Below are 144179 nucleotides of genomic sequence, written 5' to 3' on the forward strand. Positions count from 1 at the left end.
AAGTCTTGTAGAGTGCAGAAAGTATAACTGTTTTTATAGTTTATTTTTTTATTTTACATGTTTAGATGTTTATGTGTATATTGGTCTTTAAGTACTTTGGCTTTTCTTAGATAGAATGCACTCCATTCACTTACATTGCAGTACTTTTATTGGTTAGTTTGATCTAGGTCTGTTTATGTCATACTATTTAAACATCAGAGTGTGTTGTGTGTTTCACTAAAGATCTGAAGAAGCTATATGTGAAAGAGCTCATTTGTTTAAATTTATTTTTTATATTAAAAGTTCATTTTCCATATAGTTTTCAGCTCTCTGTGTTTGGATTTTAAATTACTTGTTCATTTTCTGCCTATTTGGGACTGTGCAGTTTTTGCTGCTGTTATACTTGCCTGTGTTGGAGTCAGTCTGTTTGTTTTTTCTTGGTAGTTTTTTTTTTTTTTTGCTTGCTGGCTCCATTTATTCCCTGTGGAGTTCATCTTTGATTTTAAATTATATAGCATGCTGCAAGTTTGGCAATTTAGAGAGTAGGTCAAGTTTGGCAATTTAGATAGGTTACTTTTGAAATTGTTATAGGACGAAATATGTTAGATACTTATGGAAAATGGACTCACTGAGAAGTTCTCTACTTGCCTAGAATTAAAAACAAGACTGTTGATCAATACAAAATTAGTAATAATTGTGTTGCTTTAAGTTATATATGCAGCTTAATTAAATGTTTCATTTTACTGTTTATGTTAAGTCACAGTGTCACTGTTCTTATCTATGGTATAATATTTAAAGCTATTAAATAATTCTGGAAATGAACCATCCATTTTTGGATCATTGTGGACATGTGAACTCCATCAACAAAAAATTTTGGTAAACGGGATATTTATTTTCTTTTTTTTCCTTCTTTAGACACCTTTATTCAATTATTATTTTTGAAACAGGCAAATTTACATTTATATAACAGTACTCAAACTGCATTAATAAGTTCATGTTTATAAACATTATACTTCACATATAATGCTATATATCATATAACCTAATCAACATTGCATACATTATTAAGTTCTTTCCCTTTTTTAAACAAGAAACATCTTCATTAAACCTTCCTGTCAGTTTTATTTTCTGTCTGTTTTACTTTTTTGTAAACATATTTTTAATATAAGCACACCTGAGAATACTAGCATTACATTTGTTAAATAACTCCAGGTGTTTAACATACACTCCTTAGCCAGGACAGCCAGCAGCCAAAACCTTCTGTCCTCCCAACTTCCATACCTTCCCCTCATATAGCCTCTGCATATAACTCCTGTTTTTCCCTCCCTTTACCTCTAGACCTGCTAGCCCTGCGAGTAGCCACGGCTGCAATATATCCTTTGCCCACTAGGTGGCATCCTCTTCCCAGGTCTAATCTCCTTGAATAACTATCTTATTATCTTAATTTATAACTCTCAGGCATCCGACTTCTAATATATTTATCTATCCGGTAGACCCACTATACCCTTCTATTTTTTACTATACATTTCTCAACTACCCAGCCTATTATCTCCCATTAAACGTACCTTAACAGTCAGCACTCCACTGATTGTTTTTACAGAGTTTAGTTTTTCACTGGCTCTACCCACTCCATTTGCCCTACAGGCTCACTCCACTCCCCTATCCTGCCCCCAAATCTCACCCGCCCCCAGTGCATCTACATTTAAACACCCTAGCCACACCCCCAACCACACCAGCAATCACATGATCCAAGTCATTAAAGTGATATAACCTACATCCCAATAGTCATTAACATAGAACACAAACAGGACTTATCTCTATACAATATCCTATATATTATACTCCCATTATGTCACCTACATCCAACCCACCACACCTTAAGTTCCTACTCTTATTCTCAGTAATATCCTTTCTATCCATTCCTTATCTACTTACATTCTATGAACATCTTAACTGTCAAAGATTCCATTGTCCCATGAGATAAACCTCTACTCCAACACTTATAGTCTCACATAGCCATACAAACATACCCAGCACACCAAATTACTTACCAGCTAAATATCATAGATTGACTCACATTAAATGCTATAGTTTAAAAGATAGAAAATTCCAAAACCTAATATATAAACTACTAAAACTTACACTGAGAATTCAGATTCACTCCTTAATAGATGGTGATATCCACCCAAATCCTGGCCCAAACTCTACCACAGCTACAGAGCCCAACACTCCAACTTCTGCCAACACACACTTGCTCACCAGACCCTCAAACTCACTCCTAATAGCCCATCTTAATATTCGAAGCATAAATAATAAAGTTGCCCACCTACATGCTCTCATGCATGTACATTCATTTGACATGCTATGTCTCACTGAAACATGGCTCAAGGCATCAACACAAGGCAATGAGGTCATTCCACCTGGATATAATATCTTGAAACTAGACCGTAAAGATAAGAAGGGTGGGGGAGTAGCTATCCTATATAAATCTGAATAAATGGTGACCTCTATAGACACTAAACCACCATTAACTAGTAATGCAGCAATTCTTATTTCCAAAATTCAACTTAACAAATGTAAATCTATCTATATCATCTGTATTTACCTACCCCCAGGCAATAACACTAACACCCTAGAGGATATTCTTAGTTGGCTTTCCACTACCTACCCACAAGAAACCATAGTACTTGGTGACTTTAATATCAACTGGAAGAGCTGTACCTCTGAACAGCCGCCTACTCATATTAACCTACACGGCTTTACACAGACCACTACATCCCCCACAAGGACCAATAAACTTAATAACAAAGAAAGCACCCTGGATTGGATTCTCATAAATAGCCATCACCAGACTTACAAAGTAGGGACCCTCCCTGAAGATATGAGTGACCATTCATTCACCTTCTTAATAAGATATAAAAGTGACATTCCAAACCTAACCACCTACAGGACAATAAGAACCAACAAAGATTTTAATCCTGACAGCTTTCAAAACAAACTTAAGGCATGTGATTGGTCACCCCTGAAACACCTACCATTAGAAGAAGCAGTGAAATACTTTAATTCTAAATTTTAGCCATTCTAGACTATCATGCACCAACACATACAATTAGAACTAGGATAAAACCAGCCCCATGGCTCTCTAAAGCTACCAAACAAAATTCCTCCTTAGAAACAAACTCTGGGCCAACTGGCGCACTACTAGAAGCCTTGCTGATCAATTAAAGTTGAGACAGCTAAGAAATGAGACAAAGAAAGCCATACTGTTAGACAAATGGAACTTCTACTTTCAGCTCCAACAAACCCACCAAAACAAACCACAAAAATTCTGGTCAGGTATCAATAAGCTCCTACAGCCAGGCCATTCAGTCATGTCCGCCCCTTTAGGCTCTGATCACAATAGTCCCAAGCAAATAGCCAATACCTTTAACACTTTCTTCACAGAGACCATTCAATCTCTAGCCAATCAGCATTCTCCTGACACCTCTTCTTTATCCACCCCCATCTTTAACGCATCCCCATCATTTCACTTTCAACCTGTTCCTATATCCCTTGTCTGAACACTTATTCAAAAACTTAAAACTACCACCCTCTCTGCAGACCTACTCCCTGCAGAATACCTGCAAAAAGCTGCAAAAGTCATAGCCTACCCCATATCTATCCTGATTAATAGAACCATTACTGAAGGAACTACACCAACAATCTGGAAAATTTCACATATTATCCCCCTGCATAAAGGAGGTAACTCTAATGAATTATCAAACTATAGTCCTATAGTCATATTATCTCCCCTGAGAAATGCATTCATAAACAACTGTGAAACTACCTATTAGAAAACAACTTACTAGCTGTCAAAATGGTTTCAGACCATTTCATAGCACCACCTCTGCTCTTTTATCCTTCTCTGACTGTATTAATAAAAATCGCAATAATGACACTATCCTCTGCCCTCTTTATTGATCTATCAAAAGCTTTTGATATGGTTAACCACACCTTACTCATAAACATACTCAAAAACCTGTCATTAGACACACTAGCTATACAATGGTTCCAATCTTACCTAATCAACAGGCAGCAGGTTGCACTATGGGAAAAATCTTCACACCTCCCAATTGCCCTTGGTGTCCCTCAAGGCTGCATAGTAGGTCCTCTTCTATTTTTTATTTTTATAAATGACCTACATTCTGTAATACCTCAAGCTACCTGTATCCAGTACGCAGATGATTCCATGTTAATATGCTCTGCCACTTCTCCAGCAGATCTACAGTTCCTAACCCAAAACATGTTTAATACAGTCAAAAAATGGCTACTACACCGATGTCTCATCTTGAACCCCAAAAAAAACAAAACTGCTACTATTCACTTCCACCTGTAGGCCCCCCCTCTTAATTTTAATGTTATATCAAGCAATGGTACTACCATATCTCCTGATACTACTAGAAAACTACTTGGGGTACTAATAGACAACAACCTTACCTATGATTCCCATATTAACAGTACTATAAAAACAGTCAACAAAAAATTGGGTTCCCTCTACAGGATCAAACTCTTTCTGACCCCACTAGCCAGGACCACTATCACCTGTATCCACTTAATTTCTACCTTCTTTATGCCTCCCCTATATATACTAAACTATGTAAAAGCAACTTGAACAAGCTGGCTATCTCCTACAATAATATTGCCAGATTTGCAACTGGGTCTACCTACAGAACCCATCATTGTAACAATCTTCAATAACTAGGATGGTTAGAGTTGCCAAATCTACTACTATTCAACCAACTAACAGTTGCCCACAAAATCCTATATCAACCTACTAACACACCAACACTTACAAATCTTATCACCCCCTATAACAACCTCAAGGCCCTACGCTCATCAAATAAACTACTTGCACAAAAAAGTAAAACTACCAATCTGGCTGGTGATTCTCTGTTTTCTAACACTGTTGGTAAAACCTGGAATTCCCTCCCCAGTGACCTAACCTCCCTTTCCTCAATAAACCTATTTAAAAGCAAACTGAAGCCATACTTTAAATCACAGTGGTTATGCCCCTGTGCTAACCCTGACTAACTATCTCACTTATCTCTGGTTATTAATCTCCATACCTGTATAAGCTAGTTTCTTTTCTAGTAACTAAAAAGAGAGCGTGATTTAACTGTTTAAAGTATTATTAAGAGATATTTTTGTATGTCTAACCATAGCTGATATATACTAAGATTCTGTAAGCAGAATCACAAGGTATTGTAAAAATCTGCTATGTACCTGCATTTGTAAAATGTCATTTACTGTAAATATTACTGTGAGTTGTGGAGCTTATCTCCCCGGGCCTCTACTGAAAATGGACATATATCCAGTTGGACTAGCCCGGTCAACAAATGTAAAATAAATAAAGAAATAAATAAATACTTGTAATCTTTTTTTTAATAGTTTACTCTTTGAATTTGCATTTGTAACCTTGACTAGGATTTTATCTACTGGATTCACAATGCAATTATATAAACTTGTGACTAGTAAAACAATAAATGCAAGGCAGATGATCACAGTAGTTTCTTTATTCTGATAAAACAATGCACCCCATTTGCCACCTATCTGCAAATGACCTATGTTAACAGCTTTTCTTACCATGAGACTAAATCATATTACATAAGGGATACTGTATCATGGTCACCCAGTAGTATGTAAAGTAGCTGAATAATCATGACTCACATATATTAGTGGTTTAATTCTATGGGGCAAGTGTGACACAAGGAACCTTTTTATATCACACTACTACATGCTGATGTTTTTATTACTATATAACTGATACTCCATTAAGCTTTGCAACTGCATAGCAAAGGATTATCTTTGGTTATTGAATACAGCAACCTTGTATTGCATGGAGTGTACTTATTAGAGTCCAAACTCAACAAAAAGGATAAACTTATATACTTTTCTGATGTCATACAAATGCATAACAAGTTCTGTACTGCAATGAGCACCACAAGCACCACAATTACAATCTGAATTTGGGAAAAGACAGCTTTAATAAGCACCTTTCTGACATTAGAAAGGTACTTAAAACATTTTGTTAAGCAACTTTCAGTACTGCTTAGATGTATTCTCACACCAGAGCATAGCCATTGATAACAACAGAACAGCAATGTGAAGCTAAAACAGTTTTGAAGGCTGTAAAATACATCACTGACACATTTTTTGTGTGCATGGGAACACAAAGAATATTACAGCTTTTACAAGATCAAAGATGTACTTTGCTACTGGCTACTGTCTGTGAGGCAGTGCAAAGAGTTTACAGCTTTCAAAACTGTAAAACAATTTCTGCTGCTATTTCTTTCTATATCTAGTAGTACATTGGGGCAGCATAAGCTACATGCTCTACAAAGAATTATGATTGGATCTCTCCATTCATAATTTACTTGTAGCTCCTTGAGCTCGGTAATTACACTTTGATATTCAGAAAAATACAAATCAGTCAAGCTCTAGAATGATGCAAGAACAGACCTTAACAAATGATAAGCACCCCTTGCTTAAGTTGTGAAGGTGAGGTCTTGAGTTAGGCAGCAAAATCTGCCGGTACTACTGACTAGAAAATGACAGTGGCAGAATAAAAAAAAAGTTTCTGCTTGCTGTTCATCGATAACATGTCTTGACTTCCTGTTATAAACTTAGAAAGTTACTAGAATAAAAGAATATGTGTTCGCCTGCATTTTCTGAAGGATACAAAGTCTGAATCCTAAATGCATGTCAGTATTTAATGTCCTCAATCCGCAGTAATTTGTAGGAAAACCATGGACTTTATGAAGAACAGAAAAAACATACGAGGCAAAAATCTAGACATCGTGTGAAAATCTGGACAGTTGAGAGGTAAGGAAGGTGAGTGCCTTTCTGACAGTATACTCTATGAGTAGGCCGCGGTGGTGCAGCAGTAGTGTTGTTGCCTCACAGCAAGAGGTTCCCCCGTTCGATTCTCGGCTGGAGTGCCTTCTGTGTGGAGTCTGCATGTCCTCCCCATGGTCGAGTGGCATTCGAAAGACATGCGTGAATGGATGTGCCTTCGTTGAAGGTTGGGTGTCAGACTGGCTCCTCGGCACCATAAAAATCTACTGCCAATCATTAGCGGACCAGAGTTCCACTGTGGCAACCCCTAACCGGGAAAAGCCAAAAGAAGAACAACAACTCTAAGTGCTTTATGGATTTGAATGCTGGCAAAACACTTAAGAGTTTTTTTTTCCTTCATTTTTCCTGTAACTAGTAGTAGATGAAACAGATAAAGCTCCATGCAATACAAAGAATTATTATTGGATCACCAATCCTAACCTAACATTATGTGTTCTCAACATGGATGCCAAGATTCATCTTGCACACTTTGCTGATGAGGTGAATTTCTTGTCATACATATTGAGAACACATAAGCTGGTTAGGATCAGCAACCAGCTCATAACCTTCTTATAATCTTCTATGTTATGTTTTTTTGCTACACTTTTAAGGTGAATTTCTTGATATTCATGATTTGAACACATAACAGTTGCCTTTGCTGTCTTTTGCAGTCATAATTTGGTATGACATCTGTTGGTGCCCCAGCCTTTTAGAAATTTAGTGACAAAATTAGTACATAACCATGCATTAAATGGGAAACCTAGGAATGGCTTAGACTTAAGCAAGGATCCTAACAAGATTTTACTGGGCAGCAATAATGAAAGATGTTGGGAACTTCTGTGGTGCATGCCATAATGCAACCCTACACCCAGGTTTCAAAATGTCTTTAAATCCAATCGCTATCACTTAGGTGATGTGGACATTGTTGGGCCTTTGGTAAAATCCAGTAATGGGTTTAAATATATTTTATTTATTTCAGACTTTGTAATGAACTATACTGGAACTGCCACACATGTTCATAGGTTCATAGGTTTATAGGTGTGTACTAGGCTAATGGACCTGGAGCTTTTACAAGCCTACCACATAGGATTACCCTGGCATCATGCTGCCGACATTAGTTACTGGTGCCTCTGTCGAGTAGAGCCACTGGAGTGATCCCCGGGGTGAATTTCTTATTTCCCATCCACTCATCAAGATTTCTCTTGAAGAGGGCCAGTGGAGTGCTCTGTTTGACATATATGGGAAGTATATTCCATAAAATGGACAGTCTCTGGGTTATGAACCTGTCCCTCCAGCACGTTCTGTTGTTTGTGGTAATGAGGTTGAGGTCTCTGGAGTGTGTAGTGAGGCGGGATTTCTTTTGATGTAGCATTTCTAACAGAATTGGGTCAGATATGGCTTTGTAAGTCAAACAGAGATTGCCTCTAAGTAGGCGATATGAGAAAGAGAATAGTTGGAGTTTTTTGAGTCTGTGCATATAGGAAAACTGTTTAAGGCCTAGGATCATCTTTGTGAGGAATGTTTCCGGCCTCTCCAGTTGTTGCAAGTGTCTAATGAGGTACATGCCAAATGGGGCATTGTACTCATTGATTGGTCTAATGAGGGAAGAGTAGAGGGAGACAATGATCTCTTTCTTCCTGGATTCAAAACCCTTAGTAATGAGATGTGCCACATAGAAGGACTTTCTGACCACAGTGGCAATGTGGTGGTCAAAAGAGAGGTTTCTGTCAGCCTGTGCTCCCAGATCTCTTATAATGTCTTCCGTGTTCAGTGGACTACTATTGATGTGGTAATTCATGGGAACTGAGATTTTCCCAAAGGGGATAACGACAATTTTTTTGGCATTGAGCTTAAGGCCAGGTTCTGATACCAGTCATTGGTCTCAGTGAGGCCTTTCTGCAGGATGTCACCATCACTTGGGGAGTTAATAATAGCTCCCAACTTGCAATAGTCTGTGAACTTTGTCAGCCAGAGTCCCTTTGTGTTGGCCTGGACTTCAGAGAAGTAGATACCAAACAGGAGAGGACCCAGGACCGAACCCTGTGGGACTCCATTCGTGACTAGTCAGCAGCCTGACTTGTTGTCAGCTACTTTCACACTGTGGGTTCTATCTGTGAGCCAGTTTGCAACCCACCTAGTGATATAGGGGTTGATACTTAGCTTAATGAGTTTTTCTATGATTCCTGAGTGGGGGATGGTATCAAGGGCCTTGGCCAGATCAAGGTAGGCTGTATGAACTACCTTGCCTTCATCCACAGCTCTGGTGACTGACTCAAAGAAGTCGACCAGGTTGAGCAGGCATGATCTACACTTCACAAAACCAAACTGTGTGGGATCCAGAGTTTGGAGAGTCCCTATATCCTTGTTTATTAGGTCCATGATGATGCATTCCATATTTTTGCATATCAGACTTGTCAGGCTAATGGGGCAATAGTTCTCAGGGTCTGTAGTTGCTCCTCCTTTGTGGAGAGGGATAACCGTAGCAGTGCTCCTTTTGGTAAGGACAAAGCCTGAGGTGAGGCCGTGATTGAACAGGGCACACAGGTGTGGTGCCAATTCACTCTGTAGTTCATGTACAACACAGCCAGGGATATTATCAGGTCCCATAGGAGCTGTATTCTTGGCCTTGGACAGTGCTATTTTAACCTGTGCAGCAGTAATACTGGGTGTCTGGCAATCTACTGGTATTGTGATTGGTCCTTGGGGGGGGTAAATTTGGCACTGAATCTGTCACCAATATATTGGCAATATCTGTTAGCTCAGTGTAGGAGGTACCATTGTGCAGTAGCTCAGAGCAAATCTGGGTATTGCCATGGAGATTCTTTACATAACTATAGAAGGCCTTGTGGTTGTCTTTACTATCTGCTGCAATTCAGTTTTCATAACTAGCTTTAGAGCAGGGGTGTCCAACCTTTTCAGTTGCAAGGGCCGCATTGAGTCAACAGAAATGGTCTGGGGGCCGCATGTAAAATATATCATTGTAGACGGCAAGTGGGGACCCCCCAAAAAAAAAAAAAAAAAAAAAAAGTCTCTCACGTAAACTGAAGAGCAAAAAAAAAAAAAGGGTTTTTAATGCAGAAACATTGCAGTTCCGCATTCAACAGAAGTAGCTCCGTATTTAGTGTATTAATATTTAGTGTTTTTGATTGGCCCATATACGGCATACAAGCCAATCAAAAGCACTAAACACGGAGCTACTTCTGTTTAAGGCAGAACACAAGAAGCTCTGTGTTTAGCGATTTTTGATTGGCCCGTATGCCAGGTATCACGGGCTAATCAAAAGAAGTCCACCCTAGTAACAGCAAAGCCTGACTTCAAATTACCCTCATTAATTTCAGTTATCTTTCTCCTGCATTCGTACCACTCTGCATTTCTATATATTCCACTGACTGCAAAAGATTCCTCCCCAAGGTGTAATAAGCTTTCTAACAAAGAATGCTTCTGATTGCATACTTCTTGTGGCTTATACCGTACATTTCACTGCATATATATTATGCCTCTCTAAATACATAGCCTGGTGTACAAAGCAATGTCTTTCGGCTGTTCCTGGTTAGAGGTCGCCACAGCGGAACTCCGGTCCGCTAATGATTGGCAGTAGATTTTTACAGTGCCGAGTTGCCAGCACGACACCCAACCTTCAAAGAAGGCACGCCCATTCACGCACGCACCTACCTGCAAGTTTTTAAAAATCACTCGACCGCAGGGAGGACATGCAAACTCCACACAGAAGGCACTCCAGCCGAGAATCAAATGGGAGAACCTCTTGCTCTGAGGTGACAATGCTAACCGCTGCACCACCGCAGCCTACCAAAAAATACCACATTCCTAAAAATATTAAAGTGCACACAGCAACATGCTGATCACATCCAACCATCTGAGGTCCTTAGTGATGGCCATTTCACTTTTCACAGTTCTACCACTTGGTTATTTTTCATTTCTCTCTGTAGTGTAAACACTTCCTCCTTCAAATCATATATATATATAAACATTAATGTAACATCTTCAAGACATATGTTAAGTATATGGACCGAGCACAAAAAAAATCAAAGCTTCAGTCTATAAAATCATTTGCATATAGGACAAACACTTCTGTTAGTATTAGGAAGCTCATTTGGCTCTTTTCTATGCAAATGATGTTACAGAGAACTGGCTAGCCAAAGTAGGTGGACTTTCCACTTCAACAATCATAGGAAACTATTGGAGTTTGCTTCTGCCACTAGCGTGACACCTAGTTTACAAAACCACTTCTCCCAAACAAAATCAGCGATGATCATATGAATAGTAGTACTAATTCATAAAGCAACATCATATAACAAGGTGAAACCCAAAATGGAAACACATTTCCCATACATGTCTATCCTCTTATCAGTCCCTTTAGTTTCAATACCTGCTTTCAATGAACTGCTCAAGTATAACCAAAGCCGTCACAATGAGCAGTGTACTAGTAGAAAGAGAACAAAGTCAAAATATATTAAACACCTTTATAGTATGAAATGTCTTATTTATGGCCTCAACTCTCCCAGCAGTTTCTTCATAAACAGAAGACATTACCATCAATCAAGAGACCAGTACTTAACATTAAACAGGAAGGTGAAGCAAAGTCCTCAGTCGCACTACACAGAACACTTTTTTTTTTTAAGTATACAGTTCTAGGTTACACTAAAAATGCTGACAAACTAGTTGGTGAAAACAACAAATGATAAAGAAGTACTGAGGAGATGTATGGCAACTATAGCACTTTCCTTTGAAGCAAAATTGTTTCTGTAGGTCTCTAATATATGCCATATGTAGAAGGAGAAAAGAAAATCTGCACAGTTGTTATATTACTCCATTCAAGTACACAGCAGTTAAAAGCAGTAAAGAAGTGGGAATCAGATTAAAATCTTACTGCAAACAAACATTTTTAAGTAGTTCACTTTTTAAAATAAATACTTAAACAGAGAAGCATCTTCCAGCAGCTCACTGAAAACTGAGCACTGTTGAAGTGCACAGCCAGTGATCTGTTTTTCCTGAAGACACTGAAGCTACAATCTGGACAAAAATTATGTTGCACTGAGGAAAAAAACACTGTCACTGGCAGAACAGCAAAATGTTATGCTTAATATACTAAACACAGAGATGAAAAAGAAAGCCTGATAGGAGAAAACAGAGAAAGTACTGCAAAGCAGCAATTTTAAAGGTGTCACAATAAAGCTGAGATGATGGGCTGAAGACAGGTTATAGTTCAAGCAGGTCACAGTTTCAAGCAGGTCCCTGCCATATATATATTTTTTTAACCTAGTCTTGGAAATGACAGCTGTGTTAATTTTAGCAGGATATACTTCTTTGCATGAGTGGTCAAGTTTGTATTTGGGTGAGCACCTGAACAGTCAGCAGTGCAAAACATCTCACTTCACTCAGCCTGTTCAGCTTATACTCATCAAAACATGTCACCTCTGCACTACAGCCAAGCTAACCAAACATTTATCAAATATACAAGCAATCTGTATCAAGCTAAAAGGATAACTGGATAGGGCAGCTCATGAAAACCTGGAGGCAAAGTTATCAGAAAACAAATACAGTGCCACAGCAAACCTTCAGACTCTTGATATGTGCACACCTTTGTACAACTGGTCTTCTTCTAGCATTCTGGTAATACTACAAACTTCAGCACCTTAGCACATTTACTGAGACGATATTCAAGATCAGCGTACTTGCACAGTGAAGAAGCACACCCTCATGTCAGAGTCACAAATTTAGCAAGCCATTATCCGTGAGTGGTTTGGGTTGTTCTGTAAAGGTTGCCCTAATTCTCTACCCTCAAAAATCATAGCCTGGTGTACAATCCTAGCAAACCATATAATTAAAAAAAATAACAGCAGCATTTCATACTTACCTGTCAATACAGTTAGGAGTTGCTGTTTGTTTTAAATACAATGGCTAATCCCTCTTCTTCAGGTCTTTGGCGCGAACACGAAGGTCCTATTTCGGCGCAAAAAAAAAATAAATGGCAAGGGTGCTCTTGGCACATGCGCACACCGACGATGTGAGGTTAAAGGTTGCGGTCATGAAAAAAAATGGCACGAAAAAAAAACCGGAAAAAATGTTGTATTTTTGTTTTTGGACTGAACTAGGGTCGCGGGCCGCACGGAAGAGCTCTGAGGGCCGCATGCGGCCCGCGGGCCGTGGGTTGGACACACATGCTTTAGAGGATTTGATGAGGTATCTCAACTTTTTGTTGAGGATGATAAGGGAGTTTTTCCAGTCTTGGGACTTCACCTTATTCTGCATCAGTTTCTTCCTTCTGTTGTAGAGTTTGTTTATAGCAGTGGACCACCAGATTGGCTTCCTTTTTTTGGAGGAGAGTGTCTTGGTTCTGTTGGGTATGGCGAGATCCATGCATTTGTGTATGTGTTCATACAGTGCATTGGTGTATGATTCGGCAGTCATGCAACTATTCTCCATTTGCATGGGTGCCATGAAGCTAGCCACCTCTGTTTTTAGGAGCCCAAATTTACCATTGGAGAAGTTTTTCATGGTAGTTACCTTTGCGGGGGTGGGTGGGTGGGAGGGATATGGATTTCCAAGGTGATTAGTTTGTGGTCAGATCTAACCAGTCTAACAATTGGTGTAGAGCAACGGTCGCCCATGTTAGTAATGACCAGGTCAAGGATGTTGCTACCTCTAGCAGGGATAAGAACATGCTGATCCAGGGCACTGGAATTAATGAATTCCACGAAATGTTAGGCAAGTGTATTGGTACATGAGTAGTTTTCCCAGTTAATGGAGGGGTAGTTGAAGTTGCCCAGTATGAGAGTGTTAAATTGGACCCTAATATTCTTAGTAAAGCTAATGCTGAAGTTATAGCTAGTGAGCTAGTCTTATTATTTTTCCAGAGCAGTGATATCTAAGGAAATACTTACTGACCAGGGGACTCAATCCATGTCCAGAATAGTGCACCAAATGCTCCAGTGTTTTAAAGTCAAACAATTCCAACCCTCAGTGTACAAGCTCAGATGGATGGATTTATGGAACATTTTAAATGAACACTTAAATCCATGCTGAAAATGATACTGGGCAAGATGGAGAAATCAGCAACAGATTTGACCATACCTCTTGTTTACCATTAGAGATGTGCCACAGACTCCAAAACTGTTGATACCATTTGAGTTATTTTATAACAGGCATCTGCAAGAACTGTTAGATAATATAAAGAAACTTGGGAATAAGGGAAACCCCTATTTAAAAGGGTCAGTGCAACACCAACATTCAAGTCAGGTCAAAAGTTGTAATACAGTTAGTCCAGGGGATGCATGGAATGAGTGTAAGCTAGATAAAAAAGAGATGCACAACAGAAACTTACGTACACACAGACATATAAATATTTCAGGCACATGCAGTAATGCTCTACTAGATGCCAATATAACAAAACAGTTATTCCTTTAATAAGTGTGCAGGTTGTTCTTAAAAATATAAAAACTAGTCCTTGCTTTAATGTAATTTGGTAATCTTTTTCATGCATCACCTAGTCTGTCAGAGAACCAGGCAGTACACCTGCCATTCCCATATAATATTCTACATAAGTTGACTGATGATTCTGCTCCTTTTTGATAACCACAGACATTCCCAGACATAGTTGTCTCTAAATGCCATATATACCTAAATAAGATGTCCTCTTAAATGTCTATATGAGATACTGTACAAGTTCAGATATTTTAGTCTTTCATAATAACATAACATTTCACATCCATGGATGCCCTTGCTATATTTTTGCTGAACTCTTTCTAGCTGATTCATGCTTGTTTTCTTCCAAGGTTTCCACATTGTTATTCCATACTGATGTTTGGGTCTAATATAACTAACAAGCAATGATTTAATCATTTCTGATTTCCTAGACTTTATAAACCTTTTTATACAACCTATTGTTCTATAACTAGCATAAACCAATTCATAGATATGAGTAAAAAATTACAGCTGGATTTACATCTACAGTTTTAATCACTGTGTACTGAATTGAATATTTCACTTTCAGTTTGTCACCCAAATTTCATATACTTAGTTTTTGATATATTTATTTATCAGCATATAATTCTCCTGTGCCCAAATGATCAACTTAGTTAAGTTCTTTTGCAGGCATGCCCTATCTGTAATGCATATACTCAGTTTAACATTTTCAAGTCATTTGCATACAGACTGTAGAACATCTCAGATGAAAAAGATACATCTGAAAGATACAACCTAAAGAAGTATGGTCCCAGTAGGACACCCTGACTGCAGCTTAGAATCTCACCCTTCCAATTGCTGTATGATACTTGCCATATTCTATTTATAAACCTTGCAGCTATCCATCTTATCATAGCTTTCATCAATACCTATTTATTTTAATTTATTGATCAATGTTTTGTGCATGAACCTACCAAATGCTGAAAGTAAGTTTATTTAAATTACATCACAATACACTTTTTTTAAAATTTCTAGATGCTATTATATTGTTATAGAACTATCATGCTACTGATGATTATAAATCAAGTTTCATCATATGTATGCTGCTATGTGGTTTCAAGTTCCACCATTTCCATTTGGAACAATAATTTATCAAAAATAACCTTCTCCATTATTTTTCCATAAAATCAAAGCAAATGTATGGGTCTGTATAACTCTGGGTTGGTCCTATTTCCTTTTCCTTAAAGATAGTTTTAATAAGTGTATGTATCCAATCTTGAGGAATCTCCCGATACTTAAATGACCTAATGAACAGCAGACATAATGGCACGGAAGTTTCATGCTGAAGTGTTCTCAGGTCTTTATTACTAATTCTGTCTCCTCACTGCGCTTTGATTGGGTCCAGATTGTGTAGTTTCATTTTTAATCTAATATAATTTAATTTCAGCGTCTGACGTTACCTGGATGTTATTAGGGCATTTTATCACCCTCTTTGTGGAGGCAAACTGCATTGCATAAGATTTTTATCGCCCTCTTTGTGGAGGCAAACTGCTTTGCTTAAGATTTTGTAAACATATCTATAATGCTTTGTTTTTGAGAATAAATTTTAGAATCAACACAGTATATCAATTTGAATGTTTTTACTCTTACACATCTTATCTATCTATAACACATTTTCCTATTATGCTTAATATCGTTATATAAATTTTCTTCAAAGTTTTCTTGATCTTGTCAAATTCTGCTTTAATTTGTCTGTCCAGCTTGTTTATTTCAGTTTTCAAAGTTATAGTTCAACCTCTTTTACATTCTGTTTCTCACCTTATTCAAGTATTTCATTCTTATGGAAATATATTCTCCTGACCTTGCATGCCTACATCCTGATATTAAAGTTTTTTTTTTGCATCTTTTAACCCCATGATCACTGCACATTAAAGATGATAAAACTTGACATGAAGAAACAGCCATTTTCTTAAAAAAACACAAACAATCTCTAGTATGTTCTGCTTCCTGGTAAGCTTTTTACAGTCTGAAGCAATTGTTCTTCCTGAACATACATTGTACATAATTTCCTTACTAAAGTTATGGAATCAATATTAATCCAGTCTGTTTCCGGAAAAGTTAAATCCTCAGTCACTATTATTTTCCATCCTGTGTTTCATGCAAGAAATGCTTGAATTCCTCTAGATCATCAGCAGTTGACCTTGGTGGGCTATACACAACAATTGTTATATGTTGTCTTCGTTGTCAGTTACACAATCTACAGTATTGGCGTTATCACTGAACTTGTAACAATCACAGGCCTCATAACAAGCTTTATTCCCTAGCAAAATACCTCCACCTTATTGTTTGGTAGAATGTCTGTTACAGTAAAAAGATTTGTGCTCTGACAGAAATAATTTCCAGTCATTGTGCTTTAACCATGTTTCACAAACAATAACCACATTAATGTTGTGGGAATGTAACACATTTTCCAATTAAAAACTTTATTGCAAATGCCCCTTGCATTAACAACAATCAGACATATATCAAATGTTGCTATCTATGAACTGTTAAATTCCTGACCTGGCAAAAATCCTGTCTTGTGTTAGTCAGATATTGTAATATATCTGCTGCAAAAATTTCTCTTCCCTTGTCTTGACGAGTGCACACCACCCTGTCTTAACATGTGTTTCCAAAATTAGTCTTGGAGTCTCTAACCAGTTCCATTTTTTAAATGGACCAATTTTTCATGTAGGTATTTATCCAACTCACCTTTGCATTCATGTTGCTCTAACTCTGATTTCTATATGTGATTTGTGAAAAATACATCCAGACCCCTGTATAAGCTATGCTACTTAAGAGGGTGGTAAGTTCACTTCAGTCAATGAGTCCTTGCAGATAAGATAAATTGTACCAAAATTAATAAAACATTTCCATACTTACATACATTAAGGCATTCTAAGGCCTTTCTCGCATCCTCTATTTTGCTCCTGGTAAGCGTACTATTCATTTTTCCTCATCTTTTTTGCAAATGTAAGTATGAATTACTCTAATAAATTTATCTCAAATTACAATTATATAATTTCTGACCAGATCTGAAGAATTATGCATCTTCTGCCAGTTGTTACAATTGATGATCTTTATGGCTATTAGTCTTATTATCTTATTAATTGCACTGTTTCCATTGTTCATTACATTTGCAAGCATACAATTGTCATCCAACTGGTTTTTGTTCTTCCACAGTTTGATCCATGTTGTCGACTTCAGTCTTTATTTTCTTTTTTCTACATTAATGTTCTTCAATGCTTTCTATTTCAATTTTGATTTCTTCCTTTTCACCTGCTTATTGCCACTTTTTTGTTATCTTCTCTTTTGGAAAAAATATGCCTTTTTCTGTAGACTGAATGTTTTCTGATTGAGCAATGTTATCATTCCCTGTAATCTGTGTATTGCATAACAAAGCATCGTCCTTTTAGTATAAATTCTCGTTACATTATGGAATGTCTTCTTCTTCCTTGTTATTTGTCGTACATTTCTTCTTCTTTTTTTATCTTTTTATTTTCTTGTCCATGCTCTGAATCCTCAAATTGCTGAATACTACTACCCAGAATTCCAAAGTCCTTATCAGTAGTATGTTTAATAGGGATTGAGTGATCTTTACTGACAATAGACACTTCCTTTCCTAAATGTGTTCTGTTTATACTTTAACTAATATTGTTTATCTCATCAGCTCATTCATTAATGTATAGAACAACAGTTTTCCAAGCTGTGCCAATTGCAAAAGTGCAATCCTCATCTGTAAGTCTAGGTTTACTACTAGTATCGGTAAGCAAATCATCCAGCTTTTGACATGAAGAACACAAGTCATCAGTGTTATCTGGTGTTGCTTTTAAATATGCATGACATTTAGTATACTGTTTAAGGTACTTGTTCTACTTTACACATTTAAGGAATCCATTTTCAACTTCTAAAAAAAAAAAAAAAAAAAAAAAATCAGACAAACAATATGCAGCTGAATATTAAATTAAGTAAACTAAAGTCATCATGCTTACCTACAGTACTGATTGTGCTAGTCACACAGATAATGGATTTCCTTTATATCATGCATAAACTATCATTCACAGTTGTACTGCATTATAACAGTAACGATAAATAACTCATAAACCAAATCGGGATTAGATAAGCTCTGCACTGCCCTCTCTACAGTATTTGATTTATAGCTGTATGGCTCCTTGAGATGGCTAGAGTTTGAATGTCTAAACTCTATTCCTTTCTAGCAAGAAACAGTGAAAATCAGAGGTAAGACACAAAATCTAAATCAAAATATATCTTCCTATCTGCAAGCTATCCCTTTCTTTCTACAAACAGTAAAAAACAGAGGCAAATATAAAATAACAGAGGTAAATATAAAATATAAATTAACATAACGCACCCAGTCAGGTCACTCCACAAGAAGTACAAATACGACTCTGTCATTGTCCATGTTGGTGTGAATGACCTGAGACGTACCTCCCTAGACTACATGAAAAGAGACATGGAGGAGCTCTCCGATCTTGTAGCCCAGGCAGGTATGACCCTAGCCCTGAGTAGCATCCTGCCATCACCCAGAATTATACCACAGTACAAGGACAAAATGATTGACTTCAACAATTGGCTAAGCTTTTGGTGTCATTCTAAGGGGATCCAGTATCTGTCTGCCTGGAATGACATGACTGACAGACTACGATGCTTTGCCAGAGATGGCCTGCACCTGTCGCCCTTGGGATTTCGGATACTGGCTAAGGCTCTTGCCAACCATATAGTGCCTTTTTTTGGCAAGGTTCAAATGACAAATTCACCACCATAACAGGTACAAGCAAGCAAAATCCGAGGGTAATGTTATTCAATGCTAGAAGTCTAAACCTCAAAATGCACTCACTCAAGGCACTCCTTAAAATGGAGAACATCGACATCTGTGCAGTGACAGAGACCTGGTTCAAGGCTCCAGAGAACACCCCTGCATTACCAGGCTATAATTCATACCACACCTTTTGGCTACCTAACCTGGACCGAAACACTAAAGGCAGAGGCGTGTCCATATTCATTAAGGATATCCACACCTCCAGGCTAGTTGCTCAGCATAATGCATCCAAGATTATCCAAGTGCAACAAACTCTGGGCAAGACCGCAATTCAAATTGTACCTTGCTACAAATCCCCCACCATGCCTCAGGATTCCCACTCCTCATTTCTTGATACACTGGAAAATATTAGGGTACAACCCAACACCCTAATAATGGGTGATTTCAACTACCCCACCATTAACTGGGAAAACTACTCATGTACCAACTCTTTTGCTTAATGTTTTCTGGCATTTATAAATTCCAATGCCTTGAATCAACTTATCCACACTCCAACCAGGTGCAGCAATATCCTAGACCTGGTCATCACCAACATGGGTGACCAGTGTTCCACACCAGAGGTCAATTCCTCGGTGGTCAGATCTGACCAAAAGCTAATCACCCTAGACATCCATATCCTGCCCCCACACCCCATTAGGGAAACCACCATAAAAAAATTCTCCAAAGCCAACTTCACACTTCTTAAACCAGAAGTGGCAAACTTCACGACACCCATGCAGACAGACAATAGAGGTATGACTGCTGAATCCTACACAAATGCACTTTATAAGCACTTACACATGTGCATGGATCGTGCTATCCCTAACAGAACCAAGATGCTATCCTCCAAAAAAAGGAAGCCAATCTGGTGGTCCCCTGCCATAAACAAACTCTACAACAGAAGAAAGAAACTGTTGAAAAATCCCATGATTGGAGGAACTCCCTGGTCAGCCTCAGTAAGAAGCTGAGATCCCTCATAAAATCCTCCAAAGCTTGTTACAAAAACAAAATTGCCACTAATTCTAAAGACAGCCACAAAGCATTCTATAGCTATGTCAAGAATCTCAATGGCAACACTCAGATCTGCTCTGAGTTACAGCACAATGGCACTAAATATACAGAACCAACTGATATTGCCAACATCCTGGTGGATAGGCTCAGTGCTAACTTTACCCCCCTCTCACCTCCTAAAGGGCCCATCTCTATACTGGAATAATGCAAAGTTCCTGTAGTCACGGCTGCACAGGTAAAAACCACACTCTCCAAAGCCAAGAACACAGCATCCATGGGACCTGACAACATCCCAGGCTGCAATCTATATAAACTACAGAATGAACTGGCACCCCACCTAAGCATCTTTTTCAATCATAGCCTCACGTCAGGCTTTGTGCCCACTGAATGGTGCACAGCAACAGTTATCCCACTTCACAAAGGGGGAGCCACCACGGACCCTGGGAACTACTGCCCATTAGCCTGATGAGCCTGGTCTGCAAGGCCATGGAACGTATCATCATGGAACTTATAAACAAAGACATTGGTAATCTCCAAACTCTGGACCCACCCAGTTCAGGTTTGTAAAAGGCAGATCATGTCTCTTAAACCTGATAGACTTCTTTGAAGCAGTCACCAAAGCTGTAGACAAGGGTAGGGTGGTTCACACAGCCTATCTAGATCTCGCCAAGGCTTTTGACACCATCCCCCACTCTGGAATTATAGATAAACTCACTAAACTAGGTATAAGTCCCTATGTCACAAGATGGGTTGCTAACTGGCTCACTGACAGAACCCACACTGTGAAAGTAGCAGACTCCAAATTCGACTTCAGACCAGTGACAAGTGGAGTACCACAGGCTTCAGTCCTGGGTCCTCTCCTGTCTGGTATCTACTTCTCTGAAGTACAGGCTAACACCAAAGGTCTTTGACTAATGAAGTTCACAGATGACTGCAAACTAGGAGCCATAATCAAAACTCCTAACGATGCAGACATCCCCTCACTGAGACAGATGCCTGGTGTCAAAGCCATGGCCTCAAGCTCAATGCCAAAAAGTGCACTGTCATCCCCTTTGGTAAAAACTTTGTACCCATGAACTACCACATAGGTGGTAGTCTACATAACACTGAAAGTGTGATAAGAGACCTTAGGGCACAGGTGTCTTTCCTTTGATAATCACATTGCCACAGTAGTCAGGAAATCCTTCTGCATGGCACACCTTATCACAAAAGGTTTTTCATCCAGGAAAAAAAAGGTCATTGTTCCCCTCTACTCATTACTCATTATACCCATTATAGAGTACAATGCTCCTTTTGGTATGTACCTCACAGGATATCTACAACAACTGGAAAGGCCACAGAAATACCCCACAAAGAGGAATACTGGCCTCAAAAAGATACCCTACGCAGACCATCTCAAAAAATGCCAGCTTTACTCTGTCACATATCGCCTACTCTGAGGCAATCTCTGCCTAACATATAAAGCTATGTCAAACTCAGAGCTGTTGGACATGCTCCACTTAAAGAAATCCCAATCCCTCCGAGCTACATGCTCTAGGTACCTAAACCATGTCACCACAATAAACAGAACATGCTGGACGGATAGATTCTGGTCCTAGAGATTTCTCATACTCTGGAACAAACTACCTATCTATATCAAACAAAGCTCCTCATTAGCATTCGTCAAGAAAAATCTTGATGATTGGATGGGAAATAGGAAATTCACCCCGGGATCACCTCTGTGGCTCTGCTCGACAGGGGAACAGAAAAATAATTTTCTTGGGTGGCAAAAGCTAGGGTACCTTTTTGACTAGGCTTATATAGGCCCTAGGGACAATAGCCTAGTACCTACCTATGAACCTATGAACCTATAAATCATCTCTTACCAAGCTATAGCACAATCACATGCCAACAAAAGATTGTTTCAGATAAGCTTTGGATTACCCTCTACAGTCTGTCTAGATTTATAACTGACTAGGGTGCTTGAGATGGCTAGAGTTTGTCTGTCCAAAATTGACCCTTTCTAACAACAGGAGAAATCAGAGGCAAAAGAACAAAATATAAATCAAAATAAAGCTTTCTTTCTACAAGATATCTCTTTCTCTCTGCAAAGGTAAAAATGAAATGTAAATCAAGATATATCTCTTATCGAGCTATTGCACAGTCAATCACAGACCAATAAAGGATTGTTTCAGATAAGCTCTGGATTCTTGGTGTCCTCAGCAGAAAATAAAACTTTTACTAAATGTTAAGGTTCATATGAAATAATAAAAAAGTGAAGTGAGGTAACTTATAAAGTTAGGTAGAGAAGATGGATCAGTGTGAGAATATCAGAAATTATATACTCTATCAATGTTCTGGGAATAGAGAAGGAAAAATAAACTTCTATAATTAATTTAGCAGCAGAGAGTCTAGAAAGAAAAATCACCCTTGTGTCTGGTGATCAGGCTGCTGATGCAGTTTCTAAGCTACAGAAACAAGAGCTAAAATATATATTTTTTTCTTTTCTTAAGGAAAAATGAAATATTTTCAGAGATGTAGAACAAACTTGATTCAATCCCATATTCAGAGTATTCCTGGAGAAAAGATAGCTTTGAACATTAAAGAATACCCGAATCACAAAGAAAATTTGCATGAGAGGAAGTATGCAAGATGCTTAGTATAAGAGTAACAGAAGGTTCAAACAGTGACTTGATCAACCCTATAGTGGAGGTCCCTAAACCTGAAGAAATAATTTGATTTTGCTATGACTTTAGGAAGCTGAACAACATTTCAAAATTTGATAATTACCCAATGCCTGGGGTAGATGAACTTATAAACAGGTTAGGCAAGGTGACAATACTAAGTGCTTTAGACCTCATCCTGCTGTATTGGTGTGTGTGTGTGTCTCTCTCTCTAATAGCTTAAGCTAAACAAAAGAAAAAGCTAAAAAAAAAATGGACAGCTTTTTAAAAAAATGAGGGATTAGTCCAGTATGATAGCCTCCCTTTTGTATTGCCTGGTAACCCTTCAAACTTTTAACGACTCATGGATCAAGTCTTAAAGTCACATGGATGATATTATCATCCACTCCAGGAATTAGGGCTCTTTCCTGTTCAAGTAAAAGCTGCATTAGGTGGCTTAAAAGGAGCTGGATTAAATGTGAATGGTTCTAAAAGCAAAATAGTTATGACAGAGATGAACTCTGGGATATGTGATAGCAGGAGAATGAATGGTCAGCCCCCACCCAAAACAAATTAGATGTAATTAAAAAATGGTCAGTAAAAAAACAAATAAGGACATCCTTACAGTTATCTTGGTATTACCATATGTTTTGACACTAAATTGACATAATAGCAAGCCTTGTAACTAATTTGATGAAAGGGAAGATACCATTAAATAGACAATGGAAGTGGATAATGCTTTTAAGCATTTAAAGGATGTACTATGCTCAGCACCTGTGCTAGGATCTCCAGGTTTTGGTAAACCATTTTAGGTGCATACAAATTCTTCAGAGGTGTTTACACAAATCTGGCATAGAAAAAAATCACTCTGTATGTTACTTAAACTGCAAGATTAGTAGAGGTGAAACAAAGTACTTGACAAATGAGAGTGCATGTTTAGCATCAAAATCAGCCCTCTTGTCCCTAAAATACTATCAAATGGGGAAAGAATTCACATTAATAATGGACCATCTCCCCTTGTGTCACTTTATAAATGGCAAAATGGTAATATCAAGCTCTGTCATTAGGCCCGTTTAGCTCAGTCATTCAAATTTAGTGTAAGGCAGTGATCTAGTTCAAACCACCACAATGCAGATAGCATATCAAGCATGTATAGGCCAACCAGTGGACATGAAACTGATGGTCTCAAGTTGGGGAAGGTCAAATGTAGCACAATGCAACATGGCAGAGATCACCAAAGAAAGCATTCAAATGAAGGTAAATATTGCAAACAGTGCTATAGCTAGAGCAGGTTTGCTTAATGAAACAACATTGTATAAAAGGAGGTCTGATGTAAACCCATGGAAAGAGTTGTTTGCCCTTCTTGGAGAGGGATTTGATGTCTGGAGCAGTGGCTGTGAAAGGGGAACAGCAGAGTGCATGAAGAGTCAGGAGAAGACACCAGAAGTAAGCCAATGATTGTTTCTGTTATAGAAGTCTAGAAGACAGAGAGAGACAGAGCTACTGAGAGGATAAGACAAAAAAAATGGCTGGGTGTTGCCATAATGGTTAAGGTCTTTACCTCAGAAACATTAACAGAGTTGGATTCTCACCTTTGAATGGAAGTTGGCCAGACTTAAAATGTCCTGCCAGGACAACTATCTTAGTACTTAACTATGAACCTAATTTATCAAAGTCAAGCATTGCAGTTGGGGTTTGGAACAATGGTTAAGTTATTAACCCTGAGATAGAAGGTACAAGGTTTGATTCTCATATCTTGAAATGGAAATTGGCTAGGCTTAAATGACCCACAAGGGCAGGCTATCCTAGTACTTACTTATGAAAAAAGACCTATTGAAAGACACTGTACTTATTTGTATTGCAGGTACTTACTATGAACTTTTGTTAAGCCATAAGACTTCTGTTTCTGGAAGAATCAACATCTTTATACAATTGTACAACAAACTGCATTGTTTTCTATGACCGGTGTTTCTGCAGCATTTAATATTCCATAGACCCTGCCTTCCACATTGTTTCACGTCAGGAGATCTTAGACTTGGCAAGGAGTAGCATAACATGGATGTTTTCCAAGGGTAAGTCTTGGGCCCATTTCTTATTTTGTATTTATAAATTAACTTACAAGGGATCTTTGTCATTATATATAACTTCATATATATATACATTTGACCATGTAAACTCGAGAAGCTGACAGGGGAGAACAGGCATGTTCATCCTAGAGCAGTGGAAAATGGTTCATGACTGTCTCACTGATGTTCCACTGTAGACAGATGCTTGCGAGAAGCAATGAAGACAGTGAGGGAGGACAAGGGCAGTGGCTGCCTATGGTGATGACTGTAGCCTTTTTCAGTGTATGTGAAGGAGCATGCTTGTATTGGGCTGAGGGGCACAGGCAGTCCCTACATGAATGCAGGCACTCATATCATCTCCAGGAGTATGGGGCTAGGACCATAAATAATACATCAGCTATCAAGATGCTAGTGAGGTCACATTCATCCATAATGGCTTCCTGAATGATAGTTTCCACCAGTGGCTGTTTACCTGATATGGTACAGGGTATGTCCCTTGAATTGGAAGAATGAATGGGCTGAACCAGATATGGGATGGCTTAATGTTTAGCAGGTATGGGGACAGAAAGGTTAAAAAAAAAGGGCAGAAAATAAGCCAAACTGTCTCAAAACATTTGGGAATGAAGGAGCATCATTATATACTATTTACAAAGAATGAAAACACACTATGGGTGACAAAACACTTGTGTTGTACAGCTAACAAAACAGATGACATTACATAGTATTTGTGGAATATCTACATAGTAAGAAATCTTCAGATTTAGAGCAAACTAACACATACCATATGGAATACCAATCTAATAGACATCTATAGTCACAGTGTACACATGCAGATTTTTAGAGTCAAATATTCTCTCTTTAAAGCAATTACAATGATATGCAACCTTAAGGCAGTTAACAGGTGGAGGTATGAAATTATTATTATATTGGACATATTTTTGGCATATGGATAGAGACAGCTCCTGTTGTTATCATTTACTGTGGTAAAATCCTTTTGCCCTATATCCAACCAAAAATTGGAGCTGGCTATTGGTTTTTAATTTTTATTTATTTATTTATTTTTTGTATCCCTTGCTTCACTGCTGTACTATAAGTGGTTGTTTATCTATGTTGTTATTACTGGACTAATTAATTTTTTTGCTGTCAATGTTTTTTACCTCTTGTACGTTGCTACCTTTTATCACAAGTTATGGCTGAAAATGTTTTTCAGGCCATTCTACCTACTCATTTAACAAACAAGCAAAACAAATAAATACATGCACACCTCTATGCATGCATAGATAAAATCTCAACTATTTGCATATATGACTTGCTTACTTTAAGTGTTTACTAGAATTTCAGACTTGAATATTCAATGATTTCATTTGCCATTTTATATTCTAACAATCCATAAGATTGCACTCAGTGATTTAATTTGCCAATCATTTTATACTCTTAAAAATCCTTAAGATTAAGTAATTTATATTACTAACTGGTGAAATGCATCCAATGCATTCGGCACCTTTTACATTGATAGGCATTATATAAACTATAAATTTAATGAAATTTGTTTGGTGACCACAATATATATAGTTATATTTGACAAGCATCTGATCTAAGGTCAGTTCTACCTGATGCTTTCTACTGTTGTTTTTTTTGCTCTCATTCATTTGTTTACTGGTTAAGCACCTGGTAAGACTACTATCCCTTTACACACAACTTGAAGGAGATCAGTTGACAACAGGCTAAGACAATTCCAATAAATACACAGCAAGCACTACATGCAGACATGAGGAAAATCTAACAGAAGTCATCATTATTAGGTAGATTTTGGAGAAACAATATAATATTGTAGAAACTTGTTAACATTTGACTTGAGTTTACATAAAGTACGATATTTAACAAGTCAAATTTCATAACAGAAAGAGTGACTCAGAAGCCTGGAAACATTGTAGGAGGTTTTCTTAGAACAACCGAACAAACAAACAAAAAAAAAACATTGCAAAGGGGAAGCCTTCATAACCCGCACAGAAAGATATGGCCCCTATATTTATTTATTTACTTAAGCAATATTGGTTAACACACACAAGCTGAGCAGCTGACCCCTTTTAGCCATAATCTATGCTTAGCTGAAGAGCAATAAAAGAAATACAGATATAGTAGTTTAAAGACTTGAAACAGTAGGCAGAGAAGAATAATCGAGTAAAATAATTTCCTATAGTAATGACAACAGAATGCATCAGTAAGTTACATTTACTTTAACATACATATTTTCAATATACACTGCCTTTAACACATGAATTTACAATGTCTATATATGAACATACACGAGATTAAACATTGTGAGTTATTGATTGCTCAGCAGAATTCACTTATCCAATGTCCCTTCCACATCTGGTGTGACTGAAGCATCTGCATCACTATTTCATCCATGTAGACTCTAAGCCAGTGCCAGACATCCAATCCAGCCTCCACATGCATCCACAGTCAATTTTCCATTTACTATCTGGGGCCAATGTGAATCCAAAGACCATGCTGAAGTGACTGCCTCTAACCATCCACCAGGGGGATTACACTTTATGGCCTACCTATTACCTCCCCATACATCCACAATATGTGCCCTGACTACTCCTTGGGTTCATGCAAGGAGTGGACCATGATGAAACACTCTGTACTTCCATGCAGAGCTGACATCAGAAAGCCACCCTATTCCTTGGCAGAAGCACATCATATTTGGCTTTCTGGCCTCTACCAGGCAGTGACTATCATATTCAATGTCTGTGCATATGTCACTCACATCCCTAGCATAGGATTGCACACCCTCTCTACCACCAAATGAGTTGCCTGAGCCATTAATTAAATCCTGTTTGCCTGGGGAATAATAAGGCCTTTATGCCTCTAGGACACAGTGCTGACTTATCTGCATTCATTTTATTGTGTAAGAAAGTAATTTAACTTTGTTTTAAAACTTTTAGGAATTTGTTTACTTGTGATATTTTGTGGAGTTTTGTTTCACAATATTGAACTTACTTTAAAAGAACTGTCCTCACCTATAGCTACTCTGAAAGATGTATTTTTTCAAAGAGATAGCATCATTATTGTTTCTGAGAAAGTAGTTGGCTTTTCTGATGGGCAGGTGTTTGTGCTGTGGTGTTGTCTTGCACAGTTTGTTCAATATCAAGCCAGATGCCATTTCTGATTTTTAGTAATACAATATTTCTTATTCTTGTTCCTGGTCTGTTACCTCTATACATATAATAGTTTTGTCTACTGAAACTAGAAGAACAGAAGAACTTGTCTTTTGGATGCGTGTTAGTAACACACATACTTATATGTAGTTGTTCTGTAATTAACAGGGTTCAAGTAGAGTCCACTAATTAGTGATACTATTCATATTACTAAGGCCAACTTACAAACTTTTTGACATAATCTTGTCTCAGAGGCTGATGCTTGCATAGGAGGCATAGGACCCACATTTCTAGGTTCATAGGTTCTTACTAAACATTAAGATTTTCCTCACATATCTCAGGTGATCTTTCAAGTCATTCAGACTTTTTTGATGGCTGATATGGAATTACTCTGCTTTATGTGCAAGGGCAGTCTGTTCATGTGGTGGCACCTCACTTGTGCCATTTAGTGAGGTTGATATGGTAGTACAGGTTTAGGTCTCTAGAGTGGGTGTCTACTTTACCACTGGTTCTGTTTAGGTGAAGGAGTTCAAACAGTGTAGGGTCATTCGTAGAACTGAAGGCTAAGCAGAGATCCCCCCTCAGGAGTCTGTATGACACTGAGTAGAAGGGCAAGACTTTAATCTATCAGAGAAGCTATAGTTGCTAAGACTACAATTATTTTGTGAGGAAACTTGGAGGTCTGTTGAATTGGTTTAGATGCCTATTGAGGTACATGCCAAAGGCAGCAATGTATTCAGTGCTGGGATAAAAGGAGAGGAATAAATGGAAGTATATATTTTTTAGACCTTGATGAGATACCACAAAGGATGCACTGTGTGAGGCAGAATGACTTTTTAACCTCCACAGAGACATGGTAGTCAAATAACAATCTGTCGTGAACACAGATATCCAAGTCCTGGATGACTGTGTCAGATTTAAGTGGAACATTATTTATATGTTAAGTGCACCTAATTTCATATTTATCTGAACATACTATACTGCAGTTCTTGGCATTGAGGATAAGCCCACTGTTATCGTAACAAGCATTTGTATAGTTTAGCACCTTGCTGGAGAATTTCACTGTCAGAATGGGATTTGATAACTCCCACCAGTTTGCAATTATCAGCCACATTGGTTAGCCAATGTTTCTGTGATATCAGTTTTCATGAAACAGAAGTATATACCAAAGAGGAGTGGGCCCAGGACATAGCCACATGGGATCCTGCTCCTTTTCAATTGTTTTAATTACCTTTTTAAAAAAACTCTACTAGTTGAACAGCCATGATCTACTTTTTACAAATCCAGACTGTGTGTAGATACAAGGATACAAAGTCACCTATATTGTTGTTTATTAGTTGACTTACAGTATGTTCTATAGCCTTGCAAGTAACACTAATGTTGCTAATGAGCCTTTACTTCCCAGGATTAGTAGAAGGACTTCACTTATGTAAGGGCACCATAATAGTTGCTGTACGCACATTAGGGATGAAAGCAGTGGAGAGATTGAGGTTGAAGAGGTGATGGAGGGTTTTGCTTGGTGGGACTTGATGTTTCTTAGCAGGTATCCAGTGATATTATCAGAACAATTGGATATGGCATTTTAAATTTTGGAAATTGCCAAAGGGACTTGGTGCAAAGTGATTTTGTGACTAAAGGTGTGATGTGAATGGGGAGGCAGGCAGACAGGAGAGTGGGTGGGGGGAGTGGGAAGATAACTTGTCCACAAGAAGAGTATCAGTGTGCTTGGAGTCAGAGAAGGAGGTAACATTACAGATTAGTTAAGTTCAGAACTGTTGGTTACTTCTAGGCTTCATAATACAAATGAACAACACCTTATGGTTTCCTTTTGAATTAGTTGCTACCCAAAGCTTATAGTTAGCCTTCAATTTCTTAAGTATAAGTTTCATGGCCTTATCATTTTTAAATCCCTTTTATAATGATGAAGTGGACATATTTTATTGATGGCCAAGAGCACTCTGGTGAATACTTTCTGCAAGCCTAGGTTTGATGGTAGAGATGTAAAGTTCAAAGGTTCATAGGTAATTACTAGGCACACAGTCCATGAGACCATTAAAAAGCCTAGCCCAGACTCCCATTTGCCTAAAAGCACTGGCTGGTAAAGTGACTTGTTCAAGGGTACACAGTAGGCAAGTGAAGGTACAGAACTTCAAACTCTATATGCGTGACACAGGAAGCAGCTCATTAACAGGTCAGTGCTTTAGTCGTCTACAGTAAATGCCAGACTTTATCGTTTTTAAAGGAGCTACATTTTATTTTTATTCATTTTATTAGCATTTGGTTACTGGAATAGCCTGACTGGAAGATAAAAGGTCTTTTTTTCGTGGATGCCTATGGAGAAAAGCTCCACAAGTTTGCAGAATTGTTGCAGAAGACAAAAGGACAGCTGCAATATCATGGAATATAAACAATATACATGTGTACAATACTATAGATAAAATGAACAATCAAAAACATTTTGATAGTATAATATACAAAAAGTCTGAAATTAAGTAAGAGATATATATTTTTTACAACACGTTTTGTACAGTACTTTAGAAAAACTACCTATTTTGGAAGGGCCATGAGCAATTGGATACTATAGACTATATCAGTTGATTTTAATCAAAATATAAGCAATAGTTGACATTAGGTGCTGTATAAGACCTGGTAATGTTCTGATACAGGAGAAAATATGCAGATGGACCAAAATGTTCATAATTTAGCCAGGAGTGAGATAACAGGGACATAGTCTAAGTTTCAGGAACTGGGTCAAGAGTTTTGCCTTGAAGTGTTTTGGGGTTTATAGTTTGTCTTATGTCATATGGCAGGGAATTCCAGCTTTTGGATACATATGTGAAATACACAGATTCTCTAAACATGCTAGATTTTTCCTGGACAAGGTACTTATCTTTGGATCTAAGAGATATTGGTTGAGAGTACCATATCATGACTTTTTCTTGTGCCTAACATTTTTTCTGAGTGTTGAAGAATATTATAGGCCAGTTTAAGTAGGTTACATTTCAGGTAGTCAGGAAACTTCATCCAGTTTAGCATGGTGAGTGGAGAGCAGTGATGTGCTTTATAAGGTATATTGGTTGCAAGTTTATTAATCATATCCAGTTCCAGTTTGTGTGAGAGGGTTGAGATGATGTTTGTGAACAATGGTGAGGGGTAAGACGGAGGTGGCAGAACATATTCAGCAGCAAAACTTAGGTACAATATAGCTGGTGGGCTATACAGGTTACTTTGCTAAAGAGCTGTTCTGTATAGTTTCCAGGTTTTATGATCAAAAATGATTTGTACGTTTGGTTGGTTTAATTAGGTTACTAACAGTCAATTTGCTGAGAAATTAGTTTGTTAAGTGCAAGACAGGCAGTAGAATGTTTGTACTGGCTATAATAAAAAGTGATGTTTAACTGGTAACATATCAATGTGGCTGCAGTAATTTAATGGTCTGCCAATGCTGGAAAGCGGGAAGAATGAAAAAAGTATGTATATAACAGATATATATGTGGATAGTATATTGTGAAAGGGAATGATATCACTTTTGGTTACATATATCTGCAACTCATATTGAAAAACAGAACACAGGTATGGAGAGTCAGAGCAGAGTGAGGCAATAGGATACACATAGGTAAGAACATATATTTCCTTTTGTATGAGAGGGTGCTATTATACCAGAAAAGATAGGGAGCAAGAAATGAAGAAAATAGCTAGAAGTATATTACCTAACATCTGGAGCTAGTTTACTTAGGTTTTCCAAAGTTTTGGGCACCATTTTCAAATCACTGCTAAGGTAACAGCAACTGCCATGTACCTCGGCATTGTGCCATTGCCATGTAAGTTGATCTGGTGATTTTTTACTGTTAGTTAGTACATTACTGTTTCTTCTGTTTTTTGGCTAGATGTTTAATACTGTGCTATCTCAGCAAGTGGCTATTTAATTGTGGGAGTTAATTGCTCTTTTTTTACAGTGGAAAATTCCATCTGAGACATAGCTCACAGTATATACCTGAATGATTTGGATGCTGAATACCAGTAATGCTTTTTGTGCTAGAAATTAACTAAGGCAGTAACCTATGCTATTTGCTTGTTCCTTGGGAGTGACTTTTTTGATGTGATAATACTATTTTGTGACATATGCTTGCAATATTTTCTTGTATGATATGTGTGCTGCTTAGTTATACTGCTTTTGGTAAAACTGTTTTTCCACTGCTCTCTTTTGCCCTCTCACCTTTCCATAGTTAGACATCATACTTCTACATTATATGTATGTCACACAGCTACACTGCTTTTGTAGATAGTAATGAGCTAAGATAGTGGCTTGTACTGTATAATTGGTCTGTTGTTGAAGTGATTGTCTCTGTTTATTTTGCTAAAGAAACCTAATTATGTATATTTATGATCCTACTCTCTTCCTCCTAATAATTTCTCCTTCCCTCTACTAATGTGTTCCCTCTTTTTACAGCATCCTAGCTCACATTGCCATCTTCAGGCTGTGTACCCTCCCAGCTGATTCTATGGCCAGTGAAAACTAAGGGTCTACTTCGATCGGGACACTCAAGACCACTTTAACAAAAAATGGGACATTTAAATCTTAAATGTAGGTCCTCAAACTATACTGCACTTATTGTAATTGATAACCTTATTGCAACTGCTAGTCGAACAATATAACACTCATTTTTTGGTTGAGGTCTTGGTGCACAATGGTAAGGATGACAGTTGTCTGTATTCCCCCTTTCTTCAATATTAGCATTACTTAAGCACTAACCCACATCTCGGTGTGGGTAATGCTAGATGTACCCAAAGTTGGTGTGGTTTGGTCAGGAGGGTGAAGCCCGAGTGACTAAACAAAGACAACTGTGGTTAAATCTAGCATTACCCACACCCAGACGTGGGTTATTGCTATTATACAATGACATTATTTAAGAAAAAAATACTTACTTTTCTTAAATAATGCCTTTGTATAATACCTGCGTGGTGCCCTTCCATGGTTTTCCGCTATCCTGGGGCTTTTTCCTGATTTACTATGCATGTGTATGCTTATGCAGTACATCAGAGCTGTGTAGAGGAAGCAACAGAGAAAGGAAGATCTCATTTCCCTTTTTTAAAGCAGTCTCACTATGTTAAACAAGTTTAACATAGCGAGATATATTTAAAAAAAGCAACGGAGAAAGGGAGATCTATATTGCTTTTTTTTTAAGATATCTCACTATGTTAAATGTATAGCATATAGAGATTACAGCAATGGAGATCTTCCATTCTCCATTGCTACCTAACACAAGCAAAAAAAATCAAGACTTTTACTAATGGAAAAAGTCCGGGTGACCAGACCTTTTTCCATTAGTAAATGTTGGATTTACAATGGGCACACTGGTTGGGCTGGCCAATCAGTGTGCACGTTTGGGAATACTAATCGGCAGTCATTGTATAATATATATTTTTCCCCTGCTAGTAGCTAGCTGTGTCTGTACAGACTTGTATACTTTTGTTCTGTGATTGCAGATAGTTTTTTGAGCATGATTCTTGCCAGGTTCTACCCACTCCATTTGCCCTCGCTATGCTCGGGCTCACTTTGCTCCCCTACCCAACCCCCACTTTCCCTACACTTATACATGACTAACCACACACTCAACCCATTTTAACCAGTCAGAACATACTACCTTATATAGTATATTCAACACTAACTCAAAACTCCACCTCCCTCAACTCTTGGTATTACAAACAACACATACTTCCTTACAATGCCTAACTACAAAATGTCAACCAAAGCAACACAAAATGCTCCCATCCAACCCAGCAGCAATATAGCAAACAATTATATATACACATTGCTGCTCTAATAATTCCAACAATAGCTGTACATATCTCCTGTTACCAAACCGGCCTAGAAGAACCTGTCCCATCTCATTCTACATCTAGCCACAGCCTGCAAAAACTTAAATCTATCAACTTTACTATTTCCTCCTCCATTCTCACCTCCACAGCCTCCCCTTATGTACACTACTCCCTACTGTCTCACCCCAACACCCCTAAATGTTCCATAAAATATGACAGGTACATAGTTATACTTCTAAACACCTTAATAAGTCTAGCGTCCCGACTAACACCTGGTGGAGACATTCACCCCAACCCTGGCTCAAACTCTAATCCAACAGTAAAGCCTCAACATAACTCCAACCAAACACTAATCAACAACAATCCCACATAGAAACAAAGCTGATATCTTACTATTAAACATAAATATTAGAAGTATCACTAGCAAAATCCATGAGCTGCATGCTAACCTCTCTCTATAATTGCCTGGTATTGTATTAATCACAGAAACATGGCTCAAACCCAACATTACCAACAATGAGATTCTGCCCCCAGGTTATAATATAATACATAAAGACAGAACAAGCAAAAGAGGTGGTGGTGTAGTTTTACTATTTAAAAGTCACCTTTCCCTGGTAGCCTCAGATTTAACAATGCTGAATTGTTACTTGCCAAGCTTAGCATTAACACAAAAAATATATAAACATAATTGGAACCTATATCCCACCCGGGGATACCATCCAGACCTTAGAAAACATTTTGAACTGAACCACAAGCTCACTACCCTAGGAAACAATAATCATGGGTGATTTGATATTGACTGGTCAAACTGCAGTTCCCTAAACCCCACTAATCACATCAACCACTATGGCTACACCCAACTCATTCAAACCCCCACTAGGACAGACAAGACATCCAATAAGCACTCCATTCTTGACTGGATCTTAACACACAAACAAGTGATCCTAGCTGAGTATAGTGAAAAGCATTAAAGACATTCATTAATTTATATATAATCCAGTTACTTGGAGCAAGGGAGTGGTTACAGGGGGGTGGTTCTGTAAACAGCAATAAAGGCATTAAACTCATTCCTTTAACCAATTCCCCCTTAACACCATAGTGTAAACTGAGACTGTGCTACCTTGGAACTGAAACATAAAAGGTAGAGACAAATTAAAATATACTACTAATCCATACTTTATTCATTAAGAAACCTACTCACTAACAAAATGAATAACTAGTTAACTAACAAAAAGATCTGCCAATAAGCATCTATCAGAATAATTAGTAACTTATAAACTGAAACACTTTTAACAAAGATCACTTTCATACCAAATAAATACTTTATTAAGTTTGTGTATAAAAAACAGATCATAATATTAATGAACGTGTATAAATCTACAAGTGAGCACCTAAGTAGGCTGAAACCCATAGCTATAATTGCTAAGGTGGAAATACAGTGAAAAAATTTAGAAATAAATAATGAAAATGTTAAAACTAAAGCATTAAGGCCCTGGGGATCTGTTCAAGGGTAGCATCTAACTAAGAAAGCATTTAGTTTAAATGAGTAAAAGTATCAGAAAACCGTACCAACGTCAGTTATTTTCATTGTAAAATATTTACAATGTTTTATATGTGTCTATAACAATATTAGCATGTATAGTATTAGTGTGTAATGTCAGCATTAATCAGTCCCATATCAGACTTTTAATAGTTTTTCAAACAGTGAGGCAGTTTTCTGAGTTCTAGCATGTTTTTTTATGGAGCAATAATAATTAAGCCCCAGTTTTCTAAAAGAGGTCAGTTTCAGCTGCCACAGTAGTTCAAAATTTTCTAAAAAAATAGGGATGTCTCCTTCCATTTCCAAAAGGTCCACATGATCAATAATTTGAAATTTGAAGCCAGTGTGTATTTTGTGAAGGTGCAGGTGCTGAGCCAGTACAATAATAATGCACTTAGCTCTAATTTCAGAAAGATGGCCAGAAATCCTTCTTTTAAGTCTGTTGAACATTTTCCCCACATAAAATGCCTCACAGTCATTGTACCTTGCCCTGTAAACCACATGCATTGAGTCACAGTCACCTCCTGCATTGGCTTTATTTATTAATCGCTAGTATGGAACATTTTCTCATGGGTATTGACGAGGGATGAGTATTCCCTTTTAGGTAAGGGTCATTCGTTCATACCCTCTCAACCCTTAGAGGTAACAGAAACTATACTGGACTTAAAAATGTTTATTTAAAGACGGTGGGGATAATGTGCAGAAGAAAAGTTTTAAAAAACCTAGTGTGTTTATGCCACCAAGTCATCCATTAGTTGAAATGTTTATAAAGCTGTGTGAAAATAATGTTTTTGATAAACTGGAACTAGAAAGTAGTCATAATAAGAAGCACAATATTAGTAAACAAGAATCAGAGGCGTTCAGTAAGTTAAAACAAGATGAATTAATAACTATAAAGTCAGCAGATAAGGGAGGGCTAGTCTTAGTCATGGACATCAGCTACTATAATTCAACCATGCAGAATATGTTAGATGAAGAGAGTACATATAAGTTGATAGATGGGAAGGAACTGCACCAGTTAATAACAAATGTGGAAACAATGTTATATGACAGTCATTTAGAAAGTGTTATAGACAAACAACTGTATGATTATTTTCAGATGCCTAATCCCCTTATTCCAGTTATTAGAGGAATACCTAAGATCCACAAAGATCCGGTTAGGCCCCCTTTAAGGCCTATAGTATCAGGTAGAAATTGGATTACCGAGCCATTGTCTATTTATGTAGAAAAAACGCTTAGACCCGTAGTGGATAAAAATGAGAAGATTTTAAAGGATTCTAAGCAGTTTTTGCAGGACTTATATGATTTTTTAGAAAAGATAGATTTAACAGAAACCCCATTACTTATGGTAACGCTGGATGTTCACTCCCTATTTACCTCCATTCCTAATGAAGAAGGTCTGGAGATGTTAAGGGAATATCTTATTTAAGATGGTATATGTACCCATGTTCAGATAAACTTGATATGTATGTTAATGGACATAATATTATGTAATAATGTTATGTTGTTTAACCATCAAATATATTTGCAGAAGGAGGGGGTGTAGTGCCAACAGTTACGCAAATTTGATAATGGCCTTATGGGATAGTAAACAATCTGTTAAAATAATTGAGTGGAAATTGGTAATATTTTACAGGAGGTTTGTGACAACCTCTTTCTGTTATGGTGGGGTGAAGAGGCAGAGTTGAAAAGGTTTCACCAAGCAGTGGACACCAGTACATCTTTTTTAAAATTTGATATGCAATATTCAAACTCTAGAATTGACTTTCTTGATGTGAGTATTTTGAGAGATGATGCAGGGAAATTCCAGACATGTATATATTTAGGAAGGAATGTCATAGAAATACCCTTCTACATAGAAAAAGTATGCACCCAGGGTACATCTTTGAAAATATAGTGAAAGGACAGGTCCTTAGGACCTCGAGGTTAACAACGGATGAGGTCAAGTTTAGAGAAGAGCTACTAACCCTGGATAATAAACTGAGGGAGAGGGGCTATGTTAGTAATAAGGTAGCTGATACTTTTATGGATATGAAGGTGCAGAGGTTAGACAGAGGTAAGCCTTACTTTTCAACTAGTAGAAGTAGGAATGATGTTAAGAGAAAGACACCCCTAACTAATAAAATGCGGGTACCAGTACATTATTGCAGTAATGCGGGAGTGATAACAGAAACAGTGAAAAAATTCTGGCCCATCCTTACTCAGGATGAAGAAATAAGAAATATAGTAGGAGACAAACCTAGTTTCCAGTTTAAGAATAAAAGATCTTTGAAGCAGATGCTGTGTTATCCATCTGGGGGCAAGACACCAGGACGAAAGAGGAACAGGAAAGAAGGCACATACCCATGTAAGAATTGTAATCAATGCCAATATATATTGGAAAATAATATCTTTATACATCCAGATTCAGGACAAAGATATGTGTTTCATGTACTAGCAGACTGTAATAGTGAGAATATTGTTTATTTGGCCAGATGTAAGGGATGCCCATCCTTTTATGTAGGTAAGATGAATAAAAAATTGAGGTATTGTACATGTGAGCATATACAATACATGAGGAAGGGCACTGAAACTAATGCACTGGCAAAACATGTTTTAGCTACAGATCAAACCCATGCTTTTGAGTTTACAGTGATAGAACAAGTTTATGAAAATGAAAGAGGTGGAGATATCAGAAATACCACCGAGACCTCGGAAACACCTCGGATAATTAGACTAAGGGCAGACTGGGGAAAAGGGTTGAATGATAGAATTCCAATACAATCTATTTTAAAGAATAGAAGTCTGTTTAAATAAACAGTATGAATTTTTATTGTCTTGCTTTTGACAAATGTTTTTTATAGGTTCATAGGTTCATACTAGGCTATCTGCCCTGGGGCAATTATAAGCCTAGCCCGATTCTGTATGGCTTACGCCACCCCTTGATTTGAGTATACTGTGCCCTTTTTAAGGTTTAGTTTACTGTGCCTCTGTCTAATAGTGACACGGGAGTAATCCCTGGGACAAACCTAAGATCCCCCATCCACCTATCGAGATTCTTCTTGAAGAGATTCAGTGAGGTGCTCTGCCTCACATGAACTGGAATTCTATTCCAGAGTGAAGGGAGCCTCTGGGTTATGAACCTGTCCCTCCAGCAAGTTCTATTTATTTCTGTGCTGAGGTTCAAGTCCCTCGAGCGTGTGGCTCTAAGGGATTTAGATTTACTGAGGTGGAGCATGTCCATTAATTCTGGATTTGACATAGCTTTGTATGTCAGGCATAGATCGCCTCGAAGTAGGCGGTATGCAACTGAGTAGAGCTGGAGTTTTTTTAACCGAGCAGCATATGGCATCTGTTTGAGACCCTTGATCCTCTTGGTGAGATACTTTTGGGGTCTTTCTAATTGCTGCAGGTGTCGGGTAAGGTACATCCCAAAAGGGGCATTGTATTCTATGATGGGCCTGATGAGAGATGAATAAAGGGGCATGATTACCTCTCTTGATCTAGATGTGAAACCCTTCGTGATGAGGTGGGCTATGTAGAAGGTCTTTCTAACCACTTTGGCAATGTGGTTTTCAAAGGAGAGATTGCTATCAACTTGGGTCCCCAGGTCCCTAATAACTTTCTCTGTACTTAATGGGTTTCTGCCTATGTGGTAATTTGTGGGCACATTGTTTTTGCCAAAGGGTATGACTATACATTTTTTGGCATTTAGCTTTAAACCATGGCGCTGGCACCAGTTATCTGTCTCTGTGAGACCTTTTTGAAGGATGTTTGTGTCAGCTGGAGAGTCAATTATGGCGCCCAGTTTGCAGTCGTCTGCGAACTTGGTGAGCCATAGTCCTCCCACGTTTGCCTGTACCTCGGAAAAGTATATACCAAACAAGAGTGGTCCCAGGACAGAACCCTGTGGGACTCCACTTGTGACCGGTTTCGAGTCTGACATGGCTCCAACAACTCTTACTTTGTGGGTTCTGTCTTTGAGCCAGTTTGCGACCCATCTTGTGACATAGGGGTTTATATTTAAGCTGGATAGCGTATCTATGATGCCCGAGTGGGGTATTGTGTCAAATGCCTTTGCAAGGTCCAGATAGGCTGTGTGGACTACCTTCCCTTCATCTATGGCTTTGGTGACTGTTTCGAAGAAGTCAACCAGGTTCAAAAGGCAGTATCTGCCCTTGACAAAGCCGAACTGGGTAGCATCTAGTGTCTGTAGGTCCCCATTGTCTTTGTTTATGAGCTCCATGATGATCCTCTCCATAGCCTTGCAGACTAAGCTAGTCAGGCTTATGGGGCGATAGTTTCCAGGGTCCGTAGAGGCTCCACCTTTGTGGAGTGGGACCACTGTTGCTGTACGCCATTCTGTGGGCACATATCCTGTAGTGAGGCTGAGATTGTATAGCTGTTTTATTTGAGGGATTAGTTCCTCTTGGAGTTCATGTAGGACGCAACCTGGGACACCATCTGGTCCCATGGAAGCAGTGTTTTTTGCTTTGGAGAGGGCAGCCTTCACCTGAGCATCAGAGATGTTTGGGAGGCAGCCCTCTGCCAGGATAGATACTTGCTCTTTTGGGTGGGAGGGGGTGGAGAAGTTTGCACTGAACCTGTCTGCCAGGATATTGGCGATGTCTGTGGGTTCAGTGTATTTTTTGTAATTTAGAATCAACTCAGAACAAGTCTGGGAGTTGCATCCCAGGTTCCTAACATAACTGAAAAAAGCCTTATGATTGTCTTTGGTGTCCTGTGCAATTTTTCTCTCGAAGCTGGCCTTGGAGGATTTTATGAGGGATCGTAATTTTTGTTAGTACTGATCAGAGATGCCTTCCCTATTAGGGATTTTGCTCTATCATGTAGTAGCTTCCTCCTTCTGTTGTACAGTTTATTTATGGCAGGGGTCCACCAGACTGGATGCCTGCCTTTGGATGATTGGGTCTTGGTTTTGTTTGGGATAGCATGATCCATGCATTCCTGGAGATGTCCATAGAATGCGTTTATATAGGATTCTGCAGTTTGGGCCATAGTTTCCACTGGCCCTGGGGCCTTGAAGGATTCCACTTCGGTTTTGAGAAGTGAGAAGTTCACTTTGAGAAGTTTTTCACTGTGGTTTTCTGGGCTGGGGTGGGGTCAGGATGTGGACATCCAGTGAAATTAATTTATGGTCTGATCTTACCAATGAGGGATATACTTCTGGTGTGGAGCATAGAGTCCCCATGTTGGTAATGATCAGGTCTAGTATGTTGTCCCCTCTTGTGGGAGTGGTGACTAGTTGTTCCATAGCATTTGAGTTTATAATTTCCAGGAACCTTTGGGCTAAGGTGCTGGGGCTTGAGTAGTGCTCCCAGTCAATGTTTGGGTAGTTGAAGTCACCCAATATAATGGTGTTCGGAGAGATCTTCATGTTCTCCAATGTTTTCAGGAAAGCCGAGTGGGATTCCTGACTTTGAGAGGGTGGTCTGTAGGATGCTATAAACTGAAAAGCAGTCTTGCCCACTGTTAGTTGCACATGGATGGTCTCTGATACTTCGTGCAATGCCACTAACCTGGAGGTGTGGATATCCTTGATAAATATGGAAACTCCCCCTCCTTTTGTGGTTCAGTCCAGGTTTTGGGGCCAAAAAGCATGATATGAGGTATAGCCTGGTAGTGCTGGGGTGCTCTCTGGAGCCTTGAACCAGGTTTCTGTCACTGCACAGATATCAATGTTCTCCATACTGAGGAGAGCTTCGAGTGTGTGCATCTTGAGGTTAAGACTTCTGGCGTTAAGCAGCATTACCCTTAGTTTCTTGTTCCTTGTGCTGTCTATGGGGGTGAGTTTGACTTTTGAGCCTTGCCTAAAAAAGGCAGTATGGGGGTGGCAAGAGCCTTTGCCAATATCCGAAAGCCCAGTGGTGACAGGTGCAAGCCGTCCCTAGCGAAGCAACGTGGCATGTCAAGCATGTCATCCCAGGCTGACAGACACTGGATCCCCTTTGAATGACACCAAAACTTTAGCCAGTTGTTAGAATCGATCATTTTTCTTTGTACTGTGGCATCATTCTAGGTGAGGGTAAGATGCTGCTCAAGGTCAGGGTCATACCAGCCTGGGCTACATGATCAGAGAGCTCCTCTATGTCTCTTTTCATGTAGTCCAGGGAGGTACGTCTCAGGTCATTCACACCAGCATGTACAATGACTGAGTCATATTTGTATTTGCTTTGGAGTGACCTGAGTGCTTGCGTTATGTGGTGGATCCTAGCAACCGACAGGCAGCTCACCGTGACCTTCTCTTTATTCAGCCTGGTGAGCGAGACATCAGTGTGTCTGACAATAGAGTCACCTATTACAAGAGTATCAGGTGTGTTATTCAGCCTTAAGGGCTGTGGCTGCTTGGCACACTGACTTTGTGGGCTATGTGTTGTGCGTGTTTTGTTTTGAGGTAGTGTTTGCTTGGATGTCTGCTTTGGAGGTCTCTGTTGCTTAGGTAGATTTTTATTTAGAACCTCAGAGTATGTTTTTGTGTATTTATGTGTTTGGTTCGCTGATGTGGTGGGACTATGTGATACTGGAATTGTGTTGTGTGAGGTTACCTTCTCCTCCTGACTGGTTACACCAGTTTTGAGATGAGAGAGCTCAGCCTCCAGTTTGGCTAAATAGTTGCATCTCTCACATATATTTGAACCTGTTTGGAGGAGGAGAGGGTTGTCCGTGTACATGAGACAGTTGTAACATTGCCCCAAAATTCCCAGATTTTATGTAATAATGAATGTTTTAAGTAATGTTGAATGTTATAATGTTATAATAATATTTATAGGGATGTTTTTTTAATTTTATAAAATCATTTTAAGGGTTAGATAAGATTAGAGTGTATGTGTATATACATAGTTGTTTAAGTAAATGTAATTTAGTGTATGTTGTAAGTGTATTGGACAGGCAAGAGTTAAACAGTTGGTAGTTGGATTCAATTGAGTAAGCTCTCTGATAGGCTTACAATTGTATGAATTGGTTTAAAAGAAGGCATGTTAGAGTAATGAATTTTTTATGAAGGTCTGAAGAAGTGGTGTTTGTGACCATGAAAGCGCTAACCATATTCTCTGTTTTTACCATTTATTTTACTATTAAACCTGCTTTTGGATATTTCAGCAGTGGTCTGACTTTTCGTTGCTGTTGGCCGTTACGCTGAATGGTGCTGTGTGTATAATTCTACTTATTTGTGGTTCCAGTGTTTCATTTACACAAGTAGCTATTTGGACTTTGTGTGCATTCTTTAATCAGTTTATTTAAATAAGGGCAGTAAAACACGTCTCCCTCGTGTATGTGCTGACAAAAAACACAGTTCGCTCCACATTTATTGGTGCATATATCCAATGGTCTGGGCCTACCTTCAACCCACCTCCTGATGTTTCTGGCTTTCCTATACACAAAGGAAGGAGCTTCTCCAAGGATGTCCATTAGATATGAGCGTTCAGTAATTATGACCCAAGTCTCTCTAATAATATTAATGATGCTGTAATAGTCAACATTAAAAGTCAAGATACAACTGTTTTTCGATTTGTTGTCCATAGGTTTATTTAAAAGCCTCATATAAGGACTGTTAACTGCTGGTGAAACATCAGGAGTATATGTAAATACTCCTTATATCATATATACACACACACACACACACACACACACATATATATATATATGTGTGTGTGTGTGTGGGGTGGGGGTGGGGGTAACTTACATGTCCTCAAAAATTTGCTTTATAAAAGTTCTAAAAAGAGTTTACAGCTGATCAAAAAATTAGCTCTACGAAAGTACTAGCTTTTTTGTTTTCTAGGTCACAGAACAGCCATGATAAACCACTGTGCCCTTTTCCCACTGTAGTGCAATCTAGGAGTTGGTATATATAATTTGAGTGGGGGATCATTTTTTTTTGATTATTTGTTTTTTGTACTGTTACCTGTTCAACTGAATTTTGAATATCATACTTCTATGTATTTTATATATACATATATATATATATATATATATATATATATATATATGAGACAGACACACATAAACATGTATATATAATATATGTATTTACATGAGTGCTTGTGTATGTTAACTGTTACGTGTGCCTTCACATTTGCTTCACTTAGCAATGTTCACAATGGAGTCGTCATGCATGATAGTTTACTGTGTGATTCGCTACTCAGTGTGTGTTATGAATCTTTGCTAGTAGTTAGTCCACATACTGTACTGGTACACTGAGGAAAGGATTGCATAGTGAATTACTGCTGCTGTATTACAAGCAGCAGTGGCACTTGAGAACTATAGGAAATGGGCCAAGCTTGTATAGGTTATTTAAGCACTGTGACCAAAAAAGCAATGAAAAGTGCATAACTTTGTCCACATATGCAACAAAGTACCTCATTGTTGCTACTCTGGCAGTGTAAGCAGTTCAGCACAGCAAAGTGTCAATACACTTTGTCATACAAATGGGGAGAAAAGGGATGATAGGAAAGACAGAAAATGGGGAATAGCAAAAGGGACGTACACACAACAAGATGGGCATGAAGAAGGGTAGGGCGAAGGGAGAATCACATTTTTTTGGGGGGAGGGTCATTTGGCCATTTTCTATATATATATATGAAGGGAAAGGTAACTGGGAATATGGGTGGAAAGAATAGATGAGTTAGGGGAGGTAGTAAGGCCAAACAAGCAAGCACATACTATAGACACAGACAGACAGACAGAGATAGTGCGGACATTTTTATTTATTTTATTTTACATTGACCAGGGAAGGCTGGCTGGCAATAAAGATCCCTTTTCAGTACCGGGACAGGGAGAAAATTGCCACACAAACAAGGTAAACACCATGGCATGCATATTATAACATAAGCAGCTAAATTGTATGTTAATCAACCAATCCAAGATGGAGGAGCTATTCAACAAGGTATAAAGCAACCATGTAGACTCAGTCCTGTTTTTTCCCTGTGAAATCCAAAACCTATTGGAATACAACTGCAGAAAGGAGTCTAAACAGAAAGAATGTTAGGGGCTGTTGTGGCTTTAATTCATGTGTATGTGCAACAGACTGAAGTCTATGCTGTTGCTGCTGCTAATAGACCAAGGCCAAGAAAGAGTAGTTTTCAGACCCCAGGTAACTTATCACAACCTACCTGATGTGGAAATTGTTGAGCGCTACAGAATGGATAGAGGCACATTACAGGAACATAGGATCACAGGTTCATAGGAAGTTACTAGGCGAATGGCCTTAGGGCCCTTACAACCCTAGCCAAGTTCTTACCCTTATTTCCATGATCAGCACCTACTGCCCCTGTCCAAGATTGACACAGGTGGAACCCCCGGGGTGTATTTATGGTCACCCATCCAATCGTCCAGATTGCATTTGAAGAGGGACAATGAGGTGCTCTGTTTGACATGAAGTGGAAGTCTGTTCCAAAGGTATGGTAACCTCTGGGAGACAACTATGTCCCTTCAGCAGGTTTTATTAATGTCACATAACAGGTTAAGGTCTTTAGAGCAAGTAACTCGTGTACCATTTGACTTTCAGATATGAAGCATTTCCAATAACACAGGGTCAGAGATTGCCTTATATGCAAAGCAGAGATCACCTCTGAGTAGTCTGAATGAAACAGAATAAAGTGACAGTGATTTCAGATGATCCCTTTAGGATAGATGGTGAAGACCTTGAATTTTCCTTGTGAGGAACTTTTGTGGTTTCTCCAATTGCTGCAAGTGCTTAGAAAGGTACATGCCAAAAGGAGCATTGTACTCAGTTATTGCATGATGAGGAAAAAGTACAGGGAGGTAATAACTTATTTTTTTCTGGAGGCAATGCCCTTACTTATGAGATGAACAGTATAGAATGCCCTTCTTACCACTGTGGAGACAACTTTGAAACCTCTGTCATCCTTAACTCAGGGCTAGGACAAACCAAGGGAACCCATTCTAGTGGAGGCAAAGGTACTCAAAATCTTAGCTACGGGTACTAATGGGGGACATTTTGGGGGTGTCACAGGCATCAGCATCCAGGATCCTCCATCAGTTCTTAAATGCTATGCTCCAACATGCTAGTGACCACATATATTTTCCCAATACTACTGAGGATAGGGCCAGAAATATGCAGGAATTATACCTTGTAGCACACTACCATGACATACTGGGTGCCATAGATTGCACACATGTAGAAATTAAGGCACTATATGGGGACCAGGGAAGGCTCTACATTAATAGAAAGAGCTTTTACTCTGTTAACTGCCAATTTGTGTGTAATGCTAAGGGAATCATCTTGAATGCGTGTGCTGGCAGCCCTGGCAGTTACCATGACTCACATATCTGGCACATCTCCCAACTTTATCAGATATTCACTAGGGGGGATATTCAGCAGGATCATTTACTAGGGATGCAGGTTATGCACTGCAACCATGGCTGATGACACCCATCAGAAGTGTGCAGACACCCGCTGAAGAATGTCATAATGAGGCACATGCCCAAACCAAGAAATATCATAGAGCATGTGTTTGGGGTGCTGAAATTATGGTCCCAGTGCCTAGTTACATCTGGGGGAGCTCTGCAGTACAATTCATTGACATGTACTAAAATATTCACAGTATGTTCCATGCTACACAACATCATCCTGCGAAAACAACTTCAGCAGAATCAACAAGGGGAAGGGGCACACATTCCACCACTAATGCCAAGCTCGCCGCAGCCACAGGCAGAAGAGGAGTCAGAGGGGGAACCAGCAGCTGCTGTGGATGTAAGCTGATGTAGGTGTGCTCAATATGCCCAAAGCCACGGTGGTACAGCGGTAGCCTTGTTGCCTCACAACAAGAGGTTCTCCTGCTCGATTCTCTCCTGGAGTGCCTTCTGTATGGAGTCTGCATGTCCTCCCCGCGGACGGTTCGCCTCCAAAAGACATGTGTGAATGGGCATGCCTTCCCTGAAGGTTGGGCGTTGGGCTGGCAACTCGGCACCATAAAAATCTACTGCCATTCATTAGTGGACCGGAGTTCCACTGTGGTGACCCCTAACCGGGAAAAGCTGAAAAGGCAAACAGCAACAACATTGGCTAAGAGACAACACATAGCACACTCACATACTATCAGGGCCTAAAACCTTCCTCCTATGCACATAAATATAGTAACATTGATGCCAGGCAACTCTCATAACCTTTACCTACTCATGTATTGGCTGTGTACTGCTTGCATTAGACAGAGTCAGCCCTGAACTAAAACTGTTGCAACTGCTGGATTTACAAGGTAACTGTTGAGTCTGGAGTGTACTGTGTAATAATATGAATTACTGGCATATCCTTGCATTTTGTTACTTCATAGGTTGATAGGTTCATAGGTAGGTACTAGGCTATTGGCCCTAGGGCCTATATAAGCCTAGCCAAATGGTACCCTGGCTATTGCCACCCAATAAAATTATTTTCCTGTGCCCCTGTCAAGCAGAACCACAGAAGTGATCCCCGAGGTGAATTTCCTATCTCCCATCCAATCATTAAGATTTTTCTTGAAGAGTGCTAATGAAGAGCTTTGTTTGATAAAGATAGGTAGTTTGTTCCAGAGTATGGGAAGTCTCTGGGACAGGAATCTATCCCTCCTGCATGTTCTCTTTATTGTGATGACAAGGTTTAGGTCCCTAGACCGTGCAGCTTGGAGGGATTGGGATTTCTTTAAGTGGAGCATGTCCAACAGCTCTGGGTTTGACATAGCTTTGTATTTTAGGCAGAGATCACCTCTGAGTAGGTGATATGCGACAGAGTAAAGCTGGAGTGTTTTCAGACGGTCTGCGTAGGGCATCTGTTTGAGGCTGGTAATCCTCTTTGTGAGGTATTTTTGTGGCCTTTCCCGTTGTTGTAGATGTCTTGTGAGGTACATACCAAAAGGACATTGTACTCTATAATGGGTCTAATGAGTGATGAGTAGAGGGGAACAATGACCTCTTTTTTCCTGGATGAGAAACTTTTTGTGATAAGGTGCGCCACGTAGAAGGATTTCCTGACTACTGTGGCAATGTGATTATCAAAGGAGAGACTATTGTCCACCTGTGTCCCAAGGTCTCTTATCACACTTTCGGTGTTAAGTAGACTATTGCTTATGTGGTAGTTCATGGGTACAAAGTTTTTACCAAAAGGGATGACAATGCACTTTTTGGCATTGCGCTTGAGGCCATGGCTTTGACACCAGGCATATGTCTCAGTGAGGCCCTTTTGTAGGATGTCCACATCATTAGGAGTTTTGATTATGGCTCCTAGTTTGCAGTCATCTGCAAACTTTGTTAGCCAAATACCTTCTGTGTTAGCCTGTACTTCGGAGAAGTAGATACCAAACAGGAGAGGACCCAGGACTGAACCCTGTGGTACTCCACTTGTCACTGGTCTGAAGTTGGATTTAGAGTCTGCTACTTTCACAGTGTGAGTTCTGTCAGTGAGCCAGTTGGCAACCCATCATGTGACATAGGGATTTAGACCTTGTTTAGTGAGTTTATCTATAATTCCTGCAAGGGGGGTTGTTGAAAACCTTGGCAAGCTCTAGATAGGCTGTGTGAACCACTTTACCCTCATCTACAGCTTTGGTGACCACTTCAAAGAAGTCTATCAGGTTTAGGAGACATGATCTACCTTTTACAAAGCCAAACTGGGTAGGGTTCAGAGTTTGGAGATTACCAATGTCATTGTTTATAAGTTCCATGATGATATGTTTCATAGCCTTGCAGACCAGACTCGTCAGGCTGATGGGGCAGTAGTTCCCATGGTCCGTGGTGGCTGCCCCTTTGTGGAGTGGGATAACCGTTGCTGTGGCCATTCAGTGGATACAAAGCCTGAGGTGAGGCTATGATTGAACATGGTACTTGGGGAGCCAGTTCGTTCTGTAGTTCGTGTAGAATGCAGCCTTTGATGTTGTCAGGTCCTATGGATGCTGTGTTCTTGGCTTTGGAGAATGTGTTTTTTACCTGTGCAGCCATGATTACAGGAACTTTTCATTCTTCTGGTATAGAGATGGGCCCTTTAGGGAGTGAGAGAGGGGTAAAGTTACCACTGAACCTATCTGCCAGGATGTCGGCAATATCAGTTGGCTCTGTATATTTAGTGCCATTGTGCTATAACTCAGAGCAGATCTGAGTGTTGCCATTGAGATTCTTGACATAGCTATAGAATGCTTTGTGGTTGTCTTTAGAATCAGTAGCAATTTTGTTTCCATAACTAGCTTTGGAGGATTTTATGCGGGATCACACCTTCTTACTGAGGCTGACCAGAGAGTTCCTCCAATCATGGGATTTTACTCTTTTTTGCAATAGTTTCTTTCTTCTGTTGTACCTTAACATGGTGGTGACCTTAACATGTGACAGCAGAGACTTATTTGATGTATATGTGTCAATTATTAAGTAGCAGTCCTCAGGCATCAAAGTTTCACACAGTCATACCTCTCCAAAGTAGTGATGGTCACTACATGACCTCAGTTTAGCACCACACATTTGTACTGGAAAATCATTAAAGATAGAACTTAGAAAGTAATGATACACATTCCATTTTCAGACTTTGCAACCCTCACAAGATCATTCACAATAAAATTGGAAAATGTTGATGCTATCAACTTTCTAAGACCAATATAAGTCAATCATACAATTACCAATTTAACATCACAAATGCAGGTATACCAAGCACTAAGTCAGCTATGCACCCTGAGCATCAGACACAAAACTTATGTATCCCTGAATCCAAAAGATACAAAACAGGGATATGGCACAGTTATCATCACTTGCACAGGGTGTTGGGGAGGAGGGCAAGAAGCTTAGGCTGACACAAGTCAGTGAGTGTGTGTGATTAAGAAAGAGAAGCAGGCAGACATTTGGATAAAGCAACAAATGGACAGTGAGACAAAATGAATGTTAAGCTGCACGGCTGAACCATGTAACTGTTGTGTTTGCATCTGTAGGGTTCCTCCAGGTGAAACTGGTGTGTGAGTGTCTGCATGAACACAACCAAGTTCTGTGCTAGCTCTACATCTTGGTATGTCAGACAGGGGTAAGCCATGCATGGTAGATGTGGTGTTTCATTGTTGTTGTCCCAGACCATGAGAACTGGCTTTGCCAGGATTTGCACTGGCAAGTCCACACCCACAGTCAGATGCACTGCTGCTACCTGACTGTGACTGATGTCTGCTGGATGAGCTCCCATCATGAGTACACCTAGGATCACAACCCAATGGCCTGCTACATCTGGGTATGGACAGCTCACCCATTGATGGAGTAGTGGACGTACTGCCACTATGGGAGTGTGACTGGGCATGGCCATGTTGGCTAACGGCAGATGATGTGGCTGACCTACACCCATGAGGATGCCATCCCCATGCCAGTTCCATGTCATTCATCCAATCCATTGAATTGGCCACACAGTGGAGGCAGCCATGCATGTCAGCCTATGACACATCTACAGCCCTAAGCATTTCTCTTGAGCACCTATGAGAATGATCCTCTGCCTCCATGACAGTCCTAAACATGCAATGAGTGGCACAGGAAGAGACACCTGGATCAGATGGAGGATGGACAGCAGGCCTCATCCGAGCACCCCTAACAACCCTCCTGCATGACACCTTGCCCACATTTTGGCTATGGCCAGAGTCAACAGACACTGATGCCTCAGTAACCACATTTTCCTGATTGATTGTCTCACCCTCCAACTGTCCAATATCTGTGGGTTGACTGGAATGGGTAGGCATAGGCTTACTGGCTGTGTCCACTGGAATTTCAGAGTGGCTGTATGTCAATCACAGTGTCTGATTCATCCCCTTACTGTGCCTCTGCCACCATCATCATCAGAGTCTGCTGATACTCTGACATCAGGTGGTAGAAGTCCCACACTTCCAGTGTCAGGATCACCTGTGATAATAAGTAACAAACACAGGAACGATTAATACCTACACTACTATACTCTAATATGTGCTAACAAAATAACAGTGCTGCCACTGTTAGACTGTACAGCAATACACACAACAGTCCTGGCATCAACATCACACACTAAAATATTTCTGTCAATTGCTCATCAGTACTGACATAAAAATGTTTTTTAGGTTCATAGGTTAGTACTAGGCTAACTGCCCTTGTGGGCCATTTTAAGCCTAGCCAATTATCCCTTGTGAGACTCAAACCCTGCACCTTGTGCTTGTAAGGCAAACAACTTAACCATTAGGCCACCCTCCCAACCCTGTACAAATAATGGTATCCTCTGTATGCCAGATGGCCCTGGAAGAAGGTAAGCAAAAGGTAAGGAGAACATCATCACAATTAGCAGTAAAAGAGGGGATAATACATTCCCCCCTTTATATGTCCATTAACTATACTTTCAACAATAACTTGGATGACAACTCTAACCTAAGCCCATTTTATTCTTGTAAAACAAAACTAACATATTGATTTAAATTGTTTTACTATGCAACAGTATTTAACTATTGAGATACAAAATCCTACCTGGAAGCACCTCCTAGGACATGCTTGCTGTCCTTGAAACAGTAGAATCAATGTCAAGAACATGTTATTCTACACTTTCCCAGGAGTTGTTTGGATCCTTGACAGTGGACAGAAACTCTTAATTTGCTATTAGTGGTGGCTCTGTAGCAGATCCCCCAGGTACCCATCCAATCGCAGGCCACTGCAGCTTCTCTCCACTCTGCAGATGAGATCATGTCAGTGGCCCTATGGCACACCTGGTCATATGTCCTGCTGTGGCCACCCACTGCATTAATGTCTGTGATGATCTGCTGCTAGATCTGCATTCTGCCTGACATATATGCACATCCCCTCTCAAGCAGGAAGACACCAGCTTCAACAATGACCTGATTTTCATGGTCAGTGAAGGGTGGTTTTTAAGGATTGAGACAGCAAGTTGGCAAAGTCCTAGGTGTCCTAAAAGACAACAGAAGGATAACAGACACAAGTATCACATAACTACTGTTCCCAGATAAAACAGAAAAAGTAGGATTTCTGTACCACCCACTGGAGAACATAAAACAGTCTAGAGATTTGACAAATGAACAACAGACTGGAAACAATAAACCAGAGTAACAATAGCAACATATCCTTGGTTGTGCCATAACAGAAATGCAGGTTTGCTCCCCCACCCCCAAAAGAACAGGCAAATGACACATTTTGCTAACAAACCATCTTTGAAATGCTAAAAGTTCTATCAAATGAACTATCCCTGAAACATGTTTACAGATTTAACATAGAACATTCCGTGTTAAGGTATTGCCAATAATGTACATCTGTGAAATGCCCTGACAAACATGCCCATGCTATCAGTACACTTCTGGCTAATGCATACAGATAAAGGTGTAAAAGCATTTGCTAATTAAAAAAAAAAAAAAAATATATATATATATATATATATATATATATATATATATATATATATAAAAATCTATTAAACAGATTTTTCTTAATTACATTTCAGCACATGCAATATATAGCTGACAAAATGCAAACATACCTTCTCAAGTTTAGTAATTCTCAGTGCAGATATATCCCAAACTAATAGCCTCTTTTCTGTGTTCTCCACATAAACAAGTCTCCTTACCTTCAGTTTCCCTAGCTACATGATCGTTTTTTATGGTGTAGATTCAGGGCAGTTAGCACAGTGAAGATGTGAATGAGGTGTGAACTCATTAGAATTCCCAAATCTGAAATACTTGGCCCCCATGTAGCAGTTGTAAACATAGTGCAGGCACTCCCTCTGTGTTTGTTTTTAATTGATTGCAACGGTGAATGATTACTGGTAGAGAAAAGGAAAACACAACAGCAATGCAGGCTGCCCTATATCTAGTGAATGTGTCAGGTTAGACTTGCAAAGTGTTAGATGCAATTTTATCAAGGCTGGAAATGTAAGTAAGCAGCACACAATTCTCAAGTTCTGTTCAATAATATCCAACCTCCCTTTTATTTGTTGCCAATTGTATATTATATTATTGCCATTTAATATCCTTACACATTTTATGGACAATGATATAGAATTGCTTACAGACTGCATGCCTCAGACTACTGGTCAGATAAGATAAGGATGACCAAAAATACAGAGAGGTAGGACAGAGCTGAATATTTGCAAGCAATACTCATAACTGTTTGTGTGATCACTTAGTGCAATATTTCCAAAAATAATAAATGTACAAATAACAGTGGTACGGTTTCATGTTACTGTAGATGATGTTGCAGTTGGTTGTATGCAGAATGATTTCAGTTAGCTGTTTGTGGCAAAGAGGGATAATGCACGCTTCATGTATTCTGAAGGTTCATTGGAGTGGGAGTTCAAATCCAGACCTATGCAGAAATATTTCAAGTGTATTAACAAACATTTTGTAGTGTTTATTTCAAAGACTGGTTTGTTTCATTTGAACTATTTTTCCCTTTTATGTTTCAGTTTTCTGCTGTAAAGCTGTTTGTGTGGCAAAGAAGGATAAGCCGCTTTTACTGTGTTCTGAATGTTCATTGGAGTGAGAGTTCAAATCCAGACCTATGTGGAAATATGTGATGTGTACTAACATTTTGTAGTGTGTGTATCATAGATTGCTTTTCCTCATGTCAACTACTTTTCCCCTTTTTTCTTTTTCTTCTTTTTTTGGGGGTCATTGTTTACATGATGCATGGCTTAGCGCAAACACTGGAAACAGAGAAAATTAATGTCGGCTTGGCTGTGATTATCTCGTTTGCGTGAAGCGAGGCAGTATGCAAACTGGACTAGTTTCCCACCCAGGAACTAGACAGAACACCTGCAAACAGGGCATATGTAAAAGGGCATAGGCTTACTGGCTGTGTCCACTGGAATTTCAGGGTGGCTGTATGTCAATCTCAGTGTCTGATTCACCCCCTTACTGTGCTTCTGCCACCATCATCATCAGAGTCTGCTGATACTCTGACATCAGGTGGTAGAAGTCCCACACTTGCAGTGTCAGGATCACCTGTGATAATAAGTAACAAACACAGGAACGATTAATACCTACACTACTATACTCTAATATGTGCTAACAAAATAACAGTGCTGCCACTGTTAGACTGTACAGCAATACACTCAACAGTCCTGACATCAACATCACACACTAAAATATTTCTGTCAATTGCTCATCAGTACTGACATAAAAATGTTTTTTAGGTTCATAGGTTAGTACTAGGCTAACTTCCCTTGTGGACCATTTAAGCCTAGCCAATTATCCCTTGTGAGACTCAAACCCTGCACCTTGTGCTTGTAAGGCAAACACCTTAAGCATTAGGCCACCCTCCCAACCATGTACAAATAATGGTATCCTCTGTATGCCAGATGGCCCTGGAAGAAGGTAAGCAAAAGGTAAGGACAACATCATCACAATTAGCAGTAACAGAGGGGATAATACTTTCCCCCCTTTATATGTCCATTAACTATACTTTCAACAATAACTTCGATGACAACTCTAACCTAAGCCCATTTTATTCTTGTAAAACAAAACTAACATATTGATTTAAATTGTTTTACTATGCAACAGTATTTAACTATTGAGATACAAAATCCTACCTGGAAGCACCTCCAAGGACATGCTTGCTGCCCTTGAAACAGTAGAATCAATGTCAAGAACATGTTATTCTGCACTTTCCCCGGAGTTGTCTGGATCATTGACAGTGGACAGAAACTCTTAATTTGCTATTAGTGGTGGCTCTGTAGCAGACCCCCCAGGTACCCATCCAATCGCAGGCCACTGCAGCTTCTCTCCACTCTGCAGATGAGATCATGTCAGTGGCCCTATGGCACACCTGGTCATATGTCCTGCTGTGGCCACCCACTGCATTAATGTCTGTGATGATCTGCTGCTAGATCTGCATTCTGCCTAACATATATGCACATCCCCTCTCAAGCAGGAAGACACCAGCTTCAACAATGACCTGATTTTCATGGTCAGTGAAGGGTGGTTTTTGAGGATTGAGACAGCAAGGTGGCAAAGTCCTAGGTGTCCTAAAAGACAACAGAATGATAACAGACACAAGTATCACATAACTACTGTTCCCAGATAAAACAGAAAAAGTAGGATTTCTGTACCACCCACTGGAGAACATAAAACAGTCTAGAGATTTGACAAATGAACAACAGACTGGAAACAAAAAACCAGAGTAACAATAGCAACATATCCTTGGTTGTGCCATAACAGAAATGCAGGTTTGCTCCCCCACCCCCAAAAGAACAGGCAAATGACACATTTTGCTAACAAACCATCTTTGAAATGCTAAATGTTCTATCAAATGAACTGTCCCTGAAATATGTTTACAGATTTAACATAGAACATTCTGTGTTAAGGTATTGCCAATAATGTACATCTGTGAAATGTCCTGACAAACATGCCCATGCTATCAGTACACTTCTGACTAATGCATACAGATAAAGGTGTAAATGCATTTGCTAATTAAAAAAAAAAAAAAAATATATATATATATATATATATATATATATATATATATATATATATAAATCTATTAAACAGATTTTTCTTAATTACATTTCAGCACATGCAATATATAGCTGACAAAATGCAAACATACCTTCTCAAGTTTAGTAATTCTCTGTGCAGATATATCCCAAACTAATAGGCTCTTTTCTGTGTTCTCCACATAAACAAGTCTCCTTACCTTCAGTTTCCCTAGCTATATGATTGTTTTTTATGGTGTAGATTCAGGGCAGTTAGCACAGAGAAGATGTGAATGAGGTGTGAACTCATTAGAATTCCTGAATCTCAAATACTTGGCCTCCATGTCGCAGTTGTAAATATAGTGCAGGCACTCCCTCTGTGTTTGTTTTTAATTGATTGCAACGGTGAATGATTACTGGTAGAGAAAAGGAAAACACAACAGCAATGCAGGCTGCCCTATATCTAGTGAATGTGTCAGGTTAGACTTGCAAAGTATTAGATGTAATTTTATCAAGGCTGGAAATGTAAGTAAGCAGCACACAATTCTCAAGTTCTGTTCATTAATATCCAACCTCCCTTTTATTTGTTGCCAATTGTATATTATATTATTGCCATTTAATATTCTTACACATTAAGGACAATGATATAGAATTGCTTACAGACTGCATGCCTCAGACTACTGGTCAGATAAGATAAGGATGACCAAAAATACAGAGAGGTAGGACAGAGCTGCGTATTTGCAAGCAATACTCATAACTGTTTGTGTGATCACTTAGTGCAATATATCCAAAAATAATAAATGTTCAAATAACAGTGGTACGGTTTCATGTTACTGTAGATGATGTTGCAGTTGGTTGTATGCAGAATTATTTCAGTTAGCTGTTTGTGGCAAAGAGGGATAATGCACACTTCATGTATTCTGAAGGTTCATTGGAGTGGGAGTTCAAATCCAGACCTATGCAGAAATATTTCAAGTGTATTAACAAACATTTTGTAGTGTTTATTTCAAAGACTGGTTTGTTTCATTTGAACTATTTTTCCCTTTTATGTTTCAGTTTTCTGCTGTAAAGCTGTTTGTGTGGCAAAGAGGGATAAGCCACTTTTACTGTGTTCTGAATGTTCATTGGAGTGAAAGTTCAAATCCAGACCTATGTGGAAATATGTGATGTGTACTAACATTTTGTAGTGTGTATATCATAAATTGCTTTTCCTCATGTCAACTACTTTTCCCCTTTTTTCTTTTTCTTCTTTTTTTGGGGTCATTGTTTACATGATGCATGGCTTAGCGCAAACAATGGAAACAGAGAAAATTAATGTCAGCTTGGCTGTGATTATCTCGTTTGCACAAAGCAAGGCAGTACGCAAACTGGACTAGTTTCCCACCCAGGAACCAGGCAGAACACCTGCAAACAGGGCATATGTAAAAGGGCAAAGATCAAAAACAATACATTGTTGCAATTTATGTCTTTCATAGCTCAACTACACTTAGCAGCATTGTGTAGTGGTTAGCAAGGCTCCCCAGCAGCTGCAGCCATAAAATACCTGCTGACAGGACTCAGACAGCTAATAACTGAAACCAGATACATTCAATTATTTCTGTTGGGCACTGTACAAACATGGAAACATAGAGACTGTAAGAGAAATTAGGGAATGTCATGTAGCTAGTCCTGTGGCAGTAGGTGTAAGTGTAGGGCTGGAGTACAGATGGTCCTGAGTTCTAGTGCAGGATGTGCAACCTTTTTTTACTGTTGTGACAGTACAATTTATAGCAATGAATCAAAACATAGACAAGTGTTATTTTAGCATTCCTGTGGCAACAGATATACAGTAAGTGTATATGGCCCTGGGTTCTAATACAGAATATTTCATACACTTTTGCTGTTGTTCCACTTCCCATTATATTCTCTCTCACTTATAACACTTTAGATTGTGGTGTTGATATGAATTATATGTATGAGGGATGAGAGGCCATTATTGTATTTTCAGTTTTATGATTGAGGGTGTACTGTCTACTATATTTCTATAAGTATAATTCTGCTACCTGGACTTTTATGGCATTCACAATTATCCAAGATACATACACAACTGGATCTACATTCAATAACCTTGTCAGGTCACACACATATATGTGTAACAGATCAAACTGTCACCTATATTTATGTATGATTTCTGATTATGTCTGAGCAGCACTTCTTCTGTGGCAAAGATGGAAAATAAAGACTGGGGAAGAAAATGTTTTATTCCTTATACCTAGGTTTGAATCCCACAGTTTAAAAATCAATTTTCTCAGTGTATAAAGGCAAAAACAAATGTCAGGTCATTACATTTATGCCCTCAATTCATGTAAGCAAACATAAATCACCTAACAGTTATCTTCCAATTTCCAATTTATATTTCCAGGCTACATCAGTAGACAGCTCTCAAACTATGGTCGAGTGTCAGATTAACCTTCTAATTTCAATTATTTCATTTCTCCTTGCTTGGCACTGCTGCACTCAACATCACTTAACATTGTGCAATCACAGCTGGCATCATTTCTCAGGTTTGTGCAGTACCAGTAAAAGCAATAACTGGAATTCACAAGAAAGCATCAGTTTTCATTGCTCTAGTTCAGATAGTAGACATGGATGGTATTGCAGAGAAAGGTGCTGAGTTTGGGCACAGAGATGAGGTGTCCAGGAATACAGGATATTTATTGGATGGCTGGTAAAGCACCACAGGCAAAGGCTTCTGCAGGGGGACTATTCTAGCTCCCAGTACAAGTATAAGGCATGGAATAGTTTGGCCCAGGCTGTATCCAGTGCCACTGGTATCCCACAAACTGGAGAGCAATGTAGTCATCATTTCAATGCCCTACATAGGAGAAAAAGGGATACTCTCAACCACTGGTTGCATGAGTTTGAGACTGCAGACATCCCACAGCTATGTAAATATGACAATAAGAGAGTACTTATAAGAATTAGAAAGCTAAATATCTGCAAGACTGGTATGCATAATGTTCTTACGTACTTTCCCCAGCTCCCAATGAATGTGAGTTCAACTGACAGGCTCATGTTGCTTGATTGGAGAGATTGAGGGAAGCAAGTGGTATATATGTAGCAGAAGAGAAGTGTTATTGTAGCTTTAAAAGTTAAAGATAGCTTTTTTGTCTTTTATAGAGTTGTATTAAGTTGAGCATGCATATCCCAGCTGTAAAAGCAAGTATGTATGCATTTGTCTGCAACTCAAACCAATTGTAAGAGTCCAATATTAGACTGTAGTCAGAGGTTGTCGGATCAAATGCCATGATTTCCAAGTATACAATGCTGTTATTTCTTCAATAATATTTACATTAAATTAAAAACTCTATACTTGTGGTACAAAGTCCCTGCTATAAACTGTAATATGTATAATGAAAGCATACATATGTTCAATATATGCACATTTCAAGGGTTACTTTCAGTAATCTGTAGTATAGTGTGTAATTGTTAGGATGTATACTTAAATGTAATACTTCAGATAGAAGAGTTGTATAATTGTGTTAATGCATTGTATGCCACATATGATGGTACTAATTGTATCTCTTTTTTTCTCTTACTCCAACCCGTGTTTCTTTTTTTTATTTTCTATTATGTGTCATCAAAATATCTCCATGTCACCCATGTGTACCATATCACTAAATTCTATACAGCACAGTAAAGTAGGCCAGCCCCACTGGATCAACCTGTCCCCACTCCAACAGCTCCAGCACCAATGCCCAGTACATCTGGAAGCCAACCTGGCAGCACTGTCTTTGATACCCCTGCAATACCTGTGCCCTCAGGTAGTACTGCCCCAGAAGCTGGTGCAGTGGTACCTTCTGGGAGCAATGCCAGAGGTAGAGATTTCATCATGATCAGGAAGATGCCAGGGATGGTGCGTAGGGATGTGCACCACAGCATTGGTGTTGGCCTCTGCTGGGTGGGAAGGCTGCTCTCACTAATGGTCCATAGGTGGAGAAGACATCAAGCACTCCAGCTACCAGCAGAGTAAGGAGACTAGGATGACAGTTCACTGGGTGAAGACTTAATTCTCTCTGTCTCCAAGCGTGATATCCATGAGGCTGCATTATCTTCTCCCTCACCCCTATCATGGTGTCCATTGCCATCCCTATCACTTGTCTTGTTTATCTTGGTTGTTTGCATTTGCTTCCTCAACTACCCAACTTACCTCACCCAGACATATCTACCTCTCTTATCCAGCAGTCCTCTCTTACTGAATTAAAAAAAAGGGCACCTGTCCCATAAAAAAAAAAAATGTCTCATACATAGCTCTCCATTTCACACATGTGTCTTCTTGACACACTTGATTTGGTCCAGTTGGCTATACAACATGATTACGTTATTGTCATGCCAAATTCAGTTAATATTTTGCACATATGATCAGTTTTTACTGTTGAAGAAATGAATAGCTATGATTCTTTTTCACCTCCCTCCTGCACATTCCTGTATTGCTTTTCCTTTGTTTCCCATTTCACCACTTTCCTATCTACACCATTTTAACACCAACAATCTGGTTGAAAAATAGAATCACACACAACACACATAAGTAGCAGAAAAAGCAATGGCTTGCTTCACTTTTTGGCTTCTATGTTTGTGTGGAGTTTCACATTGCATAGCAATACCAAGCGGCATTCAGTGGTGGTACAAGGCTGCAGATATTTCCTCTCAATCTTGTTTAAAAATGCTGCACTATGCCAACACACAGCAATACATGTACTGTAAAGAATTAATGTCATTGCATTATCACCGATTATTTAAAGTATTTAAAAGTCTTACGTATACCTGGATTCAAACCCAGCATAATCTGGGCTCAAAAAGAAATGTGTCGGTCCATTACACCTGCTGCCACAGAGTCAGTTAAACAGCAGGTGTGTTTCATAGACTCGATACTAACTCTCAAACTTTAGAACTGTGGCTTGCATTTGAGCACTGCTTAACTATGCACAAACAGGAAAAGTAATGGAAATATGTATTTCACATGTGCAAACACTTTGCCAACTGTCATGCAAACCAGCTGCTCGGCACGCTATGGAAAAGTAAATATTACTATGCATTACTGCTGATTAGTGTCAATTTCCTGTCTATGACATTGAATTATATGTGGAAACATAACAAACTGAAGGCCCAATCTAACAATATGTCCCATATTTACTAATCAGCCATGCGTTGTCTCCCCTCAAGCAATGCAACCCTGGGGTCTCACTACTTTTTTCATACTTATGTCACCTACACTACAGAAATGAATATCAAATGTGTGATATGCAATGCACATCAGTCTTTTAACATGCAGAACTAGAGCTATTGACTCATAAGCCTAAAAGCCTTATCTGCAAGGCTAGGGAAGGAATCAGCATGGACCTTATCCACAGGGATATAGGTGACCCTCAACACACTTGACCCAACTCATATTGGTTTTGTCAAGGGTAGATCTTGCTTATTAAACCTAGTGGACTTCTTTGATAATGACCCTAAGCACCTAAATGAGGGATAACAGGACATACTGCTATGTTGATTTATCCAAGGCCTTTGACACTATCCCCCTATTCAGGTATTATAGAGTAACTCTCCCATCTGGGGATTAACCCATACATTACTTGACAGATAGCCAACTGTCTCACAGACAGAATGCACACTGTCAAAGTTGGGGACTACACCTTAACCACTAGACCACTTACCAGTGGAATACCACAAGGATCTGTGCTGAGCCCTCAACTGTTTGGAAACTATTTCTCTGAAGTCCAGGCAAAGGTAGATGGCATGTGACTTACCAAGTTTGCAGATATCTGTCAACTGGATATGATCATATAGAGTTCCCCAACTATGTTAACATATCACAAAAGGAGCTGACACAGACAAATGATTGCTGCTAAACTCACGGACTGAAACTTAAAACAAAAAAATGCCTCATTATCTCCTTTGGCAATGATGTAATCCTGTTAACTATGATATACATAGCACCTCTCTGAGCTCAAACACAAGTTTGCGAGAGTTTGGAACACATGTTGATAGCAATTTACACTTCAATCACTATGTGTCCATAGTGGTGAGACACACATTCTACATTGCGCACCTCATAATTAAAGCCATCACCTCCAAGACCATGGACGTCATAGTTCTGCTTTACTCTATGTTTATCATACCACTAATTGAGTACAATACTCCCTTCTGGCTATACTTCATCAGACACCTGCAATAACTGGAGAAAACACAGAGGCTTGCAACTGTGAGAATCCAGGGCCTCCAAAACATGACAAACATGGAAAGACTGAAAGACCTGTCACTGTACTTAGTATCATGTAGGCTGGTGAGGGGTGACCTATGCCTGGCCTACAGAACAGTCTCAGACCCTACTCTATTGGAAGTGCTAGACATCTGCAAATCATATGGGACAAGAATAATTTGCTCCAGGGATCTCAACCTAGCCTGTGACATAAACAAAACATACTGGGGAGACAGATTTATCTCCCAGTGGTTGCCACTTATCTATAATAGGCTCACACTGCATGTGAAGCAGTGTTCCTCAATAACCCTATTCAAATGCAACCTTCACAACTGGATGGATGATTGTAAATTCACCCCTAGGGTGGCACCTATGTCCCTCATGGGCAAGGCCAGTTGGTGCTGATCACAAAATCACTCTGCTAACAATGATTTTCTAACTATGCTTAATAAGGGTACTTGTGTGTTTTGCATGACTAGGCTTGTAAATGCCCTAGGGACATTATGTTGGTAACCTCCTATGAACCTACGAACCTATGAAGTTATGAACCTATGCAGGCCTCCCAACATCTTCTCTCCAATATGTCCTGCTAATGTCATCCATTATAAGCTGACCTGCAGTCTTGTAAAAGTCAGACTTATGCTGTGGTGCTTGCATAAAGTACTGAGTTCTATATTCTGTGCACTTAGGTAGAGGTTCTCTTCTCACTGCAGTCAAGTGTGTGTGTGTGTGTGTGTGTGTGTGTGTGTGTGTGTGTGTGTGTGTGTGTGTGTGTGTGTGTGTCTAGCCCAAATAGCAGAAGTGGGTATCCTACAGTTACTGCTCCAATCCCATGGATTGATAGTGTTTTGATACTTGCACACTGAGATATTTATTCAACACTGTCAGATGTGGTCATAAACACCTATATTACCAAGTAGGGAAACCACTGTATCACATACATGGCATGGAAATATGTTGAAACATGTGAAGTGAAGTATATCTCAGGTCCCGTGATTAGGTCCATACATGAAGGCTGTCTGCAAGGCCCTTTCCTGCCCATTGTTTAAGTCACAGACATCACAAATGACATAAAATCCTGTATCCAAACAGCTGCCAGAAGGACTACAGATTGTGGGCAATCACTGACTTCAACTGTGATATTAGTATAATAAAGACAATATCAAAACACACCAAAGATTGCTGCCACAGCCATGATAACACCTGCAGTGACACAAAAAGATGTGGTGGATTTGTTATGTCAGGAAAATAAACAAACAACCCAAGTATAATGCAGACATCAGACCCTATAATCAGACCAATAGGTATGTGACTTGTGTCCTGGGGTAGATGGTATGCTAAATGTACACCAGCATATGGCTACAGTGCTGACTACTCCTTTGCATGTGACACAGCTACTGAGTATGTGAAGAACAACCACATCACAGGCCGTAATATCTCCACAGTTCACAGCCTTCATCACACCAATAACTGAGTACAATGCACCCTTCTTCATGTAGCTCACTACACATCTTCCAGTGATGTGTAACTGAAGTGTTCCACCTTTGCCACAGTGAGCTGTCATACATCTTATTGGCAATACCTAGATATTCTTTTTGTGGCATAATCATTACCGTCTGATGCTGCTGAAACTTCATCAAGGTGTTACACCACATGCATGTGTGATACGTGTTTCGGTGATGAGGACATTACATGCATAGCAGTTTGAAAACATTAATGGCATGGGTAACATTTGTGACAGTGTGGATTCTGGGTATATATATATATATATATATATATATATATATATATATATATATATATGTGTGTGTGTGTGTGTGTGTGTGTGGATCTATGCTGTAACATCGAAAGTACATTTCAGCACAATGCACATGAGCAAACTAACTTTTGCGAAAGTGCATTTTATCGAAAATGCACTTTCGCGAAAAAAAAACAACATGCCAAAAGGTGGAGTATCTATCTTCATTAAAGATAATTGCACCTCTAGACTGGTTAGACAAGAAAACTCTATGGAGCGACTCCAAGTCCAAATTACCATGCATAAGAGCCCCTTCAGGTCATCGTCAGTTACAGGTCCCCTTCCATGAACCAAGATGCCCACACAGCTTATTTTGACCTACTTGGGACAATTAAGGTACAACCAGCACCCTGTTCATGGGTGACTTCAACTATTCTTACATTAATTGGGAAACTTATACAAGCCCAAACTCACTCACACAAGTTCCTGGAATTTGTTAACTCAAATGTCCTAGAACAAATAGTGCACCACCCCACAAGGAGCTCCAATATTCTAGACCTGGTCTTTACCAATATGAGTGACTGATACAATGCCTTAAGTGTAGGGCTTGCACTGGTTAAATCCAACCATAAGTCAGTCATTTTTGAAATAGCAACAGCACCAGAACTCCCCTAAGGAGAAGTCAGGATAAAAAACTTCACCAAAGGGAAGGTATAATCTACTTCCAAGCTCCAGTTTCCACAGATGGCATTGCCGACTATGCTACGGTATACACTAATGCCCTGTGCAAGCATCTACACAAATGTATAGGCTCAACCATGCTGGATAGGATTAAAGCAAGACCCTCAAGAAAAAACAAACCATCCTGATGGACATCTAGCATTAATAAATTATACAGTAAGTGAAAGAAGCTGTTGTCTAAAAATACAAAAGTGAGATCCCAGAACAAATAAGGCAACTCATAAAATCTTCAAAGAGCAACTATGAAAAAAATTTAGCAACCATAGCCAAGGGTAACCATACGGCTTTCTTCAGATACATCTGCAAGCTAAAAGGTAGGACTCAGATGTGTGCTGAACTAATAGTGGATGTGCATCACACACACTAACCCTGCTGAAATTGCAAACCTGCTAGCAGACAAGTTTGGCAAAAAATTCACTCCCCTATCCTCCCCAAGCATACCACAAACCATGTCTTCATCATCTCCTCCTCCCTGCATCTCCAAAGATCAAGTCATCAATGCTCTCTCAAAGAACACAGCCTCCATGGGACCAGATGGCATTCTGGGCTGCATTCTTAATGTTCTAAAGCAATAGCTAGTTACTCCTTTAGGCACTCTATTCAACCACAGCCTAAGTACTGGCATTGTCCCCACTAAATGGAAAACAGCGACTGTTACCCCCTCCACGAGGGTGGCTCAGCAAAAGATCTGGGTAACTATAGACCCATAAACTTAACTACCATCATCTGTAAGGCAATGTAAAGAGTCATCATGGACCTCATAAATAAGGATATAGGTGACCTCCAAACCCTGGATCCATCCCAGTTCAGTTTTGTCAAGGGCAAGTCACGCCTGCTAAATCTGGCGGACTTCTTTGAGAATGTGACCAGAGACATAGATGAGAGCAAACCTATGCATGCAGCCTATCTTGAATTTGCCAAGGCCTTTGAAACTAACCCAGTTGAATATCAACCCCTATGTTGTCATGTGGGTTGCAAACTGGCTCACAGATTAACAATACTCAATCACAGTGGGAGACTTTACCTCTACCAGCAGACCTGTCATTAGTGTGGTCCACAAGGGTCAGTGCCTGGCACCCTCTTGTTTGGCATATATTTCTCTGAAGTCCAGGCCAAAACAGAGGGGCTTTGGCTAACCAAGTTTGTGGATAACTGCAAATTAGGTGCTATCATCGAATCCCCTAGGGATGTCAGCGTACTTCAAAATGGGCATACGCAGACCAATGATTGGTGCCAAAACCATGGTCTTAAACTAAATGCTAAAAAATGCATCATCATTTCCTTCTGTAAAAACAATATTCCCGCTGTTTATCAAATAAAGAATAATACCCTAAGTACCAATTCAGTAGTGAGAGACCTGGGAACACAAGTTGACTGTGACCTCAGCTTTAATCACTATGTGTCTACTGTGGTGGGGAAATATTCTACATCACTCATTTGATTAGCAAAGGCATCACCTCAAAGCAAGAGTTATAACTCCCATGTACTTGTCCCTCATCAGGTCTGTTATTGAATGTAATGTTCCTGTTGGTATGTACCATACCAAACACCTACAGCAACTTGAAAGACCTCAGAGATTCCTAACTAAGAAATTCAGGGTCTCCAGCACAAGTCTTATACAGACAGACTGAAGTTGCTGTCAATGTACTCAGCAGCATATAGACTACTTAGAGGCGACTTATGTCTGGTTTACAGGGCTATCTCAGACCCAAATCTAATGGAAATGCTGCACATCTGTAAGTCAAATGGGACTAGAGTCACCCATTCCAGGGACCTCAATCTAGCCTGCAACATAAACAGGACCTGCTGGACAGATAGATTCATCTCTCATAGGTTACCACTCCTTTGGAATAGGGTTCCAATACATATCAAGTAGAGCACCTCCACGACCCTGTTTAAGTGCAGCCTGGATGACTGTATGGGGAACCATTAATTTCTACCAGGGATTGCCATGGCTTCTCTTCTGGACATGGGTAGTCCTTGCCTGGAAAAACATTGGGCATAGACGATATCTCACATCAAGTATTATACTGGGATTTAATGGTAGGCTTGTAAAGACCTTCAGGTCAATAGCCTAGCAACATCCTATGAATCCATGAACCTATACTGATATGTGATTGGTGTTGCTGCTACAACCATCTTCCATTGACATGCCCTCATCTGCTGTACATTAGGTTGTTTCACCTGTCGTCTTTCCCTGTGTTCATTCCTACAATTCATCTGTGTGCTCCTATTCAATACACACACCTCCCCTGAGTGTTTATTTTACATGGCAGTCCATGTACCCTTATAGATCATTTACACAACTTTAGTACAGAATGCCAGGAATAGGATTTCACAATAATCTACACTGTAGATAAATTGTCCTGTACTGTCTTTGGACCAAATACTTAATCATAATTCTCAGCTGTCAAGATGTTCACAGAATGTCCACATTTTTTCCTTTATATCTTTTGATGTGTTCCTTATCAAATTTGTGGTTCTCTGCAATATCAATGGAATGATCTCAGGACTAACTTGAATCGATATTACATACATTTGAGTTTCAGACTTCAAATTCTTTAGATTGTATATCTTAACACAACCCCCTGGTTATTTTAGCACATTTCTAAAGTGCAAATATGTCAAATATATCCCTCTTTCTGTATCATTGTCCCTCCATTATGTTGCCCTTTGTCCAGATGTCTTATACTAAGAGATTGAGCTCTATCTGTTAAGCTCTGGTGATCATTGTGCCATTCCGCATAAAACAGCAGACCTTCAGTGCTTTGATTTAAATGGGATTGCTATTTGTGTTTGATTAATAGCTGAACACACTGTTGCCTGCCAGAAAACCTCACTTATTTACGTTTAAATGCAGTGAGCGGCATGAATATGTAATGAGTGCTGCTGCTCGACACTCATCACTGCCCACACATGTAAACTCCACGTAGGCTTCATGTGAAGCCTACACAGAGTTTAATGAATCCTAGGGAGTAAATATACATACAGTAGTAAGACTTCTATACTAATTATATTCTATCCAGATATCATTAGGTAAATAACTAGGCAGTAGGACAGATGTCACAATAAAGAGTACTGAGTAATTTAGAAAGGATGGATAACAAAAGGTTGGTTTCATTTTTGAGATACATATGAAATGAGTGGTAAAAAAGAGTTAGAGGCATTGGTAGATAGTGGGATGGTTGAAGACAGAGTGATAGTTGGTACTTGAGCAGAGGTATAGTAGAAGAGAATGAAGAAAGTTGAGATGTTATACTTATACTGGAGATGTACAGCTACAGAGCCATGATATTGAGAAGTATTCTCTATATGTGTTTTGAAAGCCTGCTGGTTTTCAAGAAGTTTGAGAGCATGGTGGCCACAGTGGTGGTGGCTGTGGTGGTGCATTGGTTAGTGTTGCCACCTCATAGCAAGAGGTTCTCTGGTTTGATTCTCATCTGGAGTACCTTCTGTGCAGAGTCCTCATGTCCTCCCTGCAGTCTTGTGGGTTTCATCTGGGTGCTCTGGCTTTCTCCCACATTCCAAAGACATGCAGTAGGTGAACTGGACACCCTAAATTGGCCGTAGGTATGAGTGTTTGTGCAAATGAGTGGCACGGATGGATTACAGAGGCAGGGCTAGCTACCCAATGTTGTAAACCTTGGCTCGAGATGATTGTCACTGTTGAAGTCACATGTGCAAAATAGAAAAAAGTGGTTAAGGGTGGGAGGATGGATGAAAGCATGTGGGAGGGTATTCCAGAGGATGGGGACAACACTGGAGGGAAGCAAACATACACAGGGAAATGCCAGCTGGATAAACATTTTTCTCTGGTCATCTGCCACATGGTAGGGACAGCTACTGTTGGTGTTTGCTGTTGGTTTGTGGATTCAAACAATAGATATGGATCTCACAGGATAGGTGTAAGGCAGCTATTGCATGGTAAGCAGGAAACCCCATTTCACTGGAGGAAGTTGAAATTGCTCCACCAGAGATTCACAAGATTTGCAATAACAGAGTTGGTACAGCAGTGTGCCATGCAGATGCCTACATGTTCAGAGGTGCTGATCCTGAAGGGAAATTTCTAGCAGTCCTGGGACATGAAGGAGCTGGAATAGTCAGGAGTGTTGCAGATAGTGTAACAAACATCAAAAGAGGCAGCATAATTATTCACCTATACATCCCATAGTGTGACAAATACAAGTTCTGTTTGAACACAAAGTACAACCTCTGTCAAAAGACCAGAATTACCTAAGGACAAGGATTATTGCCAGATGGTACCACCAGATCTACCTACAGATGGAAGTCAGTTTTCCATTTCATGAGAAATTGTGCATTCTCACAACACACAGTTGTTGTAGACTCCTGTGTGTCTGTAACTGTTGATAGTGCACCTTTGGATAAAGTCTGTTTTTTAGACTGTGCCATTTCTATAGGATAAGGAGTAGTCTTCAACACCGGTAAGATTCAACCTTATTTTACTTGTATATTTTCTGGTTTGTGAGCTGATGGCCTTGCAGCTGTTGTCCATCATAAGGGAGAGCCACTTCAAGAATTATTGTGACCAATGTCAATAAAGGCAAACTTGAAAAGTCCAAAGAATTTGGAGCTGCTGAATCCTTCAGCCCTAAAAATACCAGAAGGTCATTCATCAAGTGCTGGTCACATGGAAAATTCATTTGAGAGAATTAGAAATGTGGATGTTATGAAGGTTTCTCTGCAGCCATGCCACAAGTGTTGGGAAACTAGTGTAATTGTTGGGATAGCTGGAGATGGGGATCGTCACTCGTCCCTCTCTAGTATAGATGACAAACAGGCGGGATAGTTCATTTATATGCTTTATTACATAGAAACATATCAGGATGGATAGCATCATTACAAAATATAAACAAACTGATTAACTGACAGACTACACAGACAAACATGCTTACATCTCAACAGCTTACTACAAAATGGCATTCAGGCTCGCACATGCTCAGTATGTATACACTTATTCAAGTCCCTAGAATGCTTCTTAAAGGCATACATAGATATTGATCTACATCCTCCATCTTAAACAGATTGCCCTCAATGAAATTACATTGGAATAAGACATGCAATAATATAGACATCAGAAATAAACACAATGTTTATGTCCAAGTTGTAGTGTATCTGTAACATGGTCTAGAAATGCAACCTGATATAGTAACATAGTAATCAGAACTGGGTTTAGCAATGGGGAAAGTCTTTAGAGAACAACTCATGTCAGGAATTTCAGGATTCATCTCAGAAACAGGGATATTTACTGAAAAGTCATCTGGAACTGGAAAGCTGGATAACTCACTCTGAGATAAAGAGTCCTTCTCACAGGGTAGGTGCTATGGTATAGGCTTGGACACTGGCATCAAATGTCTCTGATTCCACCTAAACTCTATTCCTTGTGATTCCACAAGGTACAATCTCACCTCTGGAGAAACACTTTTCACGACTCCAATCTGATCATAACCTTTGCATGTTTGCATTCTCACTGTCTTGCCTTCACGTAATGGATTGAGTGGTTTGCTGGATTTGTCGTAATAAGACTTCTGTGCTAGGCATTTCTTTAACAGATGGGCTTTCACTGATCTGTTATTCTTAGCACTTGGAACCAATAAACTACTGCTGACTGGTAAAATAGTTCTGGTTTGTCTCAACAGAAGTCTCTGAGCAGCTGAACTAAGAAGTTTATCACGAAGAACATTTCTGAGATTCAACATATTCAGGAAAACATCACTATTATCTAATTTTAAGTTCTGTAGTAACTGTTTCACATTTTGGACTGCACATTCTGTCAAACTATTTGACTGTGTGTATGCAGGACTACTCATAACATGGATAAAGTCCCACTCTTCAGTGAATGCTTTGCATTGCTGGCTAATGAACTGTGTGCCATTGTCAGAACAAACTTTGTGCAGAATACCATGGACTGCAAAATGATGCTTCATCTTAGTAATGACAGTACTGGATGCTAGATTAGGAAGTAGGTCAATCTTGAACCAATTGGAATAAGAGCCTACTAACATCAAGTAATGTTGACCAGTCCACTTGAAAATGTTAGTGGCTACTGTCGACCAAGGTAATTCAGGAATCTGGTTTAGCTGAAGTGGTTCCTTCTTTTGATGTGGCTTTGTACTATTATATTCATACAGAACAAGATGAAAATACTCTCTCGATGTCTTGTGATATAGAAGGCCAAAGTACGAGTCCTCTCACACTCCTGTTAGTAGAAGCAGTTCCTGGGAGGCCATGATGCAAGATAGAATTATACTCTGGTTGCAAGGACTTTGGAACAATGACTTTTGGACTTTTCATGATAATACCATTTTCAAGCAAAATCTCATCTCTGTAAGGAAAATAAGGTTGCACTTCTTGAGGTAAACTAGATTGCTTTGATGGCCATCCTTTAGTGATAAAGTGGTTGAGCTGTAAAACAGGATCTGAGGCTGTGTGTTTTTTAAATTCATCAAGATGTGTGGAAGAAAAATTTTTCACTTTCATGACTTCAAAATCAAGTTGCTCATACTCAGTGGTATTTTGTGTGATCTGGATAATGTATCAGCAAGATAAAGAAGTTTGCCTTTTGTGTAGACAAGACTGAAATTGTACTTCTGCAATCTTAACATCATAAGTTGCAATCTGGCTTTAGCTGTATGCATAGGCTTTCTCAAAACAGTAACTAGTGGGTGGTGGTCTGTTGCGATCTCTTGGCAATTGTGTTTGCATGTTCAAAGTTCCATGATTATATTTATGACATAAATATAATCATGGAACTTTGAACATGCAAACACAATTTCCAAGAGCTTTCTCTCTGTCTGAGCATACTGCATGTCAATCTGGGTTAGAGTTTTGGACCCATAGGCAACAGGCTGACCCTCTTGAAGAATGACTGCACCAAGACCAAATTTTGAAGCACCACAGGAAAGATTAACTGGTTTGTGAGCATCATAGTATCTGAGAGTTGGACTGGCAATTCTTTGTTTCAAGACATCAAATGCACTCTGATGCTGTTCCAACCATGACCAGGATACATTATTATGTGTCAGCTCTCTAAGCGATGCTACTAGTGGGCTCAAATCTGGAATGAACTTGCCTAGATAGTTAACCATGCCAAGAAAATGTTGAAGGGCTTGAACATTGTCTGGAGTTGGCATCTCAAGAATAGCTGTTTGCTTGGAAGGGTCTGGTCGTAAGCTTGAACTGGTCAACAAATGATCAACATAAATAAGTTCTCGTGAGGGGGCAGAGTCTAGATGGCCAATTGAGAGCAGTGAATTTTGAGAGCTCCATAAACTAGTATAATAATAAAACATCAGAAATCTATAGATAAACTACTAAACTACATAAATATCAATTTTGGTGGAGATATACAAACATTTTCCTGTCAAGTAACTTGGAGATATATTGTCACTGAATATGAACAACTCAAGGAATTCTCATACAGATGCTGCTTTGAAAAAGAACTGCAACTGATGACATATACCTTACAGGAACTATGTTTGAACATGGATGGCTTTAAAAATGACTTTGAAAACCTCAAATTAAATTCTCAAAAACAGACTGATACTCTTAAGGAACTATTACAGCAACACCATACAAAAGTAAAAAATATAGAGACTTCTCTAAATGACATTGAAGGGAGACTCAAAGAGGAAGAATTCCAAAAATAATTTATGCTTAAACAGAATATATGGCTGCTTAACAAAAATAGATGACTTAGAAAACAGGGAAAGGAGAAACAACATAAGGATCTTTGGTCTGCGTGAAAACACTGAAGGAGAAGACATTATTTCATTCTTAACAACCTGGATTTCTGAAATTTTAGACTTGAAAGAGGGACTTTCATTTGGAATTGAAAGGGCACATAGAGCACTGAGGAAAACTGCTTTTAAGTCAACAAATACTCCATCTAGATCCATAGTTATAACATTTCTTTTGTTTCTGGACAAGAAACTAATATTAAAATCTGCTTGGAGAAAATCATCCTTAAAATACAATCAAAGCCTGATAAGGTTTGACAATGATTATTCTTCCAGATTACTAGAACAAAGGAAAAAAGTCTGGCTAATAATAAAACTGTTTAAACAAAACAACATTAAAGCACAGCTGGCCTTTCCAGCCAAGATAAAATTACTTTTGCCAATGAGATGAGACCATTTAATGACTTAGAAGAAGCTACTATATTCACCAAAAAAAAAACAACAAAATAGTGTCTATCCTAGAAGAAATGGAATTGATGGCCCCTACTCTTAAAAGAAGAAAATAAACAAATCCTTAGACTGATGCAAGAAAGAAGAAGAAACAAAAAACTGATTCCAAGATAGCTGTCCCAAAAAATAACTGTTACAACTACATCTCTCATAGTATCAATTGATATAGTACACCACTTTTCATCTGTTTTTATTTAAAAAAGGAAGGTTTCTTAAACAACTGAGAAACAGTAATGATTTATTCAGAATGTTCATATAGTCCAATAATTCTTCACAAACAAAGGTAGGTCAAGATGGGTTACTATTTACATTATATATACGCCAAATAAAGCAACATATAATGCAAACATAGAACTTTCTATTCCCCTGCTTGAACTCAATGAATACTTATCTTGTTCATTTTTAATTGATTTTATTTATAATAATTTAAGTAATTAATTAACTAATTCAACAAGGTACCATTCATCAGAATTCAGACTCAATTGTAACAAATTAACATCATATATAATAGCAGTAACAGTAGAGTGTTTTGAAAAAAATGCTGTCATGGAGACTAATGCCTTCTTCAGTTAAAGTATGATTTAGAAATGTCATGTGTATCCTGAGTAAATAACAGTAGCAAGCTCTTAGTACAAATGTCATCATTATTCTGTCTAAATATAGTTAATATCAGTTATGGCAGGTATCACAGCTATGAGTTCTGTTTGATCAATCATGATATGGTGTGCATGGATGCAGCTGTGTCTGGCAGCTAGTACAAATGTCATTATTATTCTGTCTAAACATAGTTAATATCAATTATGGCAAGTATCATAGCTTCCAGTGCTGTTTGTTCAATCCTGATATGGTGTACATGGATGCAGCCGTGCCTGGCAGCTAGTACAAATGTCATTATTATTCTGTCTAAACATAGCTAATATAAATTATGGCAGGTATCATAGCTTCGAGTGCTGTTTGATCAATCCTGATATGGTGTGCGTGGATGCAGCCATGTCTGGCAGCTAGTACAAACGTCATTATTATTCTGTCTAAACATAGTTAATATCAATTATGGCAAGTATCATAGCTTTAAGTGCTGTTTGATTAAGCCTGACATGGTGTGTGTGGATCCAGCTGTGTCTGGCAGCTGTTCTATGTTGCCATTTTTGTCTCCTGGAAGCTGTGGGTTGCGGCTTGTGATCAACGTTTACTGATGCTTGTGTATTAGGAAGAGACATTTGGTGTTTTAGCCTGGATCCAGGGGAAGGGGGTGGATAAAACTGTGATTTGGGATATTTTGGCAGACAGTAGTTAGTTTATACATCTGCTAAGTGAGAGGTGGGAAGGCTGGAATAATGTGTTATCTCTTGTTGTGGCGGCTTGTTGGGAGTTATTTATTTATTTATTTGATCTGTTTGCTCTCCATTCTTTTCTTGGCTGCTGCTTCGCTGAAAGGGAAGGAATTTGGGCTTGAAGTTGCAGTGAAGTGAAGCTTTGCTTCAGGTGCATCGCGAGCCTCTGGTATGCAGTACACAGACACACTAACAGAAAGATTCTTCCAGGTTGCTATGGTAATGGAGACAGAGTGACATTAATGCTTAACGGCTCTGAGGAGCCTCCAAGATGATTCTCGGCAATTAAGTTTTTGGTTTAAAAAATATAATAAAAGGGCTGTTTTAAACCACATGTACACATACTGATGGTCTCCCAACACTTTGTTTAGCTTAAGTTGATTCTTGATAAAAAAAATAATAATACGCGCAATTTTATATTTAAAATGTATTTTGGTCCAAACACATTAAGGACTTACATAAGACTGAAAGTCTGAGTTATTGTGAAAGACTAAAAGCACTTGGTCTTGTGCAGTACCCATTGCAGTACTCTGGGAGGTGAGCTTGCTTGGATATGTTTGCCATATGGATATAGCTGATTCTAGGGGTGTTTGGAGTTGCCGGAAAGTGCTAGAAAGTCATCAGATTTCCTTTATGGAAATATCTGTGGGAATGGAAGGTGTGTTGAGTGGTTCACTGGCAGAGTAGCCACTGCATGGAACGGGCTGGTAAAAATGGAACAGGACAAATATTGGTTTGGATATTTTAAGAACAGCCTGGAAACACACCACATGAACTAATGAATGGTATTCTGGCAAAAGTGGATGGGCATTGTTGCCAGTGCTTGAAGTACTGATATGTGTTTATGTAAGGATGGAAATATCCTTATAACAAATAAGAAACTAGAAGGGTCTTATAATTTAAAGTCTATGGACTGTATAAACATGCTTGGAAAGAGCTAATAATAAGAATAAGCATTACAGCTTGTGGTCTCTCAAATAACTAAGCAACAGCAAAAAAAAAAAAAAAATACAATAGTTAAGTAATGTATGATTTTAGTAAATCTAGACATAAAATATATAATCGTCATTTAAGATAAAGCAGTCTGCTGAACTTAGATATTAAAGACAGGATTTAATAACATGGGCTTGTGTATAATAACATTACTGCCTTAACTTGTCATTAATGACATACACTATATTGGACATCAAGGGGAAGCATGATGATGTTCTTATATAAGTAAATATGCATAACAAGTCATGTAATTGTTTTAACTTGAACTGTAGCTTTTGTAACCCATCTTGACCATATATAAGACTTAAGTGGTTACCAAGGTAACTAATGTTTTATACATGACATCAAACTGACAAAGTTGTTCAAGAGAAACAACAGAAGCCTGAACTTGAAATGTCACAGAATGTAACAATCATATCCTGAACAAATAGTATTAAATTGACAACAGACAGTTTAATAACACGGTCTTGTGTATAATAACACTACTGTTTTAACTTGTGATAAATGACATACTATATTGAACATCAAAGGGAAGCATGATGATGATTTTCTCATATAAGTAAATGTGCATAACAAGTCATATAATTGCTTTAACTTGAATTGTGGTTTTGTAACCTATCTTGACCATACATAATACTTAAGCTGTCACCACGGTAACTAATGTTTTATACATGAATCAAACTGACAAAGTTTTTCAAGGGAAGTTTTTCAAGTGAACTAGGGATGTCACAGAATGTAACAATCACATTATGAACAAATAGTATTAAATTGACAATAATCACTCAGTTTAACCTTTGCTGATTATACAAAATAGAATCTTGTGTTTTAAATCTAAAAACTTTCAGTATATGCCAAAAAATGGCAATTTATGAATATGGAAAGGGAACTTGTAATCATTAATCACAATAAGTGAATTTGTTGTTTTTAACCTATAATTTCACTCATTTTTTTAATAAGAAATGACAGATATGAAAATCCTTATGTGCAGGAAATGGGGGGAAGTGGGACACATTGATAATTAAAATGCACTAACTTTCATCAATGTTCACATAAAACAAACAATGCTTTAAGTAAGTTAGCAACAAAGTGATTACTTAAATGCTGGCAAACAATGAAATATAACTTCTGATATATCCAATAAAATATATTGTATTATAAACATTGGGTATAAATTTTATTACCATCTATTTATATTAAGTAATACATTTTGAAAGATTTCATCAATAAGGGTGAATATGTTAAATAACTGTGTGCTATAATCTTTATTGAGGTTTTATATATGATACATCCTACTTTACTATGATTGAATTGCTTGTCATCTATCTTTCATGTAAATATTAATTGCTTATACAATAAGTAGACATTTATATTGTATTAGAATTCTGTCTAATCTACAATAGTGCTATATCTGTTCAAAATAATATAAATATTGCTTATTCCTATTACAGATATTCTCCATATGTTAATTCAATTTATGGAGCTCAGATGTTCTAAATTGTCAAGGTATGAGTGATAATCTGATGGACTTAGGTTTATCCATCAGATTAGGAATGATTTTCATTCCATGGCTAGTGCGAATCTTAGTTTTGTTAACATTTATTAATTTAAATTTATTTCATAAAAACATTTTAGTATGCCTGACCAAAACATTACTTTATTGGTAAACAAAGTATAAAAATGACAATTTCCTTAAAAAGCTCAAACATGTACTTTATAGTTATCAGAGGAAAATGTTTAATAGTCACAATAAAACAAACAAATACATAGTCTAAATAACCTAAGATGGATTTAACTTTGTTATCTTTAAATACCAATGGATGAAACAATCCTAGCAAGAGATCAAATCTACTGAAATATTTAAAACTGAACAAAGCACAAATTGTCTTGCTTCAAGAAACTCATTTCAAAACAAATGACAATTACAAATGGAATCCTAAGGAATATATGATATTGGAGCAATCCACTTATAAGACAAAAACAAAAGGGGTAACAATTTTATGGAAAAAAATGAGATTAACCCAGAAATTATGTAGACGTATGAAGGTAAAGAAGACCTTATGGCATTAGTAATAGTTAAATATGATAATAGAATATGGACCCTAGCCAATCTATACTGTTTCCCAGGGTTTGGAACAAGAACTGTTAAAATCCCTTGGATTTCATTTCCAATAATTATAAAGGCAACTTAATATTAGGAGGAGATTTTAACTGTATATTTGATATTTATGTAACTACAAATAAAAGACCGCAGAGTACATCTGCTGTAGCAAAAGCTTTAAACAAGTGGGTAGAATCATTTCATCTTGTAGATACTTTCAAATTTAAAGAAGATAAATCTTTGTTGTTTTCCCATCAAGATCACAGATTTGGTACCCAAACTAGAATAGATAAAATATTTGCTGCCCATGACTTACACTCTAAAATCATTAATTTCTCAATCACTCCCTGTCCTTTTTCAGACCACAATTCATTCATACTAAAACTTCAAAATGGGTACAAACCATTAATCTTTAACTTCAGAATTCTAGCATATATAACTAAAATTAAAGAGTTCAAAACCTAGTTATTATCTGAATTACAGTCTTCTTAGATATTAATTACACCACAGAGATGAATAAAATAATTATATGAGACATTAAAAGCTTACATATGTGGTAAAACCCTAACTAGGTATAAAAAAATCAGAGAATGGAATTCTGAATTATTAAAGCTGAAAAAAATCAAAATCTACAATCCAAACTTTTGTCAGTAAAAAGCTGAAAAAAATCAAAATCATTTGGAGATGAAAAAGAAAGTAGAAGTATTAAACAATAAATACAATGACATTCTAACACATGAAACTAGTTTAGCTTTAGAAAAATTAAAAATTAATACCTTGGCCACTTCTCCCAAATATCTACATAATTTATCCACAAGAATCAAAATACAATCAAAAGCTAATAACATTAAAAGTATCTTCCATGAAAAGACAGGGAAAAATGTCTCGGATATTGATGACATTCTTGATGCCTATAGAAATCACTATATTGAGCATTTCCAAAAAGAAAATATACATATTGATCAATTAAATCTAGATGAAAAATGTTCTAATATAAAAAAAAACTGAAAAATTAAAACTAGTTCTGCAAGCACCCATATCCTACAAAGAAATTACAGATACAATTAAAAGAGGGTAAAATAATAAAGCTCCAGGTATGGATGGCATAATTATGGACTATATAAATGTTTTCCTTCAAAGATACTGTCTCTCTTCCATAAAACTCTATTACAAATTCAGTCACAAGCTTTAATACCACCCTCTTGGAGATATTCCTTAATCACACCAATCTTAAAGGAAAACAAATCCCCAAACCTCTGTACCTCATATAGACCTATATCATTATTAAATAATGTCTATAAGATATTTATGACAATATTAACTAACAGAATGAAAATACCACTATCCAAAACAATAAATAATGATCAAACTGGATTTATATATCATAGACAAACATGACAATATTAAAAGGATAATTTCTATTATAGAATATGTTAATAAAGAAAATAAACACTCATAATTGGCTTAGATATACAGAAAGCCTTTGATTCCCTAAATTGGGACTATTTGTTCAAAATCCTAATGCTATTTGAATTTTCTGCATCCTTTGTTCATCTCCTAAAGAATATATAAAAAAGTAATTTAGCGTATGTCAAGTCAGATCCTTTTATGTATGAATCTATACATATAACAAAAGGCACTAAACAAGGATGTCCCATGTCACCAATTCTTATTTGCTCTGGCTATTGAAATATTGGCAGATTCAATTCGTAACAATACAAAAATCAAAGGAATAGATGTTTATGAACAATACAATTCTAAAGTAATGCTATTTGCTGATGACATATTACTAGCATTATCTAATACAAAATAGACATTAGAAGAATTAGATATAGTAATTGACAAATTTCACATGATTTCAGGACTCTATTTCAATAAATAAAAATCAAAAGTTTTATTTTTAAATAAAAAAAGAACTGCAGACTAAGGTGGATCACATCATAGGCAAACAAGAATCTGCCTTAAAATATCTAGGAAATGAGTTATGCAAGGATAATAATGAATTAGTCTCAAAAAACTACAACAATATCATCAATACAATTAAAATCTCTGTGGAAAAATGGAACAAAATAATATTAACGTTTGAAGATAGACTATACTTAATAAAATGTTTTTACTACTCAAGATCATATATATATATAGGCTTGGCAATACAACTGTTACCAGAAAGGAATATACTTAAAGAAATAAATTCATGCCTAATAAAAGTTTTATAGTTTACCAAAAGAAACAGACTAGCTTTAATACATCATATCAGACCATGGAAACAGGGGGGATTAAACATTCCTGATATAGAAACATATATAAAAGCATCAATATCTAAAACAATCTCAGATTGGATAAGTCCAAATTACTCTGCAAATTGGCAAGAATTACTAACTGTAATATCAATAAATGAATTTGATTTACAAAAAAAAAAAATCAAATAACAGATAAAAACAATTTGCCATGGCACATATTATGTATTAGTATGCAATATAACATAACTAAAGAGACTAAAACTCATACGATTAATTATTACATTGACATATTTAGGAAAATTATTAATGCAAATATAGATTAAAACATCTGGTTTTGTCTTTTAACACCAATTATAGTCACAAAAGCCTTTCCACATAAAATATATAGATAAATTATTAATTCCTGTGAACAGAAAGGATTTGTTTGTTGGCTCCAATGTATCAAAGAACTAAAAGTTTTAGATATGCAACTAATAAAAACAACATACACATTTCCACAACAGGACTGGCTAACTTTACAGAGTATTCTGTCATATTCACAAGATTTAAGTAGAATAATTAACAATTCTTCATTTAAAGAAATACCTACATTTAGGAAATACATATATGAAATCATATATAATGATTTTGACATGGGAAACAGTATTTCAAAAAATGTACAAAATATTGATAAACTATAAAACAATAACCAAAACCTCATATTGGAAATATATAACAAAATGATACTCAGTACAGTTAACTGAAGATATTAAAACAAATATCTTATTATCAATAAAATGTACATCCTTTACACAATACTGGAAAGTTTTTAATTGGAAATGCTTGCACAGAGCTTTCTTAACCCCAGACAGAATCAGTAAAATTAGTTCTTCTATAAAAGGAATATGTTGAAGATGTGACCGAGTACACAATGCAGATTGGAACCATATTTTCTTTGATTGTGTTAAAATGAAGCCATTTTGGAATGGCATTAATAATGTCCTACAAGCTTTATTTAATGAATCATTTTATTTAACTAAAGCTCTTGTATTACTAAAGGTGAACGAAGGTCCTCATTTGAATATGTCAAACATATATCTAGTATGGACTATACTTGCAATTTCAAGGAAATGTATAACAAAAAGATGGAATACTAACACAATACCAACTTTGGAAGACTTCTACAGCCTTCTGAAGACCACAGCATTATTGGAAATTACAATTAAAGAACTAATAATTTATCCAAAGCCATTTATCTACAACCCTTGGGGAAAAGTCTTATCATTGACTGACACTATACAATAATTGATTAGACACTCTGATAATGGATTGGACATACTTATAAAGTAACTGTATACATTAAGATCTGTTATAGTGTCAGGCTAATGTAAATAGTGTATGTAGTTAAGATGTTATGTATAAATGCTATGGAATTCATTCAGATGTATTTGAAAAAAAAATTTTGAGCAAAAATAAATAAATAAATAAATAAATAAATAAATAAATAAATAAATAAATAAATAAGTAACTTCTCGTAACCTGAACTTGCACTTCTGAGGATTCAGCTTAAGATTCACTTGACACACTCTTTCCAGAATTTTCTTGAGGTTTCTGTCTTGCGCGGCGTCACTGTTAAAAAAAAAATAAAAAAAAAAAGATCATCTACTATAATAGCATAAGGAAACCCTGACAAAATTTGCTCCATTGCACGCTGAAAGACTGGGCGAATTTATCCTAAATGGCATTGTCAAAAATCTTTACCTGCCAAAAGGAGTACTGAATGTAGTTAGCAACGAGGATTTCTTGTCAAGCAAAATTTGCCAAAATGAACTCTTTGCATCTAAGACAGAAAAACAGTGGCATTTGGCATCAGAGCTACAACTTCTTCGACTGTATGCATTGGATGATGATGTAATTTCAGTGCCTTGTTCAAATCACATGGACCAATACATATTCTGATATCATTTGAGCTTTTCTTATGGGCTACCACCATGGAAGAAACAAATTACGGTTCTATATTATTAACCTGAACATTCAGAAAAGCGAATACACCTCCGTCGACACATAAATGTCGATCCGCAAATCAAGCAAACTAACAAACCATCGAAAATGAAGACATTGAATGCATTATGTCATCAAAAGCGTCATTCAGGTAAGTCAAACCCAACTAAATAAAACTATATTAACAGACGTTTTGCAGGGGGGCAAGCCCCCTTGCACTCCCCATGTGGGGGGCTGTGCCCTCCACACCCCCCCCTACTTAAATATACCAAGTCCGAGACTGCACTACAGTGGGGAAAAGGATATATTTTATCATCCCCACGATCACGCTGCTGGCCAACAAACACATTCGATGTCTTCAGGTTCGATGGTTTGGTAGTTCGCTGAATTTGTAGATCGACGTTTATGTGTCAACAGAGTTGTATTCGCTATTCTTGATGTTCGAGTTAATAATATAGACACACAAATTACACCTTGTTGCACCATTTTATCTAGCTCAGCTTTGGGTCTGTTCTGCATAGCTACTGGAACTTTATGGGCTGGCCTGTCAACTGGGCTGACATCTGGGTCTAACTTCACGGAGTACATAACTGCAAGCTTGTCTAGTTTGTCTTTGAAAACATCAGCATATGTAGAGAAAATATATTGGGCAAAATTAAAGCAGTGGTCTTTTAAGGTAACATGATGGACTTCCTTATTAAACGAAAGCAGTCCCATTTTCAAACTGTCTTTAAGCCCTAATAATGACTGAACATGCCTCTTGACCACATAAAATAACAAGACGTAGCTTCTCCCAACAGAGCAACATGAAAGCACCACTGAGCCTTCAGTTTGAATTTCTTTACCACCTTAAGCAACAAGCTTCACACACTTTGCCAAATCAAGCTTCTCACCAGCACATACTCTAGCAAATGTTTCTGCAAACATAACATTGCAGATTGAACCTATGTCAGATTTGAGCTCTCTGTAAACTGGGTGGGGGCCCATTCTTTGAGTTTATTGACTCACTCTTATGCTTCACTGAGACTGTGCATGCTCTGGAATTTGCTAGAAAACTATGGGGTTTACCAGTGACTGTTGCTGCCATATGCTTGGGCCTATTTCTTTTAACAACATGCTGCACACTGTCACTATTGGCTTTAGAAATTACTGGAAGCATGCATTTCTCATTTGTAAGCATATCTGTGTGCTTTTCTGTAAGCTCATATATCTGACAAATCTCAATGGCCTTATTCAAAGTCAAATCACTGTCATGAAGCAAAATCTTTCTCAAAGCATCATCTTTAATACCACAGACAAGTCTGCCTTTTATCAACTCATCCTTTAAATCGACAAACCTGTACATATTAGCCTTGTTTCTCAAATCAATTATATATGCTGCAAAAGTTTCACCAGACTTTTGATCCCGTGTATAAAATAAGTGCTCTCCATTGTAATATTCATTTGGGGGTTACACATTTCTCTAAATTTATGTTTTAAGTACTCAGGGTCCTCCTTTGACTCAGCTGTACAACTATATGATGGTATTCCTCCTCTCCTGCAAAGACAGCAGGTGCTTATACAAATGAACGCTCCTTTTCTATGGCTTCTGAACCAACTAAATTAAGCAGAATAAATGCCTACGTACAGTCATCTTTTATCAGAAAATGCAGCCTATATGAAAATAAAGTACTCTTGCTCAAACACTCTCCAATTCTCTGCAATATTATTGTCAAACACAAGTGGAGTTGGTTTCTGAAATCCTTCTGTCATGCCAACAAATTACGCCTAAACACACTGAAAAATATAGCCTTTGTAATTACATATGAACAAGGTGCTGTGTGTGCCTGTAATAACATTCAAATGCACAATAAACTCTTTGAAATACTGTACTTTGCAAAATATGCTTCAAAATGGTGTAGTTTGTGAAATAATTGTACTGTAATACTACACAAACATGCAAACACTTCATACACTTCAGACAACTCAAATAGCGTTGATTAATAAGGAAAAGTAATGCTTAGTGAAAAAATGCAGTCATTTCCCTTAGTTTACTCATTTAATGCAATTTAGGCTTTATTTCCAACATTTTCCATAGTTATTTTGAATATTTCTATTAATATATTGCAGTTTCAGATATTTCTGTTACTTAGAAATTTGTTTAGAGTGCTGTGAATGCCTCGTTTCATATTTTGCGAATAAGAAATAGTTTGAGCAAGTTTCAATATCTGAAATTAATTTCTGACCTATTTTGTGATTTATATATGCAGTAGGGATAATTCACTCTTGTATATTCCTTCAGTCTTAACTGAGTGCCTCTTGGTCTCAAACTGAAGAATCTGGATCCCATTCTGGTACCATGTTATTAGTCCCTCTCTTTTATAGATGACAAACAGGCAGGGTAGTTCATTGATATGCTTTATTACATAGAAACACACCAAGATGGATAGCAGCAGTACAAAATATAAACAAACTGACATACATGCTTACATGTCAACAGCTTACTACCAAATGGCAGTCAGGCTTGCACGTGCTCGGTATTTATGCACTTGTCCAAGCCCCTAGAATGCTTCTTAAAGCCATACATACATATTGATCAATAGGGAGGTTTGGACGACAAAGAGTATATGGGGCATGGCACATAAAAAAGTAGAACACTAGGATGGGAGAAAAGGTGGGGTGCAGGAAACTTGTCTACTGGCCCAGAAGGGAAACTCCCAGATATCAATCAGTCACCTCTATAACACCTGTGGTGGGCTGATGGTAGGAACCAGTGGGCTATGTAACTCTATTAGTAAACCTAACTCTCTTTCTTCATAGAAGATATCTCTTTCCTACCTATCCTCTTCCAGATTTCAGACTCAAGCACCACTAAATATCCTACTGCCCTGCAACTTCTGTTTTCCTTCTTGATTCCTACTTTCTACTGCCTGCCATCAATAAAAATACAGATCCCTTTACTTAATTATGCTACTCCACAGTTTATCCTCAATTCTTCTCCTCCTACTGGGCCATCTCTCATCCTATTGTGACTCTATAATATCTCTTGACATCTCTCCTACTCTCTCCCAACCACCTATCCATACTTCCTCCCTACACTCTCCACACTTCACAACAAACCTATTTAAGGACACCCCTCACCTTTATTCCAAATATAGACTGATTAACTCCATTTCAACTCAAAACAAAACAAAAATAAGTGGTAAATACTGTGCAAAAACAAGTACCAATATTTCCCCAATATACTAAAATCCTTGGAGGAGACATTCACCCTAATCCTGGCTCCACCTCTCACAATGAACATCAAGAAAATTCTCTTCCACACACTACTCTAACCCCACAATGGTCAGCCCCCAACCCTGGCAGTCTAACATTTGCTGCCATGAAGAAATAAGCCTGATATTCTGGCTATAACTGAAACTTAGCATAAACCCATTATAAACAACTCTGAAATTATACCTCATGGCTTTAATATCATGTGTAATGACTATATAAGGAGGAAGGGTGGTGATATTGCTTTAATATTTCCCAACAACTACCACATTTTCCCTTACAAAAAAACAATACCAAAGTTCATTTCACTAGGGCTTCTTATAACTTTTGTGAAAATAAATAATTATAAACAAATATGTATTACTGTCCTTTACATCCTCTTGGTGACAGTACAGCTATTCTGTAAGATTTCCTACAATGGCTATCATAAGAATTCCACAAGAAAAATTACTGCTAGGTGATATGAATGTCAATTGGTTGGACATAAACTCTAAATTCCCTACATCTAGCATGAACATATACAGTTTCACACCACAAATTAATAACTTCACACATTATAGCAAGGCTTCATATTCTGTATTAGACTGGATCCTGGTATGAGACCCTAGCAAATGCTCCACCACAGGTACAATATCAGAGTCTCTCAGTGATCATCTTCCAGTCTATATAATCAGATATCTCGCACATCCACTTAAAAAGCATGTTTATAAAACATGCAACCTTTCCAGGATTAACCCAGAAATGTTCATACCTATCCTGTCAATTATTAACTGTTAAGTTCCTAAAAATCCTTCGCTTAGATGATGCTGTAAATTAATTCAATACAACTTTTCTGAATATGCTAAATAGCCTTGCATTTCCTTGAAATGAAAGAGGTAGTCCTAATTAAAATATGCTGTCACCAGGAGCAAAGAAAGCTGCACAGGAAAGTGTGTGAGTTGATTGTGAAAAGTAAAACTCACCTTAACTGCACCACTTAGGAAGGGAATGATATGAAATTAATAGCTTCTATTGCTACCAGGAGCAGCCAAGATTGGAGTAGCTAAACCACCATCAGAACTCAGAATGTAGAGTATAGCAGAGATTAGATCCTCCTGCTAACTGGGGCCAGAATACACAGCTGCCAATAACATCAGGGAGTGGGGGGTGTAATGCAGTAAAAATGATTTATCATCTGACAATAACTATTTGTTAGAGAACTGAGTGGAAAGCAGTAAAGGGCATGCGTTTCATATCCTGGAATAAAGAGTTGCTTATTGCACAGAGATGAATTCCCTTATTGCTTATGGGAATTTACTTATTGCTTATGGGAAAAGGGGACAATTTTAGTAGTTTAAAATAGCTGCTGTTGCTGCTAAAATTAATTAGATGGAGATGATACAATGGACTTGGAAATAGGAATTAAGATGATTGAGTTGAATAAAGTGCCTAGGGAAGTAGTAGTTAAGTAAGGGTGAAGTCAGTAAAAAGAAATAGGCAGGCATGGTTCTTTCCTTAGCTTTACCTAAAGTAAGTAATGGAGAACTTCTAGGATAACAGTTTAGTATTGTTAGAAGCTTCAGAAAGGTGATATCTTAGAAGTATGTTAGCTATTGTCATCACTGAGAACTAGATGGTTTGAATTTAAAACAGAGATTTAAAGTTTTGTAAATCAAACTATAAAGCAAAAATTTATGCAGTGTTTTGTTGGGATGTGGACTATAATATATGTGTAAATGGAAGTTTTGTGCCAGGATCCACCACGTCACACACACACTCAAGTATCTCAACAACAGGCACTACTATGACTCTGTCATAGTTCATGTTGGTGTGAACAACTTGAGATGTACCTCACTGGACTATATGAAGAGAGACATGACTGAGCTGTCTGATTATGTGTCTCAGGCAGGTATGTCCCTAGCCTTAAGCAGCATTTTTCCTTTGTCTAGGATAATATCTCAATACAAACAAAAAATGATTGGCTTCAACAATTAGCTTAGTTTCTGGTTTCATTCAAAGGGGATCCAGTATCTGTTAGCCTGGGATGACATGGTTGACAGACCTCGATGTTTTGCCAGAGATGGTCTACCTCTGTCACCCATGGAATTTTGGTTACTGGCTAAGGCTCTTGTCACCCCATAGTGCCTTTTTAGGCAATGTCACAAGAACAAAATTCCCGATGTAAAAATGCCCTTTAAATCAACTTCAAGGTTATGCTGCTAAACACCAGGTGTCTAAACCAGAAACTGCACTCACTGGAAGCAGTCCTCACCTTGGAAGATGCTGACATTTTTGCAGTCAATGAGACCTGATTTAAGGCTGTGGAAAGCACCCCAATTGTACCAGGTTACATTTACTTCCATGAATTCAGACCACAAACTGAAGGAGTGAGAACTAAAGGAGGTGGTGTATTAATATTCATTAAAGATAAATATACCTTTAGATTGGTTAAACAGCATGATTCCGTTGAATTACTTCAGGTACAATTGACTGTAGGTATGACCACTCTTCAGGTCATTGCCAGCTATAAGACCTCTCCATGAATCAGGACATCCACTCAGTCTACTTGGATCTACTTGAGTCAATCAAGATACAACCAAACACCCTGGTTTTGGGTGACTTTAATTACCCACCCATTGACTAGGTAAATAAACATGTTCTAACTCAATTGCCCAAAGGTTCCTGGACTTCGTTAACTCCAGTGCCCTGGACCAGCTGGTTGACATACCCACAAGGGGTTCAAACATCCTGGATCATGTGAGACTGCCGCACCACCTCCAGTGTGTGGCCATCCCTGGTGAGATCTGACCACAAATCAGTCTCACTAAAAGTAACTATAACACAAGACCCCCCCCCAGCAACAATTAGACTAAAAAGATTCTCCAAGTCCAAATATAACCTCTTACATTACAGCATAAATAGATTTATAGCCCCGCTCCCTACTGATGGAATAGACACTTATGCTGAGATATACACCGGTGTTTTATGCAAGCACCTGTACAATTGTATTGACTCTGCTGTACCGGATAGAACCAATGCAAGATCTTCAAGGGAAAACAAACCTGACTGGTGGACAACCGCCATTAGTAGGCTGTACAATAGGAGAAAGAAATTGCTGTCTAAAAGCAAAGAAGGAACAGTCTCAAAACTGGAAACACTCCTTCCTCAACTTAAACACACAAATAAGACTTCTAGTGAAGTCCTCTAAAGCTATGACTCCAAATTAGCTTCCCTAGCTAAGGATAACCACAAGGCATTCTTTAGTTGTATCCATAAACTCAAAGTTAATGCCCGGATTTGCGCTGAACTTGTAGTAAATGGTAGTATATATACAGAACCTTTGGATATAGCAAATCTGCTGGCTGACAACAGGTTCAATGAAAACTTCACTCCTCTGTCCCCATCACATACACCCCAAAGCAGCAGTCTCCAATCTTTTTTGCACAAAGGACTGGTTTCATGCAAGACAATTTTCCATGGACCAACCATGGCATGCACATAATAAAGTGCATAATAGTTATTTATTTATTTGACATTTGTTTAATGGGAAGGCCTGACTGGACTGGAAGTCCATTTTCAGCCGAGAACCAGGGAGAAAAGCTCCAAAGTACAATATAAATACAATTGGGAATAATCACCAAAATAAAAAGTTTACATCTTAACAGCATAACATTGATATACTATGGTCAAGAGGTACATAAACCTAATGGCAACCTTATTGACTTACTAAATTTATAAGAGCACTATTTAAAATCTGTCCCTATTATTTGGCTCTGTCCAGCATACCTCTCAACTGTACAGATTTTCACAGAATGTGCAGATTTTTGCCTCATATTTTTGGCCTGTTTTTCATAAAATTGTTGTTTTCTGGCAAATCCCTGGCAGAACACTGAGGTTTGAAGTCAGAAAATAATAACAGACAGTTGAGTTTCAGACTTCATACCTTTCAGAAAATACATGCTAATGCAAAACCTGTACTTCTATCGACTTTAAGTTTGTAGGAGCAATACTTAAAAGTGTCCCTATTTTTGGGCCTTTGTTCTCCCATTATTTTTAACTTTCTCTAGATTTCTTGCTCTAAGAGGTTGAGAGGCATGCTGCCCAGATTTATTGTGCAGGAGGTTGAGTGGTGTGGTTGACAGGTACGCAAACCTCATTGCTGCTGCTACTGCCAGGGATGACTCTCACTCCTCTCTCCCTCTCTCTCTCTCTCTCTCTCTCTCTCACACACACACACACACACACACACACACACACACACACACACACACACACACACACACACACACACACACACAGACACACACACGCACACACACACACATACACGCACACACTTTTTTCAGTTTACTTGACTTTTATTTTACACTCGCTAAACAGCAAAAGTGCTGCTTAGGTAGTGCAAAATAACAGCTTGATCAATCTCACTGCTCACTCTCTCATACACACAGTTTCTTCTTCATTTACAGACACATACATTCCGCTTTCATGCACACATTCACTCACTCACACAGACAGACACATAAACACACTCATACATATACATACACACATTCACTTTTTTGTTTCACTCCCTGCCTGGAGGCCTGGTACAAAATGATCCATGGACCAGCATGGGTATGCAGTCTGGTGGTTGGGGACCGCTGTCACAAAGTATCCCTAATACCTGTCCCCCACCATGTATCTTCAAGAGGCAGGACTTAAACACCCTCTCCAAGGCCGAAAACACAGCCTCTATGGGAGCAGACAACATCCCGGGCTGTGTTCTACATGGGATAAAACAGGAATTAGCATCACCCTTGGGCACACTTTGCACAAAGGGGATGAATCCACAGATTCTGGGAACTATAGACATATTAGACTGACCAGCCTTATCTGCAAGTCCATGGAACGAATCATCATGGACCTTATTAACAAAGATATAGGAAATCTCCAAAAGCTCAACCCCACTCAGTTTGGCTTTGTCAAGGGGAGATCATGCCTGTTAAACTTGGTGGACTTCTTTGAGACAGTCACCAAAGCCCTAGCCAAAGGCAAATATGTGCATACGGCCTACCTAGACTTAGCCAAGGCCTTTGACACAATCCCCCATTCAGGCATCATTGATAAATTCACCCGGCTGGGTATCAACCTATATATTGTTAGGTGGGTTGTAAACTGGCTGACTGATATAACTCATACAGTCAAAATAGGGAGCTCCATCTCCTCCAGCAGACCCATGACCAGTGGTGTTCCACAGGGATTGTTTCTGGGACCCTGCTGTTTGTAATATACTTCGAAATACAGGCTAATACTAAAGGACTGTGGGTAACAAAGTTTGCTAATGACTGTAAACTGGGAGTGATCATTGAAACCCCTAGTGATGTCAACTTTCTACAAGCCACTGCATTTATATAATAGTCTGACCAATGAATGTCTGCTTTTTACCTAGCTCAGTCACATTGTCCATACTAAGCTTAATGCTCTAGCTTGCTACATTATGCTGATCATACCAAGCTTGCTGCAGTCATTCTGCTGCCTGGTGTAACTCTTTGTGCATCAGCTGTACCTTCTGCGGTATGTCTACTGTCTACTTCCCTCCAATGCACTACCAATGTAAAGCTGCAGCACTGCTCAGGCAAACCATCTGTAGAAATATTATGCTCTGATATGCTGCCAGGTCTAAGTCTATTGGGCTGTATGCTAATGACACTTAACCAGGGTCAGTGCTTTGACTTGTTATCCTATTCTATATTGTCAGTCTTGCAAGGTATATGTTCATAACACTCTTCTCTTATGCAGCCCTTAGTAAGTATACTGCCAACATTATGTACACAGGGTGACCATATTATCTGTAAAAGCAATCAAATGGACACAGGCAATAGATTGCTGTCTATGTCACTGCAGTGCTTTAAGCTGCCTATGCAGCTATATAAGATGGGCATCCCACATGCAAGGCAGCCCTACATAGTATGTAACACAATAGTAGCTTGTCCTTTATGGACAGAGGTAGCTTATAAATGCCTGGCCTTCAGTGTATTATTTGGATACGGGACATCGTTATTCTTTCATAAAAACGTAGCTAGGCTTCAAAAGGCCCCCCAGGTTGTTAACCTAGTAACAATCTATGAATCTATGAATCTATGAAACATGTCACTACACTGTATGGCTGTACTGTGCGCATGCATAAAGATGGACACACACACACACACACACACACACACACACACACACACACACACACACACACACATATGCACTGCCGGGTCTATATCAGATAATCAAACTGTTAAAAGTTTGAACACCATATGGTCAACACCATATGTTCGAACTCTTAAAAGTTCGAAAAATCAAATGAAAACCCCCAGAAAAATCCTACCTGAAAGATTAAGCAGGAAGGCAAGCCCCCATGCACCTCCCACAGCCCCCGCTCTTTAAATATACCAACTCTGACATCGCACTACAGTACAGACAATGGAAAACTTCCATTGCCGCACTGTATGAGGATCTCCATTGAAATGTTCAAACTTTTAAAAGTTCGATCATATGGTGTCTCACCGTGTACATGGGAGTGTTAGAATTGTAAATCACAAAAGCACACTCTTAGTAATGTAAGCACTATAGCACTATTTACTGCCTCATTACTCTATTTTTAATTTTTTAACTGTATCAGTATATCAACTTTATGATTGTATTGCTGTGCATCTTTTGCATGTCTGAAAATGGTGCTAATTGACTGCCAAAAGATAAAAACCTGGACCATTTCTTCATTGTTTCTTGCTTTTAGCCTCTGAATATCTAACTACAGGAATAACTTCATATTCTTGCATTAATTTTGTGTTCGTCTGGCTTGGCATTACACCTGGTCACCCAAGCTGTGGAGTTAACATATGTAGTCATTTCAACCTGTTGCAACACTTTGCACTGCTGGAGGCATGATTTTATTTGTTGATATTTGATTACTAGGAAACTGACTGGGTAGGAGTCCATTTTCAGCGAGAAAATGGGGAGAAAAGCTTCAAAGTATTACAAAACCTTTTAAGAACAACAGTTTTACAATCTTTAAAAATAATACAAACAAGAAATGCAGTTTAAATAATTACACCAAATTAGACATAATATGGAAACATTGGTTAAATGATACGACAATTATTTAATAGTCTGAAAATTTTTAACCAGTTTTTAGATAAATTAAATGTAAGTTAGTATAATGCAAGCAGGAATTGTAATTTGAAGTGAGAGAAATGCAGGCTTATGATATATTTAGAATGAAAGTGTGTGTGTGGGGGGGCCCAAGTCCAAAGGACTTGCTTTCAGTATGAGTGACTACTTACACTGAAAGCAGGCTGACAGCATGTCCTTTGGATTCTGACCTCCGGTGTAAGCCTGTGTATAGATAGGGCTTACACTGAAGTAAGCCACTAACACTGAGAGCAGGTCTTTTGGAATCTGGCCTTTGTACATGATTTCATGCATAGCTTGGATCATTCAGTTACCAGTTTTGTATTTTACAGCTTGGAAAGCTTGGATTGTTTAGCAGCCTTTATATATAAATTTAGATTTTTTTGGATAGCATTCTCACTATTACGTGTTGATTAGCTCATTCACATGTTCTCCTATTATTTTTGCATTTTACTCCCTCGTATATTTTTATTTATTTGTTTATTTTTGGAGTCCTGCACATATTTTTCTTTGACCCTGTATGCATTTTACATCAACTTTTCTCAATTTTATATACTATTACATTTATATATTATGCTTATAGCTATTCAGTGTTTATTTTGCATCATTTCTAAGTTACTCAGGGTGCATTGCAATAAACAACATTCATATTTTGTAATTTTATTTTTAACTGTTCCAAATCAATTTCTTCACTTTAAACTTTGTAAATAGTGCTTATAAAATAAGCAGTCTAACACAACTGGAGTTGAAATTGCACTGCAACACATCTTTTTGCAGGCCTAAGAAAAATACAACTAAGTCTACATCAGCATTATTTTTAACTTTTACCACAGGCAATGTAATGGGACAAGACAATCTACAGACCTATCTTGGTCAGTGCAGCTGAACACTGGTGACATATCTGGACAAGACTGACTGTCGACATACTGTAGATAAGGGAACAACATGGAAGGTATGTAAAGGAAAAAAAAAGCTATGTTACCGAGATACAATGGAGCATCGACCATGCTGTGTAAATGTTACTGGAAGCACAATGCAGCCTGCTAAGGAGTAGACTTATTATGGCTATAGCAAAGGTGTAACGTTAGGAGGAAAAGTACTGTGAACAAATAATGGAGGAAGTTTGCTGAATGTTTCCTGTGACTAATGTAGGTACAGTGACATGTGTGGCCTGAGCTGTCAATACTGTTGTGCAGTGACTTGCACAGCCTGAGCTGTCAGTGCTGGTGTACAGCGAGATGTACAGCCTGAGCTGTCAGTGCTGTTGCACAGTGACATGTGCAGCCTGAGCTGTCATTGCTGGTGTACAGTGACATATGCAGCCTGAGCGATCAGTATTGTTGTACAGTCACATGCACAGCCTGAGCTTTCAGTGCTGTTGTACAGTGACAAACACAGCCTGAGCTGTCAGTGCTGGTGTACAGTGACATGCACAGACTGAGCTGTCAGTGCTGTTGTACAGTGACATGTGCAGCCTGAGTTGTCAGTGCTGGTGTACAGTGACATGCACAGCCTGAGCTTTCAGTGCTGTTGTACAGTGACAAATGCAGCCTGAGTTGTCAGTGTTGGTGTACAATGACATGCACAGCCTGAGCTGTCACCGCTGCTGTACAGTGACATGCACAGTCTGAGCTTTCAGTGCTGTTGTACAGAGACAAATGCAGCCTGAGCTGTCAGCGCTGGTGAACAGTGACATGCACAGCCTGAGCTATCAGTGCTGGTGTACAGTGGCATGCAAACCTAAGCTGTCAGTGCTGGTGTAGATGCACAACCTGAGCTGTCAGTGCTTTTATTTAGCAAAATGCACAGCCTGAGCTTTCAGTGCTGTTGTAGCGTGACACGTGCAGCATGAGCAGTAAGTGCTGCTGTTTAGTGACATGCACAGCCTGAGCTTTCTGTGCTGTTGTACAGTGACATACACAGCCTGAGCTTTCAGTGTTGTTATACAGCAACATGTGCAGCCTGAGCTGTCAGTGCTGGTGTACAGTGACATGTGCAGCCTGAGCTATCAGTGCTGGTAAAGTTAACTTACTTGATAACCACATGAGAAGTATGCTATACTGTTGTATAATCATATAGTATTAACAGTCTGTTTATAGATGCTATCTGTTTCCATGCATCCCATGCTATTAACTCTTCTCTGAATGACTAATGTGCTGTTATGGATAATTTTATCATCTGCAAGTTACTTTTGATCTGAGTGTACACTCTATTACATTTCAGGCTTTTGCTGTATATGCAACAGCTTCTTAGTCGCTTGAATGCAGCACTTTCACAGCATATAGTGCTACAACATTGTCACAGTCCCAAGAGATGAGTACCAGGCTATAATCTACACAAGCATATGCCTCATCTCTGAATCCTTCCTACACTTGTAAATTGATGTAAGTGGCTAATTCAAATACATGGATAAAAAGCATGGTAAAGCTTCAGTAACAAGACAACTGAATTGCATGTGTATGGCTTTATCTTCAGTGCCAGCATCACCTTCTGCTATATTAAGGTGTTTTTTCACAAAATACTGCTATATCAAATCACTTACCATAAAACAAACAGCAAATAAATAATTAAGAATATGATGACTAAACAAAACGTAATCACCAGAATTAAATACGTAACTGACTAGCAGACACATAAAGCCTTACATGTATCAAACTGAACATACATATGTATGCAGAAAAAAATAATTTCTACAAGATGAGGATGTACAAATGAACACAATAAAATAATTATAAATCAGAAGTCTCTGCAGCTTAGACAATTTAGGTCATTTTTAATGTAATCAGCTGTAATGCAATGCAATTTTAGAATGTGACACATTAAAAATGGTTTAAATACAGATTCACTTTAGATTATGATGAGGTGTTTAATATTCAGAATCCTGGCGTGCGACTCCAACAAAACTGAAGCTCCTTTTGCTGGCCGATAAGTCACTTGTGGGAATGCATCTTAAATATTCACGTATAAACTGGTGGAAATGTTCATATAAATTATACTGCATGTCTCATCTAATAAGAAACAGTCTAAATGAATGACGCATTAATACTTGGCTCATACCAAAGAAGAGTACAGATAGTAAACAGCCAATTCTTATGATACATCGACAGGAGTACAATTATTTTGCCTGTACTTGTCATAACACCTACACATTCAAAATAAAAATGTCCAACACATTGTGATGGTGATATGATAGACACCAAATAATACTGATAAGAGAAAATAAAATTATATTCTACTGTCTACAGTGTTAATCCTTGCTGACGCCTTGCATTATTTCTGATATTTTGTGCATTTTGCTAAAATGCATATGGACATGGAATTAAAATTTTAATTTAATTCTGATCTCATTTCTACATGAGAAATCCTCTTGTGTGGATTATTGCCTGGCACTCATCTTTTGGGACTGTGACAAAAATATATCAGTTCCAAGGTAGAAAATCTGCTTAGATTCAAACGTGTAAAAAAATGGCACATTTTCCCAGCCTTTTGCAATTTATATTTAAGGTAATCAGCTCTGTCATTTACTCTCATGTTGTAACTGCTGCAATACATGACCTATTTTCTTCCTCAAAAGCACACCAGCAGAAGCAAGTTGACCAGATGACACTATTTTCATGCCAAGCACATTCTATGGTTAAGATCATCCGAGTGGGAAAAAAAAGATAAAACATGTGACCATGAAACTGCTGCACGCTAAGTGCTAGCTATCGTGCATCTCTTACCATTCTGGAATTAAAGAATATCATCTGTCAGTCCTTCATTTTTAAAATATTAACAGAATTTGAAGATTGGATTATTTTAGATTTATCTACCACTTTGCTGCACAACAGAGGTTCAGTATAAGGAATGAAGTTTATTAGATATATTTATGTACTGTTGATATTGCTTTTGCAGCATCAGAGCTGGTAACCTTTAATAATTACATCTCTTCCTACAGCATGTGCATCTGTTAATGTATATGCAGCACATGGCAAAAATGAATGGTTGTCACTAATAAGGCTTTGTTAAGGCTTGATTTATGTTTTTTTTTGTATTATTATTGTTTTGATGAAAACACATTCATATATAGAGGATGCCTGGTATTTGTTGTATTCTAAGGTGATGTTTTCCTGCTATTCCATCAAGTTTGGTACTGGGTGATTTCAGAAATATGTTCCTAGAGCTATCTGTTTTGTTAAACACTTCATAATTTAATACATTTCTGTTTTGGATCAAAAACTTTACTTCACATCTCTTTTAGAGTTGTTGTGTCTTTCGGCTTTTCCCGGTTAAGGGTCACCACAGCAGAACTCCGGTCCGCTAATGATTGGCAGTAGATTTTTATGTGCCAAGTTGCCGGCCCTGACGCACAACCTTCAATGAAGGTAAGCCCATTCATGCATGTCTCCACACAGAAGGCGCTCTAGCTGAGAATCGAACAGGACAACATCTTACTGTGAGGCGACAACACTACCGCAGCACCACCACTGCAGTTCACATCTCTTTTAGAGTATAATACATAATTTACTAGTAAGCTCCGCAACATAGATGTTTTGACAATATGATTCTGATTATCTGAGTTTGATTACTGACCTGCCAATAGAGAAGTTTGTAAGGAAGGGTTTGGAGTTGCAAATCTTTTGATAGATGGATTGATGGAGCTATAAATGCAGAAGCATCATTTATCAGTCAGCTTCTGAATGCATGTCACATGTGCAAAGTTGAAAGCTGAGACTCAGAGCCCATGAGCCATTTGTTAAATGGAAAAGCCCATAAAACACAGGTTTCCTTTTCCGAGTGACCTGGGAGCATTGTATAGATAAGCATCTTGCTCAGAGCCACAAAGTAGGTAAATGAAGGTAAAAAGACACAAATTCTGTACACTGAGTTACAGGAAGCAGTTCCTTCACAAGTTAGAATTTAACTCTTCAATGCTGTCTCTACAAGAATGCACAGGACTCTAACTGATTATGTCAGTTGTGTAGAAGCACCAGCCACACTGGAATCAGCTTAGCAAGCATTTTATTGAACTTACCAAACAATTTGGGGGGGGAAATCATAGGATCATAGGATCACAGGATGTTACTAGGCTAATGGCCCTAGGGCCCTTACAAACCTAGCCAAATTCTTACTCTTAGTTCCACAATCAGCACCTATTGCCCCTGTCCAAGAGGGACACAGATGGAACACCTGTGGTGAATTTACGGTCATCCATCCAATCGCAGATTGCATTTGAAGAGGGCCAATGAGGTGCTCTGTTTGACATGAAGTGGAAGTCTGTTCCAAAGGTGTGGTAACCTCAGGGAGACAAATCTGTTCCCCCAGCAGATTTTATTAATGTTGCATACCAGGTTAAGGCTTTTAGAGCGAGTAACCCATGTGTCATTTGACTTTTGGATATGAAGCATTTTCAATAATGCAGGGCCAGAGATTGCCTTATATGCAAGGCAGTGATCACCTCTAAGTAGTCTGTATGAAACAGAATAAAGTGACAGTGATTTCAGATGATCTCCATAAGACAAATGGTAAAGACCTTGAATTTCCCTTCTGAGGAACCTTTGTGGTCTCTCTAATTGATGCAGATATTTAGAAAGGTACATACCAAAAGGGCCGTTGTACTCATTATTGGCCTGATGAGGGACATGTACAGGGAGGTAATAACTTCTATTTTTCTGGAGACAATGCTCTTACTTATGAGAGGAGCAATATCGAATGCCCTTCTTACCACTGTGGAAATATGATGGTCAAAGACTGCTGTCAACCTGTGTGCCCAGGTCTGTCACCACTAAGTGCATACTTAAGGTACTGTTATTGATGTGGTAGTTAGCAGGAACATTGCTTTTATCAAAAGGAATGATAATACATTTTTTGCATTGAGTTTAAGGCTATGACTTTTGCACTAATAATATGTTTGTGTAAGACCCTCTTGTGGGATGTTGACATTATTTGGAGATTCTATGATTGCTCCCAGTTTGGAAATATCAGCAAACTTTGTCAGCCACAGAATTTTAATTTTTGTACTTTGGAGAAATAGATTCCAAACAGTAGAGGTCCCATGACTGCTCCATGTGGAATACCACTGGTTATAGGTCTGTTGTTTGAAGTGGATTCCCCTATTTTGACTATATATGTTCTATCAGTGATCCAGTTAGCAACTCATCTAATGACATAAGGGTTGATGCCTAGTTGGGTGAGTTTGTCAATGATGCCTGAGTGGGGTATAGTTGGGATATGGTACATATAAAAAAATATATATCCTTTGATGATGCCAAAATCCATGGCTATCAGTTCTCAATCCTGTTGGCATTAAATGAAAGGAGATGGAAGGAAATAGACAAGGCCTTCATGGCAGTGGAGGCCCTTATTAAAAAACACAGACAGCAGCTGTTTATATCATCGTTTAATTCGGGGAATGGAAGTAAGCAAGTTACTGTGTGCCCATTTATTGTATGAATATTTTTTACTGCATTTTTATAATCATTTACTTCAAATAGCAAAACCACCGAGTAAACAGATCAGTCACTTAATATCATAGGCTAACACAACTGAGTTTCTTCATCTTTTCAGTATATATGACTATTTAAATAAATTATAAGAAAAAATCCAGACACCACCACCACCATGGCTGTTAAAACAAACTTTACTTGTAGAAATATTAAGAATGTAATAAAAGAGTATGAAGTCCCTTCATTCAACAAACGATAAGCGCTTTCGGTTTGACCTTCTTCAGATTGTAAAAGCTTGTGGGACATCTTCTTTCATTCATAATATTCATTATCCAACCAAATTACTACTTTGCAGCCAACACCTCCATCAGTGTGTCTACTAAACGCTGACGCATATTAAAGGGACATCTGCTTTCATTCATAATGTTCATCATCCAATCATAGCACTACTTTTCAGCCAACTCCTCCATCAGCACTTCTACTAAACTGATGTATATTAAGGGGCATCTTCTTTCATTCAAAAAATATATTCATCATCCAATCATGTTGTTACTCTTCAACCAATGCCTCCATCAGTACTTCTACTAAACTCTAATGTATGTTAATGGCACATCTACTTCTTAATTATTTATTGGATGTCTATCTTTCAGGATCAGTCTTAACAGTACTAAGACATTTAAACCTGGAGTATGGTCAGCACGTAGATTGATTATCCACTTGATTTCATTTTTTCTAGTTCTATTTATATCACCTTTTCGCTTGTCCTGAAAAGTGCATTCTATAACTTTAAAGTAAAAATAATGATTGGGGAATTTCATAAAGTGCATTGCTAATGTATTATGCTTGTCCTTTGCCATATATCATTCAGGTGTCTCTGAATCCTATTTTTAAAAGTCTGGTCAGTCTTGCCTACAAAGAAGGCAGAACACATTCTACATGTCGCAAGATAGACCACATGTTAAGTATTACAAGATGCTATGCAGGAAAAAGTATATTCTGTTCCTGAAACTGGATGGCAGACGTAATTATCCACATCAATATAATTGCATGCAAGACATTTCCGACATTTTAGGGTTCCTTTCTTGTTAGGAGTTCTTTTCGTAAATACATCTTTCTGGCATAAAAGTCTTTTTAAGTTCTTTTGATTTTTGTAGCTAAATCTAGGTGTTTCCCCAACAATCTTCAATAATTTCTCATCTTGAGTTAGGATTGGCCAATATTTTCTAACTATATTACATACCTCAGTATTGTCTGTGGAAAACGTAAGCATAAATCTTAGTTAAATTTTCTGTTTTATGATGGTGTATTTAAATAAATTGAGTTGTATATGCACCAGACTCAGGCAAGTCATCTAAACTAGTACCTAAAGATGGGCATGATACATTTGCTTATATGGTGAAATAGAAAAATAGTTACAACTGTGTATTTATTTATTTATTTATTTTTTATCTTACATTATGTGCCACACTCAGACAAGTAATCTAAACTAATGCCTAAAGATGAGCATACTGACTTTGCTTATATGTTAAAATGAAAGAATACTTACAACTGTTTATTTATTTATTTATTTATCTTTGAGCTGTTTACAAGGGTAGATCAATAACCAAGCATGAACAATTGCTGTCTTATCCCAGGCTGAAATGAACAACAATGAATGTACAAAGAAAACAAAAATGAACGGCTAATACAACAAAATGAAACAAAAGTGGTATACCCATAGAATAACATATATAAATTAATGCAGTGCAATGAACAATAGCCACAATAAATGCAATACAAGCAGTAGAACACATGTAGGATTAAGTACAGAACAGATGGCTCCAACACAGCAATAGAACAGCAAGTGGATACAGCAAAGTTACAATGCTAGTAAGAGAATGTAAAGAGAATGTAGGATTAATATGGGCATAGAAACACAGACACACAGAATAAGTACAGTAAAAAAGGAATAATGGAGTCACAAATGGGACTTGAAAGCAAACAGTAAGCACTTTCATCTTTATTATTAAAAGAGACTTCATCAGCATGATACAACAACCAAGCATTCAGTGTAAATAAGGTGAGATTAGCAAATCACATGTAAGAATCAGCCAATTATAAAAATCACAAGTTTGAAGCTCTCTATTTCAAGGTGCATTAAATTTTTGCACAGTCATTTAAGCCTGGAAAAGAAATGGCTTTAAGTCAAAGTTGTCGAAAAATGTCTCTAATTTCAAACTTAAGTGTCAGTCACAACCTCTCATTCACTAGCAAAATGGTCTAGCACAAAGAAAGAATGTCTTTTAATTTGGAAAAACTGTTGAATGTTTAAATAAAACATTTTTGTTAGTTCTGATGATAAAAAAAATGTTTTATTCTCTTTGTGATAAATTTCTGGTTGTTTTGCCCACATAATATGCTAAACATTATTCACATTGAACTAGATATACAAAATAAGAGGATGAACAATTGAAGAGACATTACTTTAGCAAGGTCATGTTGTAGTAAAACACTTGCTTTTGGGCTATTTCTCATGACTTTATTGTACTTGCATAGTCTGTATGCAGAAGCACCATTTGGTTTGTTAAACACATTGTTACTATTAGTTTTTTTACTGTAATTCTTCAAAAGGCCCTCAAATTTATTGTTTTTATATAGCAATCTTGGGGCTTGTCCCACATTTTTTAGTAACTCATGTTGCGCCTGCAAACTCTTCCAGTTAATTGAATGACAAACAGCTTGCATTTCAATTGAAAAATATAAGGAGAAAGAGGTTTTGTAAAGTAGAGTTAAAGCACTGTAGACATTTTTTTTTTTTCAAAACAGGTTTATTGTTTTAACATACAAGAGAAATATCATAACAATTTTATACAAGTAATTAAAAATAGATATGATTATAACATTCAACAAAACAACTAAAGTATTTACAAAGACATCCACTACAATCAGATCAATTAATTAAACTAAAATACCATGCTATTGAAATTAGGATTTTTTAACAAATTTTGTAAATTATCCCATACAATATAATAAGATGTTTTTCTAGTTGTTCTTGACCTAATTGTGTTTATTTCCATATGGCACACTATATTCATAACATTTTAAATTCATTGAACGAAGGAGGTGTATCTGAAATCCAATTTTGGGTTATTATTTTCCTAGCCACTGCTAGAATAGACCATAACAAGGGAAGCTTAACCTTTTTAACACTTTGAGGTACAGGTGTGTTGAATAATATAAGAGATTTAGAAATAATGAAATTATCTGTAAAAAGAGCCTGCAAAAATTCATTAATTGACTTCCAGTATTCTTTCAATTTTATACAGTCATAAAACATATGAGCCCAGTCAGCATTAATTTCTACATTACATCTCTTACATAGATTATCTTTATTATTTATTTTATTCATCATCAAAGGTGTATAAAAAGATCTATGTAAAAATTTCCATGTATAAAGTCTCCAGACAATGGAAGATGTAGTTCTATAGGCAGATTCTAATATATATTGTTTATCTTGTTGATTTGGTGGGTCCCCATTAATAGAAGTGAAATAATTCCAGTATGTATCTACACTGTAAAAGTTTCTTGTCTGATAATTTTATGTATGTATGAAAGTTTACCTTTATCAGAAACTTTATGTTGTAAATTTAATATCAAGTAATCAATCTGTGTTGGAATAGATTCTTTAACTGTTATAGACATTAGATCTATTTTATTAATGAGATGTTGTCTAAAGGTCTGAACCTCTAACCAGCAAGTTTCTCTTAGATCAAATTCTTGTTTTAAGAAATCTAGATTTTTAACTTTATTATCAGATATCAACTGATACCAGTACTTTAGATCATTATCTATAGCTAAATGAGTTCCTTCAGAAGTAGATGACAAAAGCATACACTGAGTATACATTATAGGGAATATAATAAAATTCAATTCCCTATACTTAGGGTGCACGAATATAAAGTTATGATAGCTAATAATAATATTTAATGGGTAACAAACCATATGTTTAGGTGTAATAGGTGAAGTACAGAATTCCTTTAGTAACCATAACATGGAGTTATTTACAATCATATTTTTATGTGTTAAGGAGATTTTCATGAAGTGCATACTAATTAGCTCCCAATAATCTTTCCATTTTGCAACATATGACTGATCTATTAATAAAGTAATAACTTTTACAATAGAAGAGATAGTATATAAATTAAAGTCTGGAAAAGAAATACCCCTTGAGACCAGCTATTAGTATGTTTCTTTAATGCAATCCTAGGTCTATTAGGTGCCCATAGGAAATTTAACATTAGTGTATTCAGTTTCTTGATAATTATTTTTGTAGGTGGAAGTATTATTGATTGTATTAAGTATAAAATCTTGGGGAATATTATCATTTTAATAATTGTAAGTCTCTCCTCCATAGTAAAAAACATATTATTCCAGGTATTAAAAAGGTTTTGTATATTAAGAAAACAGGTATTATAGTTATTATATATAATAGATTTAATATCTTTAGATAGTATTATACCTAAATAAGTTATCTGACCTGAATTGGGTACATATTTAGTAAAATCACTAATGAGAATATATTTTCGTGTATATATAGCTAGTATTTTGGTTTTTTCTTCATTGAATATTAAACCAGAAATACTTTTAAAATTCATCATTTTATCAAATAGAGACTGCATAGAAGAATTAGATCCTGCTGATGTAATTAGAACATCATCTGCAAAAAGTTGAATTTTGGATGTTGTATTTTCATCTATTTCAAAACCCTCTATGTCAGTACTGTTTCTGATCAAATTAGCCCAAGGCTCCATTACTAAAGTGAATAATAGTGGAGAAAGTGGACATCCTTGTTTTGTACCTTTAAAATGGGTATTTTTGTGAAACATATGTTCCTACCTTAATATAAGCCAATGTTCCTTTGTATAAATGCTCAATTAGATTTACAAATGCATCTGAGAAGTTTGTGCACTTCAGTAAGGTAAACAGATAGTCCCAACTTACTGAATCAAATGCTGAACTTATATCAAGACTAATAAGTGTTAAATCTTTCTTTTTCCTATTTGCAAAATCAATTAATGTTAAAGTTCTTCTTATATTATCAAAAGTATTTCTATTTACAATGAAGCCTGTCTGATCTATATCTATAATGCCGGGCATGATTGTCTTCAATCTATCAGCAAAAATACTCATAAACATTTTATAATCAACATTAAGTAATGAGATGGGCCGATATGAAGTACATCTAGTTGGATCTTTATTAGGTTTTAAAATTGGCGAAATAAATGTATATTGCCAAGATGGGGGGTTATTAACTCAGTTTGGGCCAAAATAAAAACCTTATGTATTAATGAATATGTACTTTTAGAAAGGATTTTATATACCTCTGGTATAATACCATCATTACCCAGTGCTTTGTTTGATTTAAGCTTATTTATTTGTGTAATAACCTCTGTATATGAAATACTTTTGTCCAATAGTTTAATCTGTTGTTTATTAAGCTTTTTATTCATGTTTGTGGTTATAAACTCCTTTATTTTATCTTTAGGTTCCATGTTAATGTTATTATGGTTAATTTTGTGAAAGTGATTTCTAAATTCATCTAGTATTTCTGGTATACTAGAAACATTCTTCTTTTCCTTAGAGAAAAGATTTCTTTGATATGGTTTTGTTTATTCAACCTTTTTGTTTTATTTTTAAGTCTATGTAAGTATTTGGGGCTTATTGAATAAGACAAAAACTTGTATTCTCTAAAGTTATTTTAAATTTATGAGTTAAAATTTCTTTGTATTTCTCATTTAGTTTGTTTATTTCTTCAATAACTTTCTTGTCCATAATATTTTCTTTATTATTATGTTCATAAGAGTCTAATTTACTTTGAATATCTAACAATTCCTTATCCCAAGATTTCCTTTTATTATTATACCATCTGATACTTTGTCCATATAGATATGATTTTAAGGCATCCCAAACATAGACAATGGAGACTTCAAGAGTATTATTTATGTCTAAAAATGTTTTACTTCTGAAAGTATATATTCTTTATAGTCTTTTAGTTGAGTTAAGTATGCTGGTATCCTTTTGATCTGAACATTATGAGTATTTTTATCATGAATTCAAAAACAATTGAATTATGATCAGATATAGGACATGAAATGATTTTGGAATTAATTAAATCTGTTACCATCTGGTTAGAAATAAAGACCCTATCTATTTTTGAATAAGTTTTGTATCTGTTAGAAAAAAGGTGTATGGTAATGATTTTGAATCTATCTGATTATTAATATCATTCAAATGATAAGAATTAGCAAAATCATTTAAATGTTTTGCATTAGATGTAATTCTTCTCTTTCCTATAGTGGTAGTATCACTTTAATGTAGTATACAATTAAAGTCACCAGCTAAAATAATATCTCCTATAGAGAATGATATGATCTTATCAAGATGATGTTTCACTGTATTAATACCAATTCCAGGTATCCAATATACATTAATTAAAGTGTAAGTCTTCCCATTAATTTGTATTGTAACCATACAAAACATTCCTTTGTCATCCTGATAAGACTTAATGGTTTTAGGAGTGGGCATACTTTTATTCCATAAAATAGCCACTCCTCTTTTTTTCTGAGTGTGCTCTGAACTAACCAATACTGTATATTTGTTTGTGGCTAGTTTATCAATATCTTTTTTCAAGAGATGGGTTTCTTGCAGGAAGACTTAGTTGGCCTTATGTAAATTAATGTATCTTATTAGGCTTGCCCTTTTACACGGATTATTCAATCCATTAATGTTTAAAGAAATTCCTTTTAAAGATGTCATTTGGCATTTTTAAAACTTAAGAATCTTATGATCAAAATAACAAATAACAACATAAGTAATGTTACATCTCTTCCTTTAGGTGTACCTTTAAATATAGCTGTATTTATTGAATCTCTTATGGGATTTTGTATAGGATTCAATTTTGTTTGTAGTGACAATGAGTGTACAAAATATATTGTGGATGTCAAAACTATATACATATAACAATGAACAAGTGAAAATAATGTAAGGATTAAACCTTGCATCCAGCCTGGAGTTAAAAACTCCAACTTAGAGTAGTATTTACCATTCAAGTTAACCCCTACCTAAGCAGCAGTACCTCAGCTACCACCTTATCAATTTAATACTGGTTATATTTAACTTAAATTAACAGCTTTCAATTCAATTATCTAGCAAGACAAGACTACACATTTGGTAAAACAGCATCATATAAACTAAAATAAACTTTTTTTTTTTAAACTATTCATACTACTATATACATCTATGTAATATAATACACTTGTATTCAAATAGCATTCAAATAATCTTGATATTAGGAACCAAGAGGAGAGAGCCAAATAAAAGACGTGAAAGAGGGGCAGAGTGAAAGAAAGAGAGAGAGAGAGAAAAAAGGAAGGCATATTTACATATTAATTTATTCAAAGTATGTAAAAATAAGTTCTAACATTCATTTAAATCAAAAACTTTGGCTAATATGGTTCAGACATTACATATATTAAGATGCATCTATTTTCTGTCATGTAAATTCAGTCAACAGCTTCCAAAAAAAAACCTTGAATTGCTTGTATATGAGCATTTTACTCATACTCATTATTGTCAATAGAATAAAATATTATATTTTTAGAAATTGTTATAAATCATACTGCATAGTTATGCAAATTCTCAGAAACACTTGCATTATTGTAAAAAAGCCATCTGTATTTTGTATGTCTATACTACTGCTTTAAAATATATCACATGACAATTTCTTCCAGAATAGAGTTATAAAGTTATTTATGCTTGTCAATCAGATGAATTAAATGAGTTATAGTAATGTATATGTTTGGAACATAAGTTTTTAACACAGATTAGTATGCTGCAGTCAAGTAGATTTTCAAAAACACTTGAATAAATGTTTCATTTTCTATGCCTTCTAAAATAAGACATTTACTTACTACAAGAAACTGCATCATTTAAAATCATTATAACTGACATATTTTATGAATTATAACATAGATATTTAAGTAATTATATAAAATAACTCACATTTAGATGTTAAAGAGTTCATTTTCCTTCACATAGTCCCATTTGCATCAGTTCTACCTCCTGGTAGAGTGTTCTTCCTGAATCTGCAATGTGTCAGTGTGATATCTGGGTCAAAGGTCAGATTGACTACTTTCAGCTTCTCTGTGAGAATTCTAAGAGTTGAAGCTTTTGAAACAACTCGAGGACAGTGTTCATGAGGTAGCCCACATCCCAGATTGTCTCCCTTAACATTTTGGCAGAAAACTTGTTAAAAACTATTGACAAACATTCATTTAGCAGTGTAAATGCATCTAAACATGACAAAACCTTTGAGATGTATTTTACAGGTTATTACAGCCTCTATGTAAGTGAAATTAAGCCCAAAGTTATTAATAAGTAATAAAACTCAATATTTTTGTCCCAACTCAATTTTTATGCAAATCTTATTATTTACTGTGTCTATATGATCAAAAGCATTTCTATATATTAATATGAAAAAAAAATAAAGAGAAAGAATAAAGAAAAGAAAAAGAGAGTAGAAAATAAAAGAGTGTAAGGCAGAAATAAAAAATGTAAGAGAAAGCTATAAGAAGTATATACAATGGAATATTACTTACTGTTTATATTAATAGAGTTAAAAATAAAACATATTATTTACTATTATTTAGTTCTAATTATTATTAGTTAAAGCATGACAGATTATTTACAAACAAGCATAAGCAGTATAATCAAGAAAGTATAATTAGGAATAGCATTTGAAGAACATATAAACTTTTTACAAGGAATAAATATGTTATTATTCTATTAATCATATTTTCATTACTCTTCTCTCCCTGCCCTCCCCACCCTTTACCCACTACATAATCTAAATAGAATGTCATTGTTTAAACAAAGAAAAGAAGAAAAGGAGAAAAAAAGAAAAAAATGTATCAAATTACTGACCTTACTTCTCTTTTTCAGAAAGAGAAACAAATTGAATAATAGCTTGTTATTAGTTCCTCAGATATTTTGACTGGTTATGAAACAAAACATTTCTTTGCACACAGAGAATAACTTTGATTAAATCTTTTCAGAATATTTGTGGCTTTCTGGAAATGCAGGAACTATATTTAAAAGATTAATAATGAAGTAAAATGATGAGAGAAAAAAGAAAAAAAAAACATAGAACAAATCATTTGTTTTTAGTCTCTTCTTCTTCTCTGAAGTCTTCCACGAAGTTTCAGTTGCCAGTCTCTTTAATGAAGGACTAGCCCATTCCATTTCCTCTATTTTATCCAAAATCTTATTTTTTTGATAAACAGTAAAGCAGAGCCTAAGTCATCAAAAATTTTAGGACCATCAGGAAGGAAGATTTTTAGCTTGGCAGGAAACAGAAGGTATGTTTTAAACTGTGCTTTTTAAGCTCCCTTATTAGTGGCAGAAAAACTTTTCTTTTAGCTATTACCAAGGAAGAATAGTCATTGTCAAAATGCACAGTTGTCTCATTAATCTTAACAGGAGCTTTAGCCCAAGCAGATTTAAGAACCATCTCTTTATCAAAAGATGATAGAAATCTAACTATAACTGATCTAGGATAGTTTTGTTAGAGTTAGTATTAGCTATAGATCTATGTGCTCTTTCGATACCAAAAAGAGAATGCTTCTGGTAAGTCTAAAGTTTTAGGGAGCCATGTTGTTAAAAAAGAAGTAGTATTGTTACCTTCAATATTTTCTGGCAGTCCAAAAATCCTAATGTTATTGTGCCTAGATCTATTTTCCAGGTCATCCAGCTTTGTTTGTAAATGTGTATTTTGTTTCAGCAGAAACTCAATGTTGATTTCCTCTTCTTGGATTCTATTTTCCATGTCATTCACAGCTTCTTCTATGCCTGTCATCTGGATCTTCTGTTGTTGCAGGTCTATATGTAACAAGTCTATTTGTTTTGTAGTTTTTCTATGAAGGTATCTATTTTAGTATCCATTTTATCCATCTTAGCAGTAAGTTGCTGGATTATAGTTATCAGAGACTGAAGTTCTTTCTTGATGCTGGAGTCTTGAGAATTTGTCTTACTGGAACTCATTTCAGACTGATAAACTGACAGGAAAATTTCCAAAGTGATTTCTGACAGGAATATTGTTAAAATTTCCTTTCTTTTTTAGATATAGTTCAAGAACTATATAAAACAAACATATTTAGAAAGAAAATTACTTCAAAAATTATTTTTTTAAGTAATTAATTCCTGTCAGTGTAATGAAATTGGTGGAGCTGAAGAAATCTGCTGCTATCCTGTGTTCATCCTTGGCCACGCCCCCCACTGTAGACATTTATTGAAGGCTTATTTTTTTTACTATAGGGGTATATAAAGACATTCTCTTTTCTTTAACATCATCTAATAATTTGTCCCTGATGGAGACAATGAGGCATCTGTACAAGAACACACTCTTATCTAGTTAATTTTTCTATCTATTCTAGTTTAAAAAGAAATAATCAGTTGTTAATGTTGATGTTTGGATGGCTTGCCCCTTAATTATGTTATCTTTGATAAACTTGGAGTGACTACTTCTTGCAAGCCCTCCTACAAAAAATGCTTTTTCAAAACTCATTGCCAGCCATGAGTAAACATTAAGTTATCTGCTGGGAGTTGGTGAATCTTGAGCACTATGTGCTCCATTTTATAAAGTACATCCAGTCTGAAGGCCACATTTAAAAGTAGCTGGACACAATGCTGGCATGATATTACATTTGTCGATCTTAAGAAATTTTATCTGTAAAAAATGTCTGCTTATATAAGAAAATGTACTGTTTACTATTAGGTTACTAGTGATAGGAATGAAGGAGAAAAGAAGGCAGGGAGCATGGGATGGAGGGACTGAAATGCTTAACACAAGGTGTGGGATTTGTTGAGTTAGCATACTGTCTGTTGAAGGCCACATGGCTACAATTCTCTCCTTCATTCTCTTACAACAACCTTCATTCAGGAATATGAAAATATAGTATTTTGTTTTTAGTCTAATCAGTAACCATAGGTTCTGAAGAACATTTTTCTTGTCAGGATAGTCTTTTATTTGCACATTGAAAACAATTTCTCCTTTATTATCTGTTATAACATATTTAGTAAATAATTGTAAACAATGTATGTCAGAATATGGGAACCTTGTTAAAGATTAGAAAATATGGTGCAAATATGCTATAACAATCATTGTACACAACTGTAAATTGCTGCATGGCTGCTTACAGTTTCATCAGTGAACAATTTACAAATGGACACTCTCATTGGAAAATTTACATCACTTGCAGGGAACATTTATTTACATTTTTAACCAGGGTAGAGCACTGATCAGAACTGAACAATTGCAATCTCAGCCGAAATGCATTCCAAAACAACAAGGGAATAAACTGAATAAAAGAGATTTGTGCAGACATCCAAGATGGCTGCACACTGATCAACCACTTGACTTTAACTGTCTCAGAAGGAAAAATGAAACTGAGAGATAAGGGCTAGTAATTCTGACAGATTTTGTAAAATTTGATTACTGGCTAATAAGTACACTGTCTGGATGCCAAAAAGAAGAAATGTAGAGTGCCTGAAAGAATTCAGCTAGAAAAGGTAAAGGGAAGACCCTGACTGGAAGAATCCTGCAGCTGTATAGCAAAAATCAGTTCAGGCTCCAGCTTTGGTAAAAGAGATGGCTTCCAGAAGTTTAGAGGAAAAATAAATCAAATGGGCTTAGAGTTGATTAAAATAAATAAAACATTGAAGAAGTATACCAACACAAATAACAAAAGGCTGGAAGATGGAAGAAGCTTTAAACAGCTATTCAGAGGAACTGAAAACCTGTAAAAATCAGAGGTCAAAAGGAAGAAAAGGCTGGATGAGTATGAAACTGTTCAAGAAGAGCTGTTTTAAAAAATGGTAGCATTAGATGACAGAGCACGTGGAAAAACCTGAGATTTTCTGCTGTTCCAGATAAACAGGAAGGGAAAGACTGTATTAATTATATGACTGCACAAATAAAAAAAAACTGGACTGGTATTCCACAGCATGATTTGTTAATAGAAAGGGCATATCATGTGTATGCTCCAAACTTGGCCATGTGAAAGCAGCCAAAACCTGTACAAGTAAAGAAGAATCATATCAGCAGAAACAGTTGATCCTGACAAGACTATGGCAGAAGGGCAAAATATTAATAATTGGAAACTAGAGTGTTTGTGGAAAATGATTATTCATTGTACATCAGCTGAAGAGAACCAAACTTATCACAGCAATCAGGGACTATAAAGAAGCAGGTGTGAGTTTCAAGCTTCTATATCCAGCTGTCTACAGAATATTTTTTGCCTGGAGGGTCAAAGTCATTTTGTGAGGCAGAACAGGCTACAGCGGAAATACAAAAGACTGTCCAACAAAAACTGAGCCATCAAACAGAAAGGGAGTCTGTTTCTCATTCTTCTGATAATAATGCCCACAGAGAGACTTTGCCAGTGAGACATTTCCCAATGTTTTAAAGTAAAATGCTTGAGAGACAGAAAAAAACCCACACACATAGGAGTTGACTAGAAGAATTTGAAGTACCTTGGACCTGAACTGGAATCTGGAGTTGGGAGATGTAGATGAACAAGAAGAAGACCTGTAACACTGAAATTAATGAATAAATGTGAGACTATAAAGCATCAATTTCATTTGTGAAGTATGGATTTAAGAGAAAAAACAGCTGAGAAAGATTGGACTTTTGCTGACTTTGTTAAACGTGTGGTGTGGAGGGATTGTAAGGCATATACCCCACTTCATATGTTCATAGTTTCATATGTATATACTAGGTTAGCTGCTCTTGCATGTCATTAATGTTTGGAAGGACATTATAAGGAAAAAAGAAGGAAAAAGAGTAATTGTAAGTAAAACAATTTTTGTTCTTAGTATTTGTATAAAACATTCATGACATAAATTACATGCTATATAGTAAAGCATTTTCAGTGATTGTTGTATGTGAGAAAGATACTGAAGTAAACAAGTACTTTTTTCTTTCTTTAGTTTAAGACATGTAGGCATTACAATATGAAAAGAGAAGAAAGGCTGGACAAAAGCATGTTCAAGTTAATAAGCTGTAATCTTGGAATGCAGATGAAGTATAAAAGTACACCAATTATAATATATACTGAGTTGATATGTTTTCTCTTACCTTTGCATAGCTGAATGTCTGGATTAATGTCTTTGGCTTAATTTAATAAAAAGTTTCTTGTATAAGTATTTGAACTATAAAAAATAAAAGAACAATTTGAATGCAATAAAACGTTTTCCTTTAGTAAATACATGTTCAGTGTGAGTTGAGAAGCATGCAACTTGGTGTAGCTTTACATTTTCTGCAGATCCAGGCAATAAATCTCAAGAGTTCTGGACATTATTTGTTGAAATAAATGTAAAATTAAGGGATACAAGAGCAAGCAGATTAGTAAAAAATAAAGTCTGAAATTATTGGACATAAATAAGCAATATAGTTTTTCTTGGTACCTAAATACCTCAGTGCATTTACTAGAACACTATATAATTTAGTTTTATTTAATGATAGCCTGAACACTTTTTAAGGCTAGATGTTGATGTTGTCTGAAAGCATACAAGCTATTTTTCACATCTGGGAAGGGAATAGAGATAAGAATAGAAGAGACAGAAATTAGTGTAAGTAGGAGCACATGCTGTAACAAGTGCTTTAGTCTGGATAACCTTTATTTTAGGTTAGACAATGCCTGTGGCTACAGCAGTTGATTTAGGACAACTGTTCCTATCAGGAGGGTTAAACTTTATTATTTGAAGCTGTACACAGTTTTGTGTTTTTGTTTTATGTTAAATGGTTTTGGGTGTGTTCTGGGGGTGTTTATGAGGGTTTTCATTAAAACAAAAGTGTTGTGAAATGTGAAATACATTGAAATGGAGATGACAAGAAACACCTGCATAAAGGATCAACCTGCCAAACATTAGTGGGTACATATAACACAAACGTTATGCATAGACATTTAAAAAGATGACATATATAATAGGTGGGTATAATAACTTCCTATCATAATGGCTACACAGTCCATATTATTTTGAAACATGAATATCCTCACAAGTTTAGACAAAAAGGTGCAGGTATTGAATTATATTAATAAATGCAGAGTACAAATAGTAACATTAGAGGAGACACATTTGGGAAGAAGTGAGCATGGAAATTTCATAAAGGATTTCAGGATGAATATTCAGCAGAATTTCAGGGAAAAAGGAAACAGGAATACTTATACTAATTTTGCAGGAGCTTCAGTATTGATAGAAGAGGGAAAAAGGTAATAATGGTAGATTTATGGTAGCAAGGAGCTACTGGCAAGGCAGGAGGATTATGCTGGCATGTATTTATGTTCCATCTAAAACTGCTGTTATGGAGCTTAAGAAAATTTGGGGAAAATAATCAGGCTTCAGCAGGGAATATCACTTAAACTTGATTCACAACAACTAGGAAGTATCTGGCGGTTCAAGAAGGGTTAAATATAATAAAAAGGGTAGATTTCTGAATAAATGTATGACAATATTTAGTATGGAAGATGTAAATTCAGTTCTAGAACTTGGAGAGAATGTGCATATTATTCCCCAAGGTACGATAACTGATAACTGGGATGGACTAGACAGGAATTATATTTCACTGGAACATGTGCATTTAATTGAAAGCTTTGGCATACACTGAATAATAATTTCAGATCATGCACCAATAACAAGTGTGAAAAAATGGCAGAATAATAAAGCAAAAATGAGACACTGGTGCTTCCACACGTATCTGTTAAAATGAGAGTAATTTAAGGAATCAATAGTGGAAATTATTCAAATGTTATTAGGGAAGATAGAACTGGGATAAAATGAAAGTGAATTTTAAAAATAGGGTGGAAATAGAAGAAAAAGAAAAGAGATATGGTTAAGAAGTAACAAGAATTATTTGGAGTGACTGACAAAGGTTAAAATATTGCAGAATAAGGGGAATCTCATAGAACAAGAAGAGGCACAACTGCAGAGTGCTAAAGAGAAAATAAGGGAGTATCTGGGTAATATACATAAGTATAGACATATTGCTTTTAAACAACTGTGTTTTGACAATAATTTCAGGGCAGAAAAACTTTTGGCAGCATGACTTAGGTAACATAAAGTTGAGAGGTTTGTTGCCAAACTTAGGGAGCCTATAACAAGAAAAATAGCCAGAGATCCTGTAAAGGTATTAGAGCTATTTCAGAAATTTTATGAAAATTTGTGTAAAACAGAGCTGTGGAAATCAATAAAGAGAACAAATGAAAATATTTATAAAATTCTTGAGAATGCCAAGGTTAGAGGTAGATAATGCTCAACAATTAATAGTTAAAATAGGAGGAGATGAGATGAAATGGTTATGTATAATCAATCTGTAGTAAAGTCTCCAGGAATAGATAATATTCCTGTGGAAGATTGGACACTAGGAGGGCAGAAAGTGGAACATTTCTGGAAGGTTTTCTTTAACAGTATTTTAAAAGGAGGGGATGTACCAACATCCTGGAGGAAAGCTATGTTGGCTGAAATACCTAACGATTGTAAAGACCATTCAGACTCAGCATCATATAGGCCCATTCCAATTTTAAACCATGATTATAAAGTGTGTATGTCCATAATACTTTAACCTTTGTCGGTCCCTGTAAACAATACTTGTTACTTCTTAACCATATCTCTTTTTCTTTTATTTCTACCTTATAGCTGTATTTTTGTGGACATGATAAAATTAAGTATTTAGTAATATGGATTAAAATAATTATTTTATGGCAGCTAAGGATATGTGGGAAGAGACTAAACAATAGATATTACAAAAACTGAGAAACTGGAAGCTTTTTTATATAGATAGCAAGATACAAACAGTGGAAATTATTTTAGTCCCTTTAGTTTTATATACAGGTCAGGCATATTTTTATCAACCAGAGGAGAAGTTGTGGGCAGTGATTAATAAAGATTTTTTTTCTGGGAGGGGGAAAAGGGCAAGGGTCAAGTGGGATAATTTGAAGGTGGTTTAGGATTACCTGATTTGAAGGAATATTTTAGAGCTACACAGTCTTAAGATAATATACATAATCCAAGAAGAAGGCTAGAATTCAAAGTAAAAAGGGATGACAAGGAAGCAGGGGGAATTCAAGAAATAATGAGAGAGTGGGATTTTGGATCCAGATCCTTAAAGAGAATAATGACAGCTATACAAAATGTTATAAATATAAAGTAGCAGAAAATATTCTAAGAATGAAGTCAACATGAGAATGAGGGCAGAGGATTTTGCCAACAAGGATGCTTGCAAATAAGAGTACAATAAATAGCCGAGAGGGGGATGGAATTTACTGGGGAAAACTGGCAAAGGAACCAAGATATCAGAGTATAGGCAACAAGAAAGGGATATGGGAAACCTAAGAGAGAGAACTGCTCTGATAGAGTTTTTATTTGAAGTTAGAACAGAAGAACAGAAGCTGCTGTTAAAAAAAACGAATATTTAGTAGGGCATAGAAAATATTGCATAATAACTATAGAAATCAGTCAGAGAAGGTTAGAAAGGATTGAGAAGGGAGACTGAATAAGCAATTTACAAGGAAAAAATGAGAGGCTACATGTATGTCTCCCAAATATGCAAGATAGTCTAGAGGACTTAGGGTTTTTGATTAGAAATGTTTGGATAGGTATTTTATACCCGAAGCAGACTTTAAGTAATTTTTCCTTAGGTAGGTGGCAAATGTTGGAGGTATGAAGAAGAATAAAGAGATAACTGGGAACATATGTTTTGGGAGTATAATGAATTGGCAGGCTTTAAAAATTCCCTACAGAGTACTCTGTCAGAAATAGTGGGTGAGCAAATGCCTTTAACTAAGAAAATTATTTTTTTGAGCTGAGATACAGGATCTGAATTGTTTTAACATAGTAAGGCCTTGTTAAGTGTAATTCTCATATCTGCCAAAAAAAAAACAGTTATTAGAAAATGTAAATCAAAGTCTAAACCAGGGGTCTGCAACCTGTGGCTCTGGAGCCGCATGTGGCTCTTCCACCCCTCTGCAGTGACTCCCTGTAGCTTTGAAAAATAATGGCCTCTCTACCACACAGCGCACGCACACACACACACACACACACACACACACACACACACACACACGCACACACGCACACACGCACACACGCACACACACACACCCACACACACACAGAGAGTGATCGAGCAATGGAGTTTAAATATTGCTCTTATAAACATAAACTTGCTAGAATAACATGGTTTCTGTTAATATGCATTTTACACACACACACACACACACACACACACACACACACACACACACACACACACACACACACACACACACACACACACACACACACACACACACACACAGTTACCTCTCAACTGTCCTGACTTTTACCTCATATTTTTGGTCTGTTTCTCATAAAATTGTGGTTTTCTGACAAATCATTGAGGGCTGATGTCAGAAAAAAATAGACATTCAAGTTTGACTTCATACCCTTCAGAAAATTCATGCTAATGCAAAATCTGTTATTCTATTGACTTTCTAAGTTTGCAAAAGCAATATTTAAAATGTGTCTCTATTTTTGAGCCTTTATGCCCCAATATTTATGACTTTGTCCAGATTTCTTTTTCTAAGAGGTCGAGAGATATGACACACACACACACACACACACACACACACACACACACACACACACACACATGCACACAAGCACGCACGCACGCACGCATGCGCACACACACACACAAACACTGAGAGTGATCAAGCAATTCCAACAAAGGAACAAAAATAGGGATGGATTTTAAATATTGCTCTTATAAACTTAGTTCTTTTATATTTAGTAAAATCACTATATGTAAAACTTTATACACTGTGTTTTCTTCATTTTAGGGTCAAATAGGTTTTGTGGCACCCGATGAATTTTATTTGGTGGGAGAGGGGTCAAAAATGGCTTTTTTGATAGTGTAGGTTGCAGACCCCTGGTCTAAACCAACTGTATTTGAAGTATTGATATTTTGTAACAGAGGTAAAATAACTGGAAGTGGGATATTTAGAAAAGGATTAGGCAAATTACATAGAAAAAATGGAAAGTGTAGGAACAATATATGCAGAATAATATTTTGGAGGAGGATTGGATGGATGATAATTCTACAAAAGAATATATGAGATGTATAATGTTTACAACTAGGAATATGTTAATATGGTTTGTTTTCTTTTATATAAATGTATATTTGTCCATGTTTAAAGTGATAATATAATAAAGGTGTCAAAAAAGAGATTTCTGCAATGCAAAAATTGTACAGACAATAACAGAAGCAATTGCAGTACGCAATGATTTAACAGATTGAGTGATGTGTTACATTTAGTAGAATAAATGAAAACAAATGTACATACAATATTTACAAGAACACCATGAAAGGTAACTGTGAAGTGACTAAGTTGGCAGTTTTAAGAGCAGTTCAGGAGAATATAGAAGAGATGTACCTCCCTGGACTACATGAAAAGAGACATGGAAGAGCTCTCCGATCTTGTAGCCCAGGCAGGTATGACCCTAGCCCTGAGTAGCATTCTGCCATCACCCAGAATGATGCCGCAGTACAAGGACAAAAGGATTGACTTCAGCAATTGGCTAAGCTTCTGGTTCCATTCTAAAGGGATCCAGTATCTGTCTGTCTGGGATGAGATGGTCGACAGACCACGATGCTTTGCCAGAGATGACATGCATCTGTCACCCCTGGGATTCTGGATAATGGCTAAGGTTCTTGCCGTCCCTATAGTGCCTTTTTTAGGCATGGTTCAAATGACAAATTCACCACCTTAACAGGAACAGGCAAGCAAAAACTGAGGGTAATGCTACTCAATGCTAGAAGTTTAAATCTCAAACTGCACTCACTCAAGGCACTCCTTAAAATGGAGAACATCGATATCTGTGCAGTGACTGAGACCTGGTTCAAGGCTCCAGAGAGCACCCCTGCACTACCAGGCTATAACTCATACCACACTTTTCGGCCATGTAACCTGGACCAGAACACCAAAGGCAGAGGTGTGTCCGTATTCATTAAGGATATCCACACCTCCAGGCTAGTTGCTCAGCATAATGCAGCCGAGGTTATCCAAGTGCAACTTACTCTGGGCAAAACTGCAATCCAGATTGTAGCTTGCTACAGATCACCCACCATACCCCAGGATTCCCACTCCTCTTTTCTTGATGTATTGGAAAATATTAGGGTTCAACCAAACACCCTAATAATGGGCGATTTCAACTACCCCACCATTAATTGGGAAAACTACTCATGTACCAACTCCTTCGCTCAACGCTTTCTGGAATTCATAAACTCCAATGCCCTGGATCAACTTATCCACACCCCCACCAGGGGCAACAATATCCTAGATCTAGTTATTACCAACATGAGAGAGCGGTGTTCCACACCTGAAGTCAACACCTCATTGGTCCAATCCGACCATAAGCTAATTACCCTAGATATCCACATCTTACCCCCACCCCCCATTAAGGAAACCATGGTAAAAAATTTCTCCAAAGCCAACTTCATGCTTCTTAAGACAGAAGTGGTAAACTTCATGACACCCATGCAGATGGACAATACAGTTACGACTACTGAATCCTACACAATTGCACTTTATAAGCACTTACATGAGTGCATGGATCGTGCTATCCCAAACAAAACCAAGATGCTATCCTCCAAAAAAAGGAAGCCAATCTAGTGGTCGCCTGCCATAAACAAACTGTACAACAGAAGGAAGAAACTGTTGCAAAAGAGAGTAAAATCCCACAAGTGGAGGAGCTCCCTGGTCAACCTCAGTAAGAAGCTGCGATTCCTGATAAAATCCTACAAAGCTAGTTACAAAAACAAAATCACCACTGATTCTAAAGATCACCAAAAAGCATTCTATAGCTATGTCAAGAATTTCAGTGGCAACACTCAGATCTGCTCTGAGTTACAGCACAATGGCACTAAATATACAGACCCAACTGATATTGCCAACATCCTGGCAGATAGGTTCAGTGCTAACTTTACCACCCTCTCACCCCCTAAAGAGCCCACCTCTATACCGGAAGAATGCAAAGTTCCTGTAATCACGGCTGCACAGGTAAAAAGCACACTCTCCAAAGCCAAGAACACAGCATCCATGGGACCAGACAACATCCCAGGCTATGTTCTACATGAACTACAGAATGAACTGGCACCCCACCTAAGTACCATGTTCAATCATAGCCTCACCTCAGGCTTTGTGCCTGCTGAATGGTGCACAGTGACAGTTATCCCACTCCACAAGGGGGGAGCCACCACGAACCCCAGAAACTACCACCCCATTAGCCGGACAAGCTTGGTCTGTAAGGCCATGTAACATATCATCATGGAAATTATAAACAAAGACACTGGTAATCTCCAAACACTGGACCCCACCCAGTTCGGGTTTGTAAAAGGCAGATCATGTCTCCTAAACCTGATAGACTTCTTTGAAGCAGTCACCAAAGCCATAGACAAGGGTAAGGTGGTTCACACAGCCTATCTAGATCTTGTCAAGGCTTTCAATGCCATCCCCCACTCTGAAATTATAGATAAACTCACTATACTAGGTATAAATCCCTATGTCACAAGATGGGTTGCCAACTGGCTCACTGGCAGAATCCACACTGTGAAAGTAGCAGACTCCAAATCCGACTTCAGACCAGTGACAAGTGGAGTACCACAGGGTTCATTCCTGAGTCCTCTCCTGTTTTGGTATCTACTTCTCTGAAGTGCAGGCTTACACAGAAGGTCTTTGGCTAACGAAGTTTGCAGATGACTGCAAACTAGGAGCCATAATTGCAACTCCTAATGATGTGGACATCCTACAAAAGGGCCTCACTGAGACAGATGCCTGGTGTCAAAGCCATGGCCTCAAGCTCAATGCCAAAACGTGCATTGTCATCTCCTTTGGTAAAAACTCTGTAACCATGAACTACAACATAGGCGGTAGTATTATTAACACCGAAAGTGTGATAAGAGACCTTGGCACACAGGTGGACAGTAGTCTCTCCTTTGATAATCACATCACCACAGTAGTCAGGGAATCCTTCTACATGGCACACCTCATCACGAAAGGTTTCTCATCCAGAAAAAAAGAGGTAATTGTTCCCCTCTACTCATCACTCATTAGACCCATTATAGAGTACAACTCCCCTTTTGGTATGTACCTCACAAGACATCTACAACAACTGGAAAGGCCACAGAAATACCTCACAAAGAGGATTACTGGCCTCAAACAGATACCCTACGCAGACCGTCTCCAAAAACTCCAGCTTTACTCTGTCGCATATCGCCTACTCAGAGGTGATCTCTGCCTAACATACAAAGCTATGTCAAATCCAGAGCTGTTGGACAAGCTCCACTTAAAGAAATCCCAATCCCTCTGAGCTACACACTCTAGGGACCTAAACCTTGTCAACACAATAAACAGAACATGCCAGAGGGATAGATTCCTGTCCCAGAGACTTCCCATACTCTGGAATAAACTACCTATCTATATCAAACAAAGCTCCTCATTAGCACTCTTCAAGAAAAATCTTGATGATTGGATGGGAAATAGGAAATTCACCCCGGGGATCACCTCTGTGGCTCTGCTCGACAGTGGCATGACAGTGGCACAGGAAAATAATTTTCTTGGGTGCCAAAAGCCAGGGTACCTTTTTGGCTGGGCTTGTATAGGCCCCAGGGCCAATAGCCTAGTACCTACCTATGAACCTATGAGCCTATAATTGGCACAAGGGACTGTGACTTTGGAATTTGGATGCTTCTTTTAGGGCTTAAAACATACAATGTGCAGTTCCCACAACCAGCATTTAAATAATGAGAAAGACAGAAGAGTAAAGTACACATCCACAGACAAAAGACAAAAAAAGAAATAATCACTTATTTTTCTATAAAATCACACTAATTTCTTCAAAACTGTAGTCACCAATACTTAAACAATTGTAGATGAGGTACAGGTGATTCATACAATTAGACACAAGCATTATTACGCACAGCAGCTACAAGTGTCTCACTATGGTCCTTAACTTCACACCACACATGCTCCCAAGGAGAGTTATACTTCAGAGAGGCCATTCTCCATCCACAATTGCTTGTGGCCTGCATTAAAAATTATTTGATGTATGGATGCATGCTCACTACAGAAAACTTAAGCCTAAACTGACCAAACTCTCATAATTCCCATAGCAAATAAATAAATAAATACATACATAAATACATAAATTTATAAATGCGCAATGCAGAAGGTGTCGCTTCCTGTTAACACAGACTAGACTATTAACCCTGATGCCCTTCTCCAAAACAGAAAGATTTTTTTTTTCTTCCTCTAGCAAACTGGCTGCCCAGTTTAGGGCCTATAGACCTACTGATGTGTAATTTGACTGACTTCTGCTATTTCTCTTCTAATGCTTATCATTGCAGAAACAGACACCGAGGCACTGCAGCCATTTACTAAACAGACTACTGAGTTTCTTGACAAGCTTCTTCAGACTCACATTAATGGGGCTTCAAGAATGGGAAGAGAGAAAGGTAAAAGATAGCAATCTAGCTGGTGAAAAAGTCATGCTATATAACATGCTAATGGAAAAGGAATTGGTATCTTCATTAAAAAAAAAAAAAAAAAGGTTGCTTAGAGTGCTGATGTGTAGCCTCAATAAGTTTCTGAAGTTGCAGGTAATGTGATAGCTGATGGCACTTATGAAGAAATACTAGAGGACTATTTACACTCCTGTGGAGATTCCCTCAGGAGCACAACTTTAGAAAGATTGAGAACTACTCTAGGATTGGCAGCTGAGGGGACACCATACTTGGGAGGTAAGAATTACTTTACTGTATAAGCAAGGTAAAACTCACCTGCTGGAAGGAGATCATACTGTCACATTTGAGCTACCCATTGGTGACCTGGTACTGCCTCAGTGACGCTATTTGTTTGAGATTCACTGGCCTGTGCAGGGTAGAAAGGTTGCAGTGAGAGCCTTTTGCAGCATACATTATGATGTCAGAAAAAAGAAAATTTGAAAGAGGAATATGTAAGATTAATTTAACTTGCTGGCCTAGAAGGGAGTCGAAAGGAGTGCAGAACATGACAAACTTGGTATTAAGGACCTTATAGCAGCCCTTAAAGTGTTAGTAAAGTAGAAAATGGTCAGATACAAAGCTATGATTTGAAACAGTTGGGCAGTATTCTTTATATGATGGGTGTATTTTAAAAATGGATTTGGCAGTTCCTATGCTGGCCAATTTATTCATTATCAGCGATGCTCAGAGTATGAAGGGGAATGTCTGGTAGTGATATTATCAGAGGTTGAAGAAGACAGTAGTAGTGGGTAGAGTCCTTAGATTCGATGTGCATCATCCTACTATTTGTCTAGGACTGATAGGCAACAGATAGAGTGTGCCAGCACTTTCAGTGAAATTAAGGTAGGCAAGAGGGAGGGATAAGCATTTTCCTTTGTGTCTCAAAGTGCAGTTGGTTGAAAATGCAAAATTGAAGGCATGATCTTCTTATTGTGACTCCCTACTTTTGTTTGTTAAAAGTAATCCCAAGTAGGACCTTTACTGGGACACTGACAACACTTCTAAAAGGTATAAAGTATAAGGACCATTGGGTCGGGATACCAGTATAAAAGAAAGAGCATTTCAGAGTATGTCATCTTTTTCTGAGAGATTTCAATATGATGAGCTTTGGCAAGGTGAATGGGCGGATAACAAGAATTTGGTACTATGCACTGATGCAGATGGTTCATTAGGTATGCAGGATCAGTATGTTTTAAAGCTAAGTGGTTCACTTGCTCATAGCCATCACAGTCTATAGAACAGGACATGGTGAAAGCTATAATCATATCATCTCTTCGGAATTTATGCCAGTCTGGGTAGCTACTTGTGGGGGAAAAGAAATCAACTAATAAAAACTCTATGTGTCAATCAGACAGTAATGCATGAAGTTTCAAAGTGCACACCTAAACTAAACAGGATTCAATATTTGTTAAGATGTCTGGTTCTGGATGCCCGATGCTGTTTTTATTTTTTTCTGCTAAGGTATATTCTGGGTAAGCCAATTGCTATTGCTGATGTCCTTTGCTATTTTCACAAGCATGGCTGCCATAGTTAAATTTATTGTACTGCTATTTACAAAGATGTTTAGGTTACTGGAGAGGCAAAGCCAGTTTAATTATAAAAGATTTCTGGGTAGCCATAGATACAGCAAACTTCCTGGCTGACAGATTCAGCAAAAATTTCACCCCTCTGTCCCCCCATCAGTAAATCAGGACATTTCCAGTACCTGCCCCCTTCCCCATATATCTAGGGATCAAGTCATCAGTGTTCTCTCAAAGGTAAAAAATACAGCCTCCATGGGACCTGATAACATCCCAGGATGCATCCTACATGAACTCGGCAGGAACTTTCCACACCATTAGGCACCCTATTCAACCAAAGCCTTTATACCAGTTTTGTCCCAGCTGAGCAGAAGATAGCCACTGTCATCCCTTTACACAAAAGTAAAGTGTCCACTAATCTGGGAAATTACAGACCCATAAGTCTAACTAGCCCGATCTGCAAGGCCGTGGAATGGATTATCATGGACCTCATAAACAAGGACATTGGCAACCTCCAAACACTCGATCCCACACAGTTTGGCTTCATCAAGGGGAGGTCATGTCTGTTAAATTTGGTCGACTTTTTTGAGACAGTCACCAAATCCATAGGTGAGGGGAAGACAGTGTACACTACCTACCTTGACCTGGCCAAAGCCTTCGACACTATTCCCCACTCGGGCATAATAGATAAACTCTCTCAACTAGGCATCAATCCATATGTTACCAGATGAGTAGCCAAATGGCTCACTGATAGAACCCACCTAGTCAAAATAGGGGAAGCCACCTCAAGCAGTAGACCCATAATGAGTGGTGTACCCTAGGGTTCGGTCTGGGGCTTCTGTTATTTAGGATATACTTTTCTGAGGTACAGGCCAAAACCAGTGGGCTATGTCTGACCAAGTTTGCAGATGATTGGAAGTTGGGAAGTGTCATCAATTCCCCTAGTGACATGGACATCCTCCAAGAGGGTCTCACCCAAACAAATGACTGGTGCCAGAAACATGAACCAAACTGAATGCCAAAAAATGCATCATCATCTCCTTTGGGGAGAGTGATGTCTCCATAAATGATCACATTAATAACAATGTTCTAAGCATGCAGTCAGTCATGAGAGATTTGGCCACCCAGATTGATAGCAGCCTGACTTTTGACCACCATATTGCTTCCATTGTATGGAAAACTTTCTACATGGCCCACCTCATAAGTAAGGGTATCTCATCCAGAGACAAGGAGGTCATAACATCCCTGTATTCTTATAAGGCCAATTATTGAGTACAATGCCCCATTCATCATGTACCTCGCAAAGCACATGCAGCAGCTGGAGAGACCACAGTGGATCCTCATCAGGAGAATCCAGGGCCTCAAAAATCTACCATACACAGATAAGCTAAAAGCCCTATGCCTCTACTCTGTTTCATACAGATTCCTCAGAGGTGACCTCTCTCTGGCATACAAGGTGATCTCGGAACCCGCCTTGATGGGAATGCTGTATATCCGCAAGTCAAGGTCTACTCGAGTAACCCACACACATGGCCTCAACCTGGTCTGTGACATCAATAGGACTTGCTAGAAGGGCAGATTTGTGTTCCAGAGACTCCCCCATCTATGGAATAAACTCCCTCTCCATGTCAAGCACAGTACCTGTTTACCCCTTTTTAAGTGCAATCTGGATAACTGGATGGGAAATAGAAAATACATCCCTGGGATTCCAGCCATGCCCCTGCTGGACAGGGTCAACGGGTGCTGATTTGTCTATATATGGGCTACACTCTTGGCTAGGCTTATAAGGCCCTCAGAGCCAATAGCCCTGTAACTTCCTATGATCTTATGAGCTTTTGATGGGGCCTATAGAGCTATGGGAAATATCTAAGATCTCTGGACAATCAGAGCTGAGGTAAACATTTGAAATATCAGCACCCACTAGAGTGAGTCTTAAAATACTAAAACTGAATGCCCAAAATAACTGATTTAAATTTACTAAGTCTGAGATGCTATTTCTTGGAATATACCCTTTTCTGTGATGTATAGTGATCTTGGATTTGGCATATATCAGTTCAGAGGGTGTGGGTGATTGCGGGGGGGGGGGGGGGTTAATGGAAAACAGCAATTTTTCAAGAGTCACTCTTCTCTTGTGTTTTTGATCTTTTTCTTTTTTGGCTTGTCAACACTCAGCATTTTGATTGTGGACATATCAATAGGGATCCCACAGCTGGAGGTATTCTCTGGGTTCTGTGTTTAGATTTTTGGTGCAGAGGGTAAAGTATGGTTAAAACCATCAATGTGCAATTGAGACTCTTGAATTCTGACTTTTAGGCATAGAGCTTGGATGCTCACACCAAGCACTGGGTTGGATTTTAAAGGTCTGGTCTAAGAAGCTTGGTAGGAAAGAAGAACAGAGACAACCACTGGGGTAGACAGGGTTTACATGATATATGAAACAACTATAGAGATTAAGTTTTCTAGGTTCTTTTTGCCCCAGTGCTTGTCAACTATCAAGTCTCATCTGATTTCAGCTCATATTTCTTCCATGTTAGGCATCCCCTGCACAGAACCCACAGCATGGAGGATGCCATCATTCTGGTAGCCATTAGGGTGGTTTGTTCCCTTGCTAGCATCCCAGCAATGAGATCATATGTATCAGGTCAGAACCCTTCCTCTGGACATGTGAAAAGGCATCCTACATCACCTTGGAGACAACAATGTGCTCTGTTGTGCAAATGCACACTCATGTACACTCAGAATAAAAGCTGTTGTAGAAGCACCTTGGTGGCTGCCTGCCCACCTATCCCTGAGACATCCATTTCACTGCCATCACTCACCAAAGTTTTGTGGCATTGCATGGCACTAATTCTTACTCCTCTGTCCAGTATGATCATATCCATTCTTACATACCACCTCCAGCAGTCACCAGAGCTACTAACCTTATCCTCCTCGGGTTTTTACCTTATGTACTACCAGATCTGGACAACTACAGGGATTATGCCATGGTTTCAATACTGGTTTGCTTTCTTTACTGGGATGCTTTTTGGATACACAAGTTACTAGGCAATGGGTCTGGGGGTGTTTGTCAATTGTTAGTGCAGGGTAAATATTATCATTACACTTGTTCAGGAGATCATTTGATTACAGGATTCCAAGTCTAACTAGTTTATGAAGGTGCAGCAGGTATGTCTAACCAATACTATCACAAGCTTGCTCTGTCCAGTGCTTTGGGCCATTACGGTCAAAGACTTGAGCATTAAAATTGATGTTTGGGACTTTGTTTTTGCTGTCATAGGGGTTTAAGTATGTAAGAATCAACCCACTATGGTATTCCATCCTTCCTTCAAGCTAGGACAGGTAACAGCATTGGGAAAGCAAGGGTCAGCTGTTTTATGTGTCAAGAAAGCTGACAGATGGAAGAGAATTTATATGAAGTACAGTATATTAAAAAATAAAGATAAAATATGAGAAGATGCATACAATGGCTTGAAGACAGAAAGAGAATAGAGGCAGTTTAACATAAAAGCATTAATTCCAGTCCATGGACTATTCACTAACTGATTTTCCTTCATTTTCAAGGTAGATATTTGTTTGGGTACTGGGATATTCATTTGTATTTTAGGCAGAGTAGAGAGCTCAGAGGAGTGCAGGTGGCAAGCAACTAGCATTTTAAATAAAACAGTGGTCCTGAATTTGAACAATGAGGTAAACTGCTACCACTTATCTACATAACTTACCTGGGGATAATGATATAGGTGTGGTGCTAAAGATATCTGCAGGTTGTAGAAGGAGTACTTGAATGAACATGGCGATTTGGAACTTGTTACATTGTTGTTAGAGGAAATTTTAGCAGAGCAATTACTGCTTTATAACAAAGTGTTATTAACTTACAAGCTGATCATATTTATATATTATACCTGCCCTGATCTCAAAACTGTAAATAAAGCTCTGCTCTTATGCACAGAGTTTTGTTACTTCAAGAGGAAGGAGGTAGTAGGAAGGAGAAGTTTGCCGAACAGACTACTTTGCCCAACCTACCTCCTTGGGGGAGTTTGCATACATCTCATCCTGCCCACACTTGAAATCAAAACTCCTCAGTTACTATAAAGAGTCCAAAAATCATAGCACTTAAGTTTTGCCTATGTGTAAATTTGCACTCTCAAGGTGGAGGATTGGCATGAAAATTCTCATTATGGAGGCACCTGGAATTACACACACACACAGACACACACACACACACACACACACACACACACACACACACACACACACACACACACACACACACACACACACACACATTGTAACTAGGTCATGATGGAGAAGAAACTCATGATACAGTTCACCCCACACATTTTTTTTGAGTGCATCTGTGTGTTGAGTACATGTAAGCTGATATTTCTTGGTATCTGGTGTTTGCCTTTTCCCCAAAGTGCAATTATCTCAAAATTGTTATATAAAGCATGCAGGGGGTGTGATGAGTGCAGTAAGACTTTCCCGTTAGTGAAAAAAAAAAAAAAATGCTGTTTGTGTTATCATCTTTCTGAGGACAAGCCAGTTCAATGTTCCATTCTTCAATCTTTTGGCATTTGATCATAAAGGATTTCGACCATATGATATAGAGATAGCTAGATATATATGGATGTCAGACACTGTATTGAGCGTACAGTGTCCCAACACACAGTAGGTTGATGCCAAATTGGTCGACATAGATAGTGGGCCAACAGGTGTGCAAGACTGATAATCCCCCAGTGGGGAATATTTCCTTTCCCTAGGGATTGTGCAGTCTCAGAGTTAGTATATACGTATAATTAGCTGAAGGTGGAGGGGTGCAGTGGGTCTTGCACCCCTGCAAAAACACTTGCTGTTGGTTTACTTTGATCTGGGGTAATCCCCATAGCATGCACAGAATGTGACTTTCTGAGTGAGTTTGACATTAGGACATTGATCTGTCGGATGTCATGACATTAGGATATTGATTTGTAGGGTGTCATGACGTTAGGACATTGATCTGTAGGATGTCATGACACAAGGACATTGCTCTGTAGGGTGTCATGAAACAAGGACATAGTATGTTAGATACAGTGTCTTGCACCAATATATGTGTATATAGATGGATCGATATATACTGATTGAGTACTATACATATACACACACATGCCCTCACACACTGTATATAAACACACATATAGTATATATATTTATTTAACATTTGTTTACTGGGAAAGTCTGTCTTGGAATGAAGCCAATTTTCAGCGGAAGCCCAGGGAGAAACACTCCAGACACATGTCTATGTAATGTGGGCGGAAACTGGACCACACAAAGGAAACCCACACGGATGCAGGGAGGACATGCAGGCTCTGCACAGAAAGTACCCCAGCTGAGAATCGAAGTGGAGAACCTCTTGCTATGAAGTGACAAAGCAACCACTGCACCACTGTCCCGTCCACCACATATATATATATATATATATATATATATATATATATATATATATATGTGTGTGTGTGTGTGTGTGTGTGTGTGTATGTGCATGTATATATATATATATATATATATATATATATATACATATATATATATATGTGTGTGTGTGTGTGTGTGTGTGTGTGTGTGTGCATGTATGTATATATCACATGCAGTACACACACACAAACACACACACACACACACACACACACACACACACACACACACACACACACACACACACACACACACACACACACAAGCACGCACACACGCACACATGCACACACACGCACACACACACTAATCTGTAAGGCACTGAAAGTATAATGCTAGACCAAAATCCTCCTAACTATATTGCTAGACAAGGCTTGTCAAAGGGTGACCATGACCCATGCTCCAGTGATTAGAAATGGTGAATGAAAGAACTGCTGTTTGGTGCTGTGGCCAACATTGCTTATTACAAAGTAGATACTGATTACTAAGGTGTTCTTTGGTTTGGGAAAGAGCATAAACTACATATATTAAGACATTTCAGAAGAGCTGCAGTTGCATATTTTAAAAATATTGCTAAAATTGCATTCTGCATAATCATGTCTGAAACAATTGTCTCCCTGTACTACTTAAATGTACAAATCCTTTCTACATTTTCATTTATAAACTGCTGTCGTTAGGTTACTCCCTTCATATCTATCAGTTCATTCAAACACATCAGTCAACAGCAAGTTCTTTGCTTATTCTTTTAATCATACTCTTTTTACTATGACAAAAAACTTTTTTTTCTGTCCTTGGCATCAGAACTTGGAGATTTCGCAGAAACTACAGGCATTCTTTTGATAACTGTTCTGTATTCAGGACACTCAGAAAACATACCTCCTCATCATTTACCTGAAAGCACTTTGAGTTTAAGTCATAAATTGCAGAAGGCATTCAGAAGCACAACCCACTGATGCCTGGATTAGGAAAGCAGCAACACTCAACCTTAGTTCGCCACCACATACTGTTAGCTACCAAGTAGCAATGTGTACACTGATTAGATGGTTTTCCTGATGAAACTGTCCAGGATGCCAGTTTCTTATTTGTTCAATGTCATGCTGCCATTGAATTATTATAAGTTCATAGGAGGTTACTATTCTAATGGCCCTAGGGCCTTTATAAACCTAGCCGTGAAAAACCTGAGTACCCTTATTGACCATAGTTAGATGACCATTGTTAGCACAGTGATTTTGTGATTAGCACCAACTGCCCCTGTCCATGAGGGACATAGTTGCCTCTCCTGGGGTGAATTTATGGTCACCTATCCAGTTGTCAAGGTTGCACTTGAATAGGGTCATTGAGGAGCTCTGCTTCACATGGAGTGTGAGCTTATTCCACAGGAGAGGAAATTGCTGGGAGATATAGCTGTCTCTCCAGCATATTCTGCTTATGTGACAGGTTAGGTTGAGATCCCTGGAGTGAGTAATTCTTGTCCCATTTGATTTGCTGATGTGCAGCATTTCCATTTGGGCAGGGTCAAAGACTGCTCTGTAGGCCAGGCACAGGTTGCCTCTCAGCAGCCTGTTGACAAAGAGTACAGTTACAGGGCTTTCAGTCTTTCTATGTTTGTCATGTTTTGGAGGACATGGATTCTCTTGGTTAGAAACCTCTGTGGTCTCTCCAGTTGCTGCAGGTGTCTGGTGAGATACATACAGAAGGGAGCATTGTACTCAATTAGTGGTCTGATAAAGACCAAGTACTGCGGAGCTATAACCTCCCTGGTCTTGGATGTGATGCCCTTATTTATGAGACATGCAGTGTGGAAGCACTCAGTGCTATATAATGAGACTGAGGAAAGTAGAGCTATCATTGCTGAAGGAGAACAGTGAAAGAGCTACTGCATTTAATATCTATGTTTTATTTTAGAGCATCACAAAAAAGTGAAATGGTTGAGATGTATGGAAATTTGAGGGGCAAGCAGCAAGTGAGGCTATGCATTTGACTTCACAGATAGTAGGTGGAGATGAGCTGGTAAATGAATCTCTATGCAAGAGCACAGACAAAACAAGGATTACCACTTAGGGAACAATACCTGATGTCATTGATCAGGTAACCCTCTTTTCACCGAACACAACAAACTAAACAATATTTCTCACCTTGGTTCAAAGGGGGTCAAAACAAAGCCAGGAAGGAGGGGCATGAAACTCCTAATGAGATTCTTTGACAGTTTTCCTATTGAGAGGGTCTAAAAAATGTTAGGTGGTAAAGCAAAGATGCCCCGCCACCCAGTAGTTTGAAGGCAGTTTTACACTCTCTTTATGTAAATGGGATGAAAAGGGATTGATCATTGGTTGAAGCAGGAATACACATCCATTAGGTAGGCAGGCTCACTAGTGGTCAGAAATCAGTGGTATACTTCCAGTGGATTTACTGTGATGTCATCAAGTGATAAAATGGGTTCTAATATAAATATGGTGAACTGAGATGTCATATATTATTGAAAGTGGAAATTTAGGAAGAACATTCAGTGCAGTTTAATAAAGTATCACTAACAATGTAAGCTGATCATCTCAGTGTATTTTATCTACCTCTGCTGTATGTCTGTGAATAAAGTCCTGGTTTTATCCACAAATCTGCTCTGCTTATTTCAAGATGAGGGAGGCAGTGGAACAATTTGTTTTTGTTTTGCCACCCTAATGTATGGATCACTGTTTCAGGAAGCATTTTTGGTATGCTAAATAAATTTCAGCATACAGTAAAATGTTTTTGATAACTTCACCAAAGTTTCATAGAAGGGAGTCCTAATGAATGAGTTGTATGATAATCCTTCAGTATTAAGGGATATTCTACTAGTAATTGGTGGAGTGCAGGACAACTAAGAGCCAACTCACTGAAACTGAATCATTCAGGCTACTACCCTTCTTTACAAATGTTGTGCCCATGGGGGTGTTGATATTAATTGTGGGGTTTATTAATTGTGGGTTTTGAGGGGCTCTACTCCCACAACACCCAGGGTAAACCTATATAACTTGGTTGGAAAAGATCATTTGCAGAATCCGCATCATTCAACACAATGACTTTTAGTGTCCTGTCCCAAATCCAATTAGATTTTGTGCTAATGTTTTAATAACAGAGAGAAACAATATTGCTTTATACTTGAATTTCAGTGGAACAGACTGGCACAAGAAGCTATGGTGATATATATTATTCATGGATAAACACTAGCAACCAGTATGCAGGCTACTGCATGCCTAACCAAAATTTGAAGGTGTGTACCTTATGTCTGTGAGGTAAATACCGCAACTATTATGCCAACTCCAACATGATTAACAGCAATAATATCTACTTGTTAACCAGGTCAGCCCACTAGATACAAAACCCTTTACAGGACAACCTGGGAGCAATGCCGGATACGTGACTTGCTCAGAGTCACAAAGGAGGTAAATGAGGGCTGACAGACTCGAGCCCTCTATCACTAGATCTTCAGCTCACAGTCTTTACCTTCAGCACCAGCTTCCAGAAGATTATTACCACTGACAGTAACCCAAAGTGAAAAGTATCCCAGCTGTTCTGTGATGGCCAGTCCCTATAAATGTGTAGGGAAAGTACATATAAGTTATATAGCTTAAAACAACAAACTCATTTCAAAATGTCATCACTATTCACTAATAGTGTTAGCTGCATCTTATTATTTTGTTTGAATATGCAAAATTAAGGCAGCAAACACACATGGTGTCTTCAGAAGCAAAACAAAACAATTGGCTATATTTCTCCAGAAAAGTAACCAAGTGTAAAATGACAACAAAAGGAAAAAGTCACAGCAAAAGAAAACAGTTCAATCTATACGTAGCAGTTCAGACAACAATTGGAACAGGTGCAAAGAGTCTCTTTTTAAAGTTGATAATCTTTTTGGATTATACCCTTGGTAAGCTTGTTAAACAAGTATTTTAAGCAAAGAAGTGTTTTCCCCAAATGTAAAACAACAAGTAAACTTAAAGGGGAATGCTCATTACTATGAAACCCATAGTTTTGCAGGTTTAAAGTCTGTCATCACCGAGGATTCCTTTGGCAAAATAGAAGACAGTCTTTTACAAGGATCCCTGCAGTTCAGTAAACCTTACATGCAAATTCTCCACTATCAGGACTTTTACTGGCAAATACAGACCTTTCACTAGACTCCTGACTCAGAGCCATTTTCTCTGGGCTTGGACAGGTACCATTTAGCAATGAACTCCAAACACAGTTGGCCAAGACACCTCTGGAATCGTATATGATTTCTGATTTTTCAATATAATATGACCTTTAATATGTGCATATTAGTATCTGGTTCTGTACCTAAAAACCCGGGTATTCTGGTTAAGAGAAATCAGACCCAACATTCTCTGTAATGGTATGTTCTCCTGATTAATAAATTAATTAATACTCAATATTTACAACATGCAATTGGCTTTCTCAACAATCTCTTGTTTCTGTCTTGTTTGCTTACTTGTTGGACATTCACCTTGTGGAATTACCACACTGTTACAAATAATCCGCGGTGGTGGTGCTGCGGTAGCGTTGTCACCTTACAGTAAGATGCTGTCCGGTTTGACTTTCAGTTAGAGCGTCTTCTGCATGGAGACATGCGTGAATGGGCATTCCTTCGTTGAAGGTTGTGTATCAGGGCTGGCAACTCAGTGCGTAAAAATCAACTGCCAATCATTAGCGGACCGGAGTTCCGCTGTGGTGACCCCTAAACGGGAAAAGCCAAAAGACACAACAACAATGACATTATTAATAATTACAACATATTCTATTTTAATATAGATATTTTTATTCATGTACTGTATTGTTATAGATGCAGTTGCTTTTTTATTTAGCAGATATACACATCTGGCACAAGGAAAAACTTTGTTTTAGATGTTAAAGTAAATTTTGTAGTTTACTAATACCTGCTGGTCACTGTAACTAAGGAGGTGCACAAACTAAATGCATTTTGGCAGCGTTGTTCCATGGAAAAGTACAAACTGAAGTTTTGCTCCTTTGGCAGCGTTGTTCCATGGAAAAGTACAAACTGAAGTTTTGCTCCACTGGCAGCGTTGTTCCATGGAAAAGTACAAACTGAAGTTTTGCTCCATTGGCAGCGTTGTTCCATGGAAAAGTACAAACTGAAATTTTGCTCCTTAGACAATCATGTTGTTCTTAAGGATGGAACTTAGATTAGTCAATTAATGTTTTTTTTTTATAATTCACGCATGCTACCAGTGTGTGTGTATGTGTGTGTGTATGTGTGTGTATATGTCCATATATTGTGTGTGTGTGTATGTATGTGTTTGTGTGTTTATCTGTGAGAGTGTGTGGGTGTATATATGTGTGTATGTGTAATTTTACCGTACTAAGTTATAAATTTATCTCAAGACTGCAAGTTGTTTCTAAGTATTTTAAAACCTTCTATGACCTTTTCCTTGTATCCAAGGAATATTTGGTGCAGTGCTGCAAAGAATTGTTGTCAGGGATACAACAGTGTAGTGTCTTTCTCTTGCCACTGCTGCATCTCAATTAATGATGTAATGATGTTTATTTCTGTTATAAGCCATTTAAGTACATGCTGTAAAAAGATATTTTAGCTTGTCTCTACAGTTCCACTTATGTTTTAACAGCTGTATCCTGCTTGATGTTATTTAATTACATATGAACAATACACAAATGCACACAATAAGACAGAGATTGTTCTACATCATCAGGAAACACAACATACGTTTCTAAGTCAAGTAGGATACACAAGGAGAAGTAAGCATAAATGAAACTCATACAGGCATCATAATGGCCAGCCTATTACTTCTCATAATTAATGTTCTCCTATGGTACATGTTTTTCGTAATTCTGTCAGTCTGTCTCTCTTGTGCCTGAGTCCCACCATATAGACGTAACCAAAACAGATGCAGGCTGCTCTTGTTGTGACAGTTGTTTGTAAAATCATATGCTACACTCACGTAGGCAGTCTAGATGCCATGGTCAAATGTTTGTTTTAGGATAGGAAAGCACTGAAGACCACTGAAGAACCTTTTGTGGATCAGCCCAAATTGATGAACTAATCAAATCCATAATATTTCTGCAACTTTTACTTTGAGGGGGATTCAGATTGCTTCAAATTCGTAATATTTGTGCATTTGAGGGGGATTCATATTGGTTCCAGCTATATGCTCTTTGGACCACTATTATGCCCTGCAGAATTATGCAAAAAACAATGTTTTTATGTTGCAAATAATGCGCTCCCTCTTAGTGCAGTTTGCAAAGATAATGATGTTGGATAGACCAAAAGTAAAACTGTTAAACTGTGCTGCCAGTATATATTTTTTCTATATATTTCTTTAACCTCCACCAACCCAGACATGTCAGCTGAACTTGCATAAGACACAGTGTAAACAGGATATTGCACTACCTTTGTAACACAAACATGTGCAGGACATTCTGTCTGCCTAAGACTGCATACTGTGTTTTTTTTGTTAGAGTAGTTTGCAGGTGCACTGCACTTGTTGTCAAATCATGTCATTCTTCATGGCGTAATAAACATTTTGGCATTGCCAAATGACTTTCAACACAAAATGCTGTGTAAAAATGCAGTTTTTCTTGGAACATTTTACTGCAACTCAGTTTAGGTTGACACTGTTTGGTATGACACCTTCCATGGCAAACTTATTTTCTTTCAGATTGTGCCTCTGTAAATCTCACCCTCGTTTGGACTTATTAATTTATGATACCAGATTTGTTTACATTTATGAATGAAGGGAATTTGTGTACCACTTTATGAGAAATGGATACTAATTAATATATGTAAAAGCTCTCTTTCACCATGCAGTAATTCAGTTTTATTTCTAAGAAAGGAAATATACATACTGCAGATTCTTCTCAAATTATCTGTATGCTTGCAGAATTAAGAGGTATCAGCACTGAAACTAAGGAAGAAAGACAATGATGGTTAGTATTTTTATGTATTTTGTATTCCTTTAGCCAAATTAAAATGCATGTACAGGTAACAATGGCTGACCCATGTTAAGATCTCACTGTCTTTAGGCCTAATTTCTTGTGTAAGGATTATATAAAATCATACAAAGTCATAGCTAGTAATAGTGTTCATAAAAAAGCCTGGGCCTACACATTTCAGAAGCATAGCAGTTTTACTATAAAAAGTAACATTTATGGAAACAGCTTTCTGAATTTCATCTTATAATGGAGTTACCTGATTCACACCTCATCTTCTGAGAGGAGACAGACTTAAGACTGGGAACTACTTATTACACCAATCTTAAAGTAAGTTTCACAGCATAAATTGGAGAGCACACCACCCTGTCTTTTACAGCACATTATGATTCTTGTGAGACTTTTAAGAGAAGTACATCCCTTATTTTAAAACCTAAATTACATCTGTATCAGTTGATTTAAGGATAATTAAACTGTTCCTAATTCTCCAGAGGTATTTAAGATATGTTTTCAAAGAGTGTGAATATCTCAGACATCATACATTTCCTTAAAGAACTGACAGACCAATATATTTTAATACAAAAATAAATACACACATGGATTATTTTTGCTTTTTTGTCAGTTTTCTTCATTTCTTGTTTACAAGCAGGTTTACAGACAATACTATATAACTAACAGAATCATTAATGTAAAGGTAAGTGGTACAGCGCATGGCACTTTATGTGCTTACTTCACTTGGTGTAATTTTTCCAAAACTTTTGGGTTTCTAATACCATGACAAGAAAGGACCCCATTCCTAATCAGGGTATAATTAAAGTTTAAGAAATTAGCATTGCTTGAGTCTTTGATGTTAGCCAAAGATGCTCTTCGCAGTACCCACAATGTGCCCAGAAATTATTCTTTCTGCAATTCATACGGAGTTACATGTATTGGTGATATATCTAAATATGACTGTAGATTCTTTTATATTAGATCCATTGATCTTACTAATATTGGAACTGTCTGGGTATCTTTCTTCCACATTGCTCTTGTTTCTACCTGCAAATCCTGATATTTTATGACTTTGTGTCTCTCTGTACATAAGACACTGTAAATGCTAGATGTAACAGTTTCAATGCTCAATGTTACATTTGTCTTTTTTTCATGGACTACTATCTGGTTTTATCACATTTGTTTTTTGAACTGTTAGCAATGCATGATCCCATGTGATGTACACTTCATTATTCTCTATAATGCTTTGTAGTTCATGTTTCCAGTGCTTCTCGGCTACTTCTGTATTGTAGTGTTTGCACTATCCCCTGTAGAATATGAACAGCCAAACCATGTGTTTGAGGAAACTGAGTATGTGACAGTATGTATGTATTAAAATGTACTGTGCACTGTGAACTTTGAATGAACTCTGAGCAACGAGAAAATACTGAAAAACAACAGTCTGCCTGAAAGCAGGAAATGTGCCTTTTATGGAAGTGCATCCGATTTTCTTTCTTCACCCAGAGATATGATGATGTGAATTGTCTTATGTTTGCGGGTAAACCTTTGGTTGGTTAATTGCCCTGTATAATGATCTAATTGGTTCAGTTTTATATTTTTGCACTGTCAGCAATATCACCAGTATATAAGCTTGTTTATTCCTTTGTTCTGGGAGTCTCCCTGGTACTTTCCATGAGGCTCCCGCACATGTGTACTGTAGATAATAAAAACCACTGAAAGAGAGAAAGAACATGCCTTTGTCTTCATTTTCAAAGTATTGTGAAATGTAACAATTGGTGGCGTTTACTCGGATTTGAATTGAGAACAAGCTGCAGCAGTCAGGAAGTGGACAAAATACTGCTAATGAAAGGGCCCATAACAGACTTTTCTGTTTCTACAGTGTTTCTTTCATCTCTCTGTTTGCCTGCTTTAAAGATTTAAAAATTTTTTTTATGCAGAAAAAGATATGATTTCTCTCATTCAGTTGTTTTGAGGTAAGTGGCATGCATTTCTCTTCTGCTATTAAATGTGCAGTATGGGTGTGGGTTAATACGGAAATACTGGCAACATAGGTATGAAAGGAGGAACGATAGTGGGGTAACAAGACATTTATATAACGCCTTAGCTAAACCTGTGTTAAAAAAGTATAGCTTATCGAGTGAAAATGGGAGCGAGTGCAGGAAAAATAAATGAGACAGAAAGAGGTACACCAGCTGGTTATATGTTTTATCATGTGTCCCGGGACAGTTGCATGTTTTTAAATCAGTGGATCGCCCTTACTAAAAATGACGGTGACCTTGCTTTTCCCGAAAATGGTAGTTTTAATAAAGATATATTGACTAATTTGCAAAAGAAATTAAAAAAGAAAGGAAGAATACCAGGGTTGTGCTGGGCAGCTTTTAATGATTGGATGTGTGAAGCTAAAGAAAAGGAAAAGGACTCGGTCGTCAGTAGTCTTAAGGACAATCAAAAGAAGCTAAAAGAGCAGATAAAGGAACTGCGACATGCTACGAGTAATCTAGATGAAGCAAATGGTAAACACTTAAAGGAACCGCCCTTTAAAGGATTATATCCTGTACAAGAATTAAGTAAATTACAAATAACTGAATCATCTGAGGATGATAACCCCTGGTTCCCCCCACCCCCTATGGCTCCTCCACCACTATATCAGCCTTCACAAGTTCAAGACGGAGCAGTGAGCTCCACAACAAAGGGTGAAGGCCAGCAGGGAGAACAGCAGACCGCACCCGACTCTGGAAGCGAAGATCGGGCAATGGGAAGTCAGCCTAGCAAACCGCTTATAGAACAACCTGACCAAACGGATACAAGTAAATCATCAACTAGACTAACCCGTTCGAAGACAAAGAAACAGCAGAAAAGAAACGCACAAATGCTTTTTGACCCTAGGTCTAGCCAGCCGAAACTATATCACAATAAAAAAGCCGTATATTTGCACAAGGGTAAAATTTACAAACAATGTCCAATTGTGATTGAAGACAATGACGGCTACATTGGTCCGGACAAATCTAATCCAGATTCTGATTCTGAATTGGACACTAGCCCATCAGATGAAGAAGGAGCATTCACATTGAGAGAAGTCCCAAACCCAGCACATTCTAGGGATGCGGGACAACCGGCTACAGTAGTGGTACCTAGGGCATGGTCAGCAGTTGATTTTCAAGTGATCACTAAATCACTTCCACCTATTCGTAATAACCCAATGAAGTTTCAACGCATATTGGCAGGACATATTTGTTTGCAAAATCCTACCATAGAAGAGGTTAGAGCTGTCCTCCAATATGCTGTCCCAGCTGATCTGATGAAACATACCTGGGATCATGCTAATGTTCCTACCCCATTACCGAAGCACAATACGCAAGGGGAAAATGGATTTGAAGTGGTTAGGCAATGTATAGTTGATTCTATCACTGTAATAGTGCCACCTACCCCCAAATGGTCAAAAATTAAATCAGTCATACAAAAAGAGGATGAGCCTATAGATGAATACTTAAACTGACTCACTGAAGCCTTTGAGGCATATTCCGGGTACCCAGAGCCCACCAAAGGACCAGCACAAAGCGGGCTGTCAGCTGCCTTTGTAGATGGGCTATGCCCTCAGGTGAGGGACAAGTTAAAGGAAGTATGTTTAAACTGGCCTAGTTTGGGCTTACATGAATTAGTCCAACAGGTACAATACCTATCCGACCATTTAGCTAAAGAAAAGAAGGATTTACAGGAGAAATTGGTAAAAGCACAAATCTAAATGTGTAACATTTTTGGTCAGCGGGGTAGAGGAAGAGGGCGAGGGAGAGTGAGGGGTGGATGCCAAGGACCAGGAAATCAGAATAGACAAAACTGGCAGGGAACACAGTCGGCTCCACCCCAGAATTCTAATAATCAGACAGAGTGTTTCAACTGTGGCCAACCGGGTTATTGGAAAAATGAGTGTCCATATTTGGCTGAGCAACCTGCACCATACACCGATATGTCACAACAGTGGAATTCTAGTAATTCGACAGCAACCACAATGAAGGTTCCCTGAACAGAAACAACAGCAATTGTGTCCTTTTATTCCTGTGGATCAGGATGGACCACATGTCATGTTACTGGTTAAAAATAAACCATATCCATTTTTAATTGATACCGGAGTGACTAAATCCATGCTAGCTGGCAAAGCAGCCATGAATGTTCCCCTCTCCGACAAAATAACCAGAGGGGTGGGTGTCTCTGGTATACCTATTGAATACTCAGAAACTATTCCAGTCACAGTAACTTTGGGACCTCTGCAGGATAACCATGCATTTTTAGTAGGACCTTCAACACCTTTAAATCTATTAGGAAGAGACTTGCTTAGCAAAATTGGGGCCACCATTTTTTGCACAGCTGATGGAGTTTATCTCCAAGTACCTTCAGACCAACAGGATAGTACCCTGGCAGCTTTAGATGACTCTGTCATCTTACAGACAATGTGTATTCAGACAAATTCTGACAGAAAGAGTATTTACATTCCCTTCTCTCTCACCTGTGGACTACTCATGACAATGATGTAGGGTTTTTGACCTCAGCTACTCCTGTAAATATAACCCTAAAACCAGGAGCAAAGTTACTGCGAGTACCACAGTACTCTTTGACAACTGAGGCTATAGCTAGTATTGCCCCTGTTATTTCTGCATTGGAACGGCAAGGGATCATAGTACCCACCACAAGCCCATGTAACACCCCAATATTACCGGTGAAGAAACCCGGCAAACAAGCTTACAGATTTGTGCAAGTCTTGCGGGAAGTTAACAAAGCTGTTTTGCCTGTTTTCCCAATTGTACCAAACCCAGCCACTATTTTGAGCTGTATCCCACCTACTGCAAAATGTTTTACTGTAATAGATATTTCATCAGCTTTTTTCTCTATTCCAGTGCATCCCGACAGTCAGTATTTGTTTGCATTTACCTACAAAGGTCAGCAGTATACTTGGACTCGATTGCCCCAGAGATATGTAGAATCTCCAACCTTATTTTCTAGAGAGATGCATAGACAGTTACAGGATCTGCAACTACCATCATGTTCAGTTCTAGTTCAATATGTGGAAGATATTCTTATAGCTTCACCAGACAGTAACTCATGTAGGGAAGATTCCCTTCTAGTGTTAAACTTTTTAGCTACGCGAGGGTTTAAAGTAAATAGATCAAAATTACAATTCTGTCAGGAAAAAGTGCAGTATTTGGGACATATTATTACAATGGGTTCTCGTCAAATACTCCCAAATCGCATAACTTCTATTCAAAATGCCCCACATCTTGTAACTCAAAGGCAGCTTTGAGGATTCCTTGGCCTAGCAGGATACTGTAGACAGTGGGTGCTTAATTTTTTGGAAATTTCAGCCCCCCTGCTACAACTCCTGAAAACGGATATTACGGAACCTTTACCCTGGATACCACAACATGATGAGGCTTTTCAGGCTATAAAAACAGCCTTGATAAATCCTCCTGCCTTAGAGTTGCCAGATTATTCTAAACCTTTTGTTTTCTTTTGCTGTGAGCGAAACAAGTCTGCCTTGGGTCTCGTAGCCCAGCAACACACTGGAGGCTACCGGCCTATCACTTATTACAGCACTCAGCTAGATCCAGTTGCCTCTGGATACCCAGCTTTCTTACAGGCTGTGGCAGCCGCTGCTGTCCTGGTTGACATGGCAACCCCACTAATCCTGGGACATGATACTATACTAGCAGTCCCACATGCAGTTCAAGCATTACTTTTGAAAACAAAAACACGGTATCTTTCAAATGCACTTCTTACTAAGTATGAATTAAGTTTAATAAATAACCCCACCCTGCAAGTCATATGCTGCCCACCACTGAACCCTGCATCTTTAATACCAACATCGGATGAGGGCGAACCACATGATTGTGTTCTTGTAGTTAACTCTGTTCTTTCTCCTAGGTTACACCTGTATGACAGTCCTTTGCAAAATCCTGATTTGGTTCTTTTTGTTGATGGATCCTGTTTATGAACAAACTCCAGAGAATTCCAAGCAGCTTAGTCAGCCTGTACACCGACTAAAGTTTTAAGGTCAGCACAATTACCCCCAGGCACTTTCACGCAGGCTGCGGAACTAGTGGCATTATCGAATGCATGCAAAATAGCTAAGGACAAGTCTGTAACTATATATACTGACTCCCGTTATGCCCATGGTGTTGTTCATGATTTTGGTATACTCTGGAAGGAATGTGGGTTTTTAACCTCTTCCGGGGCACCCGTTAAAAAACATTTTTATACCAATAACTTGCTATAAGACTTATTGTTACCATCTGAACTTGCTGTTGTTAAATGTGTAGCCCATCAGTCTAATGAGTCTTTTGAAACTAAGGGCAATAATTTAGCTGACTGGGCTGCTAAACAGGCTGCTCTCTCACAAACTGTTCAGGGACATTTTTTGCAGCCTCTGCAACCAATGGTTACTTTTGATACCACAGTGTTAAAAGCTTTACAGGATGAAGCTCCAGAATCAGAAAGAAGAACATGGCTGGCTCAAGATTGTTTTAAACGCTCTGATCTCATTTGGCAACATCCAGATGGCAGACTGGTCTGCCCTATGTCTATGTTAAATTCTCTTGTTAAAGCGTATCACTTGCCAGCTCATGTCGGGGTACAAGCATTAATAAAACAAATCCAAAAGGATTGGTTTGTCCCAGGACATTCTGCTTCTGTACAGCATTTTTTGAGCATGTGCTCCATTTGTTTACAGTATAACATTTCAAAAGGCACTATGGCTCCCGCACAACCACTGCCAAAACCATTGGGACCATTTTGCGCTTTGCAATGGGATTTTATTGAACTTCCACCTTGTGCTCATTTTAAATATGTTTTAACTGTTGTTGATGTTTTTTTCTGGATGGTTAGAAAGCCTACCCATGTGCGAAAAATGACGCTGTCTTAGTTGCTAAGAAACTTTGTTATGAATTGATACCTCATTTTGGTGTTCCCTGTCAAATATATTCAGACCGTGGAACACATTTACTGCTCAGCTAATTGATTCACTGTGTAAAATGTTAGGCGTCACTCTAAAATTTCATTGTCCATATAGACCACAGGCATCAGGTATTATTGAACACATGAATCAGACACTGAAAACCAGACTGGATAAAATTACTGCTGAAACAGGCCTCACTTGGGTACAGGCCCTACCTCTAGCCCTACTCTCTATGAGAGCGCAAGTACATCCTACTAAAGGTCTTTCTCTTCATGAAATCCTCATGGGCCGCCTTATGCGTATGCCCATGTCTCCACCACCACCCTTTTCTGAGTATGATGCATTTGATCATGATATCCTTCTGTATTGCACTTCTCTTGTTTCTTTTTTACAGTTTCATCATTGCCAGGTAGCAGCAGCTCAACATATCCCTGATCCTTTCCTGTCCTCGGCACTACAACCAGGAGACTGGGTATACATCAAGTCATTCTCTTGAAAAACAGCTCTTCAACCATGCTGGAAGGGGCCCTTCCTGGTTCTACTGACGACATCATCTGTGGTTCGAATACAAGGCTCACCCACCTGGATTCACATATCGCACATCAAGAAGGTAATCCCATCTGAAGATCAACAACCTCTACTTTTTCCTACTCCTGATTCTCCACTTATTGCTACTCATACTTGAAGCCATACTGTACCAGTACCTGACAATGCCTGACATTTATCCATTTGGACAACCTCACCAAGTGCAACCACCATTTCCACAAAAGTACTGCACAACTGTTTTGGTGGTTATTCTTGTCTTTTTGATATTTTTACTGTGGCCATTTTTATTTCCTGCTCCACCTATGCCTCATGCCAAATGAGCTGCATGGCATCCACCTTTCAACACCTACCAAGCCATTAAATACGCTTATGCGTCTTCCCTCAATGTATCGGACTGCTGGATTTGCACTGCTATTCCTACTGTTGATGGGGGATTGATGCTAAATATAGTCCCTTTAGGGATTAATGAAACCTGGACAAATCTGATCTACAATGCATCAAATATTATTTCAAAGGACAAGATAGCATTACAGTTGTCCCTCCGTCAAAACGGAACTGTGTGTTTTCAAAAACTTGGTAAAACTAGAGTTGGGTGGAGCCATTGTAACAAAACAGTGATATATAACTGCACTGCAGACAATTTGGGTTGTGTAACAGATTTTTATCCTATGAAAAGACTTGTTGAAGACTCTATAGCTAACTTTTCCCAGAAAATAGAAACTGTTTATTGGAAAATATTCCAAGGACTGCAGGATGCCGTGGATCGTTTCAAGTCTATCAACATCACCATTAAAGTAGAAAATTGTTATTTTGTGTGCAGAAGAAAAGCATATAAATGGCTACCAGGAAATTGGTCTGGCAGCTGCTTCCTGGGCTACCTGCTTCCAGCTATTTGACATGTATCTGCATTACCTAAAGGGAAAATTCAAAATGTTCAAGAGGTCAAGAAGCCTGCCAATCCTGTAGGTCGAGTTGATGCTTCATTGATCTATCATCATGACTTAGCTCATGCTAGTACCAAAGGACTGTCCCATATGGACTTGGGTGATGACGTCATATCATGGGCTGGTATAATTCCATCATATGGAGCAGTGAAATCAATTTGGGAACTGAGAAAGCTATCTAAATTGCTTGAAATATTAAGCAATGCTACATTTTCTACCTTAGAACTAGTGACTGATGAATTGACAGCTATGAGAGCTATAGTGCTCCAAAACCGTATGGCTCTCGATTTCACCCTAGCGGCGAAAGGAGGAACTCGTGCTTTAATCCAGGAGGAGTGCTGTACATTTATTCCTGATAATCAGCATGAAATTGAAAACCATCTTGAACTGATACAAAGAATTTCCGAACTCTCGAAGGCCAAAGAGGCTGATAGTTCAACATGGGCAAGGTTAACCAACCTGTTCTCAGGCTGGGAGGTGGACTGTTGAAGTTGATCTTATTAACTGCAGTATTAGCAATTGTTGTTTTCCTTGTCTTATTCCTAATCAAAGCACTGATCTTGAAATTAATGCCTTCAAAAACTGTGAAGAAAGTGCCTAAGTTTTATATGCCTGCAGCTATGAATGTAGACGATGAAATGACAATGTTTTTCAATGATGAAAAGACCAGTAGCATGGTTATGCTAGATTTGGGAGAAATGTATGATAGGCTAAGTGGTGATGCTTACACAGCATCAAATGGGGGATTGTAGAATATGAACAGCCAAAGCATGTGTTTAAGGAAATTGAGTATGTGACTGTATGTATTAAAATGTACTGTGTACTGTGAACTTTGAATGAACTCTGAGCAATGAGAAAATACTGAAAAACAAGAGTCTGCCTGAAAGCAGGAAATGTGCCTTTTATGGAAGTGCATCCGATTTTCTTTCTTCGCCCAGAGATATGATGATGTGAATTGTCTTATGTTTACGGGTAAACCTTTGATTGGTTAATTGCCCTGTATAATGATCTAATTGGTTCAGTTTTATATTTTTGTACTGTCAGCAATATCACCAGTATATAAGCTTGTGTATTCCTTTGTTCTGGGAGTCTCCCTGGTACTTTCCATGAGGCTCCCGCACGTGTGTACTGTAGATAATAAAAAACACTGAAAGAGAGAAAGTACTGCATTTGTCTTCATTTTCAAAGTACTGTGAAATGTAACACCCCAATGAAACAGTCCCTGTAAAGCGAGCATGATGTTTCAATATATCCTATAATATCAGATCCCATTATATTAAAGATCTAATTGTAACACTCTGCTCAAAGCTGAACTTAGTGATTGTAGCTGAATAGAATTAGGTTTTATTTTACTTATTTATTTTTTAGTTTAATTTTAACATTTTAAGAGACTTTTCTGTGTGTTTGTGCGCACTTGTGCACGCGCACGTGTGTGTGTGTGTGTGTGTGTGTGTGTGTGTGTGTGTGTGTGTGTGTGTGTGTGTGTGTGTTTGTGTGAATGTGTGTGTTGAAGTAGTTTCTTTTTCAGTTGTTTGAATCACAACTGCATTTTAACTTTACTGCTCACATCTGCACAGATAATGTGGGAAAACATTATACTGGTCAGAGCTTCCATAATTTTTCTACAGATTTGAAACAATGGAGTTTGTATATTTAAGTAAGAGAGTGTGAGGGCAAATCACCCATGGGGGTGGGGTGCAGGCAACCTTGTTCATCTACAAAAATGCTATTTCTTTATTTACTGTTAGCATAAACATTCCTGTATGCTTGCACAGTCAGTTTTTGTGGTTCAGTTATAGTTCATTATGTGTGCTGGGTTTCACTGTGCTTGTGTGCTATCAAAAATTACAGTGGAAGTTTTACTGGTTTTCTCTAAGAATAGTTAAAGGGTATGTACTGCTAATTGTACTTACTAAACAACCTCATAAAACAAAGTTTGAAACTGTAAAAAACTCTGCATAATATATTTAATATTCCATTTACAGCTGTTCTTATCAGTCAGTAAACCTTTGACACTTAACATGTTGCACCCAAGTAACATTACTTTCACATTGGCAGAAACCTATTCAATCCTTC

At 37.9% G+C, this 144179-nt stretch overlaps 1 pseudogene; it reads left to right on the top strand.

Moving 5' to 3' along the window:
- The first annotated feature begins 37502 nt into the window (after positions 1 to 37502).
- LOC122794905 lies at positions 37503 to 119735 on the top strand (annotated as a pseudogene).
- Positions 119736 to 144179: the final 24444 nt, after the last annotated feature.

Source organism: Protopterus annectens, chromosome 2.part1 (assembly GCF_019279795.1).
Source record: "Protopterus annectens isolate FY-2018-M chromosome 2.part1, PAN1.0, whole genome shotgun sequence".
Lineage (NCBI taxonomy): Eukaryota > Metazoa > Chordata > Ceratodontiformes > Protopteridae > Protopterus > Protopterus annectens.